Source organism: Ranitomeya imitator, chromosome 2 (genome assembly GCF_032444005.1).
Source record: "Ranitomeya imitator isolate aRanImi1 chromosome 2, aRanImi1.pri, whole genome shotgun sequence".
In the NCBI taxonomy this organism is placed as follows: domain Eukaryota; kingdom Metazoa; phylum Chordata; class Amphibia; order Anura; family Dendrobatidae; genus Ranitomeya; species Ranitomeya imitator.
The window spans coordinates 811751075-811876182 of record NC_091283.1 but is presented as its reverse complement, the minus strand read 5'-3'; the positions used below and the strand labels follow the sequence as shown (position 1 = coordinate 811876182).

The following is a 125108-nucleotide window of genomic DNA, read 5'->3' as shown; positions in this document are numbered from 1 at the left end:
TTAAAGAGGACTGGTCATCAGGTAAAAAATGATCATTGTTTGCTCTTATTTTATTCCTGCTGCTCCCCTAAGTGTTCCACTATTTATTTTTTTTTACATGCACCATCTGGTTCCAGAGATACAGACCTTTTCTAATTAGTTATAATTTTTTGACTCTTTATAAGAGGGTGTGGCTTACTGATTCTCTGGGGGCGTGTCTTTACAGTGGGAAAGACTGAGCTTTAAGAGGACTGGTCATTTGATGAAAAATTATCAATGTTTGCCACTTTTTTTATTCCTGCTGCTCTCGTGAGTGTTCCATTTTTTTTTTAAATTGACTATTCGGTTCCAGAGATAGGACCTAGTGATAATTTTTAGACTCTTTAAAAGAGGGTGTGGCTCACCGATTCTCTGGGGGCGTGTCTTTACAGTGGTAAAGACTGAGCTTTAAGAGGATTGGTCATCTGGTGAAAAACTATCAATGTTTGCCACTTTTTTTTTATTCCTGCTGCTCCCGTGATAATTTTTAGACTCTTTAAAAGAGGGTGTGGCTTATTGATTCTCTGGGGGCGTGTCTTTACAGTGGGAAAGACTGAGCTTTAAGAGGACTGGTCATCTGGTGAAGAATTATCAATGTTTGCCCCTTTTTTTTTATTCCTGCTGCTCTCCTGAGTGTTCCATTTTTTAAAAAATTGACTATTCGGTTCCAGAGATAGGACCTAGTGATAATTTTTAGACTCTTTATAAGAGGGTGTGGCTTACTGATTCTCTGGGGGCGTGTCTTTACAGTGGGAAAAACTGAGCTTTAAGAGGATCGGTAATCTGGTGAAAAATTATCAATGTTTGCCCCTTTTTTTTATTCCTGTTGCTCCCGTGAGTGTTCCATTTTTTTTTAAATTGACTATTTGGTTCCAGAGATAGGACCTAGTGATAATTTTTAGACTCTTTAAAAGAGGGTGTGGCTTACTGATTCTCTGGGGGCGTGTCTTTACAGTGGTAAAGACTGAGCTTTAAGAGGACTGGTCATCTGGTGAAAAATTATCAATGTTTGCCCCTTTTTTTTATTCCTGCTGCTCCCGTGAGTGTTCCAATTTGTTTTAAATTGACCATTCAGTTCCAGAGATAGGATCTAGTGATAATTTTTAGACTCTTTACAAGGGGGTGGCTCACTGCTTCTCGGGGGCGTGTCTTTTTGCTGATCTGCATAATTAACCTGTGAGCACGGTCATACTCGAGGGAGCAGCAGGAACCCACAGCCAGCATCTTCCCGTAACAGCAGCGACTGGAGCTAGCTCAGACTTTTGCTGTTTAACCATTTAAATGCTGGATTCAGTAACCGGCAGCATCATTAAAATAGCTTGTTTGCCAATGAGCGCGTGCGCCAGCTCCCGTCAGTTCCCCTGAGACGTGATCAATGGGAGCTGGGCACCTGCTGAAGGCTCCCCTATGGCCGCCATCATAGTCATCATATGAAGAGCAGCCTCGGGCTCGACTTCATAGAAGAACGACATTTCTACTGTATACTGCAATACTGGGGTGTGAGCGATCAAATGATCAAGTCCCCAAAGTAGACTTTAAAAAAAAAGTAAAAATATTGTAAGAATCTACTATATAATTGTCTAAGGGTCACTTCCATCTGTCTGTCTGTTTATCTGTCTGTATTTCTGTCTGTCCTTCTGTCTGTCTGTCACGGATATTCATTGGTCGCGGCCTCTGTCTGTCATGGAAATCCAAGTCGCTGATTGGTCGTGGCAAAACACCCACGACCATTGCCACGACCAATCAGCGACGGGCGTAGTCCGGCGGCAACATGGCCGCTCCTTCCTCCCCGCAGTCAGCGCCCGCTCCGTACTCCCCTCCAGTCAGCCCTCACACAGGGTTAATGGCAGCATTACCGGACCGCGTTATGCTGCGGTGTAACGCACTCCATTAACGCTGCTATTAACCCTGTGTGACCAACTTTTTTTACTATTGATGCTGCCTATGCAGCATCAATGGTAAAAAGATCTAATGTTAAAAATAATAATAAAAAAAAAAAATCATCATATACTCACCTTCCGGCGCCTTTCCCGCTCCTCGCGACGCTCCGGTGACCGGTCCATGCATTGCGATCTCGCGAGATGATGATGTAGCGGTCTCGCGAGACCGCTACGTCATCCTCTCGCGAGACCGCAATGCACTCTTGAGACCGGAGCGCGCGAGGAGCGTCGGTAAACGCTTCCTGGATCCAGGGGCCAACGGAAGGTGAGTATATAACTATTTTTTATTTTAATTCTTTTTTTTAACAGGGATATGATGCCCACATGGCTATATACTATGTGGGCTGTGCAATATACTACGTGGCTGGGCAATATACTACGTGGCTGGGCAATATACTACGTGGGCTGTGCAATATACTACGTGGCTGGGCAATATACTACGTGACTGGGCAATATACTACGTGACTGGGCAATATACTATGTGGCTGTGCAATATACTACGCGGGCTGTGCAATATACTACGTGGCTGGGCAATATACTACGTGGGCTGTGCAATATACAACGTGACTGGGCAATATACTATGTGACTGGGCTATATACTACGTGGCTGGGCTATATACTACGTGGCTGGGCAATATACTACGTCGCTGGGCAATATACTACATGGCTGGGCAATATACTACGTGGCTGTGCAATATACGTGACTGGGCAATATACTACGTGACTGGGCTATATACTACGTGGCTGGGCAATATACTACGTCGCTGGGCAATATACTACGTGACTGGGCTATATACTACGTGGCTGGGCAATATACTACGTGGCTGGGCAATATACTACGTGGCTGGGCAATATACTACGTGGCTGGGCTATATACTACGTGGCTGGGCAATATACTACGTGGCTGGGCAATATACTACGTGGCTGTGCAATATACGTGACTGGGCAATATACTACATGGCTGTGCAATATACAACGTGACCGGGCAATATACTACGTGGCTGGGCAATATACTACGTCGCTGGGCAATATACTACATGGCTGGGCAATATACTACGTGGCTGTGCAATATACGTGACTGGGCAATATACTACGTGACTGGGCTATATACTACGTGGCTGGGCAATATACTACGTCGCTGGGCAATATACTACGTGGTTGTGCAATATACTACATGACTGGACAATATACTACGTGGGCTGTGCAATATTCAACGTGACTGGGCAATATGTTATGTGACTGGGCTATATACTACGTGACTGGGCAATATACTACGTCGTTGGGCAATATACTACGTGGTTGTGCAATATACTACATGGCTGGACAATATACTACGTGACTGGGCAATATATTACGTGACTGGGCTATATACTACGTGGCTGGGCTATATACTACGTGGCTGGGCTATATACTATGTGGCTGGGCAATATACTACGTTGGCTGGACAATATACAACGTGACTGGGCAATATACTACGTGGGCTGTGCAATATAGTACGTGACTGGGCAATATACTATGTGGCTGGGCAATATACTACGTGGCTGGACAATATACTACGTGGACATGCATATTCTAGAATACCCGATGCATTAGAATCGGGCCACCATCTAGTTATACATAAAGAATAACAATTGTAAAAGTTTGAGCCATCCTGATGATCACGATGGAAAAATAAAAAAAGTTATTTAAATCTGAAAATGACAACTCAATTTAAAAAATAAAAAGTTTAGAATGTTTTTATTCAACTGAAATATAATAATAAACCTTATAAGTTTGATATCACCATAATAATTCTGACCTGGAGAATCATGTTTCCAGGTTATTTAACTGCAGAATAAACGCTGTAAAAACAAAACCCAAAACTGTAACAATTTTTTTCCACCTTTTTATGCCACTTGGAATCATCATTTCACACCAGTTGGATTTTTCACGCTGTGTTTTGGTACAGTAGATAGTGAAAATGATGGCGTCATTCAAAACTGCAATGGGTTCCAGCAAAAGAAAAAAACAACCCCAAGGCCTTACATGGCTTTCTAGATAGAAAAATAAAAAGTTATGGCTCATGAACGACAGAAAGTTAAAAACGAACGCTAAAAAAAAATAAAAAATATTCAGTCTTGAAAAGCTGTACTCAAGTGTGTGTGTTTGAGTCAGATTCACCAGGGGTCTGTTCACAATGAGGATTTTTTTGCTAACCTTTTTTGAGCAGAAACTCAAAAATTACAAGGACTTAAAAACCCACAACTTTTGATTGGAGGGTTGGATTTTCTGTTCCGAAAACTCAGCAAAAAAACTCCGATAACACATGCAAGTTTTTCAAGCAGAAACTAATTCAGGAAAAGCTCATTTTTTGAAAAGTTTCAGGAGAAGTTTATTTTTTTTCCTGAAGATGTTTTAGAAGTTTTTTTTTACCCTGAAACATTCTTTGCAGCCTTTGTAACTGGACAGTGTCTAGTTTTGGCAAAACTCCATAGAAGTGACGTGAGCTTTCGTTTTTTCTACTGGGCGTTTTTCAGAACTTCTTCAAGGAAAAAAAAAAGGATAAAAAAAACTCCTAGTATAAGTAGCAAAAGTGGATTTCCCATAGAAATAAAGAGTTTTTCCAAAAGTTTTTGAAGAGTTTTTTTTTTTAATCATAAACATAACTTTATGGATCTGTTTTGTGAGGAGCTGTGAGAAAACCCTACCAGGGGTGGACATCCCATTGGTTCAGTGGTGGCCCCAAACAGAAAAGGGCCCCTTTGCAAAAACTGTAAATTGGCCCTTGTCGTTGGCCCTTGTCCGTTGAAGAGTTCTGCCGATGCCAGAAGCCGCTTTCTGCTTTGGAGGTGGTAGTAGCCCCTTATCCTTTGGCTTCTTGGCTGCACAAGTTGCACCACTGATATGTCCGCCCCTACGCTGGTGCATCCTGTGGGGCTACACAGGGGCCCAAGAGATAAAGGGGCCGCTCACACCTGCAAAACAGATGGAATTGTGTATTATGATGAGCCATTGATGTCTAAAGGGCCCATATACTGTGCTTCTCAGGGGCCTCTTTGTGTGTCCGCTCCTGACATCCCCCGTGCAGGTTGTCACCTAGATTTCGGCTATTGGGCCATAAACCAATTTTGGAAGCCAGAGAACTAGAATTTATTCCTAATTTTCATGATAGAAATATTACAATTCCTTTCCTTACCCATCTAAAACCAGTCCAAAGACTGTAACGGGCGATAATCTGCTCCTTGCTGGGAGCTGCAGGTATATAGGTATATACTCATGGGCAGGGGTGTCAAACTGCATTCCTCGAGGGCTGCAAACAGGTCATGTTTTCAGGATTTCCTTGTACTGCACAGGTGATAATTTAATCGCCAACTCATTATTTGTGTAGGTGATTAAATTATCACCTGTGCAGTACAAGGAAATCCTGAAAACATGACCTGTTTGCGGCCCTCGAGGAATGCAGTTTGACACCCCTGCCCATGGGTATGTACAGGTCCGTATCCCCCCTATACAAGACAAGGTATTATTTTGTATTAGTCCTGACAGGAAGGAACTGTAAATCCTATATATCAGGAGTAATTTCACTGCCTGCCATAAATTGTCCCCTGCTTCTTAGGTCACTTTCTTCTGACTTAATCTTGGTTGGGGGGTCAGATAATAATTCAGCCCGAGCACATTCTCTAAACCAATAAAAATTTGATGCAGTGATCTATGGTTTCAGAGAGCACATGCCCACCTTCAACCCACCATAAATCACCGCCTCGCATCCATTAACCCATCCTGTGCTGCCTGCACCTCCTCCCCTCCCCCCCTTTATATGAAAGGTAAAGCTCCTACCATTAAAACCTTTTTATAAAAGATAGTTGAGGATTCCGTAACCATAGCAACAGCTTGATCGCCCAACCCGAGTTTAATCTCGGAGCTTGATTTACTAACGCGAAGAGTAATTTACTGACGTAAGAGAAAGGATTGCATTGATTATGGGCTTCAGCTTTTCATTATTATGATACCCACTAAAGCATAAGTGTCGCTTTAAATGTGAAAAATAAATTGTCGGCGGTTGTCACTGGCATAATTGCTACATCCATTTTCTTAATAGGCTATTACGAAATACCATAAGTTAGTGATTTACTTAAAAATGCACAGATGATGTTCGCTGTTTGTTCTCTTTTCGGTCGGTCTTCTCTACACAAGAACTGATCGATGGTTTCGCTCATTTATTCTTAGGGAGCGTGTCATAGCAAAATCTTATGACATCATAGTAATGACTAGGCCACATGTATGTGAATGGGGACTAGGGGCAGACTCACCATTTAGGCAGTGGCCAAAGCTTACGGCCATAGGTTGTCTATGTCTCCTTACACATAAAAAGCCCCCGTCACAGTTGGAAAGTGGCCAGTTTTTGCTCTTATTTAATTCCCACTGCTTCCCTGTACATTTTCCATTTTTTGTTTTTTAGAAATCCGCCATACAGTTCCAGAGATTTGGACCTTTTTACGATCTTGCAAGTGGGCGTGGCTCACAGATCCTCTGGGGCGTGTCTTTAAGGATGTTTTGCATAATTACCATGTGAGCACTGCCCCCTTGTAAAGACGAGAAAAACTAGAGCAAAATAAAAATGCCCATATCACTGGAATCCACATGTTGGATTTACAAAAAAACAAGAAACACTCAGGGGAATGACCACTTTTGACCCGGTGACAGGTTCTCTTTAAAGGAGTTATCCAGTATTAAAAATTAATTTTCATTAATCTTATTAACAAATTTTTAAGGCCTTCTGATAACAACTTTAATTTTCAGAGTAACTAAAAAGAGTTTTTCTTTTCTTGCTCCAGATCTCCAAGTCCTACCCATTAATTTGAATAGATATTGTGCAATTAAATAATTTACCCTGTGATGGCGCTGTACAGGAACACTTACAATCATATTAATCAACAGATCACAGTTGAGCATTGTTGGGGTTCACGTCAAGGGGACACATTCTGAAAAGCTAATTGTCAAAGAATCATAAATCCTATAATGTTAGAGTTGGAAGGGACCTCCAGGGTCATCATGTCCAACCCCCTGCTCAAGGCAGGATTCACTAAACCATCTCAGACAGATGTCTGTCCAGCCTCTGAAGACTTCCATGGAGGGAGAACTCACCACCTCTCGTGGCAGCCTGTTCCACTCATTGATCACCCTCACTGTCAAAAAGTTTTTTCGTCCAATATCTAATCTGTATCTTCTCCCTTTCAGTTTCATTCCATTGCTTCTGTCAAACTCATCAGATGTCGCAGCTGCCATTGACCGCTGCATCCAAGGGGGTTGAACATTCAGAATTAGCATTACCACTCATCCCATCCTCTGCAGCGGGATGACATGATCTGTGTCCTATGTACTATGGTATAGTAACTAAAACATATATTTCCCAGATTAATGTCTTCAAACCATGAAATCTCAGTACAACCAATATTGACTGATGAACTTTGGATTCTTAGTTACGAAGAATTAAAGACATCAGAATAATAAAGGTTGTCTCCTTATGGAGATTCTAACATGCTAGTAATGTCTAAGTGTAAAACACCCATGATGAAAGCACGCATCTTCATTAAAGGGGTTGTCCGGGTCTATAACTTTGATGGCCTATTCTTAGTTTAGGTCATCAATGTCTGATCAGTGGGGGTACAACTCCTAGCACCCCCACCAATAACTGCTCTTTTATGGGGCTGCACAGTAGAGCTCCATAGATGGAATAGTGGCCAATGCTAGGTATTGCACATCCTCCCCTATTGATTTGAATAGGTGGCGGATGTGCAGTACCCGGTTGCAGCCACTATACGGTTGAAATAGCTTTGCTATGCAGCTCCACAACTCAATGGTTTCAGCCACCACAAACAACAGGAACAGCTGATCGGTGGGGGTGCTAAGTGTCGCACCCCCACTGATCAGACATTGATGACCAGATGAAGAGCGAACCGGAACTATAAAGTTCGGGGTTCGTACCAGACACTTAGTGCCTGGTGCTGAACTCTGAATATGGACTTTTCCTGAAGGTCCGTTTTACAGATCGAGCAGGGAAGAGAGAGAGATTTTCCAGCTCTAAAATTTGGGTCCCCATTGATTTCTATTGGGTTCGGGTTCAGGTTCAATTTTGGGTACAGTTCTGGTACGTGAACTTTGGACTAACGTTTGGTCGAACCCTATGACCCTTAACTTCCAAGGGTCTGCTCATCCCTATTGATGACCGTAGGCCATCAAAGCTACAGTCCTGAATATCCCCTTTTAGGAGTGAAAGCCATCACTTCTAGATGAGGTCAGATCAAGATCCAAATGATTCTATGACTACTCCAATTTTCTGGAACCAATCTAAAATGAGCTTTTAAGTAGGGCATATGTAACATAAGGAAGGTCTTATGGGGCTAACGGACGGGGACCACCCGCGTAGGCTGGATCCAGTGCCATCTACACGGGTACTGGAAACCTGTCTAGACGTTCCTATTTCCTAACACACCTCAATCAACCAAGAGAAGGTGAACAAAATAATCGGGTCATGCTGCTTCTTCTCTACACATATTAGGAAAGAAGGCTTCTTCTGTCCTGACATAGTAGCGTGTCTTGTCATAAATCAGCACTTGGTGCCCGCATACCTGCACCACTCTAAATTGTGAGTCTCAGTGGGAGCAATATAAATAAAAATAAATATAAAATCTTTGTAGAATAAATGAAATATTTCTGAATGCAATATTGGAGCGAGCCATGTGATCTTCACTTTGGGACTCACTCACGCTGTCGTATAAATTGGATGGTCAAAAAAAAAAATCGGATTGCACTCGGACCAATGTTTTGCAATGAGGCAGTATTTTTTTTATCAGCTGTATTCGGAGTGAGAAAAAAAATCGCAGCATGCAGAGAATTCACCATGAAATCAGGCAATGCGAGAAAAAAATCGCATGCCATACGGATCACCAGAGTGACATCCCATCTTTACGGATTCATTATAATTCTCTAACATAGGAAACTGTAAATGGTCGCGTAAAAGACTGATGATTAAAAAACGGATCGTACACGAATGTCAAGAGAGAAAAAAATCATTGCGCTCCCCTGGATGAGAATGGGAAAGATTATTTCCGTGAGCGAATGCTTAGGCTACGTTCACACTAGGCGCTTTTATGCCAATTTTCAGCTGCGTTTCACTGTACCAGCAAAGCCTATGAGATTTCAGAAATCTCATGCACACAGTTTTGTGTTTTTTTATTATCAATATTTTCTGCTTTGCATGGCTTGTTGGTCATACAGCATGTCACTTCTTTCAGCATTTTTCACCTATTAGCTTGAATGGGTGGTGAAAAAAACGCTGAAAAAATGCACCGAAAACGCAGGTATCATATGTTGCTGCGCTTTTTGTGCCAAAACCCGATTCTATCGATCAGGACTTTATCAGCATGCACAAGAGACAAATCTAGCATGCCAAAACCTTCGTAAAAAAAAAGGCATCAAAAACGCCTTGAACAATGCAAGAAAAATTAAGAAAAACTTGCTTTTTTCCTTCTTTCCTGCCAAGAGATCAAGTTTTGCTGCAGGAAAAATTGCTGAAAAAAAAACCCGCCACGTGTGAACTTACCCTTATACTTCAAATATTGCATAGTCCCGGAGTAGAACGACAAAGTGAATATATGCCAATTATTCCACCAATGATTGACAGAGGCGAAGAATACCAGATTGGAGTGTAATGAGACCTCTAATGATGAAATGAAAACCGTGATGATGTCACAGTGATGATGTCATCACCAGGCGTAGGTCGGGGGGGGGAGAAGAGACTGTATACAATAAGGGGCTCTGATGTTTGATGAATATTCCAGCTTTTGTCTAGCTGGAGGGGCAGCTGTTTCTCTGATGAGAGGCGCTCGGGCTCCCCCGGCCGAACTTCTACTTAACAGGAACTGAAAGGGAAAATAATGTATGGGGGAGTGTTAAATTATTAATTTCATAGCCGAGATATTGATTCTTCCTGTGTGAAAATGACAAATGGTGCTGAGCAGTCACTGATTCCTATTAAAGCGATGATGAGAATAGTAGGCTGCTGGATGGCTAAAGGTTTTAGTTTAGGTATTTTTATAGCTAAACATCCATCACCATCTAACAAGCAAATGATGAAAAATCTCACCCCGCTAACAATTCTTTCTCCTTGACTTTTATTTGCAATCTACAAAATATATATAAAAACTAATACGTGGAAAATAATGCACTTGGATTTTTTTCTTTTTCTCACCCCCTCGTGTGCATTTTGCCGGCCAATTTTTTTTACTTTTGTGCAAAATATTGACATTGGAAGAAATTACCGGATACGAGAGGGACTGTTAAGCCGAAATAGCGGCCGTTATCCTTTTATTAATGAGGCTTAACCCCCTCACTGCCATCTCCTGCGTATAACATCTGAGCCTCGAGAATGGCAATGGTTTAGGGCTCGCTCAGACGAGCGCTACATGATGTTTTATTGGATATCGTCGGATATGGGGCAGCGTAGATCTGCGTTTTTTTCTTTTTTTTTTTTCTCATGCCGATTCGGCATGAGACAAAGAAAAATCGCAGCTTGTTGAGTTTGGCTCAGCTAATCGGGTCATGCGTGTAAAACACCGGACTGCACTTGGATGTCATCCAAGTGCAGTCTGAGTTACGCTCACAAAGAAAATGCAGAAGATGGAGAAATGAAGGTCTCCATCTTCTCCTGTGATACCAGTCTCTCATGTGAGATGATTGGATCACCGTAGGATGAAACTCGACTCACACTCCGATCAGAGTTGTCATTACCATAACCGTTCCGACTCTCTCGGAAGAGAGAATCATCGCTCGTGTGAGCGAACCCTTAAAACATCATCATGGTATGTAGGCCATAATGGACCCACTAGAATACAATGCCCTGTCAGAAGGAGAATTTCTACAATTGGCATACCTGCTTTGGGGCATGCCAGTTTGGAAATAATGTACACACCATGCCTGTACCAAATTGGGCTTTTTTGACCTTCACCTTTATATCTAGAAAAAATGATGGACAATGTGGCACAACTGGAAAATCCTAAGGCCAATCTTCCTTTTTGATCAGCAGTGTTCTCAGTTTGCACAGGGAAGGCTGTCAATCATTGAATAGGACCGCCCACTGGACTCCTAAGCATAGGACAAGCAGCCATTAAAGGGAACCTGTCACCTGAATTTGGCGGGCCCTTTTTTCGGTCCGATGGGCGGTGTTTTGGGGTCTTTTATTCACCCCTTCCTTTCCCGCTGGCCACAATATTGTCTTGAAGTTGATTCGCTTTCCTCCGAAAAACACGCGTGCGCCAAGCAATCTTGCCTTGCGCACGTGCAGTATGCTTTGCCGAACTGCGGGCAAAGCCGAAAAGCATTAGTGCGCATGCGTCGGCATACTATGTCCCGGAACACAGCGAAATACTTCCGGGACATAGTGCGCCGGCGCATGCGCACTAATGCTTTTCGGCTTTGCCCGCAGTTGGGTAAAGCATACTGCGCATGTGCAAGGCAAGATTGCTTGACGCACACGTGTTCTTTGGAGGAAAGCGAATCAACTTCAAGACAATATTGCGGCCAGCGGGAAAGGAAGGGGTGAATAAAAGACCCGAAAACACCGCCCATCTGACCGAAAAAAGGGCCCGCCAAATTCAGATGACAGGTTCCCTTTAATATGTCGAAAATACAAGTTATATTGACTGTTTTGCAGCAAAACTATATATAAATGTTCTTAACTCTCCATGCTTTATAACATGCCACCTGCAGATCAGACGCCATGTTTAATACAGGCCTACCTAAAACATACATGTGCATTAGGACTATGGTAGGAATGGGGCTTGTTAGAAAGAGAAAGACCGACACACATTGTCCTTTTTAAAGAATTATGCGCTTGAGGAAGGGACTCATGGTCCCGACTTATTGAGGTAGGAACCTCAGGACCACAAAAGAAAATGAGACTGTGGGTCTACCGGCACCCGCAACACATGTCCTTGACGTAGACCTCTCCCGGTGGAAACGTTGGACCATATGTGTTTTCGACTCCTCATTCTCTTTTTGTGGTGCTGAGGTTCCTACCTCAATAGGAATGGATCTGGAGCACACGAAGTCACGATGATGTCCTCCTTGACCCTTTAGATTTCTTTCTGGAAGACTCGTCCCATATGGCCAGATTTTCTTCTACTCTTCCTAGTACATACACTGACATATTAGTCCCCCATTCACAAAAGGCGTAAATTCTGTTGATATAATACTGCTATTAACTAACATAAACCAGATTATTAGAACGCAGGCAGGACTTTTGTATATGTTACCAAGTGTACGAATCGTCTTTGAAATGTAGGTGCACTCTATGGGGTGCAGAAGCCAGGGCCCCCTATCAATTTGACCACTTATTTTTTATTTTCCCTATTTTTCTATCCAGCTTTTATGGCTCGTTTCTCCAGCATATTTGGAGGTTCCTATGTTATACTTTACAGCCTGAGATTCTCCTAGGACTTCGGCTACCTAAATCTCTCATAAACCTTCCTGCCTATGAAGGTGTAAGCACTTGAGCACTGGAAAATAAGCCGCTTTGGAAGAATGCCCCCTAAGTCAAAATGCTGCATTGCCACAAAGAGCAATAGAGTTTATATAAGTATCGAGGGCTAAGATAGACTATTATCCATCATGCCTGCTCGTGCTCCCCAGCTATAATGTGCCCAGTTTATGCAGTATATAAGCCTATGGCAATGAAAGAGCTTATAGAGGAGGAATGTACTGGGAAATTCATGTACGTCGTGTACGACCATTATCAAAAGTGGTAGCATTTATACTTCTTTTTTATACAAACATATTAAATATTTTGCAATACCAATTTTTTTCTGAATGCAAAAATATGCTATTTGGTGTGCAGAAATTATAGGACCCCATCAATAGCAGAATTGGCCCCACTCTCAACTACTTAGAGAGTTTTTGGGGGGTTTAACTAAAATTAAACAGCGGGAAGGGATAATTCTAACATAGTAACATAGTTAGTAAGGCCGAAAAAAGACATTTGTCCATCCAGTTCAGCCTATATTCCATCATAATAAATCCCCAGATCTACCTCCTTCTACAGAACCTAATTATTGTATGATACAATATTGTTCTGCTCCAGGAAGACATCCAGGCCTCTCTTGAATTCTAAAAGAGATAAAGAAAGAACATATACCCCACAATTTCCCCGTCCACTCTATTAATGCCGCTCCAACCATCTCCATCTTTTGACCAGAAGTCATCTGATCGGTGGCTTCAGCGGTCAGGAGACTAGTGGTCCTGATGACATCCCTTTCGAGCTGATGGATACAGAGAGACAGTGAAGGAACATAGGGTGGATTCTGGGAGTATGCCTTCATCCCTTCCCACATCTTAATTTTAAAAAGGCCACCAAACCCCTTTAAAATAATTAAGTTAATGCCCATTCTCAGGTTCAAAATTTCAGGTCGTAATTGATCTCCTGACATGACTAAATGTAAGCTGCACGTAGCTACCACTAGAGGGAGCACACTGTACATGGGGGTATACACCCATAGGAGCAAATATTGACAGTCTCACAACAAGAAGGTAAGGCAGTTCAGTGTTGGACCCCCTTCCACAACACAGTTTTGCTCCCAGCTCTTTGGTGACCCTTTTAAAGGGCAACTGTCAGCAGTTTCCTAGTATTTGATTTGAGAGAGGCATAATGTAGGAGCAGGGAGCCTGATTGCAGTCATGTATCACTTGCTCAGAAGCTTGCTGTAGTGTCAATATAATCAGTCTCTTATCAGCAGGAGATTATCACTGTTGGGACTAGGTGTCTGGTGTCAAGCAGTCCAGTTAACTGTATAACTCCTGCCCTAATACAGGAAGCTGTCAATCAGGAGTGTGGGCGGGGTTACACACAGCTCAGCATTCATAGCACTGCAGAGAAAAAATGGGATTGTATCAAAACTACACTATGTAGACCAGGGGTGTCAAACTGCATTCCTCGAGGGCTGCAAACAGGTCATGTTTTCAGGATTTCCTTGTACTGCACAGGTGATAATTTAATCACCAACTCATTATTTGTGTAGGTGATTAAATTATCACCTGTGCAGTACAAGGAAATCCTGAAAACATGACATGTTTGCAGCCCTCGAGGAATGCAGTTTGACACCCCTGATGTAGACCAATAAGTGATATATCACTAGAATCGGGCTTTCTGCCAGTACATCATGCTGCTCTCTGATTACCTTTAGTATGGCTATTTTTAAAATATATTTATGAATGACTGATCTGGGGCACCCAAAACACAAGACAGGTTGGGTTATGTCGAAAAAAACAAATGGAGGTCGATTTTTGGTGCTAGTTTAGGTCACCACTCCCCCATCCCGGGACAGGTGGATCGATGCTTGATGTATTCTGTACTTATGGGGTTATGGAGTTGTCCCCTTTTTTCCATTTTTGGGACATTGTTTTTCTTTTAAGAGAAGCAAAGTCCAAACAAGTCGACTTAAGGGCAAATCCGGGTAGCGTGGGCGAGCTTTTAGATGCCTAATCCTGTGAGAACGTTATGAGGGTGAATGGGCTCTGTCGGTCTGGACGCCCTCTGTCACCGAGCGTGATGATGTGTGAGAGGGGCTTAAAGGGCTGTTCTGGAGCTGTCAGCCTAAGATATAGATATGGACCAGATTACAAATTGCACGGAGAGCGGCAGAGAGGGGAGCCATCAATAAGGCAATTTCTAATGTCATAACAGCCGCGCTTTTTTTTTTTTTTTTGCACGGCACCTTTCAAAAAATTTCCTTCTGAAAATGCTACAGCCGACCATTAGGGCTGGATTGTGAATTTAATGGATCTCGTACAAATAATATTCCATCGGAATGGAAAAGGTTGAAGCCACTGAAGACAGATGAAGCCATAAACACGTATAATTGAGAATCAAAGACCGATAAATTTTAAACTGCTATTCATTTTGCCTCTTAGATGATGATCTATGAGTTAGAGCTGCCGGGAAAATGGAGGAGATTACTCGGGGAAAATTATAACAATAAATTTTCCAAACATACACCTTGATTATGCTTCGATTTTTTGGAGGCTAGGATTGCTGAGGAGCTCGCTGGCTAAATGGCTCCATAAAGCAGAGGGTGTGCGGCGTGCTGGGAGCAGCCGCAGCCTGCAGGGGAGATTCTCTCCGGGAAGCGGCCCCGTAATTTATGACCGCACGAAAGCCAGTCAGATCAGGCCTCCATATCCCATCAAAAGGAACGCAATTCATCAAACTCTAGTTAACAGCTTGAAACGCATAAACCCGACCTGCTAATAGCTTTCCAATTTATTAGATTGATAGACTAATGTGTTCCCGGGGGAAGAATTGCAAAAAAAAAAAAATCACCCCTATCACTGTCCCTCCTCCCCACCTTAATTTAAGTGGTACCTTTATTGTATTGGAGGGGGGAGGTGGGGTCACCTTATAGTTTTTATCTTATACAAAAAAGCTAAAAAAAAAACACGTAATGGGGACAGTTCATGTCATTTACCGCTCGGTCCATTATGGGTTATGTGCGCACAAGACATATCCGCAGCAGATCTCCTTCACCATCTTTTACCGTAGATCCATTGTGCCAATGACTTTGTTAAATCGCCGCAGATTTGTCAATTTATGATGCAGATTTTTTTTTTTTCGGAAAGCAAAGAATGAAATGTACGGCAAATCCGTGGCATTTCCACAACGAAGTCAATGTATTTTGCAGCTGAGTGTTTGTTGCAGGAAAAAGGGCCGATGGGAATGTTACCGATGTTGTGGATTGATTACTTTTGCAATGCAAGAGGAGACGCGAATGTTGAGTCCTCCACATTTCTGCAAGGAATTTGCTGGGGTTTTTTTTTGGCAAATTTCCGTGCATATAGTCCAAAGCTGAAAGATCTCATGGGTATGTACCTTATCTGTACTAATAACTAGGTGTGAGCGGACCCGTCAAAGTTTGGGTTCTGGCAGCTGACCATACTGTAATCCAAAGTTCATGTACCAGAACTATACCCGAATTGCAACCCGAACTTTGCAGCTGAAAAATCTCTCTCTCTCTCCTCCCTGGACTCCTGAACAGGAGAAGTCCATGTTCGGAGTTTAGTACCGACACCAAGTACTGTCTAGGAACTTTACAGTTCGGGTTCGCTCATTATTATTTATTATTATAGCGCCATTTATTCTATGGCGCTTTACATGTGAGGAAGGGTATACATAATAAAAACAAGTACAATAATCTTGAACAATACAAGTCATAACTGGTACAGGAGGAGAGAGGACCCTGCCCGCGAGGGCTCACAATCTACAAGGGATGGGTGAGGATACAGTAGGTGAGGGTAGAGCTGGTCATGCAGCGGTTTGGTCGATCGGTGGTTACTGCAGGTTGTAGACTTGTCGGAAGAGGTGGGTCTTCAGGTTCTTTTTGAAGGTTTCGATGGTAGGCGAGAGTCTGATGTGTTGTGGTAGAGAATTCCAGAGTAGGGGTGATACGCGAGAGAAATCTTGTATGCGATTGTGGGAAGAGGAGATAAGAGGGGAGTATAGAAGGAGATCTTGTGAGGATCGGAGGTTGCGTGTAGGAAAGTACCGGGAGACGAGGTCACAGATGTATGGAGGAGACGGGTTGTGGATGGCTTTGTATGTCATGGTTAGGGTTTTGTACTGGAGTCTCTGGGTAATGGGGAGCCAGTGAAGGGATTGACAGAGGGGAGAGGCCGGGGAATAGCGGGGGGGACAGGTGGATTAGTCGGGCAGCAGAGTTTAGAATAGATTGGAGGGGTGCGAGAGTGTTAGAGGGGAGGCCACAAAGCAGGAGGTTACAGTAGTCGAGGCGGGAGATGATGAGGGCATGGACTAGGGTTTTTGCAGATTCTTGGTTTAGGAATGTATGGATCCGTGAAATATTTTTGAGTTGAAGTCGGCAGGAAGTGGAAAGGGCTTGGATATGCGGTTTGAAGGAGAGATCAATGTCAAGGATTACCCCGAGGCAGCGGGCTTGTGGGACTGGGGAGATTGGGCAGCCGTTTACTGTAATGGATAGGTTCGTTGGTGGTCATTTCTACTAATACCTGCTCCCCTGGAGATCTCATCCAGTTTGTCTTTGCTTGGCCTTATCAGTAATGCTCCACATGTTCTGTTAGAGGGGTCCCTGATTTTGTGAACCCTGGTAATACATGCTCAGCTACTAATATCCATCCTGTGATCACTAAAACGACAGGGTCACATTTACTAAAGTACCGCAGCTCCTTTAGATTCCACCTATAGCGCCACCCATAATGCTGTACTATCAGGGTATTGTTGCTCGGTCACATTCTGCAGTAATCTACACGCACCCACAATAGCCTGGTATACTAATTTTTCAGGTTTTAATGATTGTTCGGGTTGTTGGTACAGGGTTTCATCAATCCACATTGTGTCACCAGTAAACACAGTCCCCAATGCCATCACAGGAAGATACTGCTGTGATATTTGGAGTCGTATTTACTGCTGTGGGTATCATTGCCACAAAGAAGTGGCGGAGCTGCACATCTCACCATTTCATTTGCAAAAGGTAAAATTCGCACCTACACATACAGCAGGCAGCATCAATGTAATTGCAGCAGATCTCAAATCAATAACTCCTGTAAATTTAAATATAAATAAAAACAATATATGAAATATAAAAAACATATATGTGTAAAAATATACAGTAGGGGAAATAATGTGCAGGCCCGTCTAAAGTTTGCCAATGAACACCTGGATGATTCTGCGAGTGATTGGGAGAAGGTGCTGAGGTCAGATGAGACAATAATTGAGCTCTTTGGCGTTAACTCAACTCACCGTGTTTGGAGGAAGAGAAATGCTGCCTATGACCCAAAGAACACCATCCCCACTGTCAAGCATGGAGGTGGAAACATTATGTTTCGGGGATGTTTCTCTGCTAAGGACACAGGACTACTTCACCGCATCAATGGGAGAATGGATGGAGCCATGTACCGTAAAATTCTAAATGACAACCTCCTTCCCTCCGCCAGGACATTAAAAATGGGTCGTGGATGGGTCTTCCAGCAAGACAATGACCCAAAATATACAGCCAAGGCAACAGAGGAGTGGCTCAGAAAGAAGCACATTAAGGTCATGGAGTGGCCTAACCAGTCTCCAGACTAATCCCATAGAAAACTTATGGAGGGAGTTGAAGCTCCGAGTTGCCCAGCGACAGCCTCAAAATCTTAATGATTTAGAGATGATCTGCAAAGAGGAGTGGACCAAAATTCCTCCTGACATGTGCGCAAACCTCATCATCAACTACAAAATACATCTGACTGCTGTGCTTGCCAACAAGGGTTTTGCCACCAAGTATTAAGTCTTGTTTGCCAGAGGGATCAAATACTTATTTCTCATTGCAAAATGCAAATGCATTTAAATAATTTATACAATGTGATCTTCTGGATTGTATTTTTAATATTCTATCTCCCAATGTAAAAAATTAATCTACCATTAAAATTATAGACTGTTCATGTCTTTGTCAGTGGGCAAACTTACAAAATCGGCAAGGGATCAAATACTTATTTCCCCCACTGTATACATATCTGATGCACATGCTGAAAATAAATAAATTATATATATATATATATATATATATATATATATATATATATATACATATATATATATATATATATATATATATATATATATATATTTTTTTTACTACCTTGGCACTGTGAGAGCTGTCAAAGGAAACTTAGTGATTATTAAGGGGTTAAACCATAGTACAATTCATATGGTTCATTGTATTAAAATGTCACCACCCGCAATCCCCCCCAATATACACATCAGTAAATACGTGTATATGGCTTCTATGTGAATATTATACACTTTGACATTAGCTTTTTTCTTATACACTTTGCCATTAGCTTTTTTTTTGCTCAAAATTCCAAAATGCAGGCCTTTAACCTTTTCATTGCTGCAGGCGTCAGCCCTATGATATAATAACAGGGATCGTATTTGAGGCCTCTCGATATTGCACTGAGTAGAACAGATGTACATGACCTTTACTCCTCAGATACAACAACCATTAGTCTTGTGCACTGTGTGAACAGGCTCATTTACCACCATAATACATGTGACAGTCATCGCAGATACAAGTCTGGGGCGGAATACCATCCATTATACAGCGAGAGAAAAAGAGGGGCACATTCCAGATCTACGTATTACTTACAGGAACTGTCAAAATATCGCCAGTAAACCCCTGTCTGTTCCTGGGAAAGCTGAATGGTAGCCCAGAAAGTCGCCATCACATTCTCAAGGTCCCAACTTCCCAATGATAAATGACTTTGTCCCCATATGGAGGCAGATTGCACATTCAGGAATCTGGGAAAGCTGGGTAGCATACCCTGTGGGTTCTGTCATATCAGCCATGCAAGTGACAGCGCAAAACATGTTCCTAAAAAAATAATATTTTTTAACAACTTGACGTGGGAGAACAATACAAGAGAAAAATTTACGAAGATTGCGATTCATATGCCGACCTCGGATGGGTGACTGTCCGTCACAAGGCGAGCTGGCATAGATTACTGCTATTTATGGCGATTTCTGGCATAAATGATAACAAATCTGTCAGGACATAGTTGTCTCCACTCTTTCTGCTAAGCACTAACTGTTAAAAAAAAAATGATAAAAAAATGTAAAAAAAAAGTCCCAAAATTTGCAACCTTTTTCCTGCCAGAAGACTATTGTACAAGCCACGATGACTTCTCCACTAGATGTTTTCACATTCTGTGTCATTTGTAATTCTGGATTATGTATCATTTTATCACATCATTTTTTTGGGATAACGCATGTTTTATTTACATATCCTTTTTTCAAGTGTTTTCTAAATACCCAGGATCCAAACATGCCCATAAAATTTTAAATTAAATAAATGAGTAAAATTAATTAAATAAAAAAAAGAAAAAAAAAACACGTTCTTTTTTTCTTTACATGGGGTTTTCCTTGGTCCATAGGTGCATAAGTGTTATTTTTTTATCGTCCATATTTCTGCAGCAAAAAAAAAAAAAGTTAATTGTAGACAATATCTACCATATATTGCACATTTATCAGATTTATATTTTCATATGCAGTTGTGAATCAACCTGTAGGCCATTCATAGTATTGGAATGGTTATGTAAAATGTAAGATAATAGGTGTTATATTTCCTATTTTAGCACTACATGCTGTAGAACGTTATAATTTTCCTAAAAAATTGTGTCGCTACTGAACATGAGTCAAAAGACAGCTACTGCCCCCTAGAGGATTTGAAGGGAAAAATAAATCCACCAGTGTTCCTTACTTCTTTGTGTTGCCGCAGATTATTTTACAGATTTTCTATGATATATCCCCAAAATATACTGCGTTACTGTACAGCTGACTTATTTCCTTACCTTACACATGCCCATACTAGGATGAGATATTTTTATTCCTATGATTACGCTGTAATGACTACATCTGCTGTAATGCACAGAAAATGTATATATGTATATTTTTTGCAATATTATTTTCCCTATTGAAGTTAATGGGAAAAAATAACAGAATTAAAATGCCACTGCACGCTGCGAGGATTCTCCGGCGCCAGTGAGTCGCCCGCCAGGGCCGTGAGGTACCGGGTTCGGTGTTCACAGGGGGATGTCACGGTGGCGACCTGGCCCGTGACCCTGGGCGCCCATGTAAAAGGGGAAATTGAATAAAGTTTATGTTCGTGACGCCACCTGTGGTATTCGGTCAGTGGGGACTGACGCTGCATAAGGCCGGTTTCACACGTCAGTGGCTCCGGTACGTGAGGTGACAGTTTCCTCACGTACCGGAGACACTGACTCACGTAGACACATTAAAATCAATGTGTCTCTGCACATGTCAGCCTGTTTTCACGGACCGTGTGTCCGTTTGGAAAACACGGAGAAATGTCAGTGTTCGTGGGAGCGCACGTATTACACGGACCCATTAAAGTCAATGGGTCCGTGTAAAACACGTACCGCACACGGATGTTGTCCGTGTGCAGTCCGTGTGCCGTGCAGGAGACAGAGCTACAGTAAGCTCTGTTCCCCCGCCCCCCCCCCCAGCGTGGTGCTGAAGCCGCTATTCATTTCTTCTCTCCAGCATCGTTTGCTGGAGAGAAGATATGAAAAATCATTTTTTTTTTGGGGTGTTTAAAAAAAAGATCCCTGTCCCCAACCCCCTTCCACCCCCTGTGCGCCCGCCCCCCGCTGTTAAAATACTTACCCGGCTCCCTCGCTGGCGCTGCTTCCTGTCCTCGCCGCAGCTTCTCCTGTATGAGCGGTCACGTGGTGCCGCCTATTACAGTGATGAATATGCGGCTCCACCTCTCCAGCGAACGATGCTGGAGAGAAGAAATGATTGGCGGATTCAGCACCAGATGCAGGGGACAGCGCTTAACTGTAGCGCTGTCTCCTGCACGGTGCGTGTGGTCCTCAGTCGGCACACGGGCGGCACACGGATGCCGCACGTGTGCCACACTGATGTGCCACATAAACGCACGGACACACAGACATGGATAATTTCGGTACCGATTTTTCCGGTACCGGAATTATCTGGACGTGTGAGACTGGCCTTAAGGGGTCCTCTGGGGTGATGTTATGGCAGCTAGATGGTATAACTTCCCACAGGTGAAGTGTATCCCCAGGGCTCCCGGTGTGTAGATGGAAGATGGTGAATGGTGCAGTAAAGAGCGAGGACACAGGTTTGCAGTCTCTTTACCTGGTTTACTGAAGATTTCAGGCAGCCACAGTCCAGAGCACCAGATCATAGGGCAGGCAGGGTCTGGCCGGCTTGGAAGCGAATCCAGAGTTCTCCTTTACCATGTGGAGTTAAAAGCCTTCTTCTAACGCTGTGGTGTTGTAGTCCCTTACTGCCTATGGCTTCAGAAAAGGTCCTCACAGTTCTTCTTTCTTCTGTCCCCCTTATAGGATAGGACAATACCTGCATGACAGGTAACTCGAGCCTTTTTACAGGGACTCTAGCACGCCCCGGGCTCTATGTGTTACTGTGTCTCAGGTGTGTGGTGGACAGGTAACTTGCAGTTCAGCTGTCCTGCCAGCTTCTGATGTAAGGCTAGGTTCACATTGCGTTAGGGCAGTCCGTTTAGCGTATACGCTAACGGACTGCGCTAACGCAATGACCCAAAAGGGATCGCGTTTGCCGATCCCGCTAGCGCAGATGCTCGATCTGCGCTAGCGAGAAACGGACCGTGAACGCAGCAAGCAGCGTTCGAGGTCTGTCACTCAAATGACGGCACATCGCTAGCGCATGCCCATTGTGGGCGTGCGCTAGCAATGTATTCGCCATTACAAGCAATGGCGGCGTTAACGGACTACGTTACACTGCGTTATGCCACGGTGTAGCGTAGTCCGTTAAACGGGTTCACACAACGCAGTGTGAACCTAGCCTAAGTCTTAGAGTCCCTTACAACCTTGGTGGTCCGGCTATATGCGCTTTGCCAGGGAGACAGTCTGCTCACTGCTGTCCTCCCCCTGGTGTCACTCTCTGGTGCTTCGCTCTCCTGCATGCTCACTGAACAATGTTCGGCTTTCTGTATGTCTCTTTCCAGGGGCTGTAATACTTCAGACAACATGGCCCCTTCAGCCCTTCTGACACTCTATGTCGGTCTGCTCCCGTCTGTCTCTCTGACAAACTAATCTCTCTTTCCCTCCAAACCACAATAGGGGAGTCACCTAGGAATAGGGTAAAAAGATCCCCTTTGTGGCCTGGAGTGTGAACATGTTGTGTGCATTGTGATTACCTGATAAAAGATATCCTTTATCGCTTCCAAACGTAACATCACTCTCCCCATGAGGAAAGCAATGCTACTGTGACGACCAGGACCCTGGGGCGCCACACCAGCGCAGGGAGTGGGAAGTCATGTGACTAGAAGTATACGATATGCATTCTTCCGACTACATTCCAACTAGACGTTTCTGGCCTAGGACAATTTGCTTGTATTGAACCATGGCAATCTACCTTGACCAGTGGCGTAACTACAGTCCGATAGTCCCAGGTGCAAAATTTGGACTTGCCTTCCCCCCGCGTGTTGGTCAGATGTAAAGGCCTATGTAGCGTTCTAAATACCATAAGGACAAATAAGTTGAACCCCCATCCATGATGTAGCAATGTCCTCCATCTTGGGATCCTTCCTGGTATATATCCCCCATCCTAGGCCCATCCTAGTATATATGTAAGTTATCCTGGTATATATGACCTCCATCCTGCTACATATGACCTCCATACTGGGCCCCATCCTGTTATATATGTTTCCCATCCTGGTATGCAGTATATGTCCTCCATCCTGGTATATATGACTGACATCCTGGTATATATGTTCCCCATCCTGGTATATATGCTTCTCATTCTGGACCCATCCTGTTATACTGTATATGTTCCCCATCCCGGTAAATATGTCTCCCATCCTGGTATATATGGTCCCCATCCTGGTATATATGTTCCCCATCCTGTTATATATGTTCCCCATCCCGGTAAATATGTCTCCCATCCCTTTGTGCCTAAGTGCATGGAAGGTCTCGGAACTTGGCCGTATATGAGTCTGGGTTGATAGCATGGTAATCCAGGATAGTCTACTTTACAATGTTATAATCCCGATTCCGCTGTGAGTCAATTCTTTGGTAAGCCTCCGCCAGGCTACCGTTCAGGAGTCCCACTAACAACCGCATGCAGCCAGAGTGGGGCACCTCCATCACAGCACACTGCTGCTCAAAGTCCTTGAAGAACCCCTCCACATCTCCAGAAGCCTCATCAAATGGCTTAATCTCTGTCCGGGTGATTCGTACAGGTTCCCGGATCGTTGGGTTTACATTCCACATTGCGTTACTCCCTCTTTCAAGCTGTATTGCTTCTTGTCTCCGCTGTGCCCGGCGGGCAGCCTCCTCCTTGTACTCCTGAGAGATGCCTGGGCCCAGAACCGCCATCTCTTCTTCGTACCACACCACCCACTGGCTTTTTGGGGTGGGGGTCCTCATCTCCAGTGCTCATCCTTCAGACATATGGGAGGAGGTGGCCAGGCTGGCACCCACCAGTAGGTCAATTAAGGCCTCTTTAATCAGTCCCTGGTAGTTCAGACCCAGGCCCCTGGCTCTGTCCTGTAAACTGGATACATTCCAATTTCTATACTCACCCTGTGTGTGGTTCTCCATTAGGTTATGCTCTGTTGATCCCACTGCTTGCCACCAGTTGCCACGGGGTCCTTCTCCGGTACCACACAATCAACAGAGCTAGAGTACAGTAAACAATTCCATGATCTTTATTTAGGCAAAAATACGAAAGGTCCATATACGATCCACCACACAAAGGATAAAATAGTCCAGAACACAAATGCAGTTCAGTAACAGGATAAAAGTCCAACAATCCAGCAGACAGAAGATAGCATAGTCCATATACTCTTCTTTCTCTCTGAGATGCTGTGAACACATCATCATTCCACACAGGACTGATCTGTGTCTTCCCTTCCTGATATTTACAAGTCCCTCTCCTCCTTCACAGGTCAGGAGGGGAAGGTTGCAGGGGCTCATTGTTTCAACAAACTAGGTCAACATGTCATTAGCATATTAGCAAACAATACAGTACTGTGGGGGCTGATATCAGATGGCAGCAACAGCCATTTGTCAATTAGTAAACAACTCATCCTACAAGAGAACACCATGAAAACAAGTAAAATAGAAATATACACAAAAATGATACCCACATAGCATATCACACCATCACATTCACTTTTTCCAAGCAGCTAGAACTGGAGTTCCTGGTGGCACAGGCACAGCAGAAGAGCTTTACTAGTACATGTGCATTATAAAGGGGAAAATATATTAGTACTGATTTATCAAACAATTTTTGCCAGAATTCAGGAAAAAAACTGTTTGAAATGTCATAAAATGTTTAAGCAATTCATAGTTGCTTAATATTTTTTGACAGTCCCAGACAGCTTTGGCAACTTTTTAAGGCGAGGTCTGAGTTTAGCTGCATGGGGTGTGGATGACAAATTCATCATAATCTCAGCCACAAAATTGGAGTAAAGCAGAAATCTAGTCAAGCCCTGGAGTACAGTCCAAGCTGTGGCGCTCAGCAGCTTTTATCAGCGAGCGCCTGAGAATAGCGGTAACTTTACTGCTGTCCACAGGCGCTGGAGACAAGGAAGATGAACATCGATTAATTTGTGGGATCATTTCAGTAATAAACTGGTGAACGATGGCTTTTGAGCAGGAGTCTTTTTTTCTACTTCTGGGTTAGTAATGACGGGGGGCCCCATAGACACCTCTCCATTACTAACCCTTGGTGTCAGCCAGCTATTTGGAGGTTGGGCATGTCTGCTTTCCCTTCGCTAGTTATTTAAAAAATTTTTTTTTCATTTAGTTATTTATTTCTTATTATTTTTCCTTTATGAGTAAATAAATAAAAACCGTCATGGGGTCCCCTCTATTTTTAATAATCAGCTAAGGGAAAGTAGACAGCTGTGGGCTTATATTAATAGGTTGGGAATGTCCATGGTTATTGGACCATTCCCAACCTACAAATAACAGCCCGCAGCTTCCCAAGGAGTGGCGCATCATATTGGATGCACCAATTCCGACGCTTAGCCTCGGCTCATCCTGATTGCCCTGTTGCGGTGGCAAATGGGGTAATTGTTTTGTCTTTGTGGTCGATGTAAGCAGCTAGCTGACATCAAGCTCATGGGTTAATAATGGAGAGGTGTCAGTCAGACAACCCCATTACTAACCCAGCAATAAAAAGAAATGAACACACACACATCGAAAAGTCCTTTATTTGTTAAAAACACTACCCGACAATTACCATCTTTCACCAATTTATTAAAGATAAAACTCCCATGCTGGTCCGCTGTAGCCCAAGACGAGCCCTGTCTAAAATTCCAGCATATGGGCCACATTCAGAGAATGGAGCTTCATAGACAATAACTGCAGCAGACACTGCCGGATCTCGCAGCCGTACGCGACACCCAGCAGTGTCTGAGACCGGCGGTGACATCAATAAGCTTACCACTTATCAGTCAGAGTTGCTGTGTGACAGCCTGGGAAACAGCGTGTAGGACCGCTGACATCACCACCGTTTACTGACATCACCGCCAGTCACACCGCTAGTTCACACGCTGTTCTTTGTGTGACAGCGTGTGAACCCGCAGCGGTGCGCGATACCCAGTGGCTGTAACCAGCAATGACTCCAGTAAGGCAACCGTTGGTTACAGCCGCTGTTGCTGTTACACAGAAGACTGCGTGGGAACCGCCGGCTGCTCAGACCCCATTGACTTGAATGGGGTTCGGGATCAAATTCGATACCGTTCTGCTACCCGAACTGAACTTTCTCTAAAGTTCGGCCAAATCCGATGAACCTAAACATCCACGGGCCCGCTCATCCCAAGCAACAACATATCAAAGCTTTTTTTTAAAGTTTACGTAGCCTTTAACTCCTTTTAGTTTATCCCAAAACTTCTTTCCAGAGCCATAACATTTTTTTAGCAGTGAATTTTTGCGTTCTTGAATTTTTTTTCGTTTACGGTGTTTACCGATTGGGTTAATTACTTTAATACTTTGATACATCGGACTTTTCTGAACACAGCAATAACAAATATATGTATTTTTTATTATCTTTATTTTTAATGAGGGAATAGGGGAGTGATTTGAACATTTATGGGGTTTTTTAATTTTTTTTAAACATTTTTTTTTTACTTTTCACTATTTTTTTCAGTCCTCTTAGGGCAGTCTCACACGTCCAGATAATTCCGGTACCGGAAAAATCGGTACCGGAATTATCTGTGTCCGTGTGCCGGTGCGTTTCTGTAGCACATCAGTGTGGCACACGGGCAGCACACGTGTGCCGCCCGTGTGCCCACTGGGTACCACACGCACCGTGCCGGAGACAGCGCTAAAGTTTAGCGCTGTCCCCTGCATTGTGCTGAAGCCCCATTCATAACTTCCCTGCAGCAGCGTTTGCTGTAGAGAAGATATGAATAATAGTGTGTAAAATCCAGATCCAGGTAAACCCCCTGCCACCACCTGTGCGCCACCTCCCCCCCCCCGCTGTGATTAAAATACTCACTTAACTCCCGGCTCCCTCGCAGCGTCCTGTCCTGGCCGCACGACGTGACCGTATGAGCGGTCACGTCGGGCCACTCATTTACAGTAATGAATATGCGGCCCCTCCCCTATGGGACCTGGATTTGGATTTTACACACTATTATTCATAGCTTCTCTACAGCAAACGCTGCTGCAGGGAAGATATAAATGGCGGATTCAGCACCAGTGGGGGGGGACAGCGCTTAATGTAGCGCTGTCTCCTGAACGGCACACGGACTGCACACGGACAATGTCCGTGTGCGGTACGTGTTTTACACGGACCCATTGACTTTAATGGGTCTGTGTAATCCGTGCGCTCCCACGAACACTGACATGTCTCCGTGTTTGGCACACGGAGACACAGTCCGCAAAAAAATCAATGACATCTGCACAGATGCATTGATTTTAATGTGTGTACGTGTGTCAGTGGCTCCGGTACGTGAGGAAACTGTCACCTCACGTACCGGAGACACTGACATGTGAAACCGGCCTTAGGGGACTTGTAGCTGTGATCTTCTGATCGCTTGTTCTATATACAACGATGCCACAGCATTGCTCTATATAGTAAAAATCACGGTCTCCTTTGAAGCCCGGCCACAGGCAGATTTCAAGGAAGCTGCATGGAGGTCACAGCAATCCGTTGTTTACCCGTGGTCATGTCACTGGTGCGCCAATGGGCTCATACAGTGACGCGTGCCCTGCCGTCGTCTGTTAAATGCCGCTGTCGGAGTTTGGCACCTGCGATTGTTAGAGGCAGGTTCTGGCTGTAACACAAGCCATGACCTGTTGGATATGGGACAGGCTCACCCTGTGAACACACGCCATACACCCGCCTCTGACTTGCGCCGTACAGGTACGGCGGATGTCATGAAGGGGCTCAAACACAGAGCCAAAATATTGAGTACATATCTGTAAGTATATTATATTCACCGACAGTTATCATAATGCAACTTTTCTTACATTGTGCCTTTGCTCTGTTAGTCCTCCTGGAAAAGTATGAATACATTGAAACCCTTGTATTATTATGCCCCTTGATTTCTTTATTCTCTTTTTTTCAGGTTATCCAAAAATACTCAACAACCAAATTACAGCTGCATTGTGGGAACCGGGTCTAAAATTGCCCTTGACCCCTATAAAAGAAAAATAGAACAATTTACAAATTGTACCGAATTGTCACAAAGAAAGAATACACAGCTGGGAATTTTTTTTTTCGGAGAGCTGCCCCAGATTAGGAAGGGGTTAACACATTTTCTAGATTCTTTCGCTCAAAAATAAATTCCCTCATATTGGCTCGTTTAAGAATGAAATTACTCTTAACTCCCCTTGTTCCCTCACCCAACCTCTCGTTTCCCTGATTTATAGAAAGGCTTTTTTTTTTCCTGGCGCTTGGCCGTATTTTATTTTTATCCTTATGCATTTTATCGGCGTCGGGCTCCTCAAGCATTTCCCACTGAGGGATCCCCAGTGTGTTTCCCCAATTTATTTCAGCATTACGTTCTGAAAGCTTTTGCATGCTCAGTTAACTCCCCACTTTCTCTTGCTTTTAAACATTACACATGTGCAGGATATCTCCCAATCACCGTAATATGATGCATGATGGATGTATAGTGCTGCGTGCTGGCGATGGACTGGCCCAGTGCATGCACCTGGGTTTGAAGGACGCCGTCACCTTCAAGGGGGCACGCTAGCTTCATACATTACAACAATTTTAGTTGCTAAAAATGCACAATTTTGCATGTTATAAAAAAAAACATTTCTACAGTTTCACGGCACAAAGACTCAAGTCATGTAGAATTTTTGTTTTTGCAAAAAAGTACTTTAACAGATTCCAAGTGCATTTTACTTTCTTGGTTAAAGATTTAATGTAAACATTTTATGGTTCACCATGAGCAAGAACAAACATAATGAAAAAGTACCATACAGACTATTCCATTCTGATATATTCCACTTTCTGCTGATTTAGCAGAAAGTGGGACGAGTGTCATGCGAGCGTCATGCGAGTTCAATCCGATTTTTAATACCCACCATTTGATTTACATCCGAATGCAATGTGGTATTAACATGAACTTTGAACTTTTTTTTACACATATTTTTCAAATGAAATATTCTTCAAAACACACACACACACATATATATATATATATATATATATTTATATATTTGATAGATAGATTCATCTGTCACATACAGTAAGATCACAGCAGGACCCGAAATAAAATACAGTGGGGCAAAAAAGTATTTAGTCAGTCAGCAATAGTGCAAGTTCCACCACTTAAAAAGATGAGAGGCGTCTGTAATTTACATCATTGGTAGACCTCAACTATGGGAGACAAACTGAGAAAAAAAAATCCAGAAAATCACATTGTCTGTTTTTTTTATCATTTTTTTGCATATTATGGTGGAAAATAAGTATTTGGTCAGAAACAAACAATCAAGATTTCTGGCTCTCACAGACCTGTAACTTCTTCTTTAAGAGTCTCCTCTTTCCTCCACTCATTACCTGTAGTAATGGCACCTGTTTAAACTTGTTATCAGTATAAAAAGACACCTGTGCACACCCTCAAACAGTCTGACTCCAAACTCCACTATGGTGAAGACCAAAGAGCTGTCAAAGGACACCAGAAACAAAATTGTAGCCCTGCACCAGGCTGGGAAGACTGAATCTGCAATAGCCAACCAGCTTGGAGTGAAGAAATCAACAGTGGGAGCAATAATTAGAAAATGGAAGACATACAAGACCACTGATAATCTCCCTCGATCTGGGGCTCCACGCAAAATCCCACCCCGTGGGGTCAGAATGATCACAAGGACGGTGAGCAAAAATCCCAGAACCACGCGGGGGGACCTAGTGAATGAACTGCAGAGAGCTGGGACCAATGTAACAAGGCCTACCATAAGTAACACACTACGCCACCATGAACTCAGATCCTGCAGTGCCAGACGTGTCCCACTGCTTAAGCCAGTACATGTCCGGGCCCGTCTGAAGTTTGCTAGAGAGCATTTGGATGATCCAGAGGAGTTTTGGGAGAATGTCCTATGGTCTGATGAAACCAAACTGGAACTGTTTGGTAGAAACACAACTTGTCATGTTTGGAGGAAAAAGAATACTGAGTTGCATCCATCAAACACCATACCTACTGTAAAGCACGGTGGTGGAAACATCATGCTTTGGGGCTGTTTCTCTGCAAAGGGGCCAGGACGACTGATCCGGGTACATGAAAGAATGAATGGGGCCATGTATCGTGAGATTTTGAGTGCAAACCTCCTTCCATCAGCAAGGGCATTGAAGATGAAACGTGGCTGGGTCTTTCAACATGACAATGATCCAAAGCACACCGCCAGGGCAACGAAGGAGTGGCTTCGTAAGAAGCATTTCAAGGTCCTGGAGTGGCCTAGCCAGTCTCCAGATCTCAACCCTATAGAAAACCTTTGGAGGGAGTTGAAAGTCCGTGTTGCCAAGCAAAAAGCCAAAAACATCACTGCTCTAGAGGAGATCTGCATGGAGGAATGGGCCAACATACCAACAACAGTGTGTGGCAACCTTGTGAAGACTTACAGAAAACATTTGACCTCTGTCATTGCCAACAAAGGATATATTACAAAGTATTGAGATGAAATTTTGTTTCTGACCAAATACTTATTTTCCACCATAATATGCAAATAAAATGTTAAAAAAACAGACAATGTGATTTTCTGGATTTTTTTTTCTCAGTTTGTCTCCCATAGTTGAGGTCTACCTATGATGTCAATTACAGACGCCTCTCATCTTTTTAAGTGGTGGAACTTGCACTATTGCTGACTGACTAAATACTTTTTTGCCCCACTGTATATGGATTATAGAGCGCCCGCCAGAGCCGCGGGGTACTTGGGCCGGGACCGTCGGTTCTTTAGGGGGTTTGTCACGGCAGTGGAGACCCAGTCCGTGGCCAATTAAAAGTGCTGAAAATGGGCAATAAAGTTTATAGAGGATTTGTTCATGACGCCACCTGTGGTGTTCGGCAATGAGTGGCCAACGCTGCTTAAGGGGATTGCTGAGGCTGATGGTGATGCAGCAGAGTTGTTACGGCTCTCCAAGGGGAGAAGTAGGCACCAGGGCAATTATAGTGTTAAAGTCAATGATGGTAAATGTTGTACTGCAGGGCAGATGACGCAGGAAATAATTCTGAGGACACAGCAGGGTGCAGTTTACACACTTTACTCACAGTTCTCAGATGCAGTCCCCAGCCGGGTGCTGTGTCCTCCAGGTCTGTAGTCCAGTCAGCTCTCAGGTAGTGTGGGGTACACCTTGCCAGAACCCCCTTATTTACATTCCTTCCCAAGCCGTCTGTCTGCGCTGGCTTCCACATCTCCTGCCCTGCGCCTTCACACACAGTGTCCTTAGCCAGCAGCCTTGAATCCTTTCGGACGATGACCTCTTTATCCCCTTAACCCTATATGGCTGTCTTTTCAGCAATTATGTGTGGAATTGGCTGTAGCACATGCAGTTACTTCAGCTTCCTGTTTGCTAGCTGAGTCCTCAGTTTTTCCACTAGTCTAGGCCGCTCCCTTACTGCAACCTGGTCCCTCCACCCAACTACGGTCGACGTGGATTTAAGCCCCATGGGTGGATTCCTCACTGCCCACGCCCCTAGGACCCCTTCTTCCTCTCTCACTCTCTGGAACTTCTCTCTATCTTTCTTGCTCTCTCTCTGTCCTCTGGTGCTGGGACAAGCTCCTCACTCCTCAAGTCCTCAGCTCCAACTCCCTTCGGCTCTCGCGTAATTTTCTTAAACCAGCAGAGGGAAAGCTGACAATTGGGGGGAATGTTTATAGCCTGGGAAAGTGGTAATATCCATGGAGGTTCCCAGGCTATTAATATCAGCTCAAAGCTGATATTCTCACACTTAGCCTCGCTCTTACCACTTACTCTGGAGCGGTGGCAAGTAGGATGATAATTGGAGGGGGTTGATGTCACCTTTCTATTTTCAGGTGACATTAAGCACAGAGGTTAGCAATGGAGAGGCATCTATAAGACGTCCCCATTTCTAACCCCATAGTCATATTGTATAAAAACACACACACACAATAAAGTCCTTTAATTGAAAGAATGACACACTCCTTTAATGAATCTTTATTAAACCATAATCACGGCATCATCCATTCCTGTGAAGCCATTGTCCCCTGTAAGAGAATTAAAATAATAAACAACAATATTCCTTACCTGCCTGCTGAGAAGATAATAATCCATAATGTCCCACAACAGGTCTAGCTCTGCTATATCTAGTTGGCAGGCTGCATGGTTGCATGATGCAACAATACAGCCTCCCATCCGGCAGAGGCACTGAGTGGTGTCTGCTATCGCAGCTCAGTGTCTTGCAGTAAACTCCTATGACCTGACTGATGTCACCTCGAGCGTGAGAAAGTTCTCATACTCCCAGTGCTGTCAGAAAGGTCCTGGGAGTTCACAGCCAATTAACTAATTTCACTTAACTGACGTCAGCGCAAGCTCCATGGGAAAATTTCTAAGACTAAGTTCACACAGGACATTTTTGCTGCTTTTTTTAATGCTAATTTTCAGCTGCTTTTTACAATACCAGCAAAGCCTATGAGATTTCAGAAATCTCATACACACTCATTTGTTTTTTGTGTGATCAGTATTTTGTGTTTTGCTGCGTTTTTTGGACATAGAGCATGTCACTTCTTTCAGCGTACTTGCTGCATTTTTTCACCCATTGACTTGAATGGGTGTTGAAAAAAATGCAGCAAAAACGCAGGTAACATTATTTGCTGCGATTTTGCTGCTGAAAATCCAAGGACATTAGCATGGACAAAGAAAAAAAAAACGCACCAAAAAAGCACCAAAAACGCACCAAATACACAACAAAAAACGCACCAAAACGCACCTAAACCTGCGTTTTTGATGCAGCTTCTTTCCTGCCAAGAAGATCAGGTTTTGCTGCAGAAAAAAAAGCAGCAAAAACGCGCTGTGTGAACTTACCCTAACAGCGCACTGACGTCAATGAGGTACAGTGAGTTTTTAGCCACAAGTTTTGCATTTGCATAAGGGTAACAGGAGAAATTGCACTATACTATTTGTTGTGTAATTTCTCCTCAGTCCGCCGATACCCAATATGTGGAGGAAAACTACTGTTTGGGCGCCCAGCAGCGGTTGGAAGGAGAGGAGCGCCATTTGAATTTTTGAATGCAAAATTTACTGGAATAATTAACAGATGCCATGTCGCATTTGGAGAGCCCCTGATGTTCCTAAACAGTAGAACCCCCCCCCCCCCCTCCCCAAACACAAGTTACACGATTTTGGAAACTTGAAATCCCAGGTGCTTCAGAGAAATTTAAAGCGTTGATCTGTGGAAAAAAACAACACATTTTTCCCACAAAAATGTTTTTAGCCCTACATTTTGCATTTTTACATTGATAAAAGGAGAAAATGGATCCCAAAATTTGTTGTGCAATTTCTCCTGAGCACACTGATATCCCATATGTGGTCAAAAACTACTTTTGAGGCACAGTGCAAAGCTCAGAAATGAAGATGCCCCATATTGGAGTTCAGATTTTGCAGGAATAGTTTGAGAGTGCCATGTCACATCAGCAGAGCCCCTGAGGTGCCAGAACAGAAGAAACCCCCCCATAAGTGATGTCATTTTGCAAACTAAACCTCTCAATGAATTCATCTAGGGGTGCAGTGATCATATTACACAGGTGTGTCACAGAATTTTATACCATTGGGCAGTGAAGAAAACAATTTACATTTTTACTACCAAAATTGTGTGTTAGCCCCGAATTTTAAATTTTCATACAAGGAAATGGGTAAAAAATTGCATCATAATTTGTCCCACAATTTCTGCTTAATGTAGAAATACCCTATATATGGCTGTACGGTACTGCTTAGCCACAAGGCGAGACTCAGGAGGAACGGAGCACTATTTGCCTCTTGGACAGCACATTTTACTAGAATAGTTTGCGGACTTCATATGCGGAGCCACTAAGTACCGTTACCGGGTCCGGTCTTAAGGGGATGTGTCACGGCGGCTGCGACCCGGTCTGTGGCCCTGGTCGCCCATGTTAAGGGAAAAGTCTTTAAAGGGATTACATGAATAAAATTTGTGTTCGTGACACTACCTGTGGTATTCGGTCAGAGGTGACCGACGGTGCTTAAAGGGGTCCTCTGGGGTGATTTTATGGCAGCTGGGATGGTAAGGCTTCCCACAGGTGAAGCTGGGTCCCCAGGGCTCTCTGTGTAGTAGGGACAGGATGTAGGTGGTGCAGCAAGAAACGGAGGACACAGGTTTGCAGTCTCTTTACCTGGTTTACTGAAGGTCTCAGGCAGCCACAGTCCAGGGTACCGGATCACAGCTTGGAAGCGAGTTGGGAGTCCCCCTTACCAGGTAGGGTAAGAAGCCTTCCCTCTAGCGCTGTGTTGTTGTAGTCCCTTGCTGCCTTAGACCTCACACAAAGTCCTCACGTTATCTCTCTGTCCCCCTTTAGGTAGAACAATACATGTATTGTACATGTACATGTACTCGAGCCTTTTAACAGACTCTCTATCACAACCCAGGCTCTATGCATTACTGTGTATTCAGGAGTGTGGTGGACTTGCAATCAGCTGTCCCACCAGTTTCTGCTGTGAGATATAGAATACTGCACAACCTCGGTCTTCCGGCTACCGGTATCTGCGCTCAGCATGTAGGAAGCCCAATCGCAGCTTCTCTCTACAGCTCTTTACTTCACCTTTACATCTTTCCTGCTTCACGCTGTCATGATCCATTCCAGAGTTTATTAGTGTCTGCTCTTTTTTCTGGACGGATCATGTCAAGGGTTAACTATGCTCTGCCTCTTTCTGGGTTCAGGTTTGCTATTTAGCTCCCATGAATCTTGCTGGCTGTGTCAGCTATAGCTCTGTTTTTGGCGTGTGAACCTGACTCTGGAAGCCCTTGGTTTGTCCTACGGTGAACCCTGACTTGTCCTGTGTCTGTTATCTCCCCGTGCCTGACAATAAGCTTTTGTCCCAGTTCAGTACCGATTGAGGATTCTCCGGGAGTTCCACGATTCTGCTCTTAGTGGTCACCCGGGGATCTCTGCCACCCGGAAAGCTATTGCTAGGCTGTTTTGGTGGCCCTCCATGAATTCTGATATCATTGAGTTTGTGTCAGCATGGGCACAGGTATCACAAGCAAAGAGCTCCCATAACCGGCCGGCTGGGGAATTGGTGCCATTGCCAATTCCAGATAGACCTTGGACTCATTTGTCCATGGATTTTATCACTGATCTCCCTCCTTCCAATGGCAAAACTGTAATCTGGGTAGTGGTTGGCAGATTCAGTAAGCAAGCGCATTTTGTACCTCTGGCAGGATTGCCTAATGCTGAGACACTATCTAGATTGTTTGTTGAGCACATTGTACGGCTGCATGGCGTGCCTTTGAGTGTGGTTTCTGATAGAGGAGTTCAATTTGTGTCCACATTTTGGAGGGCATTTTGTAAAACATTGGGTATTTGTTTGACCTTCTCCTCTGCTTACCATCCTGAGACCAATGGGCAGACGGAGAGGACCAATCAGTCACTTGAACAGATTTTGAGGTGTCTTGCTACGTCTCAGCAGGATGATTGGTGTTCTTCATTGCCCGTGGCTGAATTTGCATTTAATAATCGGATTAACCAGTCCACTGGCACCTCTCCATTCTTCTGTAACTACGGTTTTCATCCCCATTTTGGTGAATTTTCTAGGCTCGATTCAGGATGTCCAGGGGCTGATACGGCAGTACAACGGTTGGGGAGGTGTTGAGGGAGGTCCAGAAGAACATTGGGAAGGCTCAGGGCAAACATAACTTTTTGCTGATAAGCGACGGTCTGTAGGACCTATATTCCTGGTAGGAGATAAAGTGTGGTTGTCTACCAAGAACATTCGTCTAAAGATTCCTTCTGCTAAACTGGTCCCAGGTTTATTGGTCCTTATGAGATCATTGAGGTGGTCAATCCAGTTGCCTTTCGTTTACGCCTTCCTCAGTCGCTTCAGATCCCCAATGTGTTCCATAAATCCCTTCTTAAGTCCTTTGTACCATCTTCCGCTGGGCCTCCATCCCCTCCGCCTCCTGTCTCTGTGGATGGTCAGACCGAGTTTGAAGTAGAAGGGATCGTGGATTCTCGCATGGTCCGTAGTTCTCTTCAGTATTTGGTCCATTGGAGGGGTTATGGTCCTGAGGATCGATCTTGGGTCCCGGTGCGATCTGTCCATGTTGATCGATTGGTCCGGGCATGTCATGCACGTTATCCTGAGAAACCTGGGGGGCCGGTGGCCCCCCTTGAGAGGAGGGCACTATCATGATCCGTTCCAGAGTTTATTAGTGTCTGCTCTTTTTTTCTGGATGGATCATCTCAAGAGTTAACTTTGCTCTGCCTCTTTCTGGGTTCAGGTTTGCTATTTAGCTCCCATGAATCTTGCTAGCTGTGTCAGCTATAGCTCTGTTTTTGGCGTATGAACCTGACTCTGAAAGCCCTTGGTTTGTCCTACGGTGAACCCTAACTTGTCCTGTGTCTGTTATCTTCCCCTGCCTGCCCTTTCCCAGTGTCTCTTTGTTTGTCTGTATATCTGCTTGACTCCCTGGTTATGATCTCTTGGCTTGGCTCTTTGACTCTGTTTCAGTTTGTCGCTATTGTACCGTATTTTTGCCCGTCCTGGTTTACTTATTCCTTGCTATGTCCTGACTATTCATTCTGTCTAAATCCGTTTGTACTCGCTCTCGCCACTAGGTGGTGTCTGTTCAGTTGCTCTGTGTGTGTAGTCTGGCTTCCCTACCAAGCTCCCCCTGGTGGAGGTTGCGCTGTACTGCACTACAGCTGCATGATACACGCTCTCTACAAAATGTTCTTCCTTTTCTCTTCCTTTTCCAGGAGCTGCAGCACTTCTCGTGGCTGCACGTCCCCTCTGACTTCCTCTCTCCTCTGTCTCTCTGACAGACTGACTAACTTTCCCTCCAAACCAGAATAAATATATAGGGGAGCCACCCACAAGCCTGGATCAGAGCTCCCCCTTCTGGCCTGGAGTGTGAACATGTTGCATGTTTGTGATTACCTGATGAAAGAGATCCTTCCTTGCTTCCAAGCATGACATCACTCTCCCTGTGAGGAAAGCAATGCCACTTTAACAGCCAGAAACCTGGGGTGTTACAGATGGTGCTTAGTGAAAATTGAAACCTGCCATTATAGTGACCAGTATGTTGTAGTGACCAGTATGTTGAAGTGACCAGTACGTTGTGCCCAGCTCATGCTTCTGGAGACACGCACCTGTAAATTAGGCGGGCTCTCATCACTACAGAAATGCCAAACATGTTGGTGCTAAATATTTGGGAGCAGAGAATTTGCTGAAATTGCTTTTGGGAGGCGAGGAGCCATTTTGGTTTTTCAGAGCCTTTGTACTACCAATAACTTGGAAGCTCCTTTATTTCCATTAACAGATGACCGATCTGAGTGGGGACTTTCTTTTTTCTGGATTGAGTTGAAGCTTTTATTGGGAACATTTTACATTAACATTTTTGGTTTCCACCTAAATCTCCGAGTGAGGTGACAGATGAAACCCTTGAGGAATCCATACACTATAATGAGGCAGCAGAGTTACTCTGAATTACGTCTGGCCTCTGTTCAGCGGTGTTCTTATCAGAGGTGCATAAAACTGTGGTCGACCGTGCTTTTATATTCACTTAAAACTACACTGGTCCAATGGTGTCCACAGTGCCTACATCTGCCTCATTATAATGAATCCTCCGCCGGGGATTCTGTCCGAATCACGTATTTCAGAGATTTACAAGAAAACCCATGCGCAGCTTGTTTTTTGTGGGACAAAATGATGTTTTCAGAGGTACCATTTTTATTTACATTTGTCTTTTTGATCGCCTTTTATTGCACTTTTTGTTCATCAGTATTATGATAAAGCATACTTTTTTGGCTCGTTTTTTATATTTTTTTAGGGTGTTCACTAAAGGGGTTCAGTAGTGGGACAGTTTTAAAGGTCGGGTCATTCAGGACAAGGCGATACCAAATAAGTGTACTTTTTTGTTTATTTATTTATTTACATAAATGTGTTTATTGGAGTTATATTTTTTTCAGTACAGAGATAATAAACAGTGATGTCACAGTGCAGGGATAATAAACAGTGATGTCACAGTACAGGAATAATAAACACAGTGATGTCACAGTACAGGGATAATACACACAATGATGTCACAGTACAGGGGTAATGCACACAGTGATGTCACAGTACTGGGATAATAAACACAGTGATGTCACAGTACAGGGATAATACACCCAATGATGTCACAGTACAGGGATAATAAACACAGTGATGTCATAGTACAGAGATAATAAACACAGTGATGTCACAGTACAGGGATAATGCACACAGTGATGTCACAGTACTGGGATAATAAACACAGTGATGTCACAGTACAGGGATAATACACACAATGATGTCACAGTACAGGGATAATGAACACAGTGATGTCATAGTACAGAGATAATAAACACAGCGATGTCACAGTACAGGGATAATAAACACAGTGATGTCACAGTACAGAGATAATACACACAGTGATGTCACAGTACAGAGATAATACACACAGTGATGTCATAGTACAGGCATAATAAACACAGTGATGTCACAGTACAGGGATAATACACACAGTGATGTCACAGTACGGAGATAATACACACAGTGATGTCACAGTACAGAGATATTGCACACAGTGATGTCACAGTACAGGGATAATACACACAGTGATGTCACAGTACAGAGATAATAAGCACAGTGATGTCACAGTACAGGGATAATAAGCACAGTGATGTCACAGTCCTTGGATAATAAGCACAGTGATGTCACAGTACAGGGATAATAAGCACAGTGATCATAGAGCCATAGAATCACAGAATGTTAGAGTTGGAGAAGGGACCTCCAGGGTCGTCGTTTTCAACCCTCTGCTCAATGCAGGATTCACTAAACCATCTCAGACAGATAGAACACATAATAGTCCTCTAAAAAAAAATATAATCCCCTCATATATAAAAGCATATAAGAACCTATTGAGTCCAAAAAAAGAGATACTGGGATCCAAATTGTACAAATACAGATATCAAAATGTATTAATTCATAATAATACATACAGTGGTATACCTAGAAGGCAACCACATGAATAAATAGTAGTATTGAACAGACACCAGTAGCCGATAGAACGATTTATCCCACTATTACACAGGCGTGTATTGTCCTGAATATGTAAACAATCATCTATATATATATAATTGTCTGAGGGTTTTTCCGTCTGTCTGTCTTTCTGTCTGTCTGTCTGTCTTTCTGTCTGTCCTGGAAATCCCGCGTCTCTGATTGGTCAAGGCCGCCAGGCCTCGACCAATCAGCGACGGGCACAGCGACGATGATGTCATAAAGGACGTAGACATCCCGCGTCTCTGATTGGTCGAGGTCACCAGGCCTCGACCAATCAGCAACGGGCACAGCGACGATGATGTCATAAAGGACATAGAAATCCCACGTTTCTGATTGAGCGACGGGCACAGTATCGACGTAGATGTCATAATGGTTGCCATGGCGACGATGATGTCATAAAGGTTGCCTCGACCAATCAGCGACGGGCACAGTCTGCCGCAAATTCTGGAATCATCATTGTCCATATACTACGGGGACATGCATATTCTAGAATACCCGATGCGTTAGAATCGGGTCACAATCGACGGGCACAGCGACGATGATGTCATAAAGGACGTAGACATCCCGCGTCTCTGATTGGTCGAGGCCGCCAGGCCTCGACCAATCAGTGACGGGCACAGCGACGATGATGTCATAAAGGACGTAGAAATCCCGCGTTTCTGATTCAGCGACGGGCACAGTATCGACGTAGATGTCATAATGGCTGCCATGGCGACGATGATGTCATAAAGGTTGCCTCGACCAATCAGCGACGGGCACAGTCTGCCGCGAATTCTGGAATCATCATTGTCCATATACTACGGGGACATGCATATTCTAGAATACCCGATGCGTTAGAATCGGGCCACAATCTAGTAGATATGATAAATAGCTAACACACATACTAATAGGATTATACATAATTATCTAGGAGAACATCGCTACTGGGTGTTAAATCAACAGTCCACATAAACAGCATAACAGACACAAAACGCCGCAGATCAAAAAATGTACTAAATATGCACCATGTATTATTATTAATGGCAGGTTAACCCCTTAAGGAGTGAGCCACTTTGTAGGTTAATGAGCAGCCCAAATCTTACAATTCTGACCACTGTCACTTTATGAGGTAATAACTCTGGAACGCTTCAATGGATCCCGCTGATTCTGAGATTGTTTTTTCGTGACATATTGTACTTCATGTTAGTGGTAAAACTTCTTCAATATGACTTGCGTTTATTTGTGAAAAAATTGTGAATTTGGCAAATTTTTTGAAAATTTCACATTTTTGAAAATGTAATTTGTATGCTCTTAAATCAGAGCGTTATATCACACAAAATAGTTAATAAATAAAATTTCCTACATACCTTCTTTACATCAGCACAATTTTTGAAGCATAATTTTTTTGTTAGGAAGTTACAAGGGTTAAAAGTTGACCAGTGATTTATCATTTTTACAACAAAATTTACAACACCATTTTTTTTTAAGGACCACCTCACATTTGAAGTCACTTTGAGGGCCCGATATTATAGAAAATACCGAAAAGTGACACCATTCTAAAAACTGCACCCCTCAAGCTGTCCAACACCACATTCAAGAAGTTTATTAATTCTTCAGGTGCTTCACAGGAACTGAAGCAATGTGGACGGAAAAAAAGAGCATTTAACTTTTTTCACAAACACTTTACTTACGACCCAATTTTTTTAAACTTTCTCAAAGGTAACAGGGAAAAATGAACTCCAATATTTGTTGTGCAATTTCTCCTGAGTACGCCAATACCATTTTGAAAGTAAAATTGTCTGGCATAATTAGCTAACACCATGTCGTGTTTGGAGAGCCCATAATGTGCCTAAACAGTGGAAACCCCCCACAAGTGACTCCATTTTGGAAAATTAACCCCTTCATGACCCCAGCTTTTTCGGTTTTGCGTTTTCTTTTTTCCCTCCCCTTCTTTCCAGAGCCATAACTTTTTTTATTTTTCCGTCAATATGGCCATGTGAGGGCTTATTTTTTGTGGGACGAGTTGTACTTTTGAATGACATCATTGGTTTTAGCATGTCGTGTACTCGAAAATGGGAAAAAAATTCCAAGTGCGGTGAAATTGCAAAAAAAGTGCAGTCCCACACTTGTTTTTTGTTTGGCTTTTTTACTAGGTTCACTAAATGCTAAAAACTCTGATTCTCCAGATCATTACGAGTTCATAAACACCAAACATTTATAGGTTCTTTTTTATCTAAAAGGTGAAAAAAAATCCAAAATTTGCTAAAAAAACCCAAAACATTTTGTGCCATTTTCCGATACTTGTAGCGTCTCCATTTTTCGTGATCCCAAGTCGGGTGAGGGCTTATTTTTTGCACACTGAGCTGACATTTTTAATAATACTATTTTTGTGCAGATACGTTCTTTAGATCGCCCGTTATTGCATTTTAATGCAATGTTGCGGCGACCAAAAAAAGTAATTGTGGCGTTTTGTTTTTTTTCTCGCTACGCCGTTTAGCGATCGGGCTAATCCTTTTTTTGATAGATCGGGCGATTCTGAAAGCAGCGATACCAAAAATGTGTAGGTTTGATTTTTTTTTATTGTTTTATTTTGAATGGGGGAAAGGAGGGGATTTAAACATTTATATTTTTTTAATATTTAAATTTTTTTTTTTTTTTATTGCCATGTTTCAATAGCCTCCATGGGAGGCTAGATGCTGGCACAACTTGATTGGCTCAGCTACATAGAGGCAACGTTCAGATCACCTCTATGTAGCTGAATTGCTGAGTTGCTATGATCGCCGGCCACAGGGTGTCGCTCACAGCAATCCGGCATCAACAACCATAGAGGTCTCAAGGAGACATCTGGTTGTCATGCCGTTGCGCCGATGACCCCAGATCATGTGATGGGGTCACCGGTCCGCACACTTCCGTTCGGATGGCTGGAAGTGCTTGTTAAATGCCGCTGTCAGAGTTTGACAACGGCATTTAACTAGTTAATAGGTGCGGGTGGATCGCGATTTCACCCGCGCCTATTGCGGGCACATGTCAGCTGTTTTGAACTCGGCTTTGATGCGGGCTCACCACTGGAGCCCACATCAAAGCAGGGGTACTGCCATCGGATGTACTATTCCGTCTGATGCCAGAAAGGGGTTAAAAGTCACATTTTTTCCTCAAAAAAGTTTTTTAACCCCAAATTTTGCATTTTCTTTTAGACACAATTTTTTATTTTAACAAAGGTAGCAGGAGAAAATGTACCCCAAAAATTGTTGTGCAATTTTTCCTGAGTACGCTGATATCCCATATGTGGAGGAAGACCACTGTTTGAGTTTATGGCAGGGCTCTTTTAGAGAAGGAGCACCGTTTAACTTTTTTAACATAAAAGTGTCTGGAATCGAGAAAAGACTCCATGTCGTGTTTGGAGAGCCCCTGATGTGCAAAAACAGTGGAAACCCCCTACAAGTGACCCAATTTTGGAAACTAGACACCTCAAGGAACTTATCTAGATGTGTAGTGAGCACCTTGAACCCCCAGGTGAAAACTACTTTTGAGGCACAGTGCAAAACTCAGAAATAAAGATGCCCCATATTGGAGTTCAGATTTTGCTGGAATAGTTTGAGAGTGCCATGTCACTTTAGCAGAGCCCCTGAGGTGCCAGAACAGAAGAAACCTTCCATAAGTGATGTCATTTTGCAAATTAAACCTCTCAATGAATTCATCAAGGGGTGCAGTGATCATATTGACACCACAGGTGTGTCACAGATTTTTATACCATTGGGCAGTGAAGAAAGAAAAATTACGTTTTTACCACAAAAATGTTGTTTTAGCACCAAATGTTCCATTTTCACATGGGAAAATGGGACCAAAGTTTGTCTCACAATTTCTGCTGAATCTAGAAATACTCCATATGTGGCTGTACAGTACTGCTTAGCCACACAGAGTGAATCGGGAGGGACAGAGCGCTATTTGCCTCCTGGGGCGCAGATTTTGGGGAATAGTTTGCGGACTCCATATACAGAGCCACTAAGTGTTAGAAGAGCAGAATCGCCCCTCAAGTGACCCCTTTTTGGAAATTTTAACCCTGCCAAACATGTGAACGCTAAGGGTATGTGCACACAATGCAGATTTTCCTGTGGGATTTTCTGGGCAGATTCTGCATCTCTTGGCAGAAAACGCAGGTAAAAATCTGCGTGGATTTGATGTGGATTTTCACGCGCTTTTTTCATGCAGATTTGTATGCGTTTTTGTAGGCTAAATAAATGTAACACCCCAGGAAGCTGGTTGTTACAGTAGTCTTGCCTTCCTCTCGGGGAATGTGATGCCATGCCTGGAAGTGAGGAGAATCCCTTTAACAGGTAGTACATACATGCAACATGTTCTGATTCCAGGCCAGAAGGAGGAGCTCTGAACCCGATTTCAGGGGAGCTTTCCTAAATATATATTCTGGCTTGGAGGAGGAGTTAGGCATTCCCTCAGAGAGTCAGTGAGAGAGACAGTTGGAGGAGAGAGGAGAGTGAGCAGAAAAGCTGGGGCCTTGAAAACAGGTGGTTTTGCAGCTCCAGGCCAGAGTGGAGGAGCCAGACAGTGTTGTGTCTGTAGAATGTGCCAGAGGAGAAGAAGCACAGGAGAAGTAAGGAGCTGGAGGGGAGCTGTGACTGAGCTCCCTCCATGCTGAAGCACAGGGACCGCACACCGGGAGTCCGAGGCTTTGTGGGACTGTATGCCCCACAGCAGAAAACGGAGGGCAGAAGATTTCAGGTCGTCTGTCCACACCCACACCTGAAGGCACAGCAACATATAGAGCCCAGAGTCATAATAAGAGACACCTGTAAAAAGGCTCGCGTTGCCTGCCATGCGGGTACTGTCTTAGAACAGAGAGTGAGAGGACCTTGTGTGGAGCCATAGGCAGCAAGGGACTCACCTTACAGCGTAGGAAGGAAGGCTTCCAACCTCACCTGAAAGGGGGATCCATAATCGCTTCCAGGCCGACCGGACTTCACCATCACCTGTTACCGGTACCCTGGACTGTGGCTGAAAACCACCAGTAAAAGGTAAAGAGACTGCAACCTTCTGTCGTCTGATTCTTTCTGGCACCACACCATCTTTGCCTACCACAGCGGGAGCCCTGGGGACTAAACTTCACCTGTAGGAAGCATCACCATCATTGCTGCAATAATATCACCTCCGGCGGACCCCTTTAAGCAGCGTCGTTTATCCCTGACTGAATACCACAGGTTGCGTTACGAACATTCTTTATTTTTATTTCAAAACAACCCCTTTAAAGACCTTCCCTTTAACTTGGACGCCCAGGGCCACGGACTGGGTCGCTGCCACCGTGAACACCCCTTTAACGACTACCAGACCCGGTACCGAGTATCCCCTAGGCCCTGGCAGGCTCTCCATAAAGATCTATTATTTAGCACAAAAAAAAGAATTGTGATGTAATTTCTTGACCAACCTCTTCATTTACATACTCCATTGAAGAATAATGTTTATACACACAGATAGATAGATAAATAGATAGATAGATAGATAGATAGATAGATAATATCAAGCCCGATGATTAGTATTAGAAGGAAAGAATGTGCTGTAAGGCGGAGCGCTGGGCATATGGGAAGGTTATAAAATGTACAAACCTTTCTTTAAATGCTTAACACACAACGCGTTTCGGCGGCTGAATGCTGCCTTCATCTATTTATAGATCTATCTATCTATCTATCTATCTATCTATCTATCTATCTATCTATTATCTATCTATCTATCTATAGATCTATCTATCCCATATCTATCTATCTATAGATCTATCTGTCTATCTATCTATAGATATATCTAGCTATCTATCTATCAATAGATATATCTATAGATAGATGGATAGATAGATAATACCAAGCCTGATGTTTAGTAATAAACATAATAAAATGGTACATAAAGAGTTAAATAAAGACACAAACACACACACACAAAATCGGCGTTAGGCCGGGGTCACACTTGTGAGAACCTCTCACGAGTCTCGCACCTCAGTACCCGGCACTGCCACTGGAACTTGGACCGGAGCGTTCAGCTGCATAGAAATACATGCAGTCGCACACTCCTGTGCCGAGTACCAGTGGCAGTGTCGGGTATTGAGGTGTGAGACTTGTGCGAGATTCTCACAAGTGTGACCCCGGCCTTAAACGCAAAATGTTTAATTTAAATAAAAAAAAAAAAAAAGTGGCATGGGCTCCCGCGCAATTTTCTGCGCAAGAGAGGGAAAGCCAGTGATTGGGGGTCAATGTTTATAGCCTAGGAAGGTGTTAAACCCATGGATCTTCCCAGGCTATGATTATCAGACAAAGGCTCCTACAGTGTTATCAATGAGAGTTCATTGAGTTCAGGCTCTCACTTTACGGCACTGCTGCATGAGAATTTTCCCATGCAGTGGTGCAGCAAGTTTTTTTTTTACACTTGAACACTGTAGCTGGATGATGGGACTACTGCTAATAGTCCTGCCTGCCTACATACAGACCCACACACACACACCCACAGACCCCTGCACATACACACATGGCCCTACACACCCGCAGACACACACATACACACAGATACACACAGACAGACACATATATCAATTTCCCATTGACTAACATTGCTTGTGCACTACACTGTGGATTTGATGCAATTCCGCGCTTCCAAAAACGCCTCGGAAATGCATCGAAGTCCGAATGTGTGCACATACCATTAAAGTGGTTCATGCACACTGGGGCATAAACCATAAGATTTAGGATTACATTTATCCTGGCAACTACACTGAGCACTTACTTTGGGGATTCCATCTAAATCTCCGAGTGAAATGACAGATGAAACCCCAGAGGGATCCATTCACTATAATGATGCAGCAGAGTTACTCAGGACTCCATCTGGCCTCTGTTTAGCGGTGTTTCAAAAGTACACAAAACTATGGTGGACCGCATTTTTATGTACACCTAAAAAATGGACACCACTGGATTATAGGCCAGATCGCGTCCACAGAGCCTCCATCTGTTTCATTATAGGGGATCTTCTGCTGGGAGTTCCGTCTGAATCACGTATTTCAGAGATTTACACGGAAACCTCAGTGTAAGCGCTCAGCACAGAGTGCAGGATAAATGTGAGCCGAGCCTTAATGCGATCTTTGGGAGGCAGAATGAAAAAGTCAGCAGCAGGTGAAGAATGACTTTTATTTATTTTTTACCCTGTTCCTTGTGTGGTATAAGTGATTAGGCGACTTTATTCTTCGGTTCGGTGTGATTACAGTGATACCAGGGTTTTATGTTTGGCTGCTGTCACACACTAAAAGACACTTTTTATTGCAAAAACTCATTTTTGCATCACCATATTTAGATGGCTATAATTTTTCCACACACAGTCATGTGAGAGCTTGTTTTTTTTGCCGGACAAGATAATGTTTTTATTGGTACCACTTCCGGTCACATGACATTTTTTGCATCGTTTTCTATTCCAATTTTTATGGAGGCTGTGAGCATGGTCATGGATTCCCGTACCTCTTCCCGTGCTGCTCCGCTGTCAGTGACAGCTTTCGCTACGGAACTGTCACTGCATGTTTACACACAGTGACAGTTTAAATGTATGATGGACATAGCCCGTCCTGGTACAGAAACTGACACCCGGCCGATGGGCTCTGTCCGTGATTGGACGTTAAGTGGTTAAAGCAGTACTAGTAAACATATATATATATTATCTGTCATGGTGTATGCAAGTATGGGGTAAAGAACAGCCTCGACGCGCGTTTCACTGTCTAAAAATGTGGCTGTGTCAGAAGGTGATGGGGCATGCAAAATATGGTGCTATATAGTGTGACATATTAGGACTAATGTCATTCCATGTGATGCGGCGCGTCATCGGCCTGTTGCACTCAATGTGTGTGTCATGGGGACACATGACAAGGTCAGGCTGTTGCCACAACAATGCGTCACATGTACAGAGCACCGGCCCACAACGATGGAGCAGCGCATGCGCGGTGCATACACCATGGAAACTAAGGTATATCAAAAAACCAAGAAGGCAATATTCACATATATAGCAGCTAGCCAATAGACACCCGTATACTGAAATGAAACCACGTACTGTGAAAAAGTCAAAATCAAGTGGATAGTCAGAAAAAGGAGGGGGGGGGGGGAGGTGGGAATGGCTCACTGTAACAATGTTGGACACATATCGCTCAGTAACTTTTTTATTTATTGTAAAAATATAAAATAACATAATATGTCCTAATTTTGATATTAATATAAATATATATATATATATAAAGGACAAAGAAAACCGAAGGGGGGAAAGAGGAGAGGAAGAACAAGTAATAAGAACTTTGATAAAATGTAAATTTATCATACTAAACTAAGTGATGCATGTAAAACCGCAAATTGATTGTGTACAATGTGGATGATATATAATTAATCCCATGTACTGAATTTATGTGTTTGTGCATAAACTTACTATGAAAACTATATAAATATACAAACTATAACAAGTTTGCATATGTGAAACATGTCCTAATAAATGACCGAAATGTTCTTAAATGACCAATAACAGCTTAACTAAAACATACTCAAAGTGTTATACAAATATACAAATATACATGTACTCTAAAGTGTACTCATTAAATAACATAGAATTATAAGTGTACCTATAGTGATAACATATTATTTTCCCCATAAAAATGAGGATTTCCCCATCCGAGTAAATACACTGCTCAAAAAAATAAAAGGAACACTAAAATCCCACATCCTAGCTATCACTGAATGAAATATTTTTCCAGTTGTAATCTTTACTCATTATATAGTGGAATACGGCGAGAACAGTAAAACCTAAAAATGATCAATGTAAATCACAACTAATATCCCACGGAGGTCTGAAGTTCGAATGATTCTCAAAATCAAAGTGTAAAATCCAATTACAGGCTGATCCAACTTCAGTGGAAATGCCTCAAGACAAGGAAATGATGCTCAGTAGTGTGTGTGGCCTCCATGTGCCTGTATGACCTCCATACAACGCCTGGGCATGCTACTGATGAGGCGGCGGATGGTCTCCTGAGGGATTTCCTCCCAGACCTGGACTAAAGCAGCCGCCAACTCCTGGACAGTCAGGGGTGCAACGTGACATTGGTGGATGGAGCAAGACATGATGGCTCAGATGTGTTCAATCGGATTCAGGTCTAGGGAACGGGTGACCCAGTCCATAGCTTCAATGCCTTCATCTTGCAGGAACTGCTGACACACTCCAGCCACATGAGGTCTGGCATTGTCCTGCATAAGGAGGAACCCAGGATCAACCGCCCCAGCACATGGTCTCACAAGGGGTCTGAGGATCTCATCTCTGTACCTAATGGCAGTCGGGCTACCTCTGGTGAGCACATGGAGGACTGTGCAGCCCTCCAAAGAAATGCACCCCACACCATTACTGACCCACTGCCAAACCGGTCATGTTGAAGGATGTTGCAGGCAGCAGATTGCTCTCCACGGTGTCTCCAGACATGGCAGTCACATGTGCTCAGTGTGAACCTGCTTTCAACTGTGAAGAGCACAGGGCGCCAGTGGCGAATTTGCCAATCCTGGTGTTCTGTGGCAAATGCCAAGCGTCTTGCCCTGTGTTGGGCTGTGAGCACAACCCCCATCTGTGGACATTGGGCACTCAGACCATCCTCATGGTGTCGGACACTACGCTGACAGACACAGCGTAGGGCTGTGAGCACAACCCCCATCTGTGGACATTGGGCACTCAGACCATCCTCATGGTGTCGGACACTACGCTGACAGACACAGGAAACCTTGCCACAGCTCGCATTGATGTGCCATCCTGGATGAGCTGCACTACCTGAGCCACTTGTGTGGGTTGTAGAGTCCGTCTCATGCTACCACGAGTGTGAAAGCACAACCAACATTCAAAAGTGACCAAAACATCAGCCAGAAAGCATTGGTACTGAGATGTAGTCTGTGGTCCCCACCTGCAGAACCATTCCTTTATTGAGTGTGTCTTGATAATTGCCAATAATCTCCATCTGTTGTCTATTCCATTTGCACAACAGCATGTGAAATTGATGGTCAATCAGTGTTGCTTCCTAAGTGGACAGTTTGATTTCACAGAAGTTTGATTTACTTGGAGTTGTATTCTGTTGTTTAAGTGCTCCCTTTATTTTTTTGAGCAGTGTATATATAAAGAGTTGAAAAACTCGACATATAAATATGTTTGCTATGATGATAATATATATATAATTAGATATCATGTATCACCTTAATGGTTCACAATCCTGCATGGTTCTTCAGATACCTTTTATAATGACTATATGGATTTTAGAAAACGAGATAAAACCTGGAACACCCAGTTAGCGTCACTATTTGGTGAGAAATCAGGTACAGACACAGAAGCACGTGATGTTAAAGATTTGAAGCTTAGCATTAAAGACCTCCTGAAAAAAAAACGTGCAAAACTATGGTGGAACACGGTATCACTGGAGAATTATTTTACAATAAATAAAAAAGTTACAGAGCAATATTTGTTCACCATTGATATATCACACTATATAACACCACTTTTTGTATGCCCCATCACCTCCTGACGAAGCCGCGTTTTTAAGCGGTGAAACATGCATGGAGGCTGATCCTTCACCCCTGCAGGTAATATACATATTTTATACTAATACTGCTTTAATCTGCTATTAATAATAATACATGGTGCATATTTAGTACATTTTTTAATCTGAGGCGTTGTTCTGTGTCTATTATGCTGTTTATGTGGACTGTTGATTTAACACCCAGTAGCGATGTTCTCCTAGATAATTATGTATAATCCTATTAGTATGTGTGTTAGCTATTTATCATATCTATGATTGTTTACATATTCAGGACAATACATGCCTGTGTAATAGTGGGATAAATCGTTCTATCTGCTACTGGTGTCTGTTCAATACTACTATTTATTCATGTGGTTGCCGTTTAGGTATACCACTGTATGTATTATTATGAATTAATACATTTTGATATCTGTATTTGTACAATTTGAATCCCAGTAATTCATTTTTGGACCCAAAAGATTCTCATCCCAGCCTCTGTTTGCAGACTTCCATTGAAGGAGAACTCACCACCTCTCGTGGCAGCCTGTTCCACTCATTGATCACCCTCACCGTCAAAATGTTTTTTTTTCTAATTTCTAATGTGTTTTTTCTCCCTTTCAGTTATATTCCATTACTTCTCGTGTTTCCAAGTGTAAATGAAAATAAGGTGTCATGACGCAGCTGTCATGTGACTCGGGACCAGGGGTTCTTTCCTTGACCCTACCACTGTGGGCGCCCTAGCTTGCCCTATTCCCCGCGATACTTCTGAGGGTGAAGATGCCGGTGCCACCACCCTTAACTTATGTCCTGAGTTAGCCCTCCATCTGTTCTCTTTCCCCACCCAGGGAAGAGGGGCGCTATTGTGCACCACAGTAAACCATCTCGACAAACAAGGCTACACAAACAATGGTTAACAGAAAACTCCAGTCATTCAGTCATCACAAGAAGATGGGAGGCGCCGGACCAGGACCTGCGACACCCATCGGACCAGGACCTGCGACACCCATCGGACCAGACCGCCCCCCAGGTGAGTATAATAAAAGTTATTTTTCTTCTTTTGCAGGTCAGATCCGGGGCTGATCTACAGCATTATAGAATGCTGCATATAAGCCCTGAAAGGTGATGACTGTAACTCGTATCGACCAAACCCGGAGACAGGTTCCCTTTAAAGAATGCTGGGAGGACCCCACTCCCACCCACTCTATGGATGCCCACATAAAACCAGCACTTGTACGTAACTTTAACTTAACCCTCACAACACAGAGTGTGCTGGAGGAAAATCTCTGGTCTCACACCACTGCCACCATTAAGCGCAGCGACACATATCTCCCTTCCATTACTTTACCACTGACTTTGTCACAAATCATAAACCACAAGAATATTGCAATGATGTCACACTACAGAGGTAGCCATAGCCACCATCCATAGCCATCAGTAGATGTAACTTATGGCTATGTAGAGATGGGCGCCCATGGTTGATGGGCACAGTCACCTTTGCTATGCCAGTTACGCTTATGCTTCCATATGGTGGCACATGGTCTACATGAGCAGCTCCATGCACTATAACTTCCAGCACCATTTTTCTCCTAATCTCATAGATCCATTTTAGCTCCACACACTAAAAATGATTCCATTAATTAATCACATATGATTCTCCAGCAGACATAATCACGTATTATCAGCATATATGGTAGGGGTTCTGGTGTATTGGTTGATGTTCTCCACGCGCTCTTCTTAGTCCATCTCTCAGTCACCCTCAGAAGGGTTATTGATGAGGATGACATTGGGGCTTTCAATTTCTCCTCAGCTGACCGGTCTGCAGAGCGCAGCTGAGTCCCAGGGCTCCAATCAATAGAGGTCATGGATCAGTCACCGTTCCTCACTATCAATCCCTACATAGAGTAAGAGCTTCAGTTTATCGTAGAGTGTTAAATGCAAGTGCATCGGTTGATCATATACTGTACAGCAGCAGCATTTACACCATATCACAAGTAACTTAATGCGCGTGTAGCATAAGCATGTCATGGATCGGCAGAATGAATATGCAGCATGTGTCTATTAGTATTGCTTTTTTAGGCTTTATTTTCACGCATACACTATTTTTGTGCCGGTCTGGTCATAGAGAGAAGTCCCACAGCGTAATTTCATATACAGAACCACTGACAAAATCACATTGAGGAAATTGAACTTTTTACCCAATGACTGAAGCAACACAGCCCAGCCATCATAGATCTAGTGGATCTCTGGTAGCTGTGATATCTACAAGTGTGGAGAAGACAGAGATTTATGTTTGGTGAAGGCTCAGATAGCGTGAATTTTTAGAGCCCACCAGCCTGAATCTGCAGCCACAGGAAGTGCAGAGATAGTTGCCAGCTGTTAAGTTGGGTGCAAGATATGACCGAACGGCCCCTTTAATTTCAATAATTTTACTATGGAAAAGCATGAAGTGGCAAAGGGTGGAGGAAGCCACAGGGCGGTTTGCTCTGGAAGGCAAATTCTATGAAGATCAAAATATTGTTCCTTCTGCTGCTGCTGCTTTTTCTTGGAGTGGCACAGGGGTGCAGTGAGTGCACACTCCACAAAATGAGTAAAGCTGCCAGAGGCAACATTGACATTTTGGTCAGTGGCGCTGCACTGCAGGTTCCTATGCAGAGAACAGCAGTCAAGATAACTTTGTCTTCACCTTCTGTGCGCTACATAGACAAGGATCGAGATGACAAAACTCACAGTATGATGAAGGGAGCTTCATGTTGATTGCTGCCTATGCAGAAAGCAGGAACCCAAAAAGACAAGGAAGCTAATGCAGCTATAAGGTAATATGGTAAATTGTTATTAATTCATCAATATAAACAATTAAAATAATAAAAGGGGAGAAGCGACAAAGAGACACAACACATCCAGGTCACAGAGGATAGGGTGAGCACAGGTACCTCAACGCGCGTTTCGTGTTAGTTTCTTTGGGGTGGAATATTCAGAAAGCAAAAGTTGAAGACAAGCTCATCTCAACTGCTGTGCATAGGCAGCGACTGAGATTACAAAGCTTTCCTAAATGTAAAAAACAAAACACTAACTTTTTAATAAAATTTAAGGGGCCAATTCATTGAGACTTGCGCTACGCCATTCTTGCTGGCATATGGTGCCGAATTCATTAAGAGTCATCCGCCACTTAATGAATTCAGCACATTTCCTCCTTGAGCTGCACCAGAAATGCTATGCCAGTCACAGAATGGAGTAGTATTTCTGGCAACTCTGTAAAAAATTTGCGTAAAAGCTTTTATCAATCATCCCCTTAGTTTCTACATACTTTTTCTAGCGCTAAGGTTAAGACTAGTGGTAGGGCTTCAGTCAGTGTTAGGACTAAGATTAATACTAAGTTTAGTGTAATAAAATAATTACATAAGAAAAAAAACCAACACAAAAATGTAATAAAAAAACCCATTTCATTCAGATTTCAGGAAAATAAGCATAGCAGAAAATAACTAGAAGGTCAAAGGGCAAGATAAAATTACATCGTTATATGTTGTCTTGCTGTTCAACCCACATTCTCATAAGATTCAACTCAAGGACAGATGTCCTGACATTTTCCTTTGTAATTTGCTTGTGGAATTCAGAATTCATTGTTCGATCAATTATGCCACACTCTCTTGGAATGAAACATCCACCACCGTGCTTCACAGATGGCATGAGGTTTTAATGCTGACATTAAGTGTTTTTCTTTATCCAAACATACAGTAACTTTTCTTAGATAATTCGAAAATGTCTATTTTGGTCTCGTCCATCCACTAAACATTGTTCCAACAGCCTTCTGCCTTGTCCAGGTGATCTCTTCCAAACTGCAGACAGGCAGCAATAGTCTTTTTGGACAAAAAAGTGGGTTTGTCCTTGCACTCCTGTCATGCACACTGTTGTTGTTCAGTGTCCTTATGATAATGGACACATGAACATTAACAATAGCTAATGTGATAGACCTTTTGTTGCTTTGAGGTTACCTTGGGTTCCTTTGTAACCTTACACACTATTATAGGCCTTGCTCTTGGAGTGAATACTGTTGGTTGACCACTCATGGGGAGGGTAATAATGGCCTTTAATCCTCCATTTGTGCACAATCTGTCTGATAGTGGATTGGTGAAACACAAACTCTTCACAGATGGTTTTGTAACCTTTTCCAGCCTGATGAACATCAACAACTCTTCTTCTGAGGTCCTCAGAAATGTACTTTATGACGTGACACACTTCCACAAACGTGTTGTGAAGATCAGACTTTGATAGATCCCCCGTTCTTTAACTTAAACGGCTCAGATTTGATGGTCAATCTATTGACTGAAAACAGAGACTAATTTCCCCTTCAAATTATCTGCTAATCCTAAATTAATCCCACTCACAGACATGATATCAAATCAATCTCCTCAATAAAAACATGACAAAGTCTAATATTTTTGACTTGCTGGTTTGATTTGGTTCTTTATCTACTTTTAAAATTGGTGTGAAAATCTGATGTAGTTTTATGTAAAATTTATGCAGAAATATGGAAAATTCTGAATGGTTCACAAACTTTCAAGCACCACTGTTTATTGGACTCTATTCTTTTATGGGAAAGACATACAAAAATTCATCAAACAAAGCTCGGTAAATGAAGAGTTTGGGCCCCGGATTGATTCATTTGATACAGTGTGGCTAGGAGTGATGTACTCAAGCGCGCGGCCTCTCGGAGCATCACTCACATGCTCGCTCCGCTGTGAGCGCTGACAACTGCGAGAAATACTCCCACTTTTCAAACTGTACAAATGGCACTTGGACACCGTAAGTCAATGCCGGACACCTCATTCAGAGCTTAAAGCGAGCTCGCCACTCACAGGCGGCTCCTTAATCTTCTTTATTTGTGGAGCTGGCTTTTGTTCTTCTACAGAATCAAATAAATACCAGCGTAATGGTTGGAAGGTGCCATTCCCATGGAAAATACGGCTAAACTCAGTGATAAGTCTTTCCTTTTCCACCCGGGTGAATTTACGAGCTGGGCAGAGAGCGCGTCTCAGACAGTAACGGGATGTTTTACAGATTCTTGCATTTGTCCTTAATTTGTCCATCTTCTTTATTTCCATGAAAGCAGTCAATGCATTCAGGGAGAGAGGTCACAGCGAGCTCACAGGGATGAGGGATCATGCCGAGGATCATGTACTTCAATAGTGATGGCATATTATGGAAAGAACAAAGCAAGCAACTGACTCCATCAGAGTCAAGTGGTAGCCATACACACAAATTGCTAGACTTTTGGGTTAAAAAGTAAAGAGAGCCAATATGTCCCTCATAACAGTATTAAGGCTTCTATTCCGAGGGCGATCATCGGCAAATGAGCATCCATAAGAACGCTTAATCCGGTCCATTAGCCTGTGTAGGCCATACTGACGCAAACGAGCAAAAAGCTTCTTTATCAACTGACTGGATTGCTTATGCCAGCATAAAAATCATTGTTAGTGGCATCACATTGCTCCGTGTACACATGTGAAGTTCTTTTCTATCCCGAAACAGTTTTGTCAGTTCAAGTTTAAGAAATCATCATTCACCTGATGTGGTACACATGGAAAAATGTTCTCCAACTTTGCTGCAAAGACTGGAAGACTGTACGGTGCTTTTTTATTTAAAGGACCATGAGAACAAAGATTTTTTTTTTACAATAGGACCTTATGGGCAACTTACATCTTGGTATGCCTACACATGGAGTAAGTCAGAGCCTTCCTTCTGGAAATCTCCCCACTGCATACCACCAATAAAGAACTGTTGCCCCATGACTCGGCTGTGGAAAACCCCTGTAATTAGCTTGAGCGTAGAGATGATCGGATCGATGTGTGGAACTTTTGCTCAGGTCAGTGACACCTGGCAGCTAGACCCTTGTAGGCCTGTGAATCTCTTGCCTACCAAAGTGGCTTTTGTTTAGCTAAAGCTGGGCAAAGTCATCTGTGCATCATTTTACACAGTTACTGTTGCACCAGCTCTGATAAATCAAATGCTATGCCATAGATGCTGAAAGATAAAAGGTCCACATGCCTTTCATCTAGCTGCCACTGACCTGGATGCTGAATATTACGCACGTGGCTGTGGAACCACTGTGCCATGGTCCGTGGAGAACTTGGAGGGACATAATAAAGTGAACGCCTGGTTATTTGCTAGAGCCCCTAATGGTGTGGTTAGACTTAAGCCCAGGTGGACGCCAGGTGCAACTCAAGGATAGACCCCAGAGCCATGGAGCTGAGCTGGCCAGGAACTGGATCACAGGGGAATGTGCGGCTGGTAGACAGAACAGGTACTGGATGAAGAACGGGCAGAATGAGTTCAGGAACACAGGATGGCCTCAGGTACAGGATCACAGGTTCAGGTTCAGAATGGAGTTTGAGGGTAGTGGTATAGGTACGAACAAGACGGATCAGGTTAAGGACTTGGTAGAGGATGGACAGGCTCAGGAACAGGCTGCAGCAGAACAGACAGGAGCCGGTTCAGACTGGACAGGCAGGATTGGATGTAGGCAGGATAGACAGGCTCAGACTGGGCAGGGAAGGATGGAAAGGGTCAGATTCAGACAGGGCAAGCAGGACAGATCGGGTCAGTTTTGGACAGGGCACATGTATAGAGACCTTACAACTTGATAGCAGAAACAGACTGAATACTGAAGTTGCTAAGGCACCTCCCAATAGGGGAGGGTGCCTTAAATATCAGACATCCCCCAGCTATTGGCTGGGATGTTTTCAGAAGTGCACCCGCTGGACCTTCAAGAAGGAGCGTGCGCGGGTGCACTTCCAGGAGACCTGCGTGCCATGCGTAGGTCCTGGAAGGAAGCAGACGGCAAGGAAGCGCAGATATGTAAGTGAACATGCAGGCTTCCTTGCAGGGAGGGGGAAGGTTATTTGTGAAGGGGCGCCAATGCAACCCGTGGCCAATTAAGGATCTCTTTAAAGGACTGGACAAATCAATTAAGTGGCATGTACACTCCCCATGTAAGAAGTGTCTACTGGGTGTAACTGGAAAATGCTAGAGACCACTGAAAAGTTTTGAAAGCCCTAAGGTCAACATAAATGGCATTTGCCCAAAGGAAAAGTAAAAAAAAAAAGGCCTTATTATTGTCAGTGGTCCCACCCAGGCTGGTGGATGCTGTCATGACTTTGAATCAGTCTGTGTACAAAGAGGAAAATGAGAAGCCCAAAAGATAAAATTAGCCTGCCCCCTATAATGTAGGTGTATGTACAGTTCTGTCAAAAATTAAGAGATCACTGCAGTTTTCTAAAAATCACCATCTCTACATGTCTGACAGCCATTCCATTCCAGTGTCAGTTGAATTCCAACCAAAGTACAACTCATTCCACTTAATGTGCTTCTGATTAGGTAATCACCTGAATCAAATCTTATTTAACGAGGGAAAGTATAAAAAAAACCCTGCTGTGGTGTTCACAATCCTCTTGCAATAGGACAATCTGGAAGGCCAAACAAGTGCTAGGAATAGCCCAAAATTAATTTGAATGAAAAAATAACTTTTAACCACACCAAAGGAGTTGAAAAGAAAAGTCTTGAGTGAGGAAAAGAAGGACTCAATTCTGAGGGACACAGTGAGCGTCATGTTGCCTCCATCCTTAAAATTTCTAAGATGGCAGTCCATTACAACAAGGTCAAGCAGCAGACATTGGGGACAACAAAGCTACAGATCGGCAGAGGGCGAAAACGAATCTCCACTGACCGGGCTGACCGTCATCTTATTCGAATGTCACTCAGCAACCGCAGGATGACATCAAGTGACCTACAGAAGGAATGACAAATGGCAGCTGGGGTGAAGTGCACGGCAAGAACAGTTTGTAATAGGCTCCTAGAGGCAGGGCTCATGTCATGTAAAGCTAGAAAAAAGCCTTTCATCAATGAGAAGCAAATGAGAGCCAGGCTGAGGTTTGCCAAAGACCATAAGGATTAGACCATAGAGGACTGGAGTAAGGTAATCTTCTCTGATGAGTCTAATTTTCAGCTTTGCCCAACACCTGGTCGTCTAATGGTTAGACGGAGACCTGGAGAGGTGTACAAGCCACAGTGTCTTGCACCCACTGTGAAATTTGGTGGAGGATCTGTGATGATCTGGGGTTGCTTCAGTAAGGCTGGAATTGGGCAGGTTAATCTTTGTGAAGAACGTATGAATCAAGCCGCATACAAGGTTATCCTGGAAAAACAGTTGATTCCTTCTGCTCAGGCAATGTTTCCCAACTCTGAGGACTGGTTTTTCTAGGACAATGCGCCATGGCACACAGTTAGGTCAATCAAGGTGTGGATGAAGGACCACCACATCAAATCCCTGCCATGGCCAGCCCAATCTCCAGGCCTGAACCCCATTGAAAACCTCTGGAATGTAACCAAGAGGAAGATGGATAGTCACAAGCCATCAAACAAAAAAACTGCTTACATTTTTTTCACCAGAAGCAGTGTGAAAGACTGGTGGAAAGCATGCCAAGATGCATGAAAGCGGTGATTAAAAATCTTGGTTATTCCAGAAAATATTGAGTTCTGAACTCTTCCTGAGTTAAAACATTAATATTGTTGTTTCTACATGAATAAGAACTTGTTTTCTTTGCATTATTTGAGGTCTGAAAGCACTGTTTCTTTTTTATTTTGTCAATTTCTCATTTGCTGCAAATACAAAATTTTTAGCTTTAAATTTCGGAGACATGTTGTCAGTAGTTTATAGAATAAAACAACAATGTACATTTTACTAAAAAAAATATACCTATAAAGAGAAAAATCAATCTAAATGGATGTTTTTGAAAGAATTAACAGGTTCCTTTTTTTTCCCAACGCTAAAAAATCTCCAAAACCTGGAAACAACGGTGTATGCAGAATAGGCACCCTTTCCTCATTTAAATTATTAGGATGCTTATTCCAATTGTTTCTGAAGCCCATTTAAGTGGATTTTTGGGCAGAATCAGCTCCAAAATCCATGGTAAAAAAAAAAAAAATTCTGTGTGAACATACCCTTATTGATGTACCTGTGGGATCCTTGTGTTGGTGCTGGAGACCCCCTAGAACAGTGTTCCCCAACTCCGGTCCTCAAGAGCCAACAACAGGTCATGTTTTCAGGATATCTTTAGTATTGCACAGGTGATTGAATGTTTGCCTGTCCATGTGATGCAATTATCACCTGTGCAATACTAAGGAAATCCTGAAAACATGACCTGTTGTTGGCTCTTGAGGACCGAAGTTGGGGGAACACTGCCCTAGAAGATCAATGTAGTTACAGCCATAGGTGAAATTCCATTAAATTGAATTTTGGCCGGCCTGCAGTACCAGACACAGCCTAAAAGCAAAGGGTGGCGCTAATTCTGGAAGAAAAAGCAAACCTATTGTTTTCTCTCCTTGCATGGTCTGAATTTCCGAAGGTCGTCTCTAGGCAGTATACACATAGATGGACGCCGATAGCAGTGGGTGGAATCGGCCTTTAACAGTCATCCTATTGTTTAAGGAACCCTCCATCCACTGCACCGAAAATTAAGGGCAGCTTCCAACAATTCATCTAAGATCTATCCATAGATGTGATTACTATGAAGACTGCAGGAAGTGCGGCATTATCTCCGACAGTCGCTGATCGTGGACCGAGGGAGAACTGGAGATTTTTTTTTTGTATTTTTTTTTTCCTCCTTTTTCTTTTGAAGATTGCAAATTGTTTGAGTTTTCGGCAGGAAATTAATGTGTAATCTGTGCATTGTTCCCTGCTTGCCTGCACTCTCATTCCTCGCTCCTCCTGACACGCTGCTCCATTGTGCGGGGGCCACTTGATAGGGGAATAATTAGAGGCGAGAGGCTCCGTGTTTAAAGAGAAAAACGCTTTGCCGCTGTAACGTGTGATCAGGATAATAGTATTTTCATGAAAGACGGCAATTACATTTATTAACTGGGACAGGCCCGGCAGTGAGGAAATTAAGTAAAGGGTGAGTTTATAAAAAGACACAAAAAAAGACCCCCTTCCATCTACACACGGCTCCCACTGGGCTCCTTTCATCTGCCTATTCCGAGCTGCAATGCTCCTGCCGAGACGTAACTGGAACATAAATATCTGCAGCTTACCAATAAAGCCATCTTAACCTTTGGAGATGAATGATCTGGATATTGGGTCCATTGTGCTCAAGTAACTGGGGTTCACTTTTTATGCAAAAAAAAAAAAAAAAGGAAATCTCTTTTCTAAAGCATTCACCTGAAAATTGCTTTCTCCTCGCTGGATTCCTAATTGGCTGTTTAGTGAATTGTCTCTTTGGGATTAACACATCTCCCCTCTTAAGTAAATTTCAATGAGGTTTCTTGTATTCGAGTGAATTTAAGATTATTCTTTTCTAGGTTTCATCAGGAAATTGACAGAATAAAATGTATACTAATTTTTTTAAATTAAAATGTTTTTATTTCGATGGCAACATGCGGTAAATGATTAAAAGAAAAAAATCACTTGGATTACAAAATACAGATTTGTGAATGTGGCTTAAGTGTGGACCTTGTATATAGACTAGCGATGAGCGAAGGTGTAGAGAGAAGTAATGATAGGCAAGCAATGAATGAGGAGACAAACTGATTAGGAAAGCCCCTCTGAAATAAGTGGTAGTCACATACGCCGAGCTGAAAGCCAAAATAAAGGAGAACAAATAACTCATGAGAATAATGTAGAGATAACAAAGCAGGCAATGTTGGAGTACCTGGGTGGTCCGTGGTCCAAGTGCAGCGCACACCCCGACGCGCGTTTCGGAACGTGTCCTTTTTTTTAAATCATTTTCTGACATGTTTCTTCCTTTTTCACACTTAGTTGTTTCTCAGACTATGTAAAAACAGGACAATCTATCCCGTCTTGTCACAACTCACCATTGTTTTGTGATAATTACCCATGTTGATATATATAGTACAATATCTAGATTGAGTTTTTCATTTTACCCAGTGGTCGGTGTTTTGTCTTTTGGTTTATCAACCACATATATTTAGGTCTACCTTTTAAACTTTTTTGTATATGAATTAATGGTTTTTTATCCAAGTGCGGGGACTTCTTTGTGTGTAGTGCTACTGTTTACCATGCTTGTTTAATAAAGGTATATTTTTATTCTACCTCTATTCGTCCCACAATCCTTTCCTTTGGACTGCATGTTCGATGTTCTTTCTTGGTTCTTCATGAAAAAGGTGTTGGATTGGGTTGAGGTCATATCCTTCCACCAAACTCCCCCAACCATGTCATTATGGACCTAGTACACTGGGCACAGTTATGGGGATCAGAACAGGATCTTCCCCACACAGTTCCTACAAAGTTGGAGATACAATTCTTCAAAATAAGTTGCATATTGAAGCATTAAAATTTCCCTTCAATGGAACTAAGTGGGTGAGGCGGAGCCTGAAAAACATTCCCATAGTATTATCCCTTCTCCCCCAAAACTTTACACCTGGCACAATGGAGTCAGGTGGCTAACAGGCTCCTGGCATTCAAACAACCCAGACTTGTCCATGAGATGCCAGAGAACTGTGATCGATTATTACACAGAACACATTTCCTCCAGGTTCCATTGGTGATGGCCTTACACCACTCCATCACACGCTTGACATTGTGCTTGGTGATATAAGGCTGCATGCATCCACTTTGCCTAATGAAACTCATTTCATGAAGCTTGTAGATCAGTATTTACCTTGATGTTAACACCAGAAAAGGTTTGGACTTTGCAGTTATGAAGTCAATTGGGGTTGGATTTTATGCAGCTGATGAAAAGCCTGAAGCCAATGATTTAAGGAGTACCTCAATACCTTGGTCCATATAGTGTATCTCTACCTCCAATCCATTTCATACGTTTACTTATACCTTCGTTAGCAGGAATGTAGCGCCACTCCTGTTCATAGGCTGTGTGTAGTATTGCAGGTAGGCCCCATACTTGTTCAATAAAAGTGCTTAAATCCAACGAAAGTCTCTGTTGACACCATATAATGGCAAGTGTGCATATATAATGTGAGTATCCATACTGCAAATACAGGACTGTGCAAATGTTTTAGGCAGGTGTGAAAAAAAGCTGCTAAGTAAGACTGCATCAAAAAGTAGAAGTCTTTGATAAAAAAAAACTATTAACATTAAGAGAAAATGAATAAAAGAGAAATCTTAATCCCAATCAATATTTGGTGTGATCGCCATTTTACCTTATAAACAGCATCGATTCTTCTAGGTACATTTGCAAAATCAGGGATTTTGTCGAATTATGGACTGGTGTATGAGTAACCAATTATACCAAACAGGTGAGAATGATCTTTAACATTTTCATGTTCAGCTTGAAACACAGTTATTAACTGGAACGGAAACATCCGTGTAGGAGGCTTAGAACTGGATGAGGAACAGCCAAACTCTGCTACAAAGGTGAAATTGTGGAAGACACGAGGTAGTTATACTGCATCAACAAGGTCTCTCCCAGCCAAAGATTTCACAGCATCCTGGGGTTTCTTAAAGTGCAGTTCAAACTCTGTTGAAGCAGCACCAGGAAATGGGCAACGTTGAACGCCATAGATGGTGGTCCAAGGAAACTTAGTGAAGCACATGGAAGACAAAATCAGGTTTACTTATCTTCAAAATTGGAAGATGTCCAGCAGTGCCATCAACTCATAATTTGCAGAAACCAGTGGAACCAAGAAAAGTGTATATCAAAAGGACACTTTTTGAAAAACAGGTCTATGGATAGATTTAACATATTCTTCCCCCGACATCACCCCTACCCTAATTCAAAATACCAAGGATTGTCTGTCTGCTGTCTCTAACATCATGTCCTCCCTCTATCTGAAACTAAATCTCTTCAAAACTGAACTACTTGTGTTTCTCCCTTCTACTAACCTCTCTCTACCCAACATCGAAATTACCCTGGAGGGTTCAACCATAACTCCCAAGCAGTATGCCCGCTGTCTTGGGGTCATATTCGACACTGAACTTTCCTTTACTCCCTATATCCGATCACTCACTCGCTCTTGTCACCTGCATCTTAAAAACATCTCCAGAATCCGACCTTTTCTCACCTTTGAAACTGCCAAGACTCTTACTGTCGCTCTTATTCATTCTCGTCTGGATTACTGCAACTCACTTCTGATCGGTCTTCCCTCTTTCCAAACTTTCTCCAATCCATCTTGAATGCGGCAGCCAGGGTCATATTTCTGTCCAGCCGCTTCACCGATGCCTCCATCTTGTGCCAGTCATTACACTGGCTACCCATTCGCTACAGGGTCCAGTATAAACTCATCTCTCTCACCTACAAAGCTCTCCACAGTTCTGCACTGTCTTCTATCTCTACTCTCATCTCTATTGCCCTACACGTGCCCTCCGTTCTACAAATGACCTAAGACTAACATCCCCCGTAATCCGAACCTCGCACCTCCGTCTCCAAGACTTCTCTCGTGCTGCGCCAGCTCTCTGGAATGCACTTCCCTAGGCGATCAGACTGATACCTAGCCCCGACCTATTCAAGCGCGCTTTAAAAACCCATCTCTTCAAACAAGCCTACCACATCAACTACTCAATAAACAAATTTTGCCCTGTTCCCTCCTTCCAAATATTATTCTGAATCTGCACCCTACTATTCACCTGTCTCCACACCCTCCATGCACACGATAACTGCACTTGATACTTGACTATTGCACTTAAGCACACGGGCTGATGACCGGATCATGCAGCTTTATATGAAAATCCCTATTTATTATAATTGCCAGACCTGTAATAACAAGCACTTTTCACCTATTGTGTCCCCCCATTTCCTTGTAGATTGTAAGCTTGTGAGCAGGGACCTCACCCCTAATGTCACTGTTTAAATTGTCTTAACTTGTACTGAATTTATTGTCTGTACATGTCCCCGCTTAATTGTAAAGTGCTGCAGAATATGTTGGCGCTATATAAATAAAAATTATTATTATATTATTACACCAAGAGCTTTTTTGGCAAATATGCCAAATGTTGGGCTCTACTGTGATGTGAACAGGGTTGAAACTTGAATTGGAAGAAATTATCCTTTAAAAAAAAAATGATGTTTTACCCTAACAAGTCATCAATATTATGTTGGTGAAAATCTGACTACTGACACCCCCCTCTGATCAGCTGTGTTAAGTTGCTGTGGAGCTCTATAATCAGGGTGCAAACACTCCGACCACCATAATCTAATATTGATGGCCTATCCTACTGTAAGTAGATGGCTATATACTAAGTCACAACTAGTTGCATGCCAATCTTCTCCAGCCCAATAAATGTAACAGGACAATGTGCGGGTTCCCCTGTATGTGAAAGGACTACACAGAATTTATTTCAACTTTTCTACATGGAACAAAACAGAGAAAAATGTTTATTACAAGAAGGTGCTACCAGCTGTAAGAAGTGATGCTGTGTTATCACCAAGACCCTCATCTCAAGACCTTTTCATAATCCCAACTTGTCAGATTATTTTTTTTTTCAGGTTTGACTATAACCAAAATAAATCTTGATGAGACATTTTTAAGATTCGCCACAATCATTTATTTACAGATACAGACTTTATAGCCACCACTATTAAATTGTAATTTGATCTGGTTTAAAGGGATAGTAGAATAAATAAACTCTAGCAGCCTCTAGTTCAGTTCCGTCTCTTCAAGAGGGGCTTAAATTGCTCCACCGTCCATCAGGCGATCTAAACCACAACGCCACATTTCGTCCCCAGAAAATCGTAACTTTAGACTTGATCTGTGGCTTTAAAGAGACTTGACAGAATCTATGCACAAAGACAAACAGATACAATTTTTTTAGTTTTTTTTTTTCTTCCCATTTTTAGGTTGTGTCTTTATACAAAGGTTCATGAAGACAATCGTTTTGTAAATGGAAGCTGTGACTTGTGACTCTGCTCTGGATGATAAAGGGGTGGCATATTCGGAGGATCCCCCCTACTAGGATGTCCACGTGCCATAATGGGGACTTTATTTTACGCACTTATATAGAGGCATTAATTCGGCAGCGCTTTACAGACATTATCGGCACTGCCTCCATTGGGGCTCACAATCTAGATTCCCCATCAGTATGTATTTGGAACGTGGGAGGAAACCGGAGAACCCGGAGGAAAGCCACACAAACATGGTGGGTACAAACTCCTTGCAGATGTTGTCCTTGGTGGGATTTGAACCCAAGACTCCAGCGCTGCAAACAAGCATTGCTAACCACTGAGCCACTATGGGACTTCATATTTTCCATTTGAAAAAAAAAAAAATAATAAATCCTCCAACTTGACCCAGATCTTTACTTGGAGTAAATGCAGATATCCTTGCACTAGATGCAGACCAGTAACCTGATTGCATTTACTATGAACTCTACCTAGCAGAACTAACGGATACATGGTTGAGGTAGTGGCAGTGATCAGGGGGATTGGTTGACTTGATGATTCTGCGTTGATACAAAAGTTGAAATTCATGGTCGAGAACCCAGTATCTCCTCTTAGGTGATGAGCCGGAGGACAGACATGAAGCTGGAACGCTCCTCTTCAGTACTCCTGATCGATGAACTTGGCAATTGTGCTCAGTTGGATGTTGGAGGTTCCCTCGTATATTGTACCTGGAGAACACAGTACGTCATTTACTAATATTATAGCTACGAAAGAGATATACAAAATGATTCCTCGTACACGAGGATCAAAGGTACGCAATAAAGTGTTAGCCTCTACTCACACCATGTTAGGAGGCTTCGTTTAGCGCAAACAATGTGTGCATGCCAGACACGTCCATATGGATATGTTCCTTAGATGGAAGCTAGTGATGAGTGACCGTGCTTGTACAAGGTGATATCTGAGCATGCTCGTGTAATAAGGTCGTGTCTTCGGCGTGCTCGAAAAATATGTTCAAGTCCCCGTGACTCTGTCTCGTGGCTGTTCGACAGCCGCAACACATGAAGGGATTGCCTTACAGGCAGGCACGCATTACACGCTTTTTCCCATAGAAGTCTATGGACGACATACACTGTGTGCAGAATTATTAGGCAAGTTGTATTTTAGAGGATTATTTTTATTATTGATCCACAACTATGTTCTCAATCAACCCAAAAGACTCAAATATCAAAGCTTAAAGGGAACCTGTCACCCCGTTTTTTGAGATTGAGCTATAAATACTGTTAAATAGGGCCTGCGCTGTGTGTTCCTATAGTGTATGTAGTGTACCCCGATTCCCCATGTATGCTGAGAAATAACTTACCAAAGTCGCCGTTTTCGCCTGTCAATCAGGCTGGTCAGGTCGGGAGGGCGTGGTGACATCGCTGGTTCTTCCTCAGCTTTACGTTGGTGGTGTAGTGGCGTAGTGGTGAACAAGCAGCGCGCGATCTGCGCTGTCATCCCTTTCGTCGGTGGGGGCGGCCATCTTCCTGGGGCCGCGCGTGCGCAGATCGAGTGCTCTGCTGCACGGGGCTTCAGGAAAATGGCCGCGGGATGCCGCGCGTGCGCATTAGAGATCGCGGCGGCCATTTTCCCAAAGCCGAGATGCAAACTCGGCTTTGGGAAAATGGCCGCCGCGATCTCTAATGCGCACGCGCGGCATCCCGCGGCCATTTTCCTGAAGCCCCGTGCAGCAGAGCACTCGATCTGCGCACGCGCGGCCCCAGGAAGATGGCCGCCCCCACCGACGAAAGGGATGACAGCGCAGATCGCGCGCTGCTTGTTCACCACTACGCCACTACGCCACCAACGTAAAGCTGAGGAAGAACCAGCGATGTCACCACGCCCTCCCGACCTGACCAGCCTGATTGACAGGCGAAAACGGCGACTTTGGTAAGTTATTTCTCAGCATACATGGGGAATCGGGGTACACTACATACACTATAGGAACACACAGCGCAGGCCCTATTTAACAGTATTTATAGCTCAATCTCAAAAAACGGGGTGACAGGTTCCCTTTAATATTTTTGGAAGTTGGAGTGGGTTTTTTTTTTAGATTTGGTTATCTTAGGAGGATATCTGTTTGTGCAGGTAACTATTACTGTGCAGAATTATTAGGCAACTTAATAAAAACCAAATATATTCCCATCTCACTTGTTTATTTTCAGCAGGTAAACCAATATAACTGCACAAAATTTAGAAATAAACATTTCTGACATGCAAAAACAAAACCCCCAAAAATGAGTGACCAATATAGCCACCTTTCTTTATGATGACACTCAGCAGCCTCCATCCATAGATTCTGTCAGTTGCTTGATCTGTTTACGATGAACATTGCATGCAGCAGCCACCACAGCCTCCCAGACACTGTTCCAAGAGGTGGACTGTTTTCCCTCCCTGTAGATCTCACATTTTATGAGGGACCACAGGTTCTCTATGGGGTTCAGATCAGGTGAACAAGGGGGCCATGTCATTATTTTTTCTTCTTTGAGACCCTTACTGGCCAGCCACACTGTAGAGTAGTTGGAGGCATGTGATGGAGCATTGTCCTGCATGAAAATCATGTTTTTCTTGAACAATACCGACTTCTTCCTCTACCACTGCTTGAAGAAGTTGTCTTCCAGAAACTGCAAGTAGAGGAGCTGCGGAGACACCATCACGTGTTTCTCAACGCAGGCAGTGAATAGCCAGGCCTTTCACCGGGAAGGAACAACCAAGGGAAAGGCAGCATCCTATGAAGGAAAACATCCAATAAAGGAAAACCACCTATGCCAAGCATGGTATCCATCCACAGACAGCTGTTTCAGGGTTTTTGCCCCTCATCAGTGTGGAGTAGGAAACTGGCTATCAGGAGCAGTGCCTAGTAGAAAGTGCCTTTATAGTCTTCCAGAAACTGGCAGTAGGTCTGGGAGTTGAGCTTCACTCCATCCTCAACCCGAGAAGGTCCCACAAGTTCATCTTTGATGATACCAGCCCACACCAGTACCCCACCTCCACCTTGCTGGTGTCTGAGTCGGAGTGGAGCTCTCTGCCCTTTACTGATCCAGCCTCTGGCCCATCAAGAGTCACTCATTTCATCAGTCCATAAAACCTTTGAAAAGTCAGTCTTAAGATATTCTTGGCCCTGTCTTGATGTTATATCTTATGTTTCTTGGTCAAAGGTGGTCGTTTTTCAGCCTTCCTTACCTTGGCCATGTCCCCGAGTATCGCACACCTTGTGCTTTTTGTTACTCCAGTAACGTTGCAGCTCTGAAATGTGGCAAATGGCATCTTGGCAGCTTCACGCTTGATTTTCCTCAATTCATGGGGAGTTATTTTGCCCCTTTTTTGCCCAACACACTTCTTGCGACCCTGTTGGCTATTTGCCATGAAACGCTTGATTGTTCGGTGATCACGCTTGAAAAGTTTGGCAATTTCAAGACTGCTGCATCCCTCTGCAAGACATCTCACAATTTTGGACTTTTCAGAGCCCGTCAAATCTCTCGTCGGACCCATTTGGCCAAAGGAAAGGAAGTTGCCTAATAATTACGCACACCTTATATAGGGTGTTGATGTCATTAGACAACACCCCTCCTCATTACAGAGATGCAAATCAACTGATTTACTGAATTGGTAGTTGGCTCTCAAGCCTGAACAGCTTGGAGTAGGACAACATGTATAAAAAGGATCATGTGATCAAAATACCACTTGCCTAATAATTCTGCACACAGCGTATGCATGGTTCCAGCTATCCGCCCTGTACAATGGCAGATTTCAGAGCCTTTGGTCACCTACACCTGGCGTCACAGATCAGCGTTCACATGCACATCGTCAACAGGAAAAATAGACCCAGTATCGGAATTGTTGATTTAAAAAAAACAAACAAAAATACCTACTTTACTAAGAAGTTACCATAATAATGGCCTCCATTAAAACGCACAGTGTGATGTACGGTGAATGGAGAACACTTTCTAGTCAATGCATTTTGGAAGTCAATCTGTGCTAATCAACGCATTTCGGAGCTGCCTGTTTTTAAAGGGAACCTGTCACCTGAATTTGGCGGGACTGGTTTTGGGTCATATGGGCGGAGTTTTTGGGTGTTTGATTCACCCTTTCCTTACCCGCTGGCTGCATGCTGGCTGCAATATTGGATTGAAGTTTATTCTCTGTCCTCCATAGTACACGCCTGCACAAGGCAAGATTGCTTTGCGCAGGCATGTACTACGGAGGACAGAGAATGAACTTCAATCCAATATTGCAGCCAGCATGCAGCCAGCGGGTAAGGAAAGGGTGAATCAAACACCCAAAAACTCCGCCCATATGACCCAAAACCAGTCCCGCCAAATTCAGGTGACAGAGTCCCTTTAAGGAAATAAGGAAGGAGCGATCTGCTGATCGCTGCTATGTAGCAGAATTGCACGTGTGCTGTGAGCGCCGACCACAGGGTGGCGCTCACAGCGACGGGCAATCAGTAACCATAGAGGTCTCAAGGACCTCTATGGCTACAATGGAGACGCATCGCCGACCCCCGGACATGTGACGGGGGTCGGCGATGACGTCATTTCCGGCCGCCCGGCCGGAAGCGGTAGTTAAATGCCGCTGTCTGCGTTTGACAGCGGCATTTAACTAGTTAATAGGTGCGGGCAGATCGCGATTCTGCCCGCGCCTATTACGGGCACATGTCAGCTGTTCAAAACAGCTGACATGTCCCGGCTTTGGTGCGGGCTCACCACGGAGCCCTGCATCAAAGCAGGGGAGCCGGCATCGGACGGTATAGTACGTCCGATGCCGGTAAGGGGTTAAAGGGGGATTCTCATCTCCAAGATCCTATCCCAATATGTACTAGGTGTAATAATAATATTATTATTTTATAATAAATAATAATATTAGCAAATACCTCCAAATAGAAATGTAGTCTAGCTTTTCTGATTCGCTATGTCTCTTTCCTCATGTGCAGGCATTGCAGGACGTTAGGTATCCATGGTTATGACCACTAGCAACTAGCTAACTGTTACTATATCAGTGGTCGTAACCATAGATACCTAAGGTCCACAGGTCCTCTCACAGTCAAAGAGCAACATCTCGCTCTTTGCACTTAAGGTACCTTCACACTAGACGATATCGTTAACGATATCGTTGCTTTTTGTGACGTAGCAATGATATCGTTAATGAAATCGTTCTGTGTGACAGCGACCAACGATCAGGCCCCTGCTGGGAGATCGTTGGTCGCTGAACAAAGTCCAGAACTTTATTTCGTCGCTGGATCGGCGTGTGTGACACCGATTCAGCGATGTCTTCACTGGTAACCAGGGTACACATCGGGTAACTAAGCGCAGGGCCGCGCTTAGTAACCCGATGTTTACCCTGGTTACCAGCGTAAAAGTGAAAAAAACAAACAGTACATACTTACCTACCGCTGTCTGTCCCCGGCGCTGTGCTCTGCACTCCTCCTGTACTGGCTGTGAGCGTCGGTCAGCCGGAAGTGACGTCACCGCTCTGCTTTCCGGCCGCTGTGCTCACAGCCAGTACAGGAGGAGAGCAGAGAAGCTGAGCGCCGGGGACAGACAGCGGTAGGTAAGTATGTAGTGTTTGTTTTTTTCACTTTTACGCTGGTAACCAGGGTAAATATCGGGTAACTAAGCGCGGCCCTGCGCTTAGTTACCCGATGTTTACCCTGGTTACCCGGGGACTTCGGGATCGTTGGTCGCTGGAGAGCGGTCTGTGTGACAGCTCTCCAGCGACCAAACAGCGACGCTGCAGCGATCGGCATCGTTGTCGGTATCGCTGCAGCGTCGCTTAATGTGAAGGGGCCTTAACCCAGTGGTTACCAAAAGCAAACAGTTCCAATGATTTTACCGTTCGGTCACCGCTTAGTGAAAAACATGGCAGCGCTCAGTTAAGGCAAAGAGAGTGGTCTTGCGATAATGAGCGAGATTTTTCACTTCCACTGTGAGAAGGGCGGTGGATGGTTGTAAAGTAACACCATTTTAAAAACTGCACCCCTCAAAGTGCTCAAGAACACATTCAGGAAGTTTATTAATCCTTCACGGAATTAAAGCAATCTGGAAGTAAAAAAATAAAAATGTTCCTTTTCCCCACAAAAATGTTGATTTAGCCCCAAAATTTTGCATTTTCACAAGGGCAATAGGAGAAAATGGACAGTATAATTTGTTGTTAAGTTTCTTTTGAGTATGCAGATACCCCATATGTGGTGGAAAACTGGGAGCACGGCAGAGCATGCTAATTGAATTCTGGAACACAATTTTGGCTGGAGTAGATTGCGGACACTGTCAGATTTGAAGAGCCCCTGATGTGCCTGAACCGCAGAAACCCCCCGCAGGTGACCCCATTTTGGAAACTACAGCTCTCCAGGAATTCATCTATGGATGTATAAAGCATTTTTAGACTTCAGGTGATTCACAAAATTGGATAACATTAATATGAGTAAAATGAAAATTACATTTTTTTCCCCACTAAAAATGTTGCTTTGACCCCAAGTTTTTAATATTCAAAAGGGGCAAAGGAAGAAAATGAACTGTACAATTTGTTACGCAATTTCTCCTGAGTGCGACAAAACCTCATACAGTCATGGCCGAAGGTGTTGACACTCTTGAAATTGTTCCAGAAAATTAATTGCAATTACACATGATTTGTTATACACAGCTTTATTTCCTTTGTATTGGAACAACACAAAAAAAAAAAAAAAAAGACAAAATCGGACATCATTTCACAAAAAAACCCAAAAATGAGCCGGACAAAATTGTTGTCACCTTCAACTTAATATTCGGTTGTACACCCTTTGGAATAAATAGCTGCAATCAATCGCTTCCTATAACCATCAACAAGCTCCTTACACCACTTAACTGGAATTTTGGACCATTCTTCCTTTGCAAACTGCTCCAGGTCTCTCATATGTGAAGGCGCCTTCTCCCAAAACCAATAAGATCTCTGCGCTCGTGACAGCTGGAGATCGGCTATAACTTACACTGAGCTCCCGGCGGCACAGGAGCTGGGCCCGCAAGATCATCATGGCGTAAATTTACATCATTTTGAGTGAACCCCTTCCAGACCATGACGTAAACTTACGTCAAATCTCTTAAAGGGGTTAAAGGTTTTGTGAAGCCAGGGGAAGAAAAGTGGGACACACATACGGCTACTCCAAATACACCCCACTGCATTTACATATTGTAAGACATCTTACCTATCTTTGCATCCCTGTAATATTTCTCAATAGGATAATCCTTGGTAAATCCGACACCTCCCATCCACTCCAAACATTTACTGGTTGTCATTCCAGCCAACTTAGGGGAAAAGAAAAAAAAAAATATATATTTTTCTGATTTATAAATGGTTTACGTAGACAAAAACATAAAAAGTTATAGCATAAAATATGGAAAAAAAATGTAAAGGGAAGCTAAGGTACATGGAAACTGTCAGCAAGAAGACGCTCTTATTAATAACAATTAGTGATGAGCGAATATACTCGTTACTTGAGATTTCCCGAGCATGCTCGGGGGTCCTCCGAGTATTTTTTAGTGCTCGGAGATTTAGTTTTTCTTGCAGCAGCTGAATGATTTACATCTGTTAGACAGCGTAAGTACATGTGGGGGTTGCCTGGTTGCTAGGGAATCCCCACATGCACTTACGCTGGCTATCGGATGTAAATCATTCAGCTGCGGCAAGAAAAACTAAATCTCCGAGCATTAAAAAATACCCGGAGGACCCCCGAGCGTGCTCGAGAAATCTCAAGTAACGAGTATATTTGCTCATCACTAATAACGATCCTACTGCCCTAATTAGTGAATGACTGTATAATGCTGTGAACGGCCGGGGGTCTTATATCCTGTGAAGACATATGGGAGGCATTAGTCCTAATGGAGGCCATATTGGGACACGTGCTGTCCCGTGCACTTTACAATGCTACATCAGGTGCCGTATGTACAGGCTATCCTCCGAGTCCTAATACTAGATGAGAATATCTCCATAATACGGAACCGTATGGCGCATAAAGGTCCTGTAATCGTCCGATGCCCCCCTATGAGTGCCCTATTATGACATATTCCAAGCAGATATGTAATGCAGTCATGTGGATGAGGCTTAAGGTAGTGATTAGTATGGATGTTTATGCGTAAATTAACCAAGCTATTCAGATTTTTTTTTCCCCCTTCACTTTTTAGAACTGTTTCTTATATCCATTTTCCCGTCTTAGGTGGGAAAACGTAGCCCCCAATGTCAGCGAGCGGAGCAATATCCGACTTCCATCCCTGTGGCGCCACCTGTTGGTGATAAAATAGGATTCGAGGACTATTATAAAAGGAATACTCTAGACAAGGCCGGTGTGGCGCCTCCTGCAGGGCCTGAGAGGAGGGTGCATGACCCCAAGTTTCAAGCCATGTGCAGTGCACAACCCCCTGATCATATAGCTGTGTAGTGGGGTAATTTGCTTCAATGTTTGCAAAGTTCCCGTAAGTTAGAAATATTTCTCCATCTAGAAGTAGTAAATCAATTTGCTTGGAATAATCCCTAATCTGTTCTGCGCCAGGTCCAAAGTCTGACAAAGTCAGAAGGAAAAGGTAAAGTATTTGGAAAGTGAACGGTAAGTCGGAAGATTGCGATCACCTCAGAGGCAAAGTACTTTGCCATGCATGCCTCCTTCTTGAAAGGTCTTCCAGCTTCCTTTAGTCTGGCTGCGTTATAAGTGAGTAGTCGGGCGGCTTCCAGCTGAGTGGCCACGTGTGAGATCTGGTGCTGCATGCCCTGCGCAGAGCGGAAGAAAGGGGAGATGTGGTACCGGTACACGGAAGGGCGAGAGGCGGAAATCCAACCAGGAAAACATCTGTACGAGGTTTCGCACCCCCCTATCTTTATGACAGTTTTCTCCAAAATCTAAGATTTAATAAGCTGCCATGTGCCTTTAACAGCCACGGGTGGATCGGAGCTGTTGACCAGTTAAATCTCACCATCAATCATTTAACATGCGCCAGCCGGAAGCGTGTCACAAATCCCACCCATATCATGTGATCTCAGGGCGCCAATGGATTGTCAAGACAGATGGCGCCTGCTGATGACCCGTGTGCCTGTCATTATGAATCTCTTGTGAATGCCGGCTTGTGGCCGGCATTCATAGGAGATCGCAGTTTCTGCTATACATACATAGTGCTGAAGCCCTGCTATGTATAGCACAGATAATTGTATGATCGCAGCTTTGAGCCCCTTAAGGGGACTATTAAATAGAGTAAAAAAAAAAAAAAGTTCCATTCAACTCCCCTTTTGCCCCATTGGAAATAATATAATTAAAAAAATTACACATATTTGGCATCACTGCGTTCAGAAGTGTCCGATCTATGAAAATATAAAATAAATTAGTCCGATCGGTGAACGGCGTAACAAGAAAAAAAAAAATATTAAAAAAGGCCAGATTTACGTTTTTAAGGTCACTGCAACATTGCAATAAACGGGCGATCAAAACATCGTATCTATCCCAAAAAGGTATCAATAAAAACATCACCTCAGTGAGCAAAAAAATAAGCCCTCACCCAGCCCCAGATCCCGAAAAATGGAGACGCTGCGGGCCTATGAAAATGGTGACAAAAGCAAAAACTTTTTTTCATACAAACTTTGAAATAATTTTCACCACTTAAACAAAAAATACACTATACATGTTTGGCATCAGAGCACTAGTAGATTAGCGAAATTAGGATTATTTAGTCTAGAAAAAAGACGACTGAGGGGCGATCTAATAACCATGTATAAGTATATAAGGGGACAATACAAATATCTCGCTGAGGATCTGTTTATACCAAGGAAGGTGACGGGCACAAGGGGGCATTCTTTGCGTCTGGAGGAGAGAAGGTTTTTCCACCAACATAGAAGAGGATTCTTTACTGTTAGGGCAGTGAGAATCTGGAATTGCTTGCCTGAGGAGGTGGTGATGGCGAACTCAGTCGAGGGGTTCAAGAGAGGCCTGGATGTCTTCCTGGAGCAGAACAATATTGTATCATACAATTATTAGGTTCTGTAGAAGGACGTAGATCTGGGGATTTATTATATAGGCTGAACTGGATGGACAAATGTCTTTTTTCGGCCTTACTAACTATGTTACTATGTATGTTACTAGTACTGACCTTGAGAATTATATTGCCTGGTCAGAAAACCCAAAAAACAATTGTGGAATTGCACTTATTTTTGCAATTTCACTGCACTTTTACTTGAATTTTTTCTGGTAATCTATATATGGTAAAACCAATAGTGTCATTCAAAAGTACAGGTCGTCCCGCAAAAATCAAGCCCTCACACGGCCATATTATCAGAAAAAAAAAAAAAAAAAAAAAAAAAAAATGTATGGCTCTGGGAAGAAGGGGAGGAAAATACAAACGAAAAGCGGCCCTGTGGTGAAGGGGTTAAGGCCTTATTCATATGCCTGTTTTTCACAGAGGTCATGTACCCATTATAGTCTATGGGGCTGCACAGATGTCCGTGCTTCTGTGCCACACCATACATCCGTTATCGAAAAGCGGATAATCCAGCATCCAAGATGACAAAACTGTGCGGGCTCAACGTGGATTTTATTAGGGTTTTTATGACGCGCTCCTTGGATGCTGGATCATCTGTTTTTCTGTTTGCGGTCACCTTGTCTGGGGGGCTTCCACGCATGGGAGGGATTCTTATGGTCAAAAGTGGTTTTGGTATTCAAGGAAAATCACTGATGGTAAAATATAAGTAAGCTAAATAAATAAACGGTCACTCTGGCCAACCTCTGAAGAAAATATGGGCCAGCATACTGACCAACATTGGTCCACAAAGAAAAACAAAAAAAACTTGTGCCTGAATGTGACTTAAAGGGGCATTCCCATGTTCAAAATTGTATCCCAATATGTGGTAGGTGTAATAATAATATTAGCAAATTCCTCTAATTAGAAATGTAGTATAGTTCTTCTGATAAGCTATGTCGCTTACTTAATCTGCAGAGCATTGCAGTAGTTTAAGTATCCATGGTAACGTCAACTAACTCACTATAAGAATAGAATGGTCATAACCCAATGTAAACCCAAGCTACTGCACTGCCCAAGAAGTAAATGACAGTGAATCAGAAGAACTATATTACATTTCTAATTGGAGGTATTTTCTAATATTATTACACCTTCTACATATTGGGAAAGGATCTTAAGAGATGGGAATACACCTATATATATATCTGCGTGAGAAAAACGGTCCCTGTGATATATTGAGGGGCTGGAAAGGTGTAAAGATTGTGAATTATACAACGACTGATGGTAGTTACACTTTATATTCAGCGTCAAAAGAAAAAGTGGCTCCATAAGAAAAACTAAAAGAAAAAAGGTCAGAAGGGTCGGAACAAGTGACAGGTTGGACAGGGCGACTATACTGAGCCAAAATGTGCAGGGTCAGGCTTTAATGTCATAGAACTGGACAAGCCCTTTAATCGTCTAATTATTATATTCAGATGTCGAGGGGAGCACTCCTATTGGTTTACAGGCTTGTCAATCAAAAAATGTCCATTGCACTGACGGAAGATACTGGCGCAGGACAATCATATTAGTGGCTTGTATATAATAAAAACTAATGGTAACCTACTGAACGCCAAGTAATAAAGACCGAAACAAACCTGAAAGTCGAATATTCTCTTTCCAAACTGGATCCTTTGTTTGGTGTATGGGATTGTGTTATCAAAGCAGCCCTGTGCCAGGCCCACCATCTGAAAATCAATGAGAGAAATGAGATACTGATATCAAATAATATTTTTTTAACAACAAAAATATAGATTTTATTGCAGGGGGAAGCAGGGTCTCGTCCCCTCCTTAAAAGGGTTGTTTGGACATATGATATGGTCACCCAGGAGGTAATAACAGCTAATTGGTGGGGGTGCAGAGTATCGGACCCCCACTGTTATGATATTGATTATCCAAGCACAGTGCATCAATATCATACGGTGCATTACCCGAAAATCCCAGCAGAGTCTGCCTATACTAACATGGAGATTTAGCAGCAAATTTAACACATTACGATCCTGCTGATCCTGATGTGATCAAAAATCTTATGAACTTGATAAAGACCAAATGCCATAAATGTAGAGGGCCAAGTCTTGGAATTTATCCTGCATCGTTACAAGTTTATGCTGCACTGTAACAGGATACGGCGGCAGAAGACAGAAGCTTTTGCTGGCTATATAGGGTTAACTGAGTGCTATGTATTGTGTAGAAGCATCAGCGGTACCAATATGTCTGTGGGTCCATGCGATCACATGATTGACAAATGTCTGCCGAGAACAGAAAAGCTGCTATATATCTCATGACAAGAAAAAAAAAAAAAAAAAAAAGTCAGAAAAAAAAGTATTTTTTCATATACAATACATTATATTACCAAATCCCTGAGCATATAAGGTAACCACAAGACCATAATAAACTTCAGAATTTTTGAACTGGTTATTTTGATTAGAAACAAAAAAAAAAAAAAAGCTAAAACAAAAAGTTTTATTCCACTTTTTCTTTTCTTTTCACAAATGTGGAATAAAGCTTTTTGTTTTAGCCTTCTTTTCTGTTTATATGTAGCCCGAAACCGTGATAAAAAAAATTCATAAAGCCTCATGCAACCATGTAGGTAAAAAAACAAAACAAGGTATGGTCGGGATTGTTTTCAGTGTATGTTTGGTGCAGTTTTCATTTGCAGAATTCAGACCAGATCTGCAAAGCCTGAATGCACTAGTCGCTAAGACAAGTGAACGTATTCCTGCCGCCATCACCTGGGCTGCAATTCCAATCCGGCCTTCGTTCAGCATTCCTATGGCGTATTTGTAGCCATGGCCTAGTTTGCCGAGGATATTGCTTTCTGGAACCTGCACATAAAAATTAAAAAAGGAGAAGAAGAAATCAGGGAGATCAAACAAGTTCGTCCACATTTTAAATAGTCACGGCTTCTCTACAAATACCAACGTCAGTAATTCTCAGGTTATCTCCTGCCACCAAACCCTGAATTAATAGGGATATTTGCACTTTACAAACTGCGAGGTCGTCTGATCATGTAACGTGCACGGTGATGAGATATCACGAGACGGCAGCGGCCGAGAGAAATCACTACGAAAAAGACAAAGCAGAGCTTGGCCATCATGGTCACAATATGGTTTGTCACTATGAAGGCACAAAAAAAAATAAATAGAGCAGCAACCTCTTCCATTCCACCTGTTGAGATACTAAAACAACCAGCATGCCCTGAGTGACTACGGCTGGGAGCTGTAGTTCCACAAGAGATGTATTAATACTAGTTGCAGTTCCCTGAACTAGACAGATAGAATTGGTCGTGTGAGTATAATTAAATGTTCCTCTTAATATTTTAAGCACCGTTTCTCCTTCCTCCCAGGTCATACCTTAACATTGTCAAAAGTCAGCCCACATGTTGAAGACGCTCTGAGTCCTAGTTTATCTTCCTTTTTTCCAATATGGAATCCTTCCGTTTCCTTTGGAACGATGAAGCAGGTGATTCCTCTGTATCCCTGACACATATATAAAAAAGGAAAGTCATCAATCCAGAGTGGTATCCATATGTACGGCTGCAAGGTGTCCTGACTGCGTGGTTACCCTCCACCTCCTGCAACTGACCCAATGACGGGGGAAGGAATGCGATGGTTTAACCCAAGGAATGTCTGTATCGTGGAGGAAATGATTATTATTAAGCGGGTTTTCCACTAGAATGATCTTGGGGAGAGGTCATTACTACTGATTAGCAGCTGATCTGCAGGACCTAGGAGCGGACACGGACAGTGAGACAGAGCTGCGCTCTTCCGCTCCTTGCACAGTTTACCTCCGAGAGCTGCAAGCAGCTGATTACAAGGGTGTTAGGTGCCGGACCCCCACCGATCAGATACTGATGATATGTCTATAAGATAATTGTAGTGGAAAACCTCTTTACTGATTGCACCACCATTGGATGGTCTAGTAACTAAAGCGGGGGCACCACAACAAAAAAAGGGGATCCAACCAGGTCTATATAATATTAAGCCATAGAAAACAGAAACAGAAATAGACCATACACGGGGATCACCCAAGGCAATGGATTGAGTATAAAAAGTATACAATCTTTATTGAGATAACATTAATGGACAAACAGATGGCCACATGGGGCACACAGTTAAAAACATTTAAAATTGGTCACACATAGGACCTAAAGACATAGACACATGGCCCATAATAGAGCCCTCCTCCTTGTACGTTTCCTCCCAATACACTCTATATCAGCTGGTATTTATATATATATATATATATATATATATATATATACACACACACTATAGGATGTCTGCATGAACAGCACAACAAAGGATATCAGGTAAAATACCCATACCTTAAGACAACATTTTATCCAATGGGAATAATGCACCAGTTGGTGAGAACCTGATAACTGCAGGCTAATTAGAATATCATATAGAACACAAATATGTGGCAAAACCTTTTTACAATATTACAAAGGACAGATATAAGGAACTAAGAATACAGCATACACAGTAGAATAGGTAGGTTCTAAACCACAAATGTGACAGGTGAACTTGCCCACATAACAATGTATCCAACAATAAAAAAGTAGGTCTGGTGCCCAGGGGACTTAGAGTGCAGATTTTTCCGGCTTGGGAAGCAAATGAGGGCTTCCAGAAAGTATGGGAACAGGGTTTGTTAAAATGTTCAAATATTCTCATAGACTTGCTTATTGAACATGATCGGGAAATTTTGTCTGCAATCAAAGAAAAAATTAAGAGTATTGAAAGTAAATTGGAAACTTTTGACAAAAAAAAAACTTTAGTTGAGCTGGTGGTCTATTTCTGTTTCTGTTTTCTATGACCATTGGATGGTCTCTAACAATTTTTTTTTGTACAAAGATATTAAATGGAAGCTTTTCAATAAATTGGGACCAGGAAATGTCCCCTAATTGTGACATCTCATCTCCATATGCCAAATTTCATGGTGTCATATAAAAGTCCTTTAAAGACAGCTGATGACAAGTAGTTAAAGGGAAATTGGCGCAAAAGAAGAATCTTGATGTTGATAAACAGAAACAAACCAAAAGAAACGAAGAAGCGGTCTCAGCACAGAAGAGGGGAACCTACAGCGGAGACGTCTGCGTTTGCCATCACAAGGAAGACCCCCGCCTGCTCAGAGTTACTGATCCACATCTTGGAGCCGTTGATGACGTAATAATCCTTGTGCTTCTGAGCTGTGGTTTTCAGGGAGAAAGCATCGCTGCCCGCACCGGCCTCCGAGAGACAGAAGCTTCCCACCTGCACAGAAGGAACAAATATTAACTTTCCAGCCACGGGGTAAAGGGCATTTGTACTGCATTCATGTGCTGTCTGGTATTAACCACCAAGTGCTGGCATATGCCGTCAATTTAGGATTTGTGGGTGTTCGTGATGAGCGAGCCTGCTCAGATAAGGTGTTACCCGAACACACCCGTGACCTAATCAAGTATCAAGCATTCCGAGCACGCTTGCTCATCACTAGTGGGCGTCCAACACTAATCTTGAGAATGTCGGGGTCACAGTGCCGTCTGCAGGGAACCCCACTATATGGTAAAAACTTAAGAGGTTGGCTCAGCACTGAGCTAGCACTGCAACACCTTCATTGTCTAGATGAATGGGAGCACAAGAGGTGGTCGTCCTACAAATAATAAAGTCATGGCATATCATTGCGATATTTCACTACTTTATAAGATGGACAAAACCTCTTAAAGACTATGAACAACATCAGTACATAAAATAGTCTACCATTTCTATCTACAGCTCCCATGCAACTATACATCTCCATCATTACAGACTGAAAAAACCCCAAAACCCTGTGCTGTCTTATCCTTCAGTCATCTGCTCCTTCTCCTATTGTCCGCAGGTCATCAAGGATGGAATAACTGCAGGTGACTGCCGTATCTGGCTACACAGGGTTTGCTTCTAGTCTACAACCATGGAAAGACAAAGCTCTGCAAAGCGGCTTCATATATTTCTATGTTTACAGGTGCAATAAAAAGAATGGTCGCACAGGTGTACATAACTTGGCATGTGTATTTTAGGAATAGGGGATTTGCACTCCGTTAGAATTGATAAAGGGCACAAGTGTCATGTTTGCATGGGACTGCCACTGTGCACGGATGCATCTGATTGGCAAGCCTCTACTTATAAAGTCGTTATAGGAATTATTGGAGCTCCGTTCCTCACCGTGTCTCTGCACAGCCTGGGCAGGTACGTCTCTTTCTGTTCTTCTGTGCCTAATCCCTGGAACAAGGAGGTGATGAGGGTATTCTGGATGTCACAGAACACGGACACAGAGGGGTCCACCTTGGCTAACTCTTCAATCACAAGAATCGAGGAGAAAAAAGACGCTCCTGTGCCACCGTACTTGGGGTCCACATCTATACCCATCAGCTGAAAGAGAGGGGAGAGGTTAAAAGGCCGAGACAATGCAAATCACAAAACATAGTTTACTACAGAGGTGAGAGCGTGACAGCAAAAGCGACCGTCTGAAAAATAAGAGGGGCAGAGGAAAGGTCCCTTTACTTAAACGCACGCCCCTAAGATGATTTGGGGGGGGGAAACAAAATCAGGCAACTTGAGTTTTAATGCACAATGTGTTTTTCGCGGAGGCGTCTAGTGTCGGCTATACTTGCAATTTGCCTAAAAGACACTTATTTTCTCTTAGCTTTGGCTGTAGGACACATTTTAAGCTAACAGTAAAAAATAATACCAACCCCGAGCTCAAACAGTCCTTGAATGACTGAATTGTCCATTTTTGATTCGGCGTCCATGGTTTTTACAAGTGGTCCGATTCGGTCCTGGGAAAATTTTCGTACTGAGTAGAAATGACATTACTTATTTTACTCATTTATATAGAGGCATTAATTCCACAGCGCTTTACAGACATCATCACTGTCCCCATCGGGGCTCACAATCTAGATTCCCCATCAGTATGTCTTTGAAGCGTGAGAGGAAACCGGAGAATTCGCAGGAAACCCACAGACACGGGGAGAACATACAAACTCCTTGCAGATGTTGTCCTTGGTGAGATGCAGTGGTGCAGTGCTAACCACTGAGCCGCCGTGCTAACCACTGAGCCGCCATGCTAACCACTGAGTCGCCGTGCTAACCACTGAGTCGCCGTGCTAACCACTGAGCCGCCGTGCTAACCACTGAGTCGCCGTGCTAACCACTGAGTCGCCGTGCTAACCACTGAGCCGCCGTGCTAACCACTGAGCCGCCGTGCTAACCACTGAGCCGCCGTGCTAACCACTGAGCCGCCGTGCTAACCACTGAGCCGCCGTGCTAACCACTGAGCCGCCGTGCTAACCACTGAGTCGCCGTGCTAACTACTGAGCCGCCGCTTTTTACAGCATCAGCAAAAGCAGAAATTTCAAAAATCTCATGCACACTCCTGTTTTTTTCAGATTACATTTGAGAACTGCTGTTATTTTGAAATCTGCAGCGTCTCTGTTACTGACCCATATCTCTCAGCATGCCCTCTTCTTCCGTGAACGTCTCCAGTGGAGCAAACACGGCTCCTTCCTTGGGTTCTGCAGCCAAAACATTGGCTTTAGAAGATTTTAAGCGACAATGGAGTTTCTGGGACGTAACCAGCCAGGACCGCAATCCTCTGCCCAGTAACTAAAACGGAAGAGTAAAAATATCAGTACAAAAGAGACAGAAACAGCTAAAAACAGATATATAGGAGAGCAAGGTTACTGGTTATCAAAAAGAAACATAGACCCCCCTACACCACGTACAGTTCTAGGGGGCTCACCGGACCCCTCCTGTTATTAGGAGACATTTTCCACCGTTTTATTGAGCATTGCAGAAAACATTTGCAGCGATTTCCGCACAATTTATATAAAACGCAGCAATCAAGTATTTGCAAAACTTGACTGATGGCGCAACACATTTTATATACATACAACTTTCGTTTTTTTGGGTTTTTTTTTTTTTTTTAAAAGGGAAGTTACAAAAAAATACATTCCTATTTCTGACGTGTTTCAGCGCTCACCATATGGGTAAAATATATTGCATTAGTTTGGACAGTTAAACAGGCAGTAATAACAAATATGTTTTTTTTTATTTTATTTGCATTATGAGAAGAGCGATTACATTTTATTAATCGTTTAAAAAAATAAATAAATATATTTTTTTACATTAAAAAATACAGTCGCCTGTATGATGGCAGCGCCGAGTACTATACATCCACCTTGTATACAAATCAATAGGGGGAGAATATGCAGTAACCAGCTGCGGCCAATATTCCTGAGACAGAGCAGGTCCACCTTGTAGTCAGTGATAATACACGGAGAAATCCCCTCACCAGACCTTGACCTTCTCACCTGGGCGCCACGACACTGAACTCCAGCCATTTGCTCCTCCAAATAAGCAGCTCTACTCTTGCGAAAGCTAAACCAACAACACGGCAGATCTCGCGAGAGGTCACCACGGACGAAATGCCATATCTTGCGTTCCAAGCCTCTTTCTCGACCACATTTTATAAAGAGACTAAAAAGTCCTGAAACAACATGTCAGACGGTTTCTGAGCTCGTGATATCCGGTTGTTGTTTATATATACGAAAATAAATGCTAAAGAGATGAAGCGGAACTACAACGACCAGCATGCAACGAGGCAAATTCGCGTCATGACGACAACACACGTGACCATGGAGGTGGCCTCCGGTGTGCGCTTGCGCACATTGTCCTGCCTGGGCCCGGACAACAGAATTGATCTGTGGGAAGGGGGCAGTGGTCCGCACCGGCAGCCGAGTGTAGACTGGAGGCGGAATGCGGTGCCCGGTTGTGAGGAGGTAACGGTAAGAGGGTGTGTGCTACCTGCAGGGGGCGGGGCCGTGCTGCGTGACGTCAGAGCAGACAGTCCACAACAATAATGTAGTGTTCTGTCTGCAGTGTATGAGAACAGCAATATGTGTGTGTAGCTCTATGTATATATATATGTGTGTCTGTGTGTATATATGTGTGTGTAGCTCTATGTATATATATATGTGTGTGTGTATATGTGTGTGTATAGGTCTATATATATGCGTGTGTGTATAGATCTGTATATATGCGTGTGTATAGGTCTATATATATGTGTGTGTGTATATGTGTGTATAGCTCTCTCTATATGTGTGTGTGTGTATAAATATATATATATGTGTGTGTATAGCTCTATATATCTGTGTATAAATATAGATATGTGTGTGTGATTACTGCATTACACATGACACTATATCGTATGATATTCTGTACCCGTGTGATGACATCGCTGTATGATATTCTGTACCCGTGTGATGACATCGCTGTATGATATTCTGTACCCGTGTGATGACATCGCTGTATGATATTCTGTACCCGTGTGATGACATCGCTGTATGATATTCTGTACCCGTGTGATGACATCGCTGTATGATATTCTGTACCCGTGTGATGACATCGCTGTATGATATTCTGTACCCGTGTGATGACATCGCTGTATGATATTCTGTACCCGTGTGATGACATCGCTGTATGATATTCTGTACCCGTGTGATGACATCGCTGTATGATATTCTGTACCCCTGTGATGACATCGCTGTATGATATTCTGTACCCGTGTGATGACATCGCTGTATGATATTCTGTACCCGTGTGATGACATCGCTGTATGATATTCTGTACCCGTGTGATGACATCGCTGTATGATATTCTGTACCCGTGTGATGACATCGCTGTATATTCTGTACCCGTGTGATGACATCGCTGTGTATTCTGTACCCGTGTGATGACATCGCTGTATGATATTCTGTACCCGTGTGATGACATCGCTGTATGATATTCTGTACCCGTGTGATGACATAGCTGTATGATATTCTGTACCCGTGTGATGACATCGCTGTATGATATTCTGTACCCGTGTGATGACATCGCTGTATGATATTCTGTACCCGTGTGATGACATCGCTGTATATTCTGTACCCGTGTGATGACATCGCTGTATGATATTCTGTACCCGTGTGATGACATCGCTGTATATTCTGTACCCGTGTGATGACATCGCTGTATGATATTCTGTACCTGTGTGATGACATCGCTGTGTATTCTGTACCCGTGTGATGACATTGCTGTATGATATTCTGTACCCGTGTGATGACATCGCCGTATGATATTCTGTACCCGTGTGATGACATCGCTGTATGATATTCTGTACCCGTGTGATGACATCGCTGTATGATATTCTGTACCCGTGTGATGACATCGCTGTATGATATTCTGTACCCGTGTGATGACATCGCTGTATGATATTCTGTACCCGTGTGATGACATCGCTGTATGATATTCTGTACCCGTGTGATGACATCGCTGTATGATATTCTGTACCCGTGTGATGACATCGCTGTATGATATTCTGTACACGTGTGATGACATCGCTGTATGATATTCTGTACCCGTGTGATGACATCGCTGTATGATATTCTGTACCCGTGTGATGACATCGCTGTATATTCTGTACCCGTGTGATGACATCGCTGTATGATATTCTGTACCCGTGTGATGACATCGCTGTATATTCTGTACCCGTGTGATGACATCGCTGTGTTGTATTCTGTACCTGTGTGATGACATCGCTGTGTATTCTGTACCCGTGTGATGACATTGCTGTATGATATTCTGTACCCGTGTGATGACATCGCCGTATGATATTCTGTACCCGTGTGATGACATCGCTGTATAATATTCTGTACCCGTGTGATGACATCGCTGTATGATATTCTGTACCCGTGTGATGACATCGCTGTATGATATTCTGTACCCGTGTGATGACATCGCTGTATATTCTGTACCCGTGTGATGACATTGCTGTATGATATTCTGTACCCGTGTGATGACATCGCTGTATGATATTCTGTACCCGTGTGATGACATCGCTGTATGATATTCTGTACCCGTGTGATGACATCGCTGTATGATATTCTGTACCCGTGTGATGACATCGCTGTATGATATTCTGTACCCGTGTGATGACATCGCTGTATGATATTCTGTACCCGTGTGATGACATCGCTGTATATTCTGTACCCGTGTGATGACATCGCTGTATGATATTCTGTACCCGTGTGATGACATCGCTGTATATTCTGTACCCGTGTGATGACATCGCTGTATGATATTCTGTACCCGTGTGATGACATCGCTGTATATTCTGTACCCGTGTGATGACATCGCTGTGTATTCTGTACCCGTGTGATGACATCGCTGTATGATATTCTGTACCCGTGTGATGACATCGCTGTATGATATTCTGTACCCGTGTGATGACATCGCTGTATGATATTCTGTACCAGTGTGATGACATCGCTGTATATTCTGTACCCGTGTGATGACATCGCTGTATGATATTCTGTACCAGTGTGATGACATCGCTGTATATTCTGTACCCGTGTGATGACATCGCTGTATGATATTCTGTACCCGTGTGATGACATCGCTGTATATTCTGTACCCGTGTGATGACATCGCTGTATGATATTCTGTACCCGTGTGATGACATCGCCGTATGATATTCTGTACCCGTGTGATGACATCGCCGTATGATATTCTGTACCCGTGTGATGACATCGCCGTATGATATTCTGTACCCGTGTGATGACATCGCCGTATGATATTCTGTACCCGTGTGATGACATCGCTGTATGATATTCTGTACCCGTGTGATGACATCGCTGTATGATATTCTGTACCCGTGTGATGACATCGCTGTATATTCTGTACCTGTGTGATGACATCGCTGTATGATATTCTGTACCTGTGTGATGACATCGCTGTGTATTCTGTACCCGTGTGATGACATTGCTGTATGATATTCTGTACCCGTGTGATGACATCGCTGTATATTCTGTACCAGTGTGATGACATCGCTGTATGATATTCTGTACATGTATGATGACATCGCTGTATGATATTCTATACCCGTGTGATGACATCGCTGTATATTCTGTACCAGTGTGATGACATCGCTGTATTATATTCTGTACATGTGTGATGACATCGCTGTATGATATTCTGTACCCGTGATGACATCGCTGTATGATATTCTGTACATGTGTGATGACATCGCTGTATGATATTCTGTACCCGTGATAACATCGCTGTATGATATTCTGTACCCGTGTGATGACATCGCTGTATGATATTCTGTACCCGTGTGATGACATCGCTGTATGATATTCTGTACCCGTGTGATGACATCGCTGTATATTCTGTACCCGTGTGATGACATCGCTGTATGATATTCTGTACCCGTGTGATGACATCGCTGTATGATATTCTGTACCCGTGTAATGACATCGCTGTATGATATTCTGTACCCGTGTGATGACATCGCTGTATATTCTGTACCCGTGTGATGACATCGCTGTGTATTCTGTACCCGTGTGATGACATCGCTGTATGATATTCTGTACCCGTGTGATGACATCGCTGTATGATATTCTGTACCCGTGTGATGACATCGCTGTATGATATTCTGTACCCGTGTGATGACATCGCTGTATGATATTCTGTACCAGTGTGATGACATCGCTGTATATTCTGTACCCGTGTGATGACATCGCTGTATGATATTCTGTACCCGTGTGATGACATCGCTGTATATTCTGTACCCGTGTGATGACATCGCTGTATGATATTCTGTACCCGTGTGATGACATCGCCGTATGATATTCTGTACCCGTGTGATGACATCGCCGTATGATATTCTGTACCCGTGTGATGACATCGCCGTATGATATTCTGTACCCGTGTGATGACATCGCCGTATGATATTCTGTACCCGTGTGATGACATCGCTGTATGATATTCTGTACCCGTGTGATGACATCGCTGTATGATATTCTGTACCCGTGTGATGACATCGCTGTATATTCTGTACCTGTGTGATGACATCGCTGTATGATATTCTGTACCTGTGTGATGACATCGCTGTGTATTCTGTACCCGTGTGATGACATTGCTGTATGATATTCTGTACCCGTGTGATGACATCGCTGTATATTCTGTACCAGTGTGATGACATCGCTGTATGATATTCTGTACATGTATGATGACATCGCTGTATGATATTCTATACCCGTGTGATGACATCGCTGTATATTCTGTACCAGTGTGATGACATCGCTGTATTATATTCTGTACATGTGTGATGACATCGCTGTATGATATTCTGTACCCGTGATGACATCGCTGTATGATATTCTGTACATGTGTGATGACATCGCTGTATGATATTCTGTACCCGTGATAACATCGCTGTATGATATTCTGTACCCGTGTGATGACATCACTGTATGATATTCTGTACCCGTGTGATGACATCGCTGTATGATATTCTGTACCCGTGTGATGACATCGCTGTATATTCTGTACCCGTGTGATGACATCGCTGTATGATATTCTGTACCCGTGTGATGACATCGCTGTATATTCTGTACCCGTGTGATGACATCGCTGTATGATATTCTGTACCCGTGTGATGACATCGCTGTATGATATTCTGTACCCGTGTGATGACATCGCTGTATGATATTCTGTACCCGTGTGATGACATCGCTGTATATTCTGTACCCGTGTGATGACATCGCTGTATATTCTGTACCCGTGTGATGACATCGCTGTATGATATTCTGTACCCGTGTGATGACATCGCTGTATATTCTGTACCCGTGTGATGACATCGCTGTATGATATTCTGTACCCGTGTGATGACATCGCTGTATGATATTCTGTACCCGTGTGATGACATCGCTGTATGATATTCTGTACCCGTGTGATGACATCGCTGTATGATATTCTGTACCCGTGTGATGACATTGCTGTATGATATTCTGTACCCGTGTGATGACATCGCTGTATGATATTCTGTACCCGTGTGATGACATCGCTGTATGATATTCTGTACCCGTGTGATGACATCGCTGTATATTCTGTACCCGTGTGATGACATCGCTGTATATTCTGTACCCGTGTGATGACATCGCTGTATGATATTCTGTACCCGTGTGATGACATCGCTGTATATTCTGTACCCGTGTGATGACATCGCTGTATGATATTCTGTACCCGTGTGATGACATCGCTGTATATTCTGTACCCGTGTGATGACATCGCTGTATGATATTCTGTACCCGTGTGATGACATCGCTGTATATTCTGTACCCGTGTGATGACATCGCTGTATGATATTCTGTACCCGTGTGATGACATCGCTGTATATTCTGTACCCGTGTGATGACATCGCTGTATGATATTCTGTACCCGTGTGATGACATCGCTGTGTATTCTGTACCCGTGTGATGACATTGCTGTATGATATTCTGTACCCGTGTGATGACATCGCCGTATGATATTCTGTACCCGTGTGATGACATCGCTGTATAATATTCTGTACCCGTGTGATGACATCGCTGTATGATATTCTGTACCCGTGTGATGACATCGCTGTATGATATTCTGTACCCGTGTGATGACATCGCTGTATATTCTGTACCCGTGTGATGACATTGCTGTATGATATTCTGTACCCGTGTGATGACATCGCTGTATGATATTCTGTACCCGTGTGATGACATCGCTGTATGATATTCTGTACCCGTGTGATGACATCGCTGTATGATATTCTGTACCCGTGTGATGACATCGCTGTATGATATTCTGTACCCGTGTGATGACATCGCTGTATATTCTGTACCCGTGTGATGACATCGCTGTATGATATTCTGTACCCGTGTGATGACATCGCTGTATATTCTGTACCCGTGTGATGACATCGCTGTATGATATTCTGTACCTGTGTGATGACATCGCTGTGTATTCTGTACCCGTGTGATGACATTGCTGTATGATATTCTGTACCCGTGTGATGACATCGCCGTATGATATTCTGTACCCGTGTGATGACATCGCTGTATAATATTCTGTACCCGTGTGATGACATCGCTGTATGATATTCTGTACCCGTGTAATGACATCGCTGTATGATATTCTGTACCCGTGTGATGACATCGCTGTATATTCTGTACCTGTGTGATGACATCGCTGTGTATTCTGTACCCGTGTGATGACATCGCTGTATGATATTCTGTACCCGTGTGATGACATCGCTGTATGATATTCTGTACCCGTGTGATGACATCGCTGTATGATATTCTGTACCCGTGTGATGACATCGCTGTATGATATTCTGTACCAGTGTGATGACATCGCTGTATATTCTGTACCCGTGTGATGACATCGCTGTATGATATTCTGTACCCGTGTGATGACATCGCTGTATATTCTGTACCCGTGTGATGACATCGCTGTATGATATTCTGTACCCGTGTGATGACATCGCCGTATGGTATTCTGTACCCGTGTGATGACATCGCTGTATGATATTCTGTACCCGTGTGATGACATCGCTGTATGATATTCTGTACATGTGTGATGACATCGCTGTATGATATTCTGTACCCGTGATGACATCGCTGTATGATATTCTGTACATGTGTGATGACATCGCTGTATGATATTCTGTACCCGTGATAACATCGCTGTATGATATTCTGTACCCGTGTGATGACATCGCTGTATGATATTCTGTACCCGTGTGATGACATCGCTGTATGATATTCTGTACCCGTGTGATGACATCGCTGTATGATATTCTGTACCCGTGATGACATCGCTGTATGATATTCTGTACCCGTGTGATGACATCGCTGTATATTCTGTACCCGTGTGATGACATCGCTGTATGATATTCTGTACCCGTGTGATGACATCGCTGTATATTCTGTACCCGTGTGATGACATCGCTGTATGATATTCTGTACCCGTGTGATGACATCGCTGTATAATATTCTGTACCCGTGTGATGACATTGCTGTATGATATTCTGTACCCGTGTGATGACATCGCTGTATGATATTCTGTACCCGTGTGATGACATCGCTGTATGATATTCTGTACCCGTGTGATGACATCGCTGTATATTCTGTACCCGTGTGATGACATCGCTGTATATTCTGTACCCGTGTGATGACATCGCTGTATGATATTCTGTACCCGTGTGATGACATCGCTGTATATTCTGTACCCGTGTGATGACATCGCTGTATGATATTCTGTACCCGTGTGATGACATCGCTGTATATTCTGTACCCGTGTGATGACATCGCTGTATGATATTCTGTACCCGTGTGATGACATCGCTGTGTATTCTGTACCCGTGTGATGACATTGCTGTATGATATTCTGTACCCGTGTGATGACATCGCCGTATGATATTCTGTACCCGTGTGATGACATCGCTGTATAATATTCTATACCCGTGTGATGACATCGCTGTATGATATTCTGTACCCGTGTGATGACATCGCTGTATGATATTCTGTACCCGTGTGATGACATCGCTGTATATTCTGTACCCGTGTGATGACATTGCTGTATGATATTCTGTACCCGTGTGATGACATCGCTGTATGATATTCTGTACCCGTGTGATGACATCGCTGTATGATATTCTGTACCCGTGTGATGACATCGCTGTATGATATTCTGTACCCGTGTGATGACATCGCTGTATGATATTCTGTACCCGTGTGATGACATCGCTGTATGATATTCTGTACCCGTGTGATGACATCGCTGTATGATATTCTGTACCCGTGTGATGACATCGCTGTATATTCTGTACCCGTGTGATGACATCGCTGTATGATATTCTGTACCCGTGTGATGACATCGCTGTGTATTCTGTACCCGTGTGATGACATCGCTGTATGATATTCTGTACCCGTGTGATGACATCGCTGTATGATATTCTGTACCCGTGTGATGACATCGCTGTATGATATTCTGTACCCGTGTGATGACATCGCTGTATGATATTCTGTACCCGTGTGATGACATCGCTGTATGATATTCTGTACCCGTGTGATGACATCGCTGTATATTCTGTACCCGTGTGATGACATCGCTGTATGATATTCTGTACCTGTGTGATGACATCGCTGTGTATTCTGTACCCGTGTGATGACATTGCTGTATGATATTCTGTACCCGTGTGATGACATCGCCGTATGATATTCTGTACCCGTGTGATGACATCGCTGTATAATATTCTGTACCCGTGTGATGACATCGCTGTATGATATTCTGTACCCGTGTAATGACATCGCTGTATGATATTCTGTACCCGTGTGATGACATCGCTGTATATTCTGTACCCGTGTGATGACATCGCTGTGTATTCTGTACCCGTGTGATGACATCGCTGTATGATATTCTGTACCCGTGTGATGACATCGCTGTATGATATTCTGTACCCGTGTGATGACATCGCTGTATGATATTCTGTACCCGTGTGATGACATCGCTGTATGATATTCTGTACCAGTGTGATGACATCGCTGTATATTCTGTACCCGTGTGATGACATCGCTGTATGATATTCTGTACCCGTGTGATGACATCGCTGTATATTCTGTACCCGTGTGATGACATCGCCGTATGATATTCTGTACCCGTGTGATGACATCGCCGTATGATATTCTGTACCCGTGTGATGACATCGCTGTATGATATTCTGTACCCGTGTGATGACATCGCTGTATGATATTCTGTACCCGTGTGATGACATCGCTGTATGATATTCTGTACCCGTGTGATGACATCGCTGTATGATATTCTGTACCCGTGTGATGAGATCGCTGTATATTCTGTACCTGTGTGATGACATCGCTGTGTATTCTGTACCCGTGTGATGACATTGCTGTATGATATTCTGTACCCGTGTGATGACATCGCTGTATATTCTGTACCAGTGTGATGACATCGCTGTATGATATTCTGTACATGTATGATGACATCGCTGTATGATATTCTATACCCGTGTGATGACATCGCTGTATATTCTGTACCAGTGTGATGACATCGCTGTATTATATTCTGTACATGTGTGATGACATCGCTGTATGATATTCTGTACCCGTGATGACATCGCTGTATGATATTCTGTACATGTGTGATGACATCGCTGTATGATATTCTGTACCCGTGATAACATCGCTGTATGATATTCTGTACCCGTGTGATGACATCGCTGTATGATATTCTGTACCCGTGTGATGACATCGCTGTATGATATTCTGTACCCGTGTGATGACATCGCTGTATATTCTGTACCCGTGTGATGACATCGCTGTATGATATTCTGTACCCGTGTGATGACATCGCTGTATATTCTGTACCCGTGTGATGACATCGCTGTATGATATTCTGTACCCGTGTGATGACATCGCTGTATATTCTGTACCCGTGTGATGACATCGCTGTATGATATTCTGTACCCGTGTGATGACATCGCTGTATATTCTGTACCCGTGTGATGACATCGCTGTATGATATTCTGTACCCGTGTGATGACATCGCTGTATATTCTGTACCCGTGTGATGACATCGCTGTATGATATTCTGTACCCGTGTGATGACATCGCTGTATGATATTCTGTACCCGTGTGATGACATCGCTGTATGATATTCTGTACCCGTGTGATGACATCGCTGTATAATATTCTGTACCCGTGTGATGACATTGCTGTATGATATTCTGTACCCGTGTGATGACATCGCTGTATGATATTCTGTACCCGTGTGATGACATCGCTGTATGATATTCTGTACCCGTGTGATGACATCGCTGTATGATATTCTGTACCCGTGTGATGACATCGCTGTATATTCTGTACCCGTGTGATGACATCGCTGTATATTCTGTACCCGTGTGATGACATCGCTGTATGATATTCTGTACCCGTGTGATGACATCGCTGTATATTCTGTACCCGTGTGATGACATCGCTGTATGATATTCTGTACCCGTGTGATGACATCGCTGTATATTCTGTACCCGTGTGATGACATCGCTGTATGATATTCTGTACCCGTGTGATGACATCGCTGTATATTCTGTACCCGTGTGATGACATTGCTGTATGATATTCTGTACCCGTGTGATGACATCGCTGTATGATATTCTGTACCCGTGTGATGACATCGCTGTATGATATTCTGTACCCGTGTGATGACATCGCTGTATGATATTCTGTACCCGTGTGATGACATAGCTGTGTATTCTGTACCCGTGTGATGACATCGCTGTATGATATTCTGTACCCGTGTGATGACATCGCTGTATATTCTGTACACGTGTGATGACATCGCTGTATTATATTCTGTACCAGTGTGATGACATCGCTGTATATTCTGTACCCGTGTGATGACATCGCTGTATATTCTGTACCCGTGTGATGACATCGCTGTATGATATTCTGTACCCGTGTGATGACATCGCTGTATGATATTCTGTACCCGTGTGATGACATCGCTGTATGATATTCTGTACCCGTGTGATGACATCGCTGTATATTCTGTACCAGTGTGATGACATCGCTGTATATTCTGTACCCGTGTGATGACATCACTGTATATTCTGTACACGTGTGATGACATCGCTGTTTGATATTCTGTACCCGTGATGACATCGCTGTATGATATTCTGTACCCGTGTGATGACATCGCTGTATGATATTCTGTACCCGTGTGATTACATCGCTGTATGATATTCTGTACCCGTGTGATGACATCGCTGTATATTCTGTACCTGTGTGATGACATCACTGTATGATATTCTGTACCCGTGTGACATCGCTGTATGATATTCTGTACACGTGTGATGACATCGCTGTATGATATTCTGTACCCGTGTGATGACATCGCTGTATGATATTCTGTACCCGTGTGATGACATCGCTGTATATTCTGTACCCTTGTGATGACATCGCTGTATGATATTCTGTACCCGTGTGATGACATCGCTGTATATTCTGTACCCGTGTGATGACATCGCTGTATGATATTCTGTACCCGTGTGATGACATCGCTGTATATTCTGTACCAGTGTGATGACATCACTGTATGATATTCTGTACATGTGTGATGACATCGCTGTATGATATTCTGTACCCGTGATGACATCGCTGTATGATATTCTGTACATGTGTGATGACATCGCTGTATGATATTCTGTACCCGTGTGATGACATCGCTGTATGATATTCTGTACCCGTGTGATGACATCGCTGTATGATATTCTGTATCCGTGTGATGACATCGCTGTATATTCTGTACCCGTGTGATGACATCGCTGTATGATATTCTGTACCCGTGTGATGACATCGCTGTATATTCTGTACCCGTGTGATGACATCGCTGTATGATATTCTGTACCCGTGTGAGGACATCGCTGTATGATATTCTGTACCCGTGTGATGACATCGCTGTATGATATTCTGTACCCGTGTGATGACATCGCTGTGTATTCTGTACCCGTGTGATGACATCGCTGTATATTCTGTACCCGTGTGATGACATCGCTGTATGATATTCTGTACCCGTGTGATGACATTGCTGTATATTCTGTACCTGTGTGATGACATCACTGTATGATATTCTGTACCCGTGTGACATCGCTGTATGATATTCTGTACACGTGATGACATCGCTGTATGATATTCTGTACACGTGATGACATCGCTGTATGATATTCTGTACCCGTGTGATGACATCGCTGTATATTCTGTACCCGTGTGATGACATCGCTGTATGATATTCTGTACCCGTGTGATGACATCGCTGTATATTCTGTACCCGTGTGATGACATCGCTGTATATTCTGTACCCGTGTGATGACATCGCTGTATATTCTGTACACGTGTGATGACATCGCTGTATGATATTCTGTACCAGTGTGATGACATCGCTGTATATTCTGTACCCGTGTGATGACATCGCTGTATGATATTCTGTATCCGTGTGATGACATCGCTGTATATTCTGTACCCGTGTGATGACATCGCTGTATATTCTGTACCCGTGTGATGACATCACTGTATGATATTCTGTACCCGTGTGACATCGCTGTATGATATTCTGTACACGTGTGATGACATCGCTGTATGATATTCTGTACCCGTGTGATGACATCGCTGTATGATATTCTGTACCCGTGTGATGACATCGCTGTATATTCTGTACCCTTGTGATGACATCGCTGTATGATATTCTGTACCCGTGTGATGACATCGCTGTATATTCTGTACCCGTGTGATGACATCGCTGTATGATATTCTGTACCCGTGTGATGACATCGCTGTATATTCTGTACCAGTGTGATGACATCACTGTATGATATTCTGTACATGTGTGATGACATCGCTGTATGATATTCTGTACCCGTGATGACATCGCTGTATGATATTCTGTACATGTGTGATGACATCGCTGTATGATATTCTGTACCCGTGTGATGACATCGCTGTATGATATTCTGTACCCGTGTGATGACATCGCTGTATGATATTCTGTATCCGTGTGATGACATCGCTGTATATTCTGTACCCGTGTGATGACATCGCTGTATGATATTCTGTACCCGTGTGATGACATCGCTGTATATTCTGTACCCGTGTGATGACATCGCTGTATGATATTCTGTACCCGTGTGAGGACATCGCTGTATGATATTCTGTACCCGTGTGATGACATCGCTGTATGATATTCTGTACCCGTGTGATGACATCGCTGTGTATTCTGTACCCGTGTGATGACATCGCTGTATATTCTGTACCCGTGTGATGACATCGCTGTATGATATTCTGTACCCGTGTGATGACATTGCTGTATATTCTGTACCTGTGTGATGACATCACTGTATGATATTCTGTACCCGTGTGACATCGCTGTATGATATTCTGTACACGTGATGACATCGCTGTATGATATTCTGTACACGTGATGACATCGCTGTATGATATTCTGTACCCGTGTGATGACATCGCTGTATATTCTGTACCCGTGTGATGACAACGCTGTATGATATTCTGTACCCGTGTGATGACATCGCTGTATATTCTGTACCCGTGTGATGACATCGCTGTATATTCTGTACCCGTGTGATGACATCGCTGTATATTCTGTACACGTGTGATGACATCGCTGTATGATATTCTGTACCAGTGTGATGACATCGCTGTATATTCTGTACCCGTGTGATGACATCGCTGTATGATATTCTGTATCCGTGTGATGACATCGCTGTATATTCTGTACCCGTGTGATGACATCGCTGTATGATATTCTGTACCCGTGTGATGACATCGCTGTATATTCTGTACCCGTGTGATGACATTGCTGTATGATATTCTGTACCAGTGTGATGACATCGCTGTATATTCTGTACCCGTGTGATGACATCACTGTATATTCTGTACACGTGTGATGACATCGCTGTATGATATTCTGTACCAGTGTGATGACATCGCTGTATATTCTGTACCTGTGTGATGACATCGCTGTATATTCTGTACCCGTGTGATGACATCGCTGTATGATATTCTGTATCCGTGTGATGACATCGCTGTATATTCTGTACCCGTGTGATGACATCGCTGTATGATATTCTCTACCCGTGTGATGACATCGCTGTATATTCTGTACCCGTGTGATGACATTGCTGTATGATATTCTGTACCAGTGTGATGACATCGCTGTATATTCTGTACCCGTGTGATAACATCGCTGTATATTCTGTACCCGTGTGATGACATCGCTGTATGATATTCTCTACCCGTGTGATGACATCGCTGTATATTCTGTACCCGTGTGATGACATTGCTGTATGATATTCTGTACCAGTGTGATGACATCGCTGTATATTCTGTACCCGTGTGATGACATCACTGTATATTCTGTACACGTGTGATGACATCGCTGTATGATATTCTGTACCCGTGTGATGACATCGCGTTATATTCTGTACCCGTGTGATGACATCGCTGTATGATATTCTGTACCCGTGTGATGACATCGCTGTATGATATTCTGTACCCGTGTGATGACATCGCTGTATGATATTCTGTACCCGTGTGATGACATCGCTGTATGATATTCTGTACCAGTGTGATGACATCGCTGTATGATATTCTGTACCCGTGTGATGACATCGCTGTATATTCTGTACCCGTGTGATGACATCGCTGTATATTCTGTACCCGTGTGATGACATCGCTGTATGATATTCTGTACCCGTGTGATGACATCGCTGTATATTCTGTACCCGTGTGATGACATCGCTGTATATTCTGTACCCGTGTGATGACATCGCTGTATATTCTGTACCCGTGTGATGACATCGCTGTATATTCTGTACCCGTGTGATGACATCGCTGTATGATATTCTGTACCCGTGTGATGACATCGCTGTATGATATTCTGTACCCGTGTGATGACATCGCTGTATGATATTCTGTACCAGTGTGATGACATCGCTGTATGATATTCTGTACCAGTGTGATGACATCGCTGTATGATATTCTGTACCCGTGTGATGACATCGCTGTATATTCTGTACCCGTGTGATGACATCGCTGTATGATATTCTGTACCCGTGTGATGACATCGCTGTATGATATTCTGTACCCGTGTGATGACATCACTGTATGATATTCTGTACCCGTGTGATGACATCGCTGTATATTCTGTACCCGTGTGATGACATCGCTGTATGATATTCTGTACCCGTGTGATGACATCGCTGTATGATATTCTGTATCCGTGTGATGGCATCGCTGTATATTCTGTACCCGTGTGATGACATTGCTGTATGATATTCTGTACCAGTGTGATGACATCGCTGTATGATATTCTGATGACATCGCTGTATGATATTCTGTACCCTGTGATGACATCGCTGTATGATATTCTGTACCCGTGTGATGATATCGCTGTATGATATTCTGAACCCGTGTGAGGACATCGCTGTATGATATTCTGTACCCGTGTGATGACATCGCTGTATGATATTCTGAACCCGTGTGATGACATCGCTGTATGATATTCTGTACCCGTGTGATGACATCGCTGTATAGTATTTAGTGTAGATGTGATATCATCACGGTTGATTAGTTTATGATTAGATGTCATTATTACCCCGTGTGTGATGTGGGGGTCCATCATGCACACTTTTGTGGTATGGACCTGTCGGAGCTCTGCTATCTTGGCAGTCACATAGACCCACATGCTCGACCACCGCTCCAGTCACACAGGGAAAGGAGGAGACCCCATGTTCTGGTTGTTGTGACCGTGGTGGCCCCATTTATAAGTCCTCACAGGGCCAGTGAGTTAGGAGTAACTCCTCATACACATACCAGCACTTTATTATCGGAGGCAGGTAGAGGCTCGTGCCCCCTGCTGGCACCAGATTACAGATCCATCATCCGATTTTGTGTTTATCAGGCAAAAGCCAAGAGATGAAGTAGACAGAAGAGCACAGCGTCTCCCATGTTGGCGGCACCGTCTCCGGATAGTGCCATCAGTACACACGAGCGCCGGTGCCAGGGCGGCCATAGTGTAGGAAGGCATGAATAGCACTGATCCTACACAGGGTTGTTACACATCTGCCTGTACAGTCCCTGTGTTTAGGATCAGGCTCCTCTTTCTGCTGTAGCTTAGCACATGATCCTGCTGAGCACACTGCACCCTGTGTCCGGCCCGTGGGTGGTACAGCAGGCACACTGCCGGGCTTGTGTGAGGAAGCATAAAGGCGCTGTGTCCTGCCCGTCCCAGAGACTAAATCTTCTCTTCCCCAGTTCTGCCTGTGCCGTGAATTTCATCATGGGGCTCAGCGTGGTGATGATTCCCGTCACATGGAGTACGGTTAGGACACCACTTGTGGTCGCCCCAGAGGTCACATTGCAGATTTGTCAGCCTTGTACAAATACTCAGTCCCCGATTCATCATTTGCATTTTTGGTTTTTGTCTCATGCATTGCTAAATTCATCAAAAGTTTCATGCGTTTGCTACAAAATGTTTTTTTTTTTTTTTTTTTTTAATAAATTTTGGACTCGACTGGAATACAAAATGTTGTGACATTTTGAAAAGTCTCAAATGTTTAGCCAAAAATACACCATGGAGAAAACCCCCCAAAATAACAAGGATGGAGAAAAACTAGCAAAGATTAAAGATATATGCCGGCCAGCCGGGGCTAATTTAAGTGACGGACCTCGAACGCTGCTTGCAGCGTTCGCGGTCCGTTCCTCGCTAGCGCAGATCGGGCATCTGCGCTAGTGGGATCGGCAAACGCGATCCCTTTTGGGACATTGCGTTAGCGCAGTCCGTAGCGCTATGTGCTAAGCGGACTGCCCTAACGCAATGTGAACCTTTTGACCTGTGGTCTGGCAAATAGGGGCCTATGGAAATGTAATGTGTACACTGGGAGTCTAGATAATTGGCTGAGCGTGGAAGCTGAGTTGTTGTTGTTTTTTTAGGCGAAACTTTCCAAATTTCAATACTCCTCAAACTTTGAGTTTGTGCTCCAAAAAACAAAAAGCCTCTGTGTGCATCTAGCCTAAGACCTGCAGCTGAGAGAGGAATCTGTGTCCTAACCAGGCTATTATTATTATAGCGCCATTTATTCCATGGCGCTTTACATGTGAGGAGGGATATTCATAAAACCAGGTACAATAATCTTGAACAATACAAGTCACAACTAGTACAGGAGGAGAGAGGACCCTGCCCGCGAGGGCTCACAATCTACAAGGGATGGGTGAGGATACAGTAGGTGAGGATAGAGCTGGTCGTGCAGCGGTTTGGTCGATTGGTGGTTACTGCAGGTTGTAGGCTTGTCGGAAGTGGTAGGTCTTCAGGTTCTTTTTGAAGGTTTCGATGGTAGGTGAGAGTCTGATATGTTGGGGTAGAGAGTTCCAGTGTAGGGGTGATGCGCGAGAGAAATCTTGTATGTGATTGTGAGAAGAGGAGATAAGAGGGGAATAGAGAAGGAGATCTTGTGAGGATCGGAGGTTGCGTGCAGGAAAGTACCGGGAGACGAGGTCACAGATGTATGGAGGAGACAGGTTGTGGATGGCTTTGTATCTCATGGTTAGGCTTTTGTACTGGTGTCTCTGGGTAATGGGGAGCCAGTGAAGGGATTGACAGAGAGGAGAGGCCGGGGAATAGCGGGGGGACAGGTGGATTAGTCGGGCAGCTGAGTTTAGAATAGATTGGAGGGGTGCGAGAGTGTTAGAGGGGAGGCCACAAAGCAGGAGGTCACAGTAGTCAAGGTGGGAGATGATGAGGGCATGGACTAGAGTTTTTTCAGATTCTTGGTTTAGGAATGTACGGATCCAGGAAATATTTTTGAGTTGAAGGCGGCAGGAAGTGGAAAGGGCTTGGGTATGCGGTTTGAAGGAGAGATCAGGCTATAGATATTCGCATACTGTCTTTTTACATTAAGGCCATGTTCACACAGTGCGTTTTTTACTGCGGAACCGCCGCAATTTTGCCGCTGCGGGTCCGCAGCTGTTTTCCATGCAGGGTACAGTACACTGTACCCTATGGAAAACAGGAACCACTGTGCACATGATGCGGGAATTAACTAAAAAAGCCGCGCTGAATAGCTGCGGTAAAAAAGAAGGACCATGTCACTTCTTTTTGCGGAACTGCAGCGGTTCTGCACCCATAGACGTCCATTGTGAGGTCAAACCCGCAGTAAAACCCGCAGATGAAAAAAATATCTGCGGGTTTTCTGCGGTTTGTGGTGCAGAACCGCTGCAGTGTGGCTGCCCCCCCGTGCCCCAATCCCACCCCCCCGTGCTCCGACGCCCCCCCCGTGCCCTCATCTCCCTCCTTATACTTACCCGGCCTCCCGGTGTCCGTCCGTCCATCTTCTCCCTGGGCACCGCCATCTTCCAAAATGGCGGGCGCATGCGCAGTGCGCCCGCCGAATCTGCCGGCCGGCAGATTCGTTCCAAAGTGCATTTTGATCACTGAAATAGGTTATATCTCAGTGATCAAAATAAAAAAAATAGTAAATGACCCCCCCCCCCCCCTTTGTCACCCCCATAGGTAGGGACAATAAAAAAATAAAGAATTTTTTTTTTTCCCCACTAAGGTTAGAATGGGGTTAGGGTTAGGGGTAGGGTTAGGGTATTTTCAGCCATTTTAACCCTAAAAAACTTCCTAGAAAACACACAGACTCTGCATAGAAAACTGCACTAAAAACGCACTAAAAAACGCATCAAAAAACGCACCAAAAAAAAGGACCTGCGTTTTCTGCCAAGAGCTGCGGTTTTTAGTGCAGAAAAAACAGCAGGGAAATCAGGAACGTGTGAACACGGCCTTAGAGCATACCACCCTTTTTAACCAAGGTGCCTGGTGTTATAGATATTCGCAGACTGAAGAGATTCCTAAGTTCGCCATGCTGTGGTTTTGGAAACCCAACATTTTCATTGTGGTGCCACTTCCATTCCCCTTCATCTGTCAGTTATCGGTGTGGCAGAACATCACAGCGTTTCAGTCCTGACCCGTTGGTCCATGCTTCCTTCAGGTTGTCCTCCTTGTGGCAGAACACGTATAGAAAAACAGGGTCACTGACCCACACCGTCGTATGTTATCTCACCGTTGTGGCACGTTGGGGGCAGATTTATCAAATTGAGAGCAAAAAAAGAAACCTGAGGTTGGAGCCGCTCTCCCTCAGTTCTTTATGCTGCGTATTTTCGAAAAACTGCAAGTGAGCTATTTCACTTAATAGGGGCAGAAAATCTGCAACATCAAAATCTGATGGTGGGAATGTAGCCGAATGGGCCCATCAGCAGCCCCTTGCTGACCGAGTACCTTACACCCGAGTGACTTGAGCCAGGTTGCAGTTCCTACTCCATGCACTGGGTCTCGGGTGGCGCCATGTTGTTGGTTGCAGCACCAGCCACTTGAAAGCACTGGTCGGACAGACGCCGTCAATGGTTACTGCTGTTCAGTGAATATATTCTCTTTCCTTGCAGGCAGGAGGCCACTGCCGGCACACACCAAAACTGATAATGGGCGAGAAGAAACCGGAGGCGCTGGACTTTGTCAAAGATTTCCAGGAATATCTCACCCAGCAAACGCACCACGTCAATATGATCTCTGGCTCAGTGAGTGGAGATAAGGAGGGAGACACTTTACAAGGAGGTAAGTAACCTGCCATCCTTGCTGCCTGTCAAAGGAAGATGTCACACCATGGGGGGAGCAGGTGGGGTACAGATAATTAGGGCACTGTTCTATTACAGGAGGTCGTGTTCACAGGTAGCACTAGTGTGGTGTACCGTAATGGGGTTCTTTTAATGAGAGAGCGTGCTGAATAATATGTTCGAGTCCCCGCGGCTGCATGTCTATGGCTGTTCGACAGCTGCAATCCATGCAGGGACTCCTGTTTGTTAGGTAATCCATGCATGTGTTGGGGCTGTGTAACAGAGGTCACAAAAGCATGTATGGCACCCCAGTTTTCATGAGAATTATGGACGCTATGTCGTTGCTGCAGGGCTGGGGGGACCCCTTTACCACCATACACCCCATACAGTAGGAATGGCCACGGTTCAGGTTATTGGACATTTCCATGTATGATGTTACATCGCTCCCCCGGTCATCATGTACCCCCATGTACCCTGTATCTGTGCTGACTCAGATGGCGGAGTGGTGCTATTCATTGACTCACTTTCTATGAATCAGGGCCACAAAACCACGATGTGTTCACCGCTAACTCTCCGTGCCTTGCTCTACCGGCAGCTGGGACAGACAGCGATCAGAACGGGCTGGACCACCCGTCTGTGGAGGTGTCTCTGGACGACAGCGCGGGGATGCTGGTGGATGGCTTCGAGCGGACATATGATGGGAAACTAAAGTGCCGCTACTGCAACTACGCCAGCAAAGGCACGGCTCGTCTCATAGAGCACATCCGCATACACACAGGTAGGGCCCGCTCTGTAAGCATGGGGGCGGAAGAGGGCCCATTTTGGAAACACCTCCCGCAATATTTAAATCATATATATAATGTTATAATCAATTTTTTTTATAACTAATTGAAGCAAAATTGGTTAAAAAAAAGCAATATTTAAATCGTATGTACAAAATTAATATTTATATAGTTTGTATATACGGTATATGTACATAAATATTGCTTTTTTTTAACTAATTTGGTTTTTCAATTAAATTATATATCAAAAATATGTTACTTTAAAATATATATATATATATATATATATATATATTTTACACACACACATATATATATACATGCATATTATTTATAATAATTTAATTATATATAAAAAAAAATATATATATAACAGTCTATTCAGTAGGACTATCAGCTGTGTATCCACCAGACTTCTGCTCAACACAACTGATGGTCCCAGCCCCATTTATAAGGCAAAAATTCCCACTTATTAGACCTGACAGGGCACACCTGTGAAGTGAAAACCATTCCCAGTGACTACCTCTTGAAGCTCATCAAGAGAATGCCAAGAGTGTGCAAAGCAGTCATCAAAGCAAAAGGTGGCTACTTTGAAGAACCTAGAATATAAGACATAATTTCAGTTGTTTCACACTTTTTTGTTAAGTATATAATACAACATGTGTTAATTCACAGTTCTGATGCCTTCTGTGTGAATTTACAATTTTCACAGTCATGAAAATACAGAGAAATCTTTAAATGAGAAGGTGTGTCCAAACTTTTGGTCTGTACTGTATATTTTATTTTTTTTTCAATAAATATATAGGATTATAGAATCGTATAAACTTTTTTTTTTTTTTTTATGTACACATAGATCTAGAACATGAGATGAGATTTGCCAATATCTTTGCAGGCCGCCTGAATTTACTAGCGGGCACATATGACATATAAGTGCCACATACCACTGGACGGGATAGCCTTTCATGGCTGAGGTGGGAATATCTCACGCCCGTCTCCGACTGCTGATGGTGGCGCTATAGAAGCATCTGTAAGCAGCAGAGCTATGATCTTTCTGTAATGCCCATTTAAATAGGAAAACTACACAGCACAGTGAATATATATGCATATATTTATTCTTCAGCAGACATAAAGTGCAACTGTGTAATACTGTACCTGATTTTTTCCCCGCTGCAGGTGAGAAGCCGCACCGCTGTCACCTGTGTCCCTTTGCGTCGGCCTACGAGCGCCACCTGGAGGCTCACATGCGCTCTCACACAGGGGAGAAGCCGTACAAGTGTGAGCTGTGTTCCTTTCGCTGCAGTGACCGCAGTAACCTGTCCCACCATCGGCGCCGCAAGCACAAGATGTTGCCCATAAAGGGCACACGTCCCACACTCGGCAACAAGAAAATGTGGGGCGTGCTTCAGAAAAAAGTCAGCAGCTTGGGGTACACCCGGCGAACGCTTATTAACCTCAGCCCACCATCCATGGTGGTGCACAAGGCGGACTACCTGACTGACTTCTCCCATGAAATCCCCAACATCCAGAGCGAGGCCTATGAAAACCTAGCCAAGGCTACACATGGAGGAATGTCTAGGGATCCACAGGAACTCATGGTTGACAACCCCTTAAACCAGCTGTCCACTTTGGCTGGGCAGCTTTCCAGCCTTCCTCCTGATACTCAAAATCCTGCGTCACCAGACACAGGGCCTTGTCCTGATGAGAAACCATTCAAGATCCAGCAGCCTCCAGCACCAACCTGTGCCCCAGCTGTCTCCACCAGTGTTCCCCAGAGCTCGTCTCCAGCCAGCCCCGAGGTCCGTCCAGGACATCATCACAGGAACTGTAGTCCCATGGCCGGGCCCAGCAGCGAGCGTAGCGGCCGAACCAGCACCCCAAGCATTAGCAACAGCCAACCTAGTACACCAGCTCCCGCCCTGCCAGTGCAGGACCCCCAACTTCTGCACCACTGCCAGCACTGTGACATGTACTTTGCAGATAACATACTCTATACAATCCACATGGGATGTCATGGATTCGAAAACCCTTTCCAATGCAACATCTGTGGTTGCAAATGCAAAAACAAGTATGACTTTGCTTGCCACTTTGCTCGAGGTCAACATAGCCAACACTGACTTCTAGTAGCCTTTATCTTCTTATCACACTCTGCTCCTCGGGAGACAGTCAGCCTATCCAGTGCCTGTCATTGAGGATTATGTATAGGATGTACGTATATATATCTGTGTCTCTGATTTGGTCCTATGGTCTGAAGGGTAAGACGGCCACGACGTGTCCAAGGGCTGACGCCTGTAGAAAAGAGTATTTATGAACTGGATGAAGCACCTAATGTTTAGTTGTCTTCCCAGTTGTCTTGTTGCCCCCCCGAGGAGAGTATTTGGGTGGGGGCTCGTCTGCGTTGTGGGAACCTCACAATTATCGTACTTACAGAAGGTAAAGAGACCGATTGCCAGGAACTCCATGAATGTCGTAAACTTTGTCTGTACTTTTATTGTCCACTGTCAAGATGCGACATTTTGTTTTACTAGCGGCCTCTTGCCCTGCGTGTGAAGGGCTGGAATGAAGGCTTTTTAAGTTTAATTATGATGGTTTCCAATTGGAAAAAGAAAAAAATGTTTGTTTTTTTTATAAATTAATTAATTTATCCTCACTGGCTGTTAAATATGTTTGTACAGATCTATTCACGGTGCGTTTAGTGTTGCTCCAAAGAGTCAAACTTCTTTGTAAACCACGCTGTGTAATAAATGTGTGACGTCTGCCCACTTCTCTCGTGTCCTCTGACTGTTACCTCCAATTTCGTAATCTCTGGCGGATCGAGGAACTGGTAAGAATCCTGCCAGGTTAGGTACAAGAATACATGGACAAAAAAACTTTACAGTAACATTTCCTTATGTGGCAGAAAACTCTATGTTGTGTCACATATAAGAAAATTCCAATTCTTCCTTACCCATGCTGTCACATAAACCCCAAGCATGGACATCCCCTTTTTGTGACTGTGGACTTGTGAATCCTCACAGCATGTAGTGTGCACGCTGTCAGGATTCTCCGGTGTCGATGTGTGACTTTAAGTATGCGATTTGCATACATGCAGTCACCTGCCGACTAGACGTGAATTGAGCGAGGTCAAACACGTCTAGTCGGAATGTGGCTGGAAGTTTGCGGCTCGAATACTTAGTCACATGACCGCCTGATCCCGCCACTGGAGAATCCTGACAGCACATAGTGCACGCAATGTGAGGATTCACAATTTGGTAGTCGCACAGAGTGACTGCAGATTTGAGGCCCAAGCCTGGACAATCACTTTCAAGGGGACCAAACCACGGACATCATGAATCAGACACTGGACTCTAGAGCATTTTAGAGGAAATATACCTTAAAGATCCCTCTTAAAAATACTGACCCCTACTTTTTTGATTTCCAGCGCCGCTCCTACCCTTCTCTGTATTATATGACCCCAAAACAGACTACCCAAATCATGCAGAGGTTTCCCTGTAGGCCAGAAGTTACTTTCTCAGTCTACAGATCCTTGGTCGGAGTGCGATTTGGGTTGGAAAAGCAGCTACAGTCCTACACAGTAGTCTGGGTGAGCCGGCAATGCTGAAGAGCGGTCACGTCAGTGAACACAGGTCCGAAGAAAGTATTTTCATGCACTTTATGTATAAATATGCTTATAATCTATCTGGAAATTAAAAAAAAAATGATCAGGAAGAGCTACTTTAAATTTTTAAGGCTTTTTTTTCACATTTATTTTAGTTTTGAATCTTCAACCATTTGATGGATTGCACTAAAGTGAAAGACGGTCTCCCTTGAAGCCCAGCCTCAGATTTTGCTGAATCGGGGCGTTGCGAACCACTCAAAGGGGCGTTAGAAAATTTTGGGCAAGTCATGCATATTGCGGAATCTTAGCGTGTGTAATACGCACACAGTTGGGATTCGGCTCCACGCGCCGATTCTAGTGGTCATCGCCTGACCAAGAGTATGTGATTTGCAAAATTGCCTTCACGTGGCAACGAGAGCCACTTTTTTCAATGTATATGACAACTATTGAAACCAGACATGTGGAATCAAATCTTAACTGCGTGTACGTTACACACCACTAGGATTCGGCAAGACACAGGGCATACTGAGAAGTTTCCTGGGGATCAATAACTTCATTAAATGCTCCCGTCAGGGATTACAAAATGGTGAAACAGCAGCGATCAGTCTATATAATGATAATTCATAGCTATGTGCTATCAGACGGAGCTATAGGACAACCCGTCTGAACCCTGCGCGAGTATCTCTGCACAATACAGTCCACTTCTTCTCTAAAGGAGGATTGTACCCCGGAGATACTCTCTGCGCTGGCAGTGAGAACAGTCTGTCCTGTTATACTTTGCCTTAGCTGAGCCAGGGCTTTAGACTTCGCCTGCTGCAGTTCTTGTGCAATATTCTTGATATCCTTTGCGGAGACCAAACCTAAGAGACAAAAACTGTAAATAATCTGCTGATATTACATACGTGGTACATAAAGCACGTGTCACATCAGAACTGTACCCATGTGCAGAAAAGTGATAAACACGAGCCATGGGGTACTTATAAAGTGTCTTGTGCCTATTATCTAACTTTTAGGACGTCTGGACTCACACCCTTGTTTCATAGAGCAATGCACAGGCCAGCCATGGGTCTCCTGACCCAAACTCGACAGCTTCATAAGAATATACAGTCATGGCCGAAAGTGTTGGCACTTGTTGCTGTTGTTCAACAATTTTGGTTCTCAAGTCCTCAGACAGTTCTCTTCTCCTCTTTCTGTTCTCCATGCTTAGTGTGGCACACACAGACACACAATGCAAAGATTCAGCCAACTTCTCCCCCTTTTATCTGGTGATTTTTCATATTGCCCACACCTGTTACTTGCCACCGGTGAGGTTGAACGAGCATCACATGCTTGAAACAAAGCGGTTTACCCACAATTTTGAAAAGGTGCCACAATTTTGTCTGGCCCATTTTTGGGGTTGTGTGTGAAATTATGTCCAATTTGCCTTTTATTCCCTGTTTGTTTGTTTTTTTCTTGCATTCTTCCAATACACACAAAATAAATAAACCTGTGTATAACAAATCACGTGTAACTGCAATAATTTTCTGGGAGAAATACTTCATTTTCAGGAACAATTTCACGGGTGCCAACATTTTCAGCCATGACTGTATCAAGCTTTCAACTCCCATCATTCCTATTTAAGACTACGAAACAAGGTGTGCGACTCCGGCCTTATCCTTAGCATTTTCTATAAAAACTCTGCCAAGGCATGTAAGTTCCTCTCCACATTTGGTTGTTATTTATGGCTGCCCTAACTAACCCTAAACCTTTAAAACCCCTTTAACTGGTTTATGACCAGGATTTTTTTTTTTTTTTTGGGAAGGGGGGGGTTGCATTTTTTAGTATATGTGGTTCTAAGGAATGTAAACAGTTTTTTCTACTTTTGATTATTCAAATAATTTTTTGTCTCTTTGTCTGACACTTGAGGCCTAATTTTTCTGCCATTTGCTGTAGTTGTATTTTTTGCAGATATGGAGAAGAAAATGTAAAGGAGAAACTGAGGCAATAAGAGTCCGTTTTTCTCATTATGTTTCCTTTTGAAAGAGCATAAAGCTCCACTATAAAGTTTTACACTGTGATCCCTGTTCTGTTACTGTATATGTCATATTTGGTGGTTTGGGACTAGAAACAGCATTTTTGTTTACCTGTGCCTTTCTTCTCTTTTGCTGTAATCTTGTTTTATTTTTTTTTATGTATTTGTGTTTATTTCAGGCATTGAGCTCATAAGTGATATTTTAACATACGGTAATAATACAGAGTCGCTCAGTGCTGGGTTTACAGCAGTCAGGAAGGCAAGGATGGTAATAAACCACCTCTGCCTTCTCTCTATTTCTGCACAATCTCCATGCAGCTGCTGACTTTGTGACGTCTTTATAAAAAATGTCCTTGCAGAGTGATATGTGGATGTCCCAGAGCAGTATATGTGCTGTTCTTCACGCAAAAATTAATGAAATCCACGAGAAGGCGTAAAAATGTAGTTTTCTGCTCCTCCAACGATCAGTATTGGAAACAGGGCAGGGCTGCCATAAAGGAACAGCACTCCTTAGAAAGATATGTAAGTACTAGTGATGAGCGAACGTGCCTGGATAAGGTGTTATCTGAGCATGCTCGGGTGCTAAGAGTATCTTCGGTGTACTTGTCTTCGGCGTATTTGAGTCCCTGTGGCTGCATGTCTCGCGGCTGTTTGTTAGACAATCCCTGCATGTGTTGCTGCTGTACAGCAGTTGCAAGAAATGCAGCCATTTGGACTCTAACATTTTTTTTTTTTTAAATTCGTTTATTAATTGCAGAATAAATCAAATAATACACACATTTGCATTCATGTCCATCATTTACAAATAATCACAATGCATCGTCACTTCAGGAGTATTACAAAGAAATAACAAATGGTGTATGTCAATCATTAACATCCTATAAATCTCCTATTATATAACCTTAACTACATTAACTACTAACAGTACGCCGCCTTAAAAAAGAATTCCGCATAAATTTTACTCTGTAAATGATGCCCCCAAAACCAAGAACCCTACTTTTTACATAGATATTAAGTTAGTGTAGACTATAAAGTGTGATGGGAGGAATTCCATCTACCCCATATTTTCTCAAATTTATTTGGACATCCTCTATTCTGATATAACGTTCGTTCATATGGGATAATTGAATTTACCAAATCCACCCAGGCTCTAAGAGTCGGGCAAGAGCCACCCATCCATCGTAACGCCAACACCTTCCGCGCCAAAAAGAGTGTCTCTCGCAGAAAAATCCCAGTATAATGATCCCAGGATTCAGCATCCCACACCCCAAATAAACAGATCAGAGGCTCAAGTGGGACAGGAATCAACAACAAGGATGACAGTAATGTCGTCACCTCTCCCCAATAATGAAAAACAACAGGGCACCTCCAGATCATATGAATGAAATCTGCATCGCCAGAATGACATCTCAGACAATCTGACGAGTGAAGACGGCCCATTTTAAAAAGACGAATCGGGGTCAGATAGGATTGGTATATGATGTACAATTGAATCATCCTATTATTAATTGATGGGGAGACTTTAGTTGGAGATTCCAAAATATCTTCCCATTCTTCCCCTAGTGTATCAGGAAGAAGCCCCTCCCATTTCTTTTTAATAAAATCTATAGTAGATCCCTCTCCTACGGATAACAGATATGTATATAAAGAGGATATAAGACCTTGAGGACCCTGCGAATTAAGAATTCCTATTAAAGGTAAGGAAGAGATAGCTCGACCCGCACCCCCATTCCGCATGTGAGATTGAAAGGCTGACCTTAACTGTAGATAACGGAAAAATTGGGATCTCGGGATGTTATAAGTATTTTGTAATTGGTCAAAGGACATAAAAACCCCTTGTATATGTATATTGCCCACCGAAAGAACACCATGCGATCTCCAGAAATCCGCGGACGGGTGGTCTAACAATTCCGGGAAATAACTGTTACTCCACAGCGGCATCTCCGCCACTATATCTACAAATTTAGTGATTTTTTTAATTTGCCCCCATACTAATCGTGCCAATCGGAGCAGAGGCAGCAAGCGAGGGACACCAACCCCCCCCAGCTCCAAAAACCCCAGTGGACAATCAATACGGGCAGAATAGAGTAAATGGCTCTCTGAGTTAGGAAGAGGATTAGAGTTATTGGGCATCCAGTTATTTATCATCCTAACCTGCCCGGCAAGATAATATGAATAAAAGTCTGGCAAAGCCGCCCCGCCCCCCTGCCTCGGTCTCTGCAGAGTAGATAACTTAAGTTTGGGCCTAGCCTTCCCCCATATGAAAGATGTGATTAGGGAGTTTAGGGTCGCAAAAAAGGATTTGGGTATAGGCACAGCGCTGTGTTGAAGGCAGTAGCTCAATTTGGGTAGCAGTATCATTTTAATCAGATTGATGCGACCAGCCACAGAGAGTGGAAGTTTATCCCAAGCAGCAAACTTGGATTTAACCAGATCTAACAGTGGGTAAATATTAAATTGTAAATCAAACTGACTACTTTGAGACATATGAATTCCTAAATATTTAAAATTTGAGACGATGGGCAACAGCGAGAGAGTTTCAAGGCGTGCCATTGGGGTATGAGAAAGAGGCATCAGGGCAGACTTATCCCAGTTTATATAGAGACCGGAGAATCTACTGAATTTATCTATAATCGTTATTACTTTCGGCAATGTGTCCTCTGTTTGATCCATGAACATCACCATATCATCAGCATAGAGACCAATGATGTCTGTTCGATCCGCAATACGTATTCCCTTGATATCAATGGAGGACCTCATCCGTATTGCTAAAGCTTCTATCGCCAGGGCAAATAGAGCCGGGGAGAGAGGACATCCCTGACGAGTTCCCCTATGTAAAGAAAAAAGCTCAGAAATAGAGTTATTCACAACCAGACGTGCCTTGGGTTTCGTATATAATGTACCTATCCCTCTCAGAAATTTGTTCCCAAAACCATATTTCTGTAAACATGCAAAGAGGAAGGGCCATTCAAGGGAGTCAAAGGCCTTAGCCGCGTCCAACGATGCTAGTGCCCACTTATTATCTCGTTCTAGAGAGCTATACTGAATGACCGACTGAACCCGCCTAATATTGATGGAAGTACTTTTCCCTGGCATAAAACCAGTCTGGTCTGGGTGTATAAGATCCAATATGATCGTGTTCAGCCTAGTAGCCAGAATTTTAGTAAGAATTTTATAATCTACGTTCAATAGAGATATGGGTCGATACGATCCACAGTCTAGAGGATCCTTCCCCTCTTTCCTGAGCACAACAATATTGGCATCATAGAAGGTTTCAGGCATAGGCTCCCCCTCCCATATTCCCCTGAGTACCTTCAATAGAAGTGGTGCCAATTTCTCTCGGTATTTCTTGTATAACTCAATGGGAAATCCATCGGGTCCCGGGGCCTTCCCAGCAGTCATATTCGTTATAGCCTGTTCTACCTCCTCCAGAGTAAACTCAGCATCCATAAAGGCCTGTTGGGATGTGCTCAACGATGGGAGTGTTATATCTGATAAGTAATCTAAGCATTCATAGACGTCAAGACCACTGCTAGATTTATACAATGACTTATAATAATCATGAAAACATTGTAATATCTCATCAGTGGAGGACACCAATGAGCCGTCAGGTGCACGAATCTGTAATATTGTGTTGGAGGTGTTATGTTGGCGTACTAAGAAAGCTAGGAGTGTACTGGCTTGATTCCCCAGCTCAAAGTATGACTGACGGGTAAAAAATAATTTACGCTTCGACTTAACGTCTGCATGCTGGGTATACAACCTTTGGGAAGTAAGCCACTCAACCCTATTACCACTGGTCTGACTAGCTATATATGTGGCCTCCGAGTCCTTTAACCGCTGCTCCATCTCATCATCCTCCCTCGTCGTTATCCTTTTAATATAAGAGATTGTAGAGGACAGGCACCCCCTTAAATATGCCTTTAGGGTATCCCAAAACAAACCAAGATTCTGGGGTTCTGGATGGGTTAGAACAAAACAATTTAACTGATCGATCGTCCTATCACTAGAATCTATTAATTTCATCCAAAAGGGGTTCAATTTCCAGGATCTGTTATTATTGGATAGCCCATATTTAAGTTTTAAAATAACTGGACTGTGGTCCGAAATCCCCCTGTTGCCATGTTCAATACTATCCACCCATAATGCCAGACCACTAGATCCAAATATATAATCTATACGAGATAGAGTTCTCCTAGTAGATGAATGGCAAGTATACCCCTTATCCTCCGGGTGACTCACTCTCCATAGATCTAGCCAGCCGCTGCCTTCCATAAATAGTGCCAATTGGGTAGGGGTCTGAGGTAAGGACTCACCGGATGTTGTGTCATCTAATCTCAATCTGTCTATGGAGTTATCCATAATGAGGTTAAAGTCACCCATACAAATAACATTCGCATCTGGATATTTTAAGGAGAAGCCCATTGCCATACGAAGAATTGATATGTTAGCAGGAGGAGGGTTATAAATACACAATATGACGTATTCACACGAATTAATGAATGCATGCACAAAGACAAAGCGACCCTCCGGATCTCGTCGTGCCTCCCTGGCCTCCCATCTAACCTCCCTGTGCACCAGCAGAGAGACCCCTCTTGAGTAGCTGGTATGGAATGCATGGAGGGACCACTGTACCCACGGCTTCTGTAGACATCGAACTGTATCCCTGGTCAAATGTGTCTCCACTAGTGCCACAACATGGGGGCGATACCTTTTAATCTGCGAAAATACCTTAATTTTCTTCCGAGGAGTTTTAATACCCCGTATATTCCAAGTCATACATACAGTCTCAGACCCCATATTTATATGCAGAGGGAGAAATAATGTACAATATTATTATCCGGGTGAGGTCCAGAGACATCCCACAGAGCAGAGAACTCATATTGGCGGCAACCATATACATCAAACAATCAAAACTGGTGTATAAAACCAACCCAAACAAAACTTGAACAATAGAGGAGTAAAGTCCCATACTCCTGTGGTCAAATAGAAAAAAGGGGATACCCTCACTGAACCCAGCGTCCGGTATTGTTGACATCTTTTGTACCCATTCATAGAGCTCCGTTTATTTTGCCGTTAGACCAGGAACCCAAATTAGGAGTCTTTCACATTAGACCCCTTAAGAGATCGTAACCATTCAGCTACCTCCGCTGGATCCGTAAAGAATAAAGAGGAGCCCTCATGAACAATGCGGAGTCGGGCTGGATAGAGCATGGAATAGATAACATTCTTATCTCTGAGTTGTTTCTTGATATCCATGAATCGCGCCCGCTGCTTTTGAAGCTCCATGGAGAAATCCGGAAAAATCGAAATGGTAGCATTGTTAAATTTGATAGGGCCCTTCTGTCGCGCTAGGCGAAGAGTAGTATCTCTATCTCTGCAGTTGAGGAGGCGTGCCAGAAAAGGTCGAGGCGGAGTTCCAGGGGGAGAAGGTCTCGTTGGGACCCTATGGGCCCTCTCCACTGAGAATGTTGAGGAGAATCCGTCCCCCAGGGAGGTCTTAAGCCAGTCTTCCAGAAATTGTTCAGGTTGCTGACCCTCCGAACGCTCCGGCAGACCGATAATACGAATATTATTGCGGCGCAATCTATTTTCCAAATCATCTGCCTTTTGTTTCCAAGCGTTTACGGAGCCAGCAGCTTTTGTCAGTTTAGCCTCCATAGGAGTAATAGTGTCTTCTATGTGGGACACTCTTGTTTCCACCTCCGAAATACGCCCCCTCATAGCCTGCATATCATGTCGTAAACGACCCACCTCAGTATGAACGTCCTCTATTTTTTCCGTAAGAGATGATCTAGTGAGGGATATAGCCTGCATTAATTGCTCGGATGCCTGCTTAAGAGTCAGATCATCTTGTTCTCCCTCCTCATTACTATCAGAGGGACGACCTTTGCGATGGGTCTGTGCAGGATTATTTCTGAGAGTGCGCATATTATCAGAGGGATCGTCCCTGGCGTATTTCTTTAGCTTATCGGCAGCCCCTGCTCCTTTAGAATGGTGCATGGCAGGCAGCTAAAAGGGCTCCACAAGGTCACAATAGCAGTTGTAGTTTGTTCCTTAATCACGGACCCAGCAGATTTAATTACCGGACTGTATTCTAACAGAGCCACTGAACAGGCAGCCAAAGGAACCAAGAATTATAAGGCAGCAGCTCAATGTTCACCTGCGTCTCACAATCTTCACAGAGGGGGGGGGGACAGCAGAGATGGGGGGATTAATCCCTCTAATATTATGGTGCCGGCAGATGAAATGTCTATCTGAGAGGGGGGGCGTAGGGCCCGATTTTCCAGGGCACACACCACACCGCCCCTTTATTGTTCTGTTAGGTTATGTGCTCACCTTGCAAGCAGCACCGCAAGTGTAAAGAAAGCGCCGCTTCCCCTACTGTTAGGGCGCGCGCTGTAGTGATGGCCGCTGCCCCCTGCAGGTGTCGCCTACTGCCTCGGGGCTTCTGGCTCCTGCCCGCAAGTGTCCCGCAGCGTTCACCGCCAAGGTCCGGCGGCCGCCGATCCAAGCGAGAGGGAGCCCGGCACTTATAGAAGTCGGCGCCACCTCCTGTCTCCCGGAGCGCGCTCACCCAAAATGGCCGCTGCTGCACGTGGAGTCTTCTGACCGTCCCGGTCACCACAGCTCTCAGCTTCTCGGATCCCCGCAGCAGCCGACCAGAGGGCTCACCAGGCTCCTGAGGATATGCGGTTCCAGCTCCAACCAACACATACGAGGTCCAAACGGCAGGATGGGCTCAGGATATGTGGAGCTCATACAAGGTGCGTCTTCCTTCTTTGGCTACATAGCCACGCCCCCGGACTCTAACATTTTACTCGAGCACGCTCAGATAACACCTTATCCCAGCACGTTCGCTCATCACTTGTAAGCACCATTACTCCTTAGGTTTGAGGGTACAGTCATGGGCCGCTATAGGAGGTAATGGTGGGGCTACACATATCCCTTGTTCCAACAACCACCTACCTTTATTTGACAAGAGAAAATGCGGTATCGGGTCTTTTGCAAAGAAAAACAATGTCCGAAGACTTATCTGCACAAATCCCATTTTAGGCTATGTGCACACGATGCGGAATTTGCTGCGGATCCGCAGCAGTTTACAGTACAATGTACACGTATGGGAAATAAAAAATGCAGTGCACATGCTGCGGAAAAAAAACGCTCGGAAATGCCGCGGTTTACATTCCGCAGCATGTCACTTTCTTTGTGCGGATTCCGCTGCGGGTTTACAACTGCCCTTATGGAAATCCGCAGTTGTAAATCCGCAGTGGAAACCGCGATAAATCCGCGGTAATTCTGCGATAAATCCGCAGTGGTTTTCTACTGCGGATTTATCAAATCTGGTGGAATCCGCTGCGGAAAAATCCGCACTGGACCCAGACATCGTGGGCACATAGCCTTACATTGCGTCTCTCACCCTTCACTGTCTGCATGGTCTCCGAGATGAGGCGCCGAAGATTTTGATCTTCTCGATGGATGAGGTTGGTTGCACAGATATCACGATCCCTCTCCTGTAAACAGATGTGGTGGGAAATAAGGAACAATTGTCAGGAATAGTGATGGGCAGATAGATCGGCGCGGGCAGTTAAATGAGAGCACAATATTATAGCTCCTACTACAGTGTAAGCAGAGTTCACACTGCATTTTTGGCAGGAGGTGTGCGACCGTCAGGGGCCACGATTTGGGTGGGTGACGAGGCTCCTGTGCACTGCAAGGACCCGCTGTAAGAACATATGCTGCACCATATAGGAGTTTTGTGGCGATTCTCTGTAGAAAAGCGCAGTATTACTTCTGCTTGACCACAGTAGTTGTGTGACATTGCTTATGTCAGGAGACAATGGGGGACTGGTGTCAGTCCGAGAGGCAAGTATAGATTTTTTTTCTTAAAGATCCACCTCAATATATACCTCTGAAGTATATTTACGTCTAAGTTGAGAAATGCACCACCTGGACTACCCCTTTTTAAATTAAATAGTCCCCATTGTAAAATAAAAATATTACAGACACCTCTCACACCAGCATCATTCCAGATGTCGGCTCCGGGTCTGGCAGGGCTCACATGGTATTTGTCTAAGGGAGCATCCTTTTTTTTTTTTAATTACTCTACAAGAGGACTACTTAATTTAAAAGGGGTTGTCCACGGACCACGTGAAGAAAGTCACTGCAAACAACAGCTCCCAATAAACATGGAGGTAGAACTTCCCTTTAGAGCCTAGGTCCATCCTCCATACAAGATGCTGATCTCAGACCCAGGTAATATCAGGACGCTCTATACCCCATACGGTTCGTATCTCGCCTCCTACCTTCTCCGCGCTCTCGTCCTCAATCGGCAGAACAGGATTCTCCAAGGCTTCCTTCATTAAATTGGCGATTCTTGTGCTGAAGAAGGAAGACATTGATGACTATCCCAGAAGATGGAATACCTGGCCCTACAATCCTAGGCGGTATCCGCTCTGCAGTACTGATTGCAATGACCTTGTTTTAAAGGGGTGGTCTACATGAGGGTATAGAACAGATAAAGCAGGGGGGAGGGCAAGACATGGTGTATTCTATACTACACGCCGTCCGTTTCTTACTCGTCCATAGCGATGCCATCGGAGCTGTCCAGGAATAAGCTGCTTGTTTCCCAGGAGTTTCTCTCAGGATTCGGCCTCTCTATTTTGGAGTCCATCAGGATTATTGTGCTATCCGTGACCCGATCCGTCCTCCTGTTGTTCCGCAGTAAGCAGCAGTCAACCGGACAATGCAAAAATATCTGGCAGAACCCAAGAGCGTCTAAAAAAGAAAATGATTACATGTTGTAGTGTACATGAAGAAGACATCACCCTCGTTAGTGGTTATTACCCGTTGATGGTAATACTTACTGGGATATGTGCTATTACATGCATACGGTATGTATGATACGAGTTTCTCCTTCGTGCATGCGTCAGATATGTGCATGGAAAACATCGGACTGCACTTGGACAACATCTGAGTGCAGTCCGATTTCCACTGACTGACAAAATGGAGACACAGGCCCTTGCATACATTGTAAACTCCTAAAAAAATTCATCAGACCAGAAAATATATACAAAATATTTTTATTCAAATTGAGACATAACAATAAAAATGCAATGATGTTACCATAATCATGCGCATATATATGGAAATCTTTATTAAGACCAAAAAATAAAAAACAAAATGACAAAATAATACAATAAAATTAAAAACAATATATCAGAATGCTGTTAAATGTATATGCGAAAATATACTCCTTTGATAACAGAAATTTTATTAGGGATTTAGTATCTGGTATTTAACGTTATATTTAATTATCTTAATTCCTGCTTTATTTAAACATAATCCCTGTATGTGCAGGACAGGGCAAACCCAACTGATATATATATATATATATATATTTTATGCCATAGATGTCAAAAGCATATATAAAATTCATTTAGCGTAATAAATCAATAAAACCATACATAACATGTATGCAATATAAGAGCATATGCGATCCGAAAATTATATCTGCATGGCTACAAAAAATAAAATTAAATATGAAAAGAATGTGAAAAAAATATATATCATGTGTAAAAAAAAAAATATGAATGTGTATAAAAAATTTTTTTGTATATTTATATAAAAAAAATATGTGCAATGTTAAATTAGTTATATTAAAAAATAATAAATCATAGTGTAGTAAATGTGTGACAAATGTGCTAAAAAATTAGATACAACTACAATGTGTGAAAAAATGAATCACAAAGATACAATTATAAACCAGATCACATATGCTGCCTAATACATCATACACATATAGTGCAATCTTAATTATAAAATACACCAACCAGTATAGGGATGCCACTGCCCTCATCATATGACGCCCTCGGTGACGCACTTCCGGGTTCTGGTCACTGTGATGGAGGTGTTTGCATGCGGCATTACGGCGCCATATAACTACGGCGTCTCTTGATTATATATTATTTGCAGCTGTCACTTTTGCTATATAATGAGTCCTCCTGCCCCACTCACATCACTCCCTGACGAAGCAGCAAGCGAAACGTGCGTTGGAGTGGTGTGTGCGGGGCAGTGGCATCCCTATACTGGTTGGTGTATTTTATAATTAAGATTGCACTATATGTGTATGATGTATTAGGCAGCATATGTGATCTGGTTTATAATTGTATCTTTGTGATTCATTTTTTCACACATTGTAGTTGTATCTAATTTTTTAGCACATTTGTCACACATTTACTACACTATGATTTATTATTTTTTAATATAACTAATTTAACATTGCACATAATATATATATATATATATATATATACAAAAAATTTTTTTATACACATTCACATATTTTTTTACACATGATATATATTTTTTTCACATTCTTTTCACATTTAATTTTATTTTTTGTAGCCATGCAGATATAGTTTTCGGATCGCATATGCTCTTATATTGCATACATGTTATGTATGGTTTTGTTGATTTATTACGCTAAATGAATTATATATATATTATATATATATATATATATATATATATATATATATATATATATATATATATATATATATATATTTTATGCCAATCAGTTGGGTTTGCCCTGTCCTGCACATACAGGGATTATGTTTAAATAAAGCAGGAATTAAGATAATTAAATATAACGTTAAATACCAGATACTAAATCCCTAATAAAATTTCTGTTATCAAAGGAGTATATTTTCGCATATACATTTAAGAGCATTCTGATATATTGTTTTTAATTTTATTGTATTATTTTGTCATTTTGTTTTTTATTTTTTGGTCTTAATAATGATTTCCATATATATGCGCATGATTATGGTAACATCATTGCATTTTTATTGTTATGTCTCAATTTGAATAAAAATATTTTGTATATATTTTCTGGTCTGATGAATTTTTTAGGAGTTTATAATTTGTATATTTTTCATTGACCATATAGAACTTTATATCTGGTATCCTTTTCTATATAAGTTTTTGCCTTGCATACATTGTGCCTGTACTGCTTATCGGTCACCTGTCAATGACATAACTGTCATCCAATTACTCTGTTCTGCACATAATGGATATTTAAAGATCTGAAAGAGCGCACCGCTCCTCTGCCTCCTTGCCAGTGCGCTCCTCCTGAAGATTGACAGTTCGACCACGCTTGTGCCGCTGCCTGAACTGAGCTCCCTCCTGCTCTAGCAGAAGTGGGTTTTTCTCTGCTGCATCGGAGGTGGCACACAGGGGGAGCAGCGCTTGCAAACATTCTCTCCTTGCCTAGGAATCTGGCCACCTCCGACACATTGCAAGAGGTGGCTGGTAACCTAGGCAATGATCAGTAAACCCAAAATTCCTCCATTCTTGAGAACGGAAAGGACTTTCAATAAGAGATAGAATTGTAAACTTGCTTTTCCCAGCACTTTGACTCATTTATGACAACCACCTTAACAATCTGCGTAGCCAATTACTGCGATATCTGCCGTGAAGGAGGCACTCACAGGTCCGGGCCAGCTGGAACACCGCATGGCGCATGCTCCGATAGTAGAAATTATCGTCCAGGAGAATACAGACAGGACCGGACGTCACAGTCAGTGACAGACAGAGACGGTCGGAGGCTTCTCCAGCAGAGATCACGCCTTGACTTTCCAAGCATCGAACAAAGCACTTCCAGGTTCCTTCCGTCGAGGTTCCTTCCGTCGTCCCACCTGGGGGCTGTAAAGGCGAATGATCGAGCAGAGCTATAATAAAGTGCTCCAGACACTGCAGGAGGCGCCGACGGTGAAGCTTCCAGGGAGACGTCTGGGGAGAGGAAAGAAGGGAAGGTGAAGAGTGGTCCGATAACGCAGGGGTCTGCAGATCAACAATCAGGTTATTCATGGCCCCCAAACTCTGGCCGATGATGGAGCTCTATACACTGCAGCACAGCCCCATTACAGTATATGGGACCAGCAATCAGAAGATCTCAGCTTCAAGTCCCCCAGGAGAAGTAAAAACTAAAGGAGTATTCCCATCTCCAAGATCCTATCCCAATATGTAGTAGGTGTAATAATAATAATATTAGCAGATACCTCCAATTAGAAATGTAGTATAGTTCTTCTGATTAGCTATGTCACTTACCCCATATGTAGGGCATTGCAGTAGCTTAGGTATCCATGGTTACGACCACTCATATAGTGACACGTAGTTGTTAGGGCTTGCAACCATGGATACCTGAGGTCCTGCACTGCCCTCTACATGGGGTAAGCGACATAGCGAATCAGAAGAACTAGACTATATTTCTAATTGGAGGTACTTGCTAATACTATTATTATTATTATTACATCTACTACATATTGGGATAGGATCTTGGAGATGGGAATAACCTTTTAAAGTGAAAAATGAAAGAAAAACTTTTTTTTACATATTAAAAAAAAAAAAAAACTATTAAATCATCCCCATCTCTTTATACACTTTATACCAAATTCATTTTTACAAGGTAATGAATTTTTTCTAATTTAAAAAAAAAAAACAAATCAATCTCACAAGTTTGGTGTCGCTGTAATCGTGACCAGAATAATCCGGACTCCGGGTCATTTATGCAGCGCGATGAACGCAAAAAAAAAAGGTGGAATTTGCAGGTTTTTTTCACTATTTGACTGGACTTGGGATTTTTTTTTTTCAGTTTTCCAGCACATTATACTACAAATCGCCCCGCAGACAACAAGTGATTATATAGAAGCAAAAAAAGAAGAAGTGGAAGCAGGGGAGGAAAAAAAACAAAAGTGCAAAATCAAAGTTGTAACATGAAGGGGTTAATCACAGCCATCGATAAGAACCGCTGCTGTCTATCACCGCTGCCGGCTGGCGGCCTCACATACGTTCCTGCCGGCTTTATACCATAACAAAGATGGCGCCCACAGACTGTGAGGGAAGAAAGGACCACCGTGTATCACAGGATCTGATTGGCCAGCGTTTATCTAAGACTGTGTCTGATTGGCTAATTTAACCTACTTCTCTTTCGCCCTCATTCTCGGACTGGCAGGAAACATCGCGATACTCGTGCACCGCATCTTCTTTAAAGGAGAGGTCTGCCATAACGTCATCATAGGATATTACGACAACTGGAAAGCCGCTGTGTCCGTTTTTCAGCTGCCGAGCTAACGTGGATTTTCCCGCTCCGGGAAGGCCGCACAGGAGACACAGTCCGATATGGCAGTTTTTGTTTGGTTCGTCCATAGTGTCTGTCGTGGTGTGCGCATGCTCCCTGTGAATGATTGACAGTCCTGTCCTCCAAATATAAATTGGGGAACTGAAGGATTCTGGGACTTGTAGTTTTTTTTATATTTCCCTATTAGTTTTAGCTGGACGTTATTGTGAGTCTGCGCAGCTGTGTGATTAGTTATATAATGTAATAATGACCTTTATTATCAGATCTCCCCAAATAACATTAATAACTACTGTAAAAAGCAGCGAGGTCCTCACTTCTCCCATTATTCACCACTTTATGCCCAAATTGCACAGTCTCTTGCTGGGAACATGAGCAGAACTGTCCCTTCTAAACTTTTGATTGGGCAAAAACTTTCCTTTTAAGCCATAAAGTGTAACCATCGCATTCATTTTATAAGTCAATAACACATTTGAAGATATATAACAAAGTGCCTTGTTATCAGGGTAATTAATTTTCTGTTTCTTTCTCCTCCTGGACTGATCTTTTATAAATCAGGGGTGAAATCTGCAATCAGAGAAGACAGATTTGTTTTTCCATTGCAGAGATAGGAGATGACAGTTGGTGCTTATAAGATTCTATGGAGGACGGAGGAGCCAGAGACAGACGCAGACATTCTGCTGCAAGTTCTCCATAGAAGTTTATGAGCACCAACTAACACCTTCTCTCCCAGTAATGGGCAAGTCTCTATTCACTGAAGACACATTTTACCCACGAGAATTTGGAGAAGGAAAGATCAGGAGGAGAAAGAAGCGGATTGATCTGATAAGAGATATTACAAAGTTTCTTATCTTTGTGTGTACTATTGATTTATGAAAAAGTGACTCTTTAAATTCTCCATATCCAGTAAAGCATGAAAGAAGCTACAAGGTTTGTGCAGGTGGTGCAGGGCTCCTGTGCTGCTCCGTACGCTGGATCCTGCGCTGCTCCGTACGCTGGATCCTGCGCTGCTCCGTACGCTGGATCCTGTGCTGCTCCGTACGCTGGATCCTGTGCTGCTCCGTACGCTGGATCCTGCGCTGCTCCGTACGCTGGATCCTGTGCTGCTCCGTACACTGGATCCTGCACTGCTCCGTATGCTGGATCCTGTGCTGCTCCGTACGCTGGATCCTGTGCTGCTCCGTACGCTGGATCCTGTGCTGCTCCGTACGCTTTAACCTGCGCTGCTCCGTACGCTGGATCCTGCGCTGCTCCGTACGCTGGATCCTGTGCTGCTCCATACGCTTTAACCTGCGCTGCTCCGTACGCTGGATCCTGCACTGCTCCGTACGCTGGATCCTGTGCTGCTCCGTACACTGGATCCTGCGCTGCTCCGTACGCTGGATCCTGTGCTGCTCCGTACGCTTTAACCTGCGCTGCTCCGTACGCTGGATCCTGCGCTGCTCCGTACACTGGATCCTGCACTGCTCCGTACGCTGGATCCTGTGCTGCTCCGTACGCTTTATCCTGCGCTGCTCCGTACGCTGGATCCTGTGCTGCTCCGTACGCTTTAACCTGCGCTGCTCCGTACGCTGGATCCTGCGCTGCTCCGTACACTGGATCCTGCACTGCTCCGTACGCTGGATCCTGTGCTGCTCCGTACGCTGGATCCTGTGCTGCTCCGTACGCTGGATCCTGTGCTGCTCCGTACGCTTTATCCTGCGCTGCTCCGTACGCTGGATCCTGCACTGCTCCGTACGCTTTATCCTGCGCTGCTCCGTACTCTGGATCCTGCACTGCTCCGTACGCTTTATCCTGCGCTGCTCCGTACGCTGGATCCTGTGCTGCTCCGTACGCTTTATCCTGCACTGCTCCGTACGCTGGATCCTGTGCTGCTCCGTACGCTTTAACCTGCGCTGCTCCGTACGCTTTATCCTGCGCTGCTCCGTACTCTGGATCCTGCACTGCTCCGTACGCTTTATCCTGCGCTGCTCCGTACGCTGGATCCTATACTGCTCCGTACGCTGGATCCTGCGCTGCTCCGTACGCTGGATCCTGCGCTGCTCCGTACGCTGGATCCTGCGCTGCTCCGTACGCTGGATCCTGCGCTGCTCCGTACGCTGGATCCTGCGCTGCTCCGTACGCTGGATCCTGCGCTGCTCCGTACGCTGGATCCTGCGCTGCTCCGTACGCTGGATCCTGCGCGGCTCCGTACGCTGGATCCTGCGCTGCTCCGTACGCTGGATCCTGCGCTGCTCCGTACGCTGGATCCTGCGCTGCTCCGTACGCTGGATCCTGCGCTGCTCCGTACGCTGGATCCTGCGCTGCTCCGTACGCTGGATCCTGCGCTGCTCCGTACGCTGGATCCTGCGCTGCTCCGTACGCTTTATCCTGCGCTGCTCCGTACGCTTTATCCTGCGCTGCTCCGTACGCTTTATCCTGCGCTGCTCCGTACGCTTTATCCTGCGCTGCTCCGTACGCTGGACTCCAGCTCTGGGATGTGATAGAGGTGAAGGGGGAATTATGTCTCACATATGGTGGGAATGAGAAACGGATTGTATACGGATGACAAGGGAGAAAAAGATCTGGAAGTAAACTTATATACTTTATATATATATAATCGTCTAAGGGGCACTTCTGTCTGTTTGTCTGTCTGTCACGGAAATTCCGCGTTGCTGATTGGTCGCGGCCGCCAGGCGACGGGCACAGGCCAGCCGAGAATTAGTCCCTCCCTACTCCTGTCAGTGCCCGGCGCCCGCTCCATACTCCTGTCCAGTCACCGCTCACACAGGGTTAATGGCAGCGTTAACGGACCGGGTTATACCGCGGGTAGCGCACTCCGTTAACGCTGCTATTAAC

At 43.6% G+C, this 125108-nt stretch overlaps 3 protein-coding genes across 7 annotated transcripts; 1 reads left to right on the top strand and 2 right to left on the bottom strand.

The window, feature by feature from the left end:
- Nucleotides 1–64274: 64274 nt before the first annotated feature.
- On the bottom strand, nucleotides 64275–83183 carry ACADSB (acyl-CoA dehydrogenase short/branched chain). The gene is made up of 11 exons (XM_069753867.1): nucleotides 83005–83183; nucleotides 82135–82297; nucleotides 81388–81488; nucleotides 80858–81064; nucleotides 79760–79930; nucleotides 78029–78154; nucleotides 77408–77500; nucleotides 76274–76363; nucleotides 73267–73404; nucleotides 71849–71948; nucleotides 64275–65360 (listed from the first exon to the last, which is right to left on the bottom strand). The coding sequence occupies exons 1-11, from the start codon at nucleotides 83032–83034 to the stop codon at nucleotides 65290–65292; spliced, it is 1290 nt and encodes a 429-aa protein (XP_069609968.1). The 5' UTR covers nucleotides 83035–83183; the 3' UTR covers nucleotides 64275–65289.
- A 57-nt stretch (nucleotides 83184–83240) lies between these two features.
- On the top strand, nucleotides 83241–106286 carry IKZF5 (IKAROS family zinc finger 5). Of its 4 annotated transcripts, none has more exons than XM_069753862.1 (4): nucleotides 83241–83472; nucleotides 102574–102742; nucleotides 103280–103519; nucleotides 104697–106286. In XM_069753862.1, the coding sequence occupies exons 1-4, from the start codon at nucleotides 83260–83262 to the stop codon at nucleotides 105635–105637; spliced, it is 1563 nt and encodes a 520-aa protein (XP_069609963.1). In that variant the 5' UTR covers nucleotides 83241–83259; the 3' UTR covers nucleotides 105638–106286. The 4 variants fall into 4 exon arrangements, with proteins under 4 accessions (XP_069609963.1, XP_069609962.1, XP_069609967.1 ...); XM_069753861.1 differs by having other exon boundaries at nucleotides 83243–83478; XM_069753866.1 differs by having other exon boundaries at nucleotides 83251–83472; nucleotides 103337–103519.
- Nucleotides 106287–107155: 869 nt separating this feature from the next.
- On the bottom strand, nucleotides 107156–122381 carry PSTK (phosphoseryl-tRNA kinase). Of its 2 annotated transcripts, none has more exons than XM_069753868.1 (6): nucleotides 122117–122381; nucleotides 120625–120925; nucleotides 117709–117907; nucleotides 117436–117511; nucleotides 116550–116643; nucleotides 107156–107978 (listed from the first exon to the last, which is right to left on the bottom strand). In XM_069753868.1, exons 1-6 carry the CDS (start codon nucleotides 122339–122341, stop codon nucleotides 107746–107748), a joined length of 1128 nt encoding a protein of 375 aa, XP_069609969.1. In that variant the 5' UTR covers nucleotides 122342–122381; the 3' UTR covers nucleotides 107156–107745. The 2 variants fall into 2 exon arrangements, with proteins under 2 accessions (XP_069609969.1, XP_069609970.1); XM_069753869.1 differs by lacking the exon at nucleotides 122117–122381 and adding an exon at nucleotides 121649–122017 and having other exon boundaries at nucleotides 107239–107978.
- Between the last annotated feature and the right edge of the window lie 2727 nt (nucleotides 122382–125108).

Excerpts from the sequence above, each read along its gene's own strand:
- IKZF5 (XM_069753861.1), top strand. The coding sequence starts at position 83,260 with ATGAAGCGGAACTACAACGACCAGCATGCAACGAGGCAAATTCGCGTC. Across the intron at positions 83,479-102,573 it reads CCGGTTGTGAGGAGGTAACG|GCAGGAGGCCACTGCCGGCA; the intron begins GTAAGAGGGTGT and ends CTTTCCTTGCAG. Across the intron at positions 103,520-104,696 it reads GCACATCCGCATACACACAG|GTGAGAAGCCGCACCGCTGT; the intron begins GTAGGGCCCGCT and ends TCCCCGCTGCAG.
- PSTK (XM_069753868.1), bottom strand. The coding sequence starts at position 122,341 with ATGGACGAACCAAACAAAAACTGCCATATCGGACTGTGTCTCCTGTGC. Across the intron at positions 120,926-122,116 it reads AGAATGAGGGCGAAAGAGAA|ACGTCTCCCTGGAAGCTTCA; the intron begins GTAGGTTAAATT and ends TCCTCTCCCCAG. Across the intron at positions 107,979-116,549 it reads GACCATGCAGACAGTGAAGG|GTTTGGTCTCCGCAAAGGAT; the intron begins GTGAGAGACGCA and ends TTTGTCTCTTAG.
- ACADSB (XM_069753867.1), bottom strand. The coding sequence starts at position 83,034 with ATGGCTGGAGTTCAGTGTCGTGGCGCCCAG. Across the intron at positions 78,155-79,759 it reads CAAACGCAGACGTCTCCGCT|GGATACAGAGGAATCACCTG; the intron begins GTAGGTTCCCCT and ends TATATGTGTCAG. Across the intron at positions 76,364-77,407 it reads GGATTGGAATTGCAGCCCAG|ATGGTGGGCCTGGCACAGGG; the intron begins GTGATGGCGGCA and ends ATTGATTTTCAG.